The 129,692-nt window shown below is 41.4% G+C and overlaps 2 protein-coding genes and 2 pseudogenes across 6 annotated transcripts; 1 reads left to right on the forward strand and 3 right to left on the reverse strand.

The window, feature by feature from the left end:
* Positions 1–20,681: 20,681 nt before the first annotated feature.
* LOC311185801 (small ribosomal subunit protein uS5-like) lies at positions 20,682–22,516 on the reverse strand (annotated as a pseudogene). The gene is made up of 2 exons: positions 22,415–22,516; positions 20,682–21,400 (listed from the first exon to the last, which is right to left on the reverse strand). The product of its transcript is annotated as a small ribosomal subunit protein uS5-like (transcript).
* Positions 22,517–36,351: 13,835 nt separating this feature from the next.
* Positions 36,352–119,997, reverse strand: WDR59 (WD repeat domain 59; the record flags this gene model as incomplete). Of its 3 annotated transcripts, XM_084257788.1 has the most annotated exons (27): positions 36,352–36,587; positions 42,511–42,653; positions 42,816–42,942; positions 44,533–44,605; positions 44,700–44,850; positions 45,989–46,101; positions 50,190–50,271; positions 51,264–51,397; positions 57,082–57,138; positions 60,829–60,982; positions 65,176–65,245; positions 66,331–66,487; positions 66,639–66,734; positions 67,566–67,730; positions 70,189–70,313; positions 70,442–70,574; positions 71,586–71,665; positions 73,685–73,841; positions 75,911–75,988; positions 84,793–84,909; positions 87,636–87,724; positions 91,886–91,923; positions 94,769–94,849; positions 95,707–95,792; positions 100,053–100,188; positions 104,812–104,861; positions 119,944–119,997. In XM_084257788.1, 27 exons carry the CDS (start codon positions 119,995–119,997, stop codon positions 36,352–36,354), a joined length of 2,982 nt encoding a protein of 993 aa, XP_084113914.1. The 3 variants fall into 3 exon arrangements, with proteins under 3 accessions (XP_084113914.1, XP_084113915.1, XP_084113913.1); XM_084257789.1 differs by lacking the exon at positions 57,082–57,138; XM_084257787.1 differs by lacking the exon at positions 57,082–57,138 and having other exon boundaries at positions 36,352–36,653.
* On the reverse strand, positions 68,608–69,015 carry LOC311186697 (U6 snRNA-associated Sm-like protein LSm3; annotated as a pseudogene). The gene has a single exon. The product of its transcript is annotated as a U6 snRNA-associated Sm-like protein LSm3 (transcript).
* LOC311186698 (reactive oxygen species modulator 1-like) lies at positions 81,842–82,096 on the forward strand (the record flags this gene model as incomplete). Its single annotated transcript, XM_084257849.1, has 1 exon — positions 81,842–82,096. One exon carries the CDS (start codon positions 81,842–81,844, stop codon positions 82,094–82,096), a length of 255 nt encoding a protein of 84 aa, XP_084113975.1.
* Positions 119,998–129,692: the final 9,695 nt, after the last annotated feature.

Raw genomic sequence — 129,692 nt, forward strand, 5'->3', positions numbered from 1 at the left:
AAGACTTGTACCAAGACATATCATATTTAAATTTTTGAAAAACAGAGAGCATCTCAAAATCAGCAAGAGAGAAGTGACCTATATCATATTCAAGAGAGCATTCAGGGCCTCCCCGGTGGCGCAGCGGTTGAGCGCTGGGTTGCGAAGCTGCCCGCGGCCTCCGCGACGCAGGTTCGATCCCCGGCTGCTCCCCGGCCACCAGAGGAGGGTCCCACATGGCGCGCAGACCTCTCCTGCCGCCCGCTGCTCCCCTCAGCAGTGTACTTCCGTCCTTCTGCCTGCTCTGCTCCCCGCTCTGCCTCTGGTGAATTCTCTCACCCTCCCGCGCTTCTGACTGTACCCAGTGCATGTATAAACAAACAAACAAACAAACAAACAAATAAATAAATAAATAAAACATGCCTCTATTTAAAAAAAAAAAAAAGAGAGAGCATTCATTAGAGTATCAGCATCCTCATTAGAAGCTACGGAAGCCCGAGGCAGTGGACAACACATTCAAAGTGATGAAAAAAAAAACAACCTGTCAATCAAGAATTTGATGTTTAACAAAACTATTCTGCAAAAATGAAGGAGCAATTAAGATAGTGTCAAACAAACAATAAAACTGAGAGAACTCACTACTAGCAAACCTGATCTGCAAGACATACTAAAGATAGTCCTTCTGACTGAAATGAAAAGACACTAGACAGAAACTTTAATCCACATGAAGAAATAAAGAGCACTGACAACTACACAGGCAAACATAAAAGAGATTATTAATGTATTTTTGCAGGTTTCTCTTTTCTCCTCTTCGATTTAAAAGACAACTGCATAAAGCAATAATAAATTTGTTGATGTGCACATCACCTTTAAAGATGTAATCTGTATGACAATGATAGCACAAGAAGGGGGAGAGAATGAAGCTATACAGGAGCACAGATTTTGTGTATTATTGAGATTAAGCTGTATTAATCAACACTAGGTTATTATAGTATAAGATGTTAATTATAATTCCCAAGGCAATCACTAAATGATATAGTAAAAAATACCAAAGGAATCAACATGACATGAGAAAATACCCAACACAAAGTGAATAACAAACGAGTGCTGGAGGAAGAGTAAACAGAACAAGAAATTTGGAGAAGAGAATTGCTCAGTGTGAGAAGATACAATTGGAGATGTGGGCAGGATTCTAATGTAAAGCCTTATAAGCCGTCAAAGAGATTTTAGGATCCATTCAAAAGGGAGATATATGGAGGATTCTAATTCTTCTGTCTGTCCCTTTGTTTTAACCCAGCCCCTTGCCCCACACTGAATAGTAGAAGACAGATTTGAAGATGCCTCTTCTCCTGGGAAACCTGACCAATGCAGATCTAAACAGTATGTAGAACCAAACTAAGAAAGTCTAGCATGGTTTTGATGATCAAATAATTATTCAAAGAAAGAACAACTTCTTTGCATGCATAAGAATAATGTGCAACTAACCATTTGTTATGTGTTACTATAGAAGTGAATATTTTTCTATACAAAGTTTCAACAATTTTCCTGCATTCTTGCTCACACTGCTTTTTTACTCATTTGTATTTTGTGTGAAGTCAAAAGTCTATTTGGATGCGTTTTAGAATACCATGGTGCTGGTAATGAGGCTTAATTTTATAAAATACTTCTTACTGATGACCTGGAACAAATCCTTTTACATTCTTTGCTAATGTCTTAGCATGAGTCATAAAAGGTGACGTCTTCATCAATGCTGCAGGAAACAGGAACAGGACAAGTTCCCACAAGCGTGTCAAATAAGCATGTCCAACAAGCATGTCAAACATGTTACTGCATAAGTTGAGTAAATGTTGAAGGCCTGCACTTTAGGCTTAAACAGAGTGGTTTTTATTTTTTTAACTTTTTTTTTAAATAATAAATTTTATTTTTATATTCCCCATACAATTGCAATCCCCCCATTCTGACCCCAATCCCTCCCCTCCTGCCCCCCACCCCCCAAAAAGTGTCTCTGTTTCATAGTTTTTTGTTGATTTTGATTTTCACTTTCTTATAGCTATTCATTTTCCTGGTCCTTTATTTAAGTTTTCTAGATTCCTGATATGAGTGAGACCATCCGGTATTTTTCTTTTTCTTTTTGGCTTATTTCGCTGAGCATGATCCCTTCCAGCACCATCCATGTTGCTGCAAATTGCATGTGTTTATCTTTTTTGAATGCTGAGTAATATTCCATGGTGTATATGTACCACATCTCCTTGATCCAGTCATCTATTTTTGGGCATTTGGGCTGTTTCCAAAGCTTAGCTATTGTAAATAGTGCTACTATAAACATAGGGGTGCAGGTGTTCTTTGGAATTGATTAAACAGAATGGTTTTTTTGTTTTTAATTTCACTTTTAAGAATGACACCTCATTTCCCATGCCTTGTCTTAGTGCTTCCACACCACAACAAGCATACCATCTGTAAAGTTAAAAGGAGAAGAATTTAAATGGGAAACTAATCTTTCCCAACTCACTTTCCATAATTTTTCTGTCACTCTTATCTTGCTTTGCCCTTTTAGTCCAGCCTTCTAAAAGATACTTTGACAACTTAAGAGATTTTATGTATTCATTCAACAAACATTTTCTAATGCATGAACCTCATCCTTTAGCTATGCAAAGATATTGGTGTTAATCATGATATTTAGTTGCTAGCAGCATAAATCAACTCTATACACACACAAAAGAATATCCTAGAAGAAACAGATGGGAGGCAGAACTGGACTTGGAAAGTAGATAGGTAACGGGCAGCTATAGAGGGCCAGCAAGTAGGAAGACAACCACCGGAAGACAATCACCATTTTTGAGAAGAAACCATTCAGAAAGTAACCACCACTGTCACAAAAGGCTACTACTGGACACCACATCACTGTGAACAAAGAACCAGCTCATTGTCTTTGTGTTGAGAGCTCAAGATTCTATGCTCCAGATGAGAAAGTGATTGGCCAAACCAAGTCTCATGTCCATGTCCTGGTAACTTAAGACAGGAAAAGAGCGTCTCTTATCCTTTTATCTTTCGTAAGGGAGGTAAACTATACATTGGCAAAGGAGAGCAAGGAGATCAAAAATAGGCAGCCAAAAGCAATTACACATTTAATAAGCAAGGCACTGACTCTATGCTTAAAAGGTTCCCAGTCTCGAAGGAGAGAGACATAACAAACATAAAACCCAACAAAGAATAATAAACATGATATCAGAGACATAATGAAAAAAAGCACCGGCCAAAGTTCTGAGCACAAAATGCAGTCAGATGAACTGGGTTCTGGTAGGTGTGGGCTATGTGACCTTGAAAAGCTGTTTAACCTCAAGTTGCCTTCACACTTACAAAGAGAACTTAATAATAGCAACCTCTTCAGAGGACTGTTATTAAAATATGCAAAGCAGTTAGCATAGTGTCTACTAGGCAGTAATACTCCAATGAATGTTAGCAATTATTGTTTTTATCAAGGGCCAAAGGAGATACCAGAATTGGCTGAGAAGCCCATTGGTTATACACACAAAAGCCAGAGAGTTTGGAGAATGACTATGGATTATCACGAGCTTAACAAAGTGGTGACTCCAATTGCAGCTGCATACAGATGTGGTTTCATTGCTTGAGCAAATTAACACATTATGTAGTACCTGCTATGTAGTAGTTGTTCAGGCAAATGTTATCCCTGTCCATAAGACCCACCAGTTTGCTTTCCCCGGGCAAAGTGAGCAATGCACCTTCTATGTTCTACTTCAGGGGTGTGTCAACTCTCAAGTGCTATGCCATAATTTAGTTTGGAGGGTCTTGAACACCTTTTCCTTCTACAAGATATCACACTGGCCCATTATGTGGATGACATCATGCTGATTGGTCCCAGTGAGAAAGAAGTAGCAACTCTTCTAGATTTACTTAAGACACTGAAGTGTCAGAGATGGGAAATAAATCCAACTAAAATTCAGGAGCCTCTACCACAGGGAAATTTCTAAGGGTCCAGTGGAGTGGGGCATGTGGAGATATCCCTTCTAACATGAAAGATAAATTGTTGCATCTGGTCCCTCCTATAGTCAAGACAGAGACACAGTATCAGGTGGGCCTCTTTGGATTTAGAGGTAACATAGTCCTCATTTGAACATGTTGTTCTGGTCCATTTACTAAGTGACCAAAAAGGCTGCTAGCTTTGAGTCAGACCCAGAACAAAAGAAGGTTCTGCAACAAGTACAGGCTTCTGGGCTAGCTGCTGTCTCACTTGAGCCAAATGAGCCAAAAGATCTCACAATGCTTGTAGTGGCAGTGGCAGATAGGGGTGCTATTTGAAGACTTGGGAGGGCCTACAATAGGTGGACTTTTACAAATTTGGAGCCAAACCTGCTCATCATCTGTGGACAGATAGATACTCTCCTTTTGGGAAACAGCTCTTGGCTTGTTACTGCACCTTAGTAGAGACTGAACACTTGACCACGGGCCACCAAGTTACCAGGCGATCTTAACTGCCCATCATGGAGTGGGTGTTATCACCCACCAAGCCAGGAAGTTGGGTTTGCACAGGACCTCTGCATCATCAAGCAGAAATGATACCATTTCATGCATGATGAGGCCATAGCAGACCCGGAAGGGACAAGCTAACATGATGAGGTGGCCAAAATGTCCATGGTTGTCCACACTGCTACACTGTCTTCCCTCTGCTAGTCTGTACTTTGGGCCTCACGGACAGTTTTCTATCACCAGCTGATAGGATGAAAACGGTAGTACCTGGCTTGAGGATGGTTCTGTATGATATGAAGGCACTCCCTGAAAGTGGACAGCTCAGCACTATAGCTCCTCTCTGGGACGTCCCTGAAGGACAGTAGGGAAGGGAAATCTCCCCAATGGTTAGAACTTCCAGCAGTGCATCTGGTTGTGTACGTTTACTGGAAGGAGAAATGGCCAGATGTGCTAGTACATACTAATTCATATAGTGAAGGGTCTGACTGGATGGATGGAGACTTGGAAGGAACATGTTTGAAAAATTAGTGACAAAGAAATTTTGGAAGAACATGTAATATGGCTATACTTGTCTAATTGGAAAAAAATGTGAAAATACTTGGATCCTATGTGAATGCTCACTGAAGACTGACTTAGCAGAAGAGGATTGTGCATCAAATAGGATGACCCATTTTCAGACACCAGCCAGACTCTCCACAACCATCCCGGTCATCGCCCAGTAGGCTCATCTCATGCTGGCTAGGATGGCATGGATTCAGCAATATGGACTTCTACTCAAAAAGGCTAAGCTGATTACAGGCACTACTGGGTGCTAAATCTGCCAGGAGACCAACACCGAGCCCTTGATAGGTATCATTCTATAGAGTGCCCAGCTAATTATATGGTGGCAGTTTGATTACACTGGACTACTTCCCTTGAGGAAGGGGCAGCATTTTGTCTTTACTGTAATAAACATTTACTCTGGGTACAGATTTGCCTCCCTTGTATGCAATGCTTATGCCAAAACAATAGAAAGTCTTACCCATTGTCAAGGTATTTCACACTTCATTTCTTCTGATCCAGAACTCGCTTCACAGCAAAAGGAATTCAGCAATGGGTCCATGTTCATAGAATTCACTGGTCTTATATCTCTCACCAACTTTAATGATATCACCTCATACCTGTTAGAATAGCTATTATCAAAAGATAAGAAATTACAAGTGTTGATGAGAATGTGGAGAATAAAGAATCCTGGTACACTGTTGCTGGGAATATAAATTGGTGTAGCCACTATGGGAAATGGTATGGAGGTTCATAGAAACATCATTTACAATTGCTAACACATGTAAACAACCTAAATTTCTATGGATGGATGGATGGATAAAGAAAATGTGGTGGATACATACAGTGGAATATTACTCAGTCATGAAAAAGATTATTCATCTTCTGTGTAATTCAGGACTCTTGCTCTTGTTTCCTGCCTCAATAACCATATCCTATATTTTCTGGGCCATGGGAAGAACCTTACAACATTAAAAATTTTTTTTCACTTAACACAATAAAAATGTATTACAATTCTGGAAGTCAGAAGTTCAAATGGGCCTTTGGGGTTAAAATTAATGTTTTGACAGAGCTCTGTTTATTTGACAGAGCTCACTGTACAGAAGGATTTGTTTCTTTGCCTTTTTATAACTTTTAGAGGTCATCCACATTTCTTAGTTTGTGGCCCCTTCCTTCATCTTCAAACATCTGCTTTCATCTCCACATATTTTCTGTTTCTGACTCTCCTGCCTCCTTCTTATAAGGAATTCCATGATTACATTGGACCCACCTGGTGAGTCCAGGATAATAATCTCTTCTCTCAAGATCCTTAATTTAATAACATCTGCAACTCTCTTTTACCATGCTATATAGACTGAATCTTTGTGATCCCACTCCCAAATTCTTACGTTGAAACCTAATCCCCAAGGTGCTGGTATCAGAAGATGGGGCCCTTTGGGGGTTATTAAGTTATGAGATGGAGCCCTCATAAATGGGGTTAGTAGCTTTATAAAAGAGACCCAGTGAGCTCTCTCACCCCTTCCACCAGTGAGGACACAGCAAGAAGTTGGCTATATATGAACCAGGAAACAAGTTCTCACAAGATACCAAATCTCATAGCACTCTTCCATTCTCCAGAACTGGGAGCAGCCCCAAAAAACTAATAAAACATATTGTCAGGTTCATGGAGTGAGTACTGCATTTCTTTGGGTGCCATTGTTCATACTACCATAGTGAAATTCTATACTATAAGGTATCTATAAGAATGCATTTGCAAATAAATAGAAACTAGAATTTTGTTTCTGGTCTTGCTTTTATTCTCTCAGCCTTTCTTGTCAAACTTGGCATATAATTACCAGAGCTAACCCACCATGGGAACCTCTGAGAGTTTACAAATCCATCTAGGGTTGAGCTGCATAAATATCACTGGGAGAGACTACAGGTAGTGTGTGGTTATAGCCTCTGTTCCATGAGCTAGTAAAGGCCTGGCTGGTTTGCCGCTCTGGGATATTTCCAACGACATTCCCAAGGTCACACAATCTTCCTAGTTACAAAGCATTTTTGAAAAAGGCTATCCTATAGTTAATACTGTATTGCATATCTGGAAGTTGCTAAGAGAGCAGATCTAAAAGTTCTCATCTCAAGAAAAAAATTATAACTCTCTGATGACATATGTTAACTAGATTCATTGTGATTATCTCATGATCTATTCACATATTGATGAATAGGATAACCCATATTGTACACCTTAAACTAATGTTATATGTCAATTATACCTCATTAAAAATGTCCATTAAAAACATTTCAAAACAATGAAATTAAGAAAGACAAATCTATAGTCAGAAAGTACATTAGTGGCCCTAGGGTTAGGTGGAAGTGGGGATTACCTGTAAGAAACCAAGAGGGATCCTATTAGATGAAACAGCTAAAGCTGGATTGGGGTAATGCTTGTACAACATGATAAATTTACTAAAAAAATCACTTAATTATATACTTCAAATGGGTGAATTTTCTGGTAGGTAAATTAAATCTCAAAAAAGTTGATTAAAAAAATGCAGGCTGAGCCCCATAGTTGAAAAACAAAAACAAAAAATTTTAAAGTTTTACCAAAAATAGCCAATATGATGAGTCAAAAATTAAAAAAAATAAAGTTTAGACAAAAGTTTATAGAGCCTCTTCCTACTCTCACAAACCCTAGGCTACTTTTTCCACTTGTAGATTGCCACCGACCAGCCAAGTCAAGCAGAATCTGATGGAGGACGGTAGGTGATTAAGGAAAGACATGTAAAGCTGGGACCAGGTGGGCTGTCACAGAGTGGATGCTCCCAGTCCTGGTGCAGCATTTTTATTTATGCAATCTTGAGCACGGAGGAGGGCAGGCAAGGTTGATGCATTTGTGAGTTCGTGACAGTTAGTGTCCTGCAGGTATTAGGAGGTGCCAGCGTTTGCAACAGTATCAGGAAGCTGCATGCCTATGGCTGAGCTCAATGTTCTAGCTTGAAGGTCACAGTGGGGAGACATCCTCTTGCTATGCCTCCAGATCGAGGACTGTTCCTGTCTCAGGTCAGTTAGCGGGGGTGGTGTGGCTCAGGACTATTGCCCCAATAGCACACGCCCCTGGCTCCCAACAGTAGATCTTGTGTGCTAACCTCCAGGAAGATGAAGGGCGTAGGCGCACAGCACATAAGATTCATAAAGCAGCTGTAAGTGGTTTCTTTATACTGTGTGAACACAGTTGGCAGATTTAGCTCCTCCTCGAGTACCTTCAGCAGGACTATTTTCTCAGCCTCCTTCTGCTTAAAGTTCTCCTGTAGGATCTGGAGCTGTTCTGAAGAGGCCTGCTGTGGACACTGAGCTACCAGTGAGCCGCATTTGTCATCCTGGATGTCACTGCCAATTTTGCCCATCACTATGGGGTCCCCAAAGAAGTCAAAGTGATCACCGTGTATCTGGAAGAACTCTCCCATCTTCAGTAGGATCTTCTTGGTGTTGGCATGCTCCTTCCCTGTCAGTGCTCACCCTGCACATGGCAGCAGCTACAGGAAGGTAGAAGGAGCAGAAAGTGGTCTTCTGCTTAACAATAGATTTGTACCTTTTTTCAGTGAATCTGCCAAGCCTTGGGGGGAATGTGATGACAAGGCTCTGTCTGATGGAAATTCTGCAGGAAGAGCTCCTTCAGGTTCAAGCAATAGGGCTATCCCCAGCAGGAGAGATTCAGCAGGTGGTAGACATATGCTCCCAGAAGCAGAGCCTCATTGATGCCATACAAACCTATGTTCAGTTCCTGATACCAGCAGGCCGCCTCCATTGGGTGAGGAATGAATCCATGATAGCATGTGACTCCAGGAAGAAAGTTTGGACCAGTTCACATACCAGCTCAGTCAGGGCCCACTGGAGACCCGGGTTCTATCAGCTCCTGGAATGCTACCAGCACTGCCATACTGATGGCACTTGCCTCCAGTGGCATTGCACTACAGGACCTCCTCATGCCATGGGATAGCATCTCCTGTCCTGGGTAGCCCTGCTCACCCTTAGTCAGCACTTTAACAATCTGGGGGAAGAAATGGATAATGGTCTGCTTTCCTCATCACCATTCATTCTGAGAGGAATAAAGTAATCTGTTTCTGGATGCTGGTTCCCTGATCAGATGGTTTGTGGGATCATGACAAAGTCTTAGACAATAAATCATCAGAGTTCCTGAGGAAAAGGAATCTATCACAATTAGAATGACATATAAGGGCCTCCCTGGTGGCGCAAGGGGTTAAGCATCAGCACTAGGAAGCAATCCACAGCTACTGCAGCATGAATTCGATCCTAGGCCAGAGAGGTGACCCACATGGCGCAGCAGAACTCTCATGTCTCTCCTGTTGTGCCCCTCAGCAGGGTGTTTCCATTAATCCACCTATTCTGCTCCCCACTCTGTCTCTGGTGAATCCTCTCCCCACCTCTGGCCTGTACCCCAATTCTTGTATGCATATATAAATATATCTTTTAAAAAAATGACACATAAAAACCCCTTGATAGTCACCTCTATAAAAATGTTAATGTCTCCAGTTGGAATGCCTAATGTAGATTCTTTCATTTTGCTTTTAAAGCATATAGAATTTTTAAAGCCGCTGTATAGAACTAGGCAAATATATACATTTTACAGTTAGGAGTTTCCATGATAGATTTTTATTTCAAATGTAATAGAAACTGCAAATGTTTCTATAAAACAAGAACAAATAAAGAATAGAAGTGGCTGAACGAGCTGACAGTATAATCTCCATCTTAATATTAGAAACTTGTCACCTAAAAGAGAGTAAAAAAGGTTACTTTAAACAATAACTTTACCTATATGCTCCAAGGCCTATTCCAATAAGTCAGCAGAAGTATTATATACATATAACTGAGTGAACAATGACTGTAAAGATATTGTGTGTTCAAGGTACAGAGATGTCACAATCAATTTGTTGCACCATAATATTTTTATTAACGAGCTTATTTCTTTTTCCCAGTGATCTCTCACCTGTAGATATGAAGAAATGAAATAAGAGGTAGGAAGTTAATCAGATTAGGATCTCTGAATTTTTTTTAAAGATTTATTTATTTATGCATACAAGAGCTGGGGTATAGGCCAGAGGTGCGGGGGTGAGAGGATTCACCAGAGACAGAGTGGGGAGCAGAACAGGTAGACTGACTTAAATACACTGCTGAGGGGAGCAAGGGGAGGGTCAGGAGAAGTCTGCCTCGCCATGTGGGTAGCTCCCTGGCTGGCCAGGGATGGAACTCGTGCTGCAGAGGTTGCAGATAGCTTCATAGGTTGCGTCTTAACCCCTCGCACCACCAGGGAGGCCCAGGATCTTTGAATTTGATGGAAACATGAAAAGACTGGGAGGTTTCCAGGAATGGAATTGAAATGTACATGAGTGGGACTTGCTTAAAGTGGGACTTGGTTAAGTGGAACAAATATTAAACTCCACATACTCTAATTCCGCAATGTCTGGAAAATATACCTGATGTCAGAAGCTTTAAGATGTAATCAGTACTTACTGAGAAAACTTGAAAATAATAACAACACTATGATAATTAGGTGTACTATTATACCTAGTTTAAGAACAATTTAGCAAATATTTACAAAACATTTCCCCCAGCTTTTAAGTTATGACTCTATAACTTATTTATGACCCCATAATTGTGGATATGTTTATTTTAATCTGTAGAAGGTACAACACCAAGTGTGCACCCTAATGCAATCCCTGGGCTTTGGGTGATGAAGTGTCAATGTAAGTTCATCAATTGTAACAAATGTACCACACTGGTGGGGGATGTTGATAATTGGGGAGCCTATATATTTGTGGGTGCTGGTATATGGGAACACTGTACTTTACACTCAACTTTGATGTGAATGTAAAACTAAATATAAAACCTATTTTAAAAGAACTAGGGTTGTCTTTGGTCATCACTGCCAATGTTGGTCTGCCCGCTGCTCCAAGGTAACCAATTGGTTTAATGCATGTCTGTCCCAGATGTTTGTTTTGTAATTACAAATATGTATCTATTGCTATCTATCTATCTATCTATCTATCTATCTATCTATCTATCTATCTATCTATCTTCTGTCTGTCTGTCTGTCTATCTGCTAGAGAAAATGTATAATATAGTATGTGTGATCAGTTGTCTTGAACTCCTTCCTTTAGGTCATGATTCTTAAGTGACCCTTGATTAAAGCTTAAGTGATCATTAAGATGCTAATACTTTGTTTTGTGACTCTTTCATACATCATTTGTTAAAAAAAAAATACCAAGATGCTAAGGATTTGGTTGTATAGATTAAAAACTTGGTTTGTTACTTTGAAAGCTGAAAGTCTGGAAAAAATTGCTGAAGAGTTTCTACCATTTTTGAAAGTTGGAAAAGTCTGGAGCTAAGAATAGTGGATGCCACTTTGACAACTTGTGCTGTGGAACCTCAGGTGCCCATATTAATCTGAACCAATGAACTTGGCATCACCCACAAATCCAAGGTCAGGAGTTAATGCCTAGTTTTTGTTTTTTTTTTAAAGAGACTTACCCCTTTCCAGATGCAGTCTTTTTTTAAAAGACTTTTTATTTATTTATGCATACAAGAGCTGGGGTACAGGCCAGAGGTGTGGGGGGTGAGAGGATTCACCAGTGACAGAGTGGGGGACAGAACAGGCAGATTAACCAAAGTACACTGCTGAGGGGAGCAGCAGGCGAGTCAGGAGAGGTCTGCTGTGCCATGTGGGTTGCTCTCTGGACGGCTGGGGGGATCGAACTCGTGTTGCAGAGGCTGTGGACAGCTTCATAGGTTGCGTCTTAACCCCTTGCACCACCAGGGAGGCCCAATGCCTAGTTTTTAATGGGGAATTTGCCAGCTCCAGTGACTCCACGTCATCAATCAGGTAGTGGGCTCTCAGTAGGAGTAGTGGAAATGAAATCACCTTTACTTGCAGGTAGGCCACCACCAAAACCTGTTGTACCAGCTCATAAAGCTAAAAGAGGAGCTCTACCAGTTAGAAGTAGTAGGATGACATTCCCAGTCTTGTAACCAAAGCAATGGAGTATGCATTAGGCTGGTAGCACAGTAAGAGCTGAAAATTCAGCTGCTACACTAAGACAGAGCTAGCAGACTTCGACAGGTTTCCTTCAGTTACTTATATAACCATTGGATGGCTGTCTCATACTTCATTTAGAAGCCTTAAAAGATGCTTGAGATACGTTTTAAAGACACACACACACACACACACACACAATAGGATTTTGTGTTTTCTGTGGTGTACGTGCTCACAGATAAAAACCCAGCATTGATTGCTGTAAATTATATAACTGAGCTTATGGGGAACTTCATGGTCTTCATGAGTTGAGAGGGTGAGTGAGGATAACTATACAGCTGCTTCTAACAAGACATAAACATTATATTTAACAATCTGAATTATTATGGTCTTTTAATTTAGATAGTATTCCTCTGAATTATCCTTGTTTATATACATCCTGTGATGGACTGTCATCTTTCATTATTCTAAAATCAAAGTGGTCTTTTTTAAAAAAAACCCACTAACTATTAAAATAAAGAGGTAATTTTGAGATTTGAAGCTCCTAAGGATTGATCCATTTTTTTCTATAATAAATACCGTCTTTCCCAAGAGTGATAGTTATGTCCTAGCTATTGTCCCTCTAATTTTAACTTCAGAATCAAGATGTTGACATGAACCAGGCTGCTGTTTGAAGTACATGTATATTATAAATTATCTTATTTGTGTGAGACTTTTACCTGTTATTATCTTTTCTAAGAAAACAAAGTCCCTATTATTCCCTATTGCAAAGCACAAAGGAATTACGAAAGTGTAATAATTTTTAAAATTATTTAAAATGAAAAATTTGATAGATGCAGTATTTTTAACTTGTTTGATATGACTTATACCTATTGTCTACATAGCTTTAAATTACAATAATCAGTTTAACATTGGCATGTCTGGCAAAGAAAATTAAACTTTAAGAGAATTTTAAACTAAAGAAACCCTATGAAATAGATTTCTTGTTAATGAATTTTACCAGTCATATATACAAAGAAAAAAATGTAATTATTGGTGAGACAAGAAAGGAATCCAACATCCAGAGGTTGGCCTGGCATCTTCAGCTAGGTCATGCTGTTCTTCTAGTGAACAGAAACAAGTTCACAGAACATCAGTGTCAGACAGGGCCACACTGAGGTTAAGCAAGACACACACAAAGTACTTGGGAGTCGTGTCTGAATACAATTAAAACCTGCACACCACACAAACATAGACAACCAGCTGTCCCTTCTCCTTGTCAATCTGGGTGACTGCTGCCTCTTTTAGCACTCACAGCTTCAGGCCCACTCTGGCCTGCCCTTCTTATAATTAAATTTTATTAATGTATCCAATCATAGACTTATCCTTGCTTTAGACAGCCACATAACATCAGACCAAGAACAAACCTCTACTTCTCTGAAGCCACATCAAAAGCACCAAACACAAGTGCAAATCCTATAATAAGTTCCTCTAGCACCCTCTTATTAAGATGCCCCAAATTCCCCTGCTGTGTGTTCCCCTCTGCAGTGAGCAATTAACCCAACTTCTCCGTGACAGGTGTGTTCTTGGTTGTATTCAGCTAGCCAATACTGACAGGGGTTTTTCTTTAAAACTTACAAAAAAAGGGCTCCTGCCCCCAAATAACTCAGAGGTCACACCTCATTTATGATTGTACCTCACAGTGGATTTAGATCGCCTTCCCAACATTTACTTCCCATTTCTCTTGGGAACCATCACTAATTTCATTTCACTCATCCAGGTAAGTACTGCCCACACTCTTGGTTTTCAGGGGCTCCAAGACAGTATGAGGCCAGTGTAGACCTATTCTCACTGGGCCCTGGGAGTTTCTGGGGCCACCCTACAGGGCTCTCTGAGCTGGTGCCAAGCACTTTCCCTATTAACTCCCCAGGGTTGGGGAGTAGTCCATGCCCTCCTTACATAGACCCAGCAGCCTAAAGCCTTTAGCAGCCTGTTGGTATAGGAGGGCAGATGGGTTGGAGCTGGACACAGTGTCATTGTTCCAAGGTTAAAAAGATGCAGCTTTTTGTTTGTTTGCTAAAACTGGAATACTAACATAAATATAAGTTTCTTAACATGTGTGTTTGCTTAAGACGTTACCTTACTGACTTCAGCAGCTGCTGTATTACTTAACATAATGATACCAAATATATTCACGTATAGGCTCCAAACTGCTCCAAATTTCTTGAACTGACCTTTACTAGCCTGTCTAAGGTAAGAATGCATGTTTTCTTTTACTCTTTATAATCAGGCTTTGAGACTATTTTGGAAGAAGAGTCAAGTTTTCTTGGGTGGCATTGTTATTTCAAGGATTAAATAATATACTTAATGCCAAAACTCTTTAGGGAAGGACTTCTAAGATATGATTTTAATTGTCACTGCCTACTAAGTAACCTATTAACTTTAAAGTAATGACAGGTTTATTACTTCCAAACAAATTAATATAGAAGCTGAAATGTAAAACACACCTATAAAATGCATCTAGTAATAAATCTATTCAATACAACTCTAAAAATATAAGGGTGTGTGTTTTGTTGATGCATGTAGACATTATGCTCTCAGTAGAGTCATCCCATATGTAACAAACTGAAGCAATGAAGTGGTTTGCACCCAGCCCTGGGTGTGGGGACATCCTTGCTGACCAAAGCCTCCAATACATAAAATTGTCAGTCAAGCACTGAGCAATCAGCAAAAGCTCCTTTTTTATACTTAAAATATCTTTTTAAAAAGAAGAGCCTGAGAAATCTTTTATGTTTAAATTAAGTTGTTTGCTTTGGCAAAGAAGGCTACAACTATTTTTTTAATGAAAAATTCAAAGCAACATATTAAAAAACAAAGTACAAAACACCTAAAATAAAAAGGGAAACTCTTTTCCCATCCCACATCCCTCTAGGCTTATTCTCCAGAGAACATACCTATTAATAGTGTATCCTTCTAGAGAATTTTGTATGCATTTATAAATGTATGTGTATATATCATTTTTAAAAACCAGAAATAGGACCACATTTTATACAGTGTTCTTCCACTTAATAATACATTCAGCAGCACAGGTAATGTTTTCTCAATGGTTGCACATTATTCCAATGCATGAACATACCACAATTTATCTAAAAAGTCCCCCACTTATGAACATTATTTTGCTTGTTTTTCTCTATTTTTACCCACATTGTCACAAAGTGAAAGTAAACATTGTCATACTAATATTTTTGTGTATTTGTGTAAGTGCATCTGTGGAATAAATTCCTACAAGTGAAACTGTGCCCAAGGTTTAGATAGGTATTAAGTAGTTTAAGAGCAACTGTCAAATTGTTTTTTAAGAAGGCTGCACTAATTAAGCTCTCATCTGTGCTATAAAATACTGCATGCTTGCCCTCAGCTAGCCAAGACTGTGTTTTTGACTTTTCTTTTTTGTCTTTGCCAATTTAATAGGTAGAAAATGTTATTTCCCCCTCTCTCTTTCTTTCTCTCTCTCTTTGTGTGTGTGTGTGTGTGTGCATGTGTGTGTATGAGAGAGAGAGAGAGAGAATCTTAACCTGTACAAAATGACTGCAAGGTTGCTGTCATTTCTGAAGATGGTGACCCAATAAAATGAAATCAGGTAGTAACTTACAGATTTATTTCAAAAGTTTATCCTTATTTCCAGGGATGATTAATTGGCTTTGCAGCCTAAATTGGAAGGATTAATTATATACTGAGCAACTTCTATGTCACTCTCTGATTACTCCTTGATCTTAAAATGTCAAGCTAAGAATTAAAGAAACTATCCAGATAGCATAAGGAGCAATTATAATTTTGATTCACTTATTTAGAAATGTCAGCACATATCATTGGGTATCTCCCCGGCCAGCTGGGATGGAACCCGTGCTGCAGAGGCTGTGGACAGCTTCACAGCACTGCGCTCTACAGCCTACGCCACTGGGGAGGCCCTAACCTTTATATTTTGGAAGAGCTTTAGATTAATAGGAAAATTGCAAATACAGTACCAACAGTTCCCATATATCCCATTCCTACTTTCCTTATCAATACCTCACAGTATGGCACATTGGTCACAATTAAGGAGCCAATATTGATACACTCTGATTAACTGAAGTTCTTACTTTATTCAGATTTCCTTAGTTTTTCCGTAATGTCCTTTTTCTATTCCAAGATCTCATGATACATTTAGATTTCACGTTACATTTAGTGGGCATATCGGCTTAAGCTCCTCTTGGCTGTGACAGTTTTTCAGACTTTCCTTGTTTTTGATTACTTTGCCAGTATTAAGAAAACTGGTTAATTATTTTGTAGAATGACCTTCAGTTGGGATTTGTGTGATGTTTTTCCCATGATTAGTCTGGGGTTAAGGATGTGGCAGGCAGGATGGCGATGGAGGGAATATGGACTTTTCAGCACATCATCCAAATTGTCATATCACACTGTCAATAATCACTATTGCTGTTGCCCGAATTTCTTCGCTGAGTAAAATGCACTTAAAAATGTCCTGGGTTGGGTCTCCCTGGTGGCACAAGAGGTTAAGCACAGCAGTATGAAGCTATCCGCAGCCTCTGCAGCACAAGTTCAATCCCTGGCCAGGGAGCTACCCACATGGCACAGCAGACCTCACCTGCCTCGCCCACTGCTCCCCTCAGCAGTGTATTTCAGTCAGTCTGCCTGTTCTGCTCCCCACTCTGTCTCTGGTGAGTCCTCTTACCACCCACCCTGGTCCCGCATCTGGCCTGTACCCCAGTTCTTGTATGCATAAATAAATAAATCTTTTTAAAAATGTCTTCGGGCCTCCCTGGTGGCACAGGCGGTTCAGAGCAGTGCTGTGGAGCTGTCTGCAGCCTCTGCAGTGCTGGTTCGATCCCCGCTGGCCACGGAGCAACCCACATGGTGGGGCAGACCTCTCCTATCTCACCCACTGCTCCCCTCAGCAGTGTGTTTCATCAGTCTGCCTGTTCTGTTCCCTGCTCTGTCTCTGGTGGATCCTCTCACCCTCCTGCGCATCTGGCCTGGACCCCGGTTCTTGTATAAATAAATCTTTAAAAAAAAAAATGTCCTGGGTTGGCATAAGTAAGGATATAGGACATAAGTTGAGTCCTAAGGGTTTACAAAGTAAACTGGTGGTGAAGCTGAGTATTGGTGGTGGTGGGTGGGGGTGGGGAGGTGTTGGTTCTCCCTGGGAGACACTGTCAAGGGAGAGAAAGAACTCTATGCAGAAAGTAATGAACTTTGAAGCAATATTGGAAATTACAAATACCTTGCTCAAAATGACCCCGTTGTGGTAAGTACTATCACACTTCACAGAGGAGGAAATTGAGACCTGGTGCCAAGGAGACAGGCAAGCTGAGATGCAATCCATGCAGTCTGGCCATAGGATGCAGGCTCTTACCACGTTGCAGACTGCCTCACTAATGCTACCTTTTATCTTCCAGCTCCCAGATCACCAGTGCAAGTAGACATCTTTCCTTTGGTTTATTGGCTAGTGGACTTCTTTTCAAGAACTTGATTTGGACAGGTGATAAAAAGCAGGAGCTGTGAGATTCAGGGTGAGACCCCAAAATGAGAGCTGGCGGAATCCTGGAGTGACTCGTGGACATCCCATGCTCTGGGTGGGGCCCCTGCTGTGCCAGCAGCTGGAGTCTCTCAGGGTGCATTTTGGGCACGACCCTTGGCTAGTGTTGCCAGACTTAGCAAATTAAAAATGCAAGATCCCCGCTTACATTCAAATTTCAAATTTCAGATTATCTAGAAATAAGTCTGTTCCAACTGAAATCTCAATTTGCCTGGGCATCCTTATTTTATCTGCCACCCACCTCTTGGCTCATAGGCCCAGCTCTGGTTCCCCAGTCTTACAGTTTGTGAGTTATGTCTCATTCATAAATCTCTTTCCTGCTTAAAATAGCTGTGGTGGAGTCTGTTGTGGACCCGTGAAAGCCCTTACACCCTGACTCAATCAATGTGGGAAGATGAATGGAAGATCTAGAAGGTTGTTTTCAAAAAGAATGGGAAAGAAAACAATTCTTTGTGTAAAAGAATAGCACACTGTGCTTAATATGTGAAATGCCTTTATGGAAAATTCCACTTCAAGTGTCATTAGGAAACAAGTCATAACATCTGCTTGCTTCACGTACTCTTGCTATGTGTCTGAACTGTATAGGCTTCGAAACAGATTTGGAATAGCTTTGAACCTGTACTTTATAGATGAGTAATTGGAGATTTACAAAAGTTCTGCATCTTTCCTACACTCACACAGCAAAGGTGGAGGGAGGACAAAGGTTTCCAGAGTCACAGATGCTAGTCCCACTACTCCAAATTCCAATCCCAGAAAACATTTGTTATACTACGCACAGCACATACTAAAATATGAGGACATAAGAGGGCAGGAATCGGACCTAACAAATTAGTGTGTCCCTACACGGTGTATGAAATAAGACACCAATTAAATGGGTGGATAGAAAAGCAGAATCAGGGGGGTGGGGGGCGGGAGGGGAGGGATTGGGGTCAGAATGGGGCGTTTGCAATTGTATGGGGGAATATAAAAATAAAATTTATTATTTAAATTAAAAAAAAATAAAGCTACTTAAAACATTTAAAAAAAAGGAAACAGTAGTATAATTTTGTACTACCTAAATTAAATTGTTAAGTCAAATAACTGAAAGATAGATGCATTGTGTTCTGATCACATAATAAAATCTATTGCTAAAAGAAAAAAAAAAAGAAAAGAAAAGCAGAATCAGGTTTTTGGTTTGTTTGTCTCCCCCGCCCCCCAAAAGCAGTCACTTAAGGATTAATGTACCTAGCATTAATGTATATTTGAACACATTAAATTGCTGCCAATTCAAAGTCAATGTCTAAATGACAGGACATAACGAGGCGGGTAGAGGGGGTGAGTTTCTTTCATCAAGACCCAGGTAGCTCATCTGGACTCCCAACTGATGCAACAATTCCCTCGACAGCATGCTGATCAGATGCTACCAAGAGAACTCTTTAGGAGTCTGGGGCTCACTACCTTGCTGGTCAATTTTAAGTCTCTCCTAGTATGATCCAAACCTGCCACTATTCTTGCATCCTGCTGAAGGCACCCTGATCTTTAATTCCAAATAAGGTGGGTCTGGGCTGCCTCCCCCAACACTCTCATGGATTTCCAGGGATCCACTACTGATGTAGTCAGTCTAGGCCACAGTTTGCTTGTTTGCACCTCTGCACTCACATTCATTGTCTTTTCTCACAGGTCATGTCACTCCATCCTGACCTTATTCCTCTTCTTTCATTCTCCCAAACACCAGTGACCCAAAGTCACTGTGTTTGACAGACTTTTCCTGGAGGGTTAGTGGTAGCTGAAGGTGACTGTGGTATAGAACAGGAAATAATTTCAAATTTAACACCATGTGTTACTGTGCCAAAAATTTTTTTGGTCATTCCTCACCTCAGCAAATTTCTCACTCAGCATGTCTCTGCAGCCGACTAGGCCTTCTGCCAGATGGCTCTTCCCCAGCCCTCCTCACCTTCTTCCTTCTCTCCATAGCTCCCCAGTAAACGTGAAAATTCCTCTCATCTTATTAATCAGGGAAGTTGAGTTTTAAGAATTGAACTTTAAATTTTGTATCTTCTCTCTGACCCCACCTTTCATACCCAGAGTCTCAACAAGTTATTTCCCTAAGCAGAATGTGTCTTACATTAAACCCACAATATGTGAAAGTCATTGCAATGAATTGTTTTAATTTTTTTCTTGCTACACTTATTTTGAATTGAAATCTGCTTCCTACTAGCCTATTTCTATGAACCCTACTTGTGATTTCAGGAACCGCAGAATAGATCTAATTGACTTCGAGTCACTAAAAGTCAGTTTTTCACATCTTCTCTGTACTTTCTCTTTACTAGGTCAAATTTTGCAATCATTTTTCATTTATATCTTTTCCATGCTCCTCACCACCTGTTATTTCTTCAAACACTGGTCCTCTAAATATGCCCCAGAACTAAACAGAATGACCCACAAGTAGACATGAAGAGAACCTCAATCTCTTTCCATTTTATTAACTTTTGGCCACAAGTGATATTGTTGGCCCATACTGACCAACCTTAGCTAAAGTCTGTTTCTCTTTTTTTTTTTTTTTAAGTATTTATTTATTTATTTGTTCATACAAGCACTGGGTACAGTCAGAAGCGCGGGAGGGTGAGAGAATTTGCCAGAGCCAGAGCGGGGAGCAGAGCAGGCAGAAGGACCGAAGTACACTGCTGAGGGGAGCAGCGGGCGGCAGGAGAGGTCTGCGCGCCATGTGGGACCCTCCTCCAGTGGCCGGGGAGCAGCCAGGTATCGAACCGGCGCCGTGGAGGCTGCGGGCAGCTTCTCAACCCAGCGCTCAACCGCTGCGCCACCAGGGAGGCCCTGTTTCTTTTTTCATACAGACTCTCTCATGGTGTACTCCTACAGTTAATTATTTCTAGCTAACCGCAGACTTTGTATTCATTCTTTATATAACTCAGGCTTTTAGTATGGATCCATAGTTGGGTGACTTTTAAAATCCTTTTTTTTTTTCAACCAGGCATAATTAATTCAGTTGATTTTCTGATATAAAAATGATGTGGTGGCCAACAGTAGAGTCTGGGTTCTCTGTGGGGAGGCTTGCCCAGGTGGTCAGTGAATTCCTCATAGGAGACTTGGTGAATGGTCTTTCCAGAGGTTTAGGATGAGATAGCTGTAAGTCTTGGAGACTGCATTGAAGATGGTCTTGGCAAAGTTGCCCAGGGTGCAGTGCAGCCCCTGGCAGAAGTGTAGCAGGCATCAGTATCAGCCATCAGCAGCAGCTTCCTGAGTACAGGGGCTGAGATGATGCTAGTGCCTCTGGGGGCAGGGATGAGGCGCACCAGCACAGAGCCACAGTGACCGGTCACCTTGCAAGGAACAGTGTGGGGCTTGCTGATCTTGTTGCCTCAGCAGCCTCACTGCACAGGGACAACAGCAAGCTTAGCTAGGATGATGGCCCCTTGGATGGCAGTGGCTACCTCCTTGGACCATTTAATACCCGGCCAAAATGTCTGTTGTAAAACCGCTGGTGACAAATGCCTTGAACCTGGTCCACTGGCCAGAGTGGGTCTGCTTTTGCATACCCACGGAAATAATCTTCAAAACTTCAACCATGAAGGATGGCCCCAGGAAACAAATCAATGATCACATCTTCCTTGATGAGCAAGGAGAAGAGAGATCTCCTCCAGTGACTTGATCTTCATGTCCTTGACTAAGCAGCCCAGCAGCCCAGGCCCACTGCTGAAGCCTCTGATGAAGCTGCTGAGGCTGTTTCCTCTCCGGGACCTCCAGAGCACTGCATCAATGGCCGTTTGGTGTATTCCCGGAGAAGATGCTAAAACCTTGATTAATTATCCAATTATCCAACAAATGAATTATCTTGGCTCTGTTTCATCAAACAATCTTAAATGAGGAAGTTTTCCTATGAGCCATCCATCAGGGACTGTTGCATATTCTTCCTGTTAAAGCAATGTGATGAAGTGAAATAAGTCAGACTAGCCTATATGAAACCTGGTTTTCACGCAGGTTCTGCCATTCTTTCTATGACCTGGGGCATAATGTCTCTGGGCTATCGTCTTATCAATTGTAAAATGGATTGTGTCCCTGGGAGGGTTGGTGTGAAGGTCAAGGTGAACGCACATAAAAAGACAAACACTTGACTTCAATTTAGCAGCTTAATTTTATTTTCTCCTTATTTTAGCTTCTGCCTTCCTCATTCACTTCATGGATATTGGTAGAATCTGCTGAACCATCTTATTGATCTGGCTTCTAGATTTATTCTGATAACATCCATCTTCTTTATTTATAACTATGTCATAATTAAGTTTCTTATTTAACTTAAATTTTAAATTAATGTTAAATTTCTCACAGATAATGTCAGCAATAATTTGTGAGAAATGTTCATATTCAAAAAGTCAAGGAGCATGAGTTCAGATGACTTTTCTTTACGATGCTATTTATTTGTTCAAGTATTGACTCCAGGGTGAATTACAGGTAAGCAGATCTCTCATTTCACAACTAGACAAACAGGTATAGACTAGTCTGGATTAACCTTTATCCACATACTCCTGATGAAGGGATCGGTTCTCTGAATCTGGAGCTCGGCTGCCACCTAGTGTTAATAAGCTCTCAGCTTTAAAGAAGTAAACACTCAGGAAGCCCCAACTCTAAAAATTGCACCTTGAGCTCCTGAAGCATTCTCTATTTCAGGATTTCCAAACTGTCAAAACCTCTTGTGGAGAAAACTATTAATAAGAGCACATCCTCAGTTTGTAGTGCACAAATGTTTAAACACTGCTGAATCAAACATGTTCAAATAATTTGCAGGAAAAGAAAACCAAGGTTGGTTGCTTTACGGTTCCCATGCCAGCAAACACTTCAATTCCTGGGACATTTTCCTGATAGGAAAGAAAACCGAGCTTGACCTTTTCTTTCTTTCTTCCATTTCTGATCCCCATTAGGAGAAAGAGGAGAGAAAACACAGAAACCGTCTTGGGAAGTGCTCTCCATGAACAATTCTCTCTAAATTAAGAAAGTGAGCAAAGAAAGTAAGGTCTGGCTAGGTCCCAGAGTAACTTCCAGTTTGGACAGAAAGACAGTTTGGGCCACTTTACACTGGCAAAACCTTCAATTTTCTGAAAGCCCTGTGGGAGACAGAGGTTTTCTAGATGACAATCCAGAGCCAGGACAGCAAAATTCTGAGCACAGTGAGAAAAGATATTCTTGCCTAATTGTTTTCTCATTCTTTATATTGTGTCTTGGTTTTAATATAGCAAAATAAAGGTAGTGGCTAGGGATTGTTTAGATATCTATGCCACTTTAAGAGAAAATTTTTTTATGAAAGTTGGGTACTCATATTTGCCCCTTTCTTGCCTTTTTCTGATAGTCCAATCTGGACGTTTATTCATGGTCTTCCATATACTAAAGGCATCCTCCCTTGTGGCATTGTTGGGGATTTCTGATATCTGCTTTGAAGGTAATGTCCCGTTTCTCAGGATCAGTTGTATAGTTTTCATTGCTTTTTAACAACACTGTAAATAATTATGACCACTATAAGGGAACCAAATTGAAGGGTGAAAATTGGCATGAGAAGACACGCTCATTAAGTATCAGCCATCCTTCCAGTATCGGCGAACCCTGGGCTGACGGCAATCCTGTCGAGTGTACCCCCTAAATCTGACTCTTCCTCCCTTGGGTCTTTCTCACTACTGATTAAAGGGCAATGAATGCTCTTGAGGCAGCAGCCTGGCTTCACATCTGCTTGCTTATGGAAAGCCTGCAAGTCATGTTAACTGCTGCAAGCCTCAACTCTAAAACATGTCTCAATGTTGATGAAAGCTGTGACAGTGTTCCACGTGTGAGCCCTTAGTGTCTCTGCTTGCCAGGCAGGGACGGACACTAGTGCGTGGTTCTTCTGAGGAGGGAGAAGTCAGGGTCTTGGTATTCATGTTAGGTGATGACTATGCTGATTAAAGATTGAATCTGGCTCCCTGGTGGAGGAAACCAGATTGTCACTCTGAAATATATATGCCTCTTTGACACAATTATTTTGAGCTAAAGAACATGAAGCAGGAGCAAACGCAGAAAACGTTCTCAGCCCTCCCATTTGCCTACAAGCAGGACATAAATCATCAACGGCATTTCTTCCTCCCCTTGGTTTGCAACCATCCACTTGGTTGCAATCCATCTCCATAGCTCTTCATCTCTCCAAACTCTTATCCATTAAAAAACCAACCCCACATTTCCTCCTCTTAGTCCCAGGCAACCACTTATACTTCGTCTTTAAAATTTTGACTACTTTGAGTACCTCATACAAGTACAATCAGACAGTGTTTGTTTTTTTATGACTGGCTTAGTTCACTTACATAATGTACTCAAGAGTCATCCATATTGTAGGGTGTCCCCTGGTGGCACAGTGGTTGAGCGCTGGGCTGCGAAGCTCTGCAGTGCTGGTTCGATCCCTAGCCACCGGTGAGGGTCCCACATGGCGCGCAGACCTCTCCTGCTGCCCGCTGCTCCCCTCAGCAGTATATTTCATCACTCTGCCTGTTCTGTTCCCTAATCTGGCTCTGGTGAATTCTCTCACCCTCCCGCGCTTCTGACTGTACTCAGTGCTTGTATAAATGAATAAATAAATCTTAAAAAATAAATAAAGTATGAGATAGTATGATTGTCACACATACAGAAGGCTAAGTATTTTTAAAAAATTTAAAAAAAGAGTCATCCATACTGTAGCATACTGTAGAGTGTCCTTCCTTTTTAAGGCTGAATAACATTTCATTTGATATACACTGTAGTATTTTATAATATATATAAGCAATATCTCTATCAATCATCTATTACAGTTTGCTAATCCATTCATCTACTGGTGTGCACATGGGTTGCTTCCACATTTTGCTAATTATGAATAATGCTGAGATTCTGCTCTTTGGTGGGGGTGGGGTATGATGGGAGTGGGGGGTTGATATATTCCCAGAAGTGGAATTACCAGTAATCCTATATAGGATTACATGGCAATTCTATTTTTAATTTTGTAAGGAACACCATATTGCTCTCTGCAGTGGCTACACTATTTTTTATCTACAGTGTTGTTGAGTTTATCACTTTGTGCATTTCAGTGTGTGTGTGGTGGGTATGGGTATTACAACATATCTGTGGGTCTCAGTCTACCAGTAAAGGTTTTTGCCCCTTTAAGTAAAGTGTGGAAACTTCCATTTAGGTTCCTTTACTTTCCCCACTTTCAAACATCCTTGTCTTGAGCAATAAAGGTGTCATATAATTTTTCATTTCAATACTCAAATATGATGTACCTCATGAGGCTACTCTATTGCCTGTACCCATCTTTCTGCTCTTACCACTGTTTTTTCATCCTTCCTGATTCTCCTAGATCCTTCCTATATTGTTCCTTTCCACATGAAGAACTCCCTTCACTCATTCTTTTAGGGTAAATCTGCCAATGACAAATTCTTTTAGTTTCCCCTTGATCCCTGAAGAATTATTTTGCCATATAAATAATCTTTTCTTTCAACTCTTAAAAAAATGTTAACCGGGGCCTCCCTGGTGGTGCAAGGGGTTAAGACACTACCTATGAAGCAATCTGCAGCCTCTGCAGCAGGAGCTCAACCCCCGGCCAAGGAAGTGACCCACATGGTGCAGCAGACCTCTCCTGGCTCCCCGCTGCTCCCCTCAGCAGTGTATTTCAGTCAGTCTGCCTGTTTTGTTCCCCACTCTGGCTCTGGTGAATCCTCTCATCCCCCGCATCTCTGGCCTGCACCCCAGTTCTTGTATGCATAAATAAATAAATCTTAAAAAAAAATGTTAACCGTCTCCTTTAAGGCTCCCTAGTTTCAGATAAGAAATTCATTGTCATCTGGATTGATGGTCCCCTAAGATAATGTGTAATTTCTCTCTGGTACTTTGAAGAGTTTTTGCCTTCAGTTTACAGATGTTTAATTAATGCTGTGTCTTAGTATGGATTTCTTTTGACTTATCCCATTTGAGTTAGTAAATTTGAATTTTAAAAACAAATTAATCTTAACTTGATTCAGATTAATGCTTTTTACTAAATTTGGGGAGTTTCTGGCCATTATTTATTTCCAGCCCCTCTCTCCTCAGTCCCCTTTCTGGAACCTGATGACACAAGTGGTGTCTCTTGTTATTGTCTGCAACATCCCCAAGACTTGGATTTTTTTCCCCCAGTAAACTTTTTCTCTTTTCAGATGTAAATTCCATCCTCAAATTAGTTGATTTTATTTGTTGTCATTTCCACACTCTTGACTTCAGCCACAAAGTTGTTTTTTTTTTAATTTAAATTTATTTATTTTCTTACATTGTTGTTCATTTCTAAACAGTATTTGATTTCTCCCTTCAGGTGTGGTCCCTGTAGTTCTCCCTCCACCATAGCATCCGTGATCCATCACCATAGTCCCTTGTGCTCTTTCCTTCCCTGTTCTGATTTCTCTCCCTCCCCTTTCCCTGCTGCATGCCTCAGATCTAAGTTCTCCTTGCAAGTTTTGTCTTTTTCCTAATTCTTTGTTCGGTTTCTCTATATTCCACCTGTAAGTGAAATCATCCGATATTTATCTTTTTCCTTCTGACTTATTTCACTGAGCATAATCCCTTCCAGCTCCATCCGCGTTGCCCCAAATGACATGAATTTCTTTCTGATGACTAGTATTATTCCATTTGTATATATACACCACATCTTCTTGATCCATTCGTCTGGTTTTGGGGCATTTAAGTTGTTTCCATAGCTTTGCTATTTTGGTGATGTAATAAACACAAGAGTGCAGGTTTCCTTTTGAAATTAGTGTTTCTGTGTTCTTTGGGTTGATCCTGGCAGTGGCATTGCTGGACCATATGGTAGATCCACTTCTAGTTGTTTTTTTTTTTTTAATATTGAAGTTTATTTATTTAATTTTTGCTCGTAGAAGGACTAGGGTGTAGACCAGAGGTTGGGGGTGGAGGAGGGTGCGGCACGGTGAGAGGATTCACCAGAGACAAAGCAGGGAGCAGAACAAAGTTACTGAAATACACTGCTGAGGGGACCAGCAGGTGAGACAGGAGAGGTCTGCTGCACCATGTGGGTCACCTCCCTTGACTAATTGCTCTAGCTAGCACTTCCAGCATTATATTGAAAAATCAGTGGTAAAAGTGAACATCCTTAGCAATTTTTTAAAATTGTATTTTCAGGTCCATAATTTCCATTGGTTATTTTTTATACTATTTCTTCACTGAGATTTTTCTATTTTTTAAATTAGTAATTGATTGTGGAAGTTTTATGATGGCTGCTTTAAATTCCTTGTTAAGTGCTACATGCAAAAGAATGAAGCTTGACTACTACTTCACACCATGCACAAAAACCAACTCAAAATGGATTAGAGAACTAGACATAAGACCTGAAACCATAAAATACATAGAAGAAAATACAGGCAAAACATCTCAAAGACTTCTTTACAGACACATCACCCAAGCAGTGATACTGCAGGCAAAGATAAATAGCTGGGACTACATCAAATTAAAGAGCTTCTGTACAGCAAAAGACACAATAACCAAAAAAAGAGAAACCCCACCGACTGGGAGAACATTTTTGCACACAACGCTAATGATAAAGGATCAATCACAAAAATCTACAAAGAGCTGATGAGACTCAACAAAAACAAAGAAAATAATCCAGTCAAACAATGGGCAGAAGAGCTAAAAAGAAACTTCACCGAAGAGGAAGAGGAAATGCAAATGGCCAACAGTCATATGAAAAATGTTCAACATCACTTGTAATCAGGGAAATGCAAATCAAAACTACAATGAGATACCATCTTACACCAGTACCAGTGAGACTGGCACATATTAAAAAAAAAACTAACAACAACAAATGTTGGCGAGGTTGTGGAGAAAAAGGAACACTCCTGCACTACTGGTGGGAGTGCAAACTGGTCAAACCACTATGGAGAGCTGTGTGGAGATCTCTTGACCTACTAAACATAGAGCTTCCATATGATCCAACAATTCCACTCCTAGGTATTTACCCAAATGACACAGAAACATTAATTCCAAAGGGCACCTGCATCCCTATGTTTATAGCAGCACTATTTACAATAGCTAAGCTATGGAAACAACCCAAATGCCCAAAAATAGATGACTGGATCAAGAATATGTGGTACATATACACCATGGAATATTACTCAGCAATCCAAAAAGATAAACACATGCTGTTTGCAGCAACATGGATGGAGCTAGAAGGGATCATGCTCAGCGAAATAGAAAGAAAAAGAAAAATACCGGATGGTCTCACTTATAGCAGGAATTTAGAAAACTTAAATAAGAGACCAGGAAAAAGACGTATCAATAAAAAGTAAAAATCCAAATCAACAAGCAATTATAAACCAAAGACACACTATGGTGGGGGGAGGGAGGGACAGGGAGAGGAAGGATTAGAGTCAAAATAAGGAGGGGCTGCAATTGTATGGGGAATATAACCATAATGAAAATGCATACATTGTGTAAAGATGAAAATGATGTAAGAATTACATAAAATAAAATACTAAAAAAATAACATTTAAAAAATACTATTCAATTTGCAAAAAAGTTGCAAAGGTAGTACAGGTCTTGCTTATCCCATACCATTTCCACTTTGTTAATAACTTACATGACTAAAGTTGTTAATTTTTTTATAGCTAATAAAGCAATGTTCACACACACACACACAAATAAAATCCTTGTTAAGTAATCCTGACATCTATTCATCTACATGTTGCTATTCAAGTTGTTATTGTCCTGGTTCTTGGTCTGACAAGGATTTTCAATTGCTTCCTGGGCATTTTGGCTATTGTGTTAGGAGATTCTTTGAAATTTTTCATTTTTAGCAACAATCACCCTGTTTAATCTTAATGTTTTGGTGTGGTCTACTTTTGTGGGTGGTACAACCACTGACAATTTAACTTTCAGAATCTTTGTGCTATTATTTTGGTACTCTAAATTTATCTCGTGCCTCTGAGGGTCCTGCTAGTACTGACTGAAGATGCCAAGAGTTTTCCAGGCATGAGGGGACAAGAGGTTTGCTGAGCCAGGTGATGAGATTCCTCTTGCCAGTGTCCCCAGTCTCTTGGTATCCCAGTGGGGAGGGGTTCTCAGGTCAAACGGGCAATCACAGTGCTCTCAGCTCACTAGTGTCCTTTAGTGGGGAAGAGTATTTCAGACCTGGAGGAGAGGGAGAACACTTATCCAGCATGAAATATAAACAGGAATCAACTAGCTGCTTGGTGTCAGTGAGTTCTCAACTGATCCCCCTTGCTTGTGCAGCTGGCTCACCTGGTGTTGGGGGGCTTTCCACTCTACCTGGACTGCTATCCACTGCTGGGTTGGGGCTGGAAAAGCCCGGGTGCAGATCATTTTCTTCTGGTGGGTAGGATATTGTAAAATGTTCTCCGTCAATGTCTTTCCTCTAGCCCTGGTACCTCTTTTAGATTTCTCTAGTTATCTCTTATATTAATTTCCAGAGTTAACAATTGTACTTTGTGGGGAGGAACAAAAAGAAACAAGTACCCCATCTTGTCCAGACTAGAAGTCCTGGCTCACTATAGAATCCAGTTTTGGTATTTCCTAAGGGAGTACATTGCAAATGGGAAGTTCTTTTACATTACATCCATTCTTGGAGGGATGTCAATGTATTTTCAAATGAGAATGACTAACTGCAGTGTAAGTACATAACATAACCACATTTTTCTACAAAGCTTGTATAGTATTTGTTTCTACATTTGTATTAGAAGAAAGTGTGTAAAGGATAAGCAAAAGCTGTTCACATTGGTTGCTGGGGAAACAGAAAGATTATTAATTTTGTTTCTACCTGTTGTTTCACTGACTACGGAGAACACTTGGTTTTGAAGAAGAAATTAACAAAATAATTTTCAAAAACAATTCTGAAAATGGAAACAACCCAAATGTCCTTCAACAGGTGGGTGGTTTAAGTTTATGTGGTCTATAAGGGGCAAACTACTGAAAATCTCAGCAACTTAGCTGGATCTCAAGGGAAGCACAGCGAATGAAAAATCCCATCTCAAATGATTATATACTGGATGATTTCATTTAAAGAACATTCTTTTTTTTTAAAGATTTATTTATTCATGCATACAAGAACCCAGGTACACACCAGATGCACGGGAAGGTGAGAGGATTTACCAGAGACAGAGTGGGGAACAGAACAGGCAGACTGACTGAAATACACTGATGAGGGGAGCAATGGGTGAGACAGGTGAGGTCTGCCGTGCCATGTGGGATTCTCCTGCCAGCCGGGATCAAACAGGCGCTGCAGAGGCTGCAGACCTTTACAACACTGAGCTCAACCACCTGTGCCACCAGGGGAGGCCCTAAAGAACATTCTTGAATGGACACAATCACAGAGCTGGGAAACCAATTAGGGAGATAAACAGGGAAGGAGGTGACTACAGACAGTGACACTGATTAGTATGCATAAACATCGAACACTTTCATTCACAAGAAACTGCTAAGGAGAGATCCATATTCTGTATCTTTTTTTTTTTTTTTTTTTTTAAATAGAGGCATGTTTTATTTATTTATTTGTTTGTTTGTTTGTTTATACATGCACTGGGTACAGTCAGAAGCGCGGGAGGGTGAGAGAATTCACCAGAGGCAGAGTGGGGAGCAGAGCAGGCAGAAGGACCGAAGTACACTGCTGAGGGGAGCAGTGGGCGGCAGGAGAGGTCTGCGCGCCATGTGGGACCCTCCTCTGGTGGCCGGGGAGCAGCCGGGGATCGAACCTGCGTCGCAGAGGCCGCGGGCAGCTTAGCAACCCAGCGCTCAACCGCTGCGCCACCGGGGAGACCCCATATTCTGTATCTTAACTGTGGTGGTGTAGATACAAGAACCTACATGTAACAAAACTGCAAATAACTCTCTCTCCAAGCACATGTAAAACTGATGAACAAGGCTGAAGGCTAAGACCAAAATCAATTTCCTGGTTGTGACACTGTACTACAATCATGCAGGAGAAACTGGGTGAAGAATGTATGGGATTGCACTGTAGTATTTCTTACAACTGCATGTAATTCTTTTAAGGTTTTTATCTTTATGTCAAATTAAAACCTGACCATGCCACTGTCAGGTTTGTTTTTTTTTTGGGGGGGGGGGTACAAGAACTGGGATATAGGCCAGAAGTGCTGGGGGTGAGAGGATTCGCCAGAGACAGAGTAGGGAGCAGAACAGGCAGATTTACTGAAATATACTGCTAAGGGAAACAGTGGGTGAGAGAGGTGAGGTCTGCTGTGCCTTATGTGGGTTAGGGGATCAAACTTAGGCTGCAGTGGTGATAGTGCTGAGACTTAAGCCCTAGGCCACTAGGGAGGTGCCACTGTTGCATTCAATACTCTTCAATGTCTCCTCATCATCTATGGCAGTGAGATCCTCAAATCATTGGTGTATCTAGTTGGTCTATGATAGTCAAGCCTCCCAGAGAAAAAAGATTTCATATGTGCATATTTTTTCCCAAATTTGACACATAAGGTTAACTATAATTTTAATAAATGTCTCATTTCATAATCAGCACATTCTTAATTATATCCTCAAAGATTGCCCATATGCATATGAAGACTAGACAGGACATTTCATTTTGTTTATCAAATGAGTATCTTATCAGATAAATCTGCATTTTCGTCATTACTAGTGTGTAGCAGATCTCCAATTTATAAAGATGAACCAACAGCTCAAGAACAGTTCATCGAAGAATAAAAAGTGATGAAAGTAGTAACCAATAGTTGGAACACCTCCTAGATGGTAACAGGGAACCAGACTTCAGAGAAAAAATAGAATGTGACTCCAGCTGTTAGAGCCAACTGGATCTTTAAGTATAACCTTGAGGAATGTGTAACTGAAAAGATCATGAATAGGAACTATAATGGTGAATATCCGAAATCAGATTTTATTGGTTTGGTTAGCCATTGGCACCTTTCCTCAGTACATTTATGAAATTTCATTAAACTGTGGGTATTATTATTGTACAGACTAATATATGCCCCCCCCCACTTCCCGGAAAATTAATTCAGTGTTTTTCAGAATAAGTACAAATTAGTATCAGTATAGAACAGTTTATTTTTTTTTATTTTTTTTAAAGATTTTTTTTTTTTTTTTAAATAGAGGCATGTTTTATTTATTTATTTGTTTGTTTGTTTATACATGCACTGGGTACAGTCAGAAGCGCGGGAGGGTGAGAGAATTCACCAGAGGCAGAGCGGGGAGCAGAGCAGGCAGAAGGACCGAAGTACACTGCTGAGGGGAGCAGTGGGCGGCAGGAGAGGTCTGCGCGCCATGTGGGACCCTCCTCTGGTGGCCGGGGAGCAGCCGGGGATCGAACCTGCGTCGCAGAGGCCGCGGGCAGCTTCGCAACCCAGCGCTCAACCGCTGCGCCACCGGGGAGGCCCAGTATAGAACAGTTTAAATTTATTAACAAAGATGGAGAAGAAACTGTTTAATGTTGAGGACAAGTTATCATGAGTTCTTAAGAATGAGCTGTGTTGTGAACAGCCTGTCTGACAAGAATTTGGGTCTTGGGTCTCCCTGGTGGTGCAGGAGTTAAAGACACAGTGCTATCAAGTTATTGCCAGCCACTGCAGCATGAGTTTGATGCCCTGCTGGCCACGGGGCTAACCCACCTGGCCAAGAAGACCTCCCCTATGTTGCCCGCTGCTCCCTTCAGCAGTGTATTTCAGTAGATTTGCTCCCCACTGTCTGTCTCTGGTGAATCCTTCAGCCCCCTCCCCCGCATATCTGGCCTACATCCCAGTTCTTACATGCAGAAATAAATTAATCTTTAAAAAAAAATTTGAGTCTTCCCCAAAACTGATGTTTTTTTTTGTTACAGAAAGTAGCAGATAACATATTATTGGGTGTGTTTTTGAAAACACAGCCAAATGCTTCAGGAGAACATAATATTGCTTGGGAATCTAATTATGGCTCTCCCAGCTTTTCAGAAACATGGTCTTCAGGGAAAAAAAAAAATCTCTGTAATTTATCACTCATATTTGATTAAAAATTCCAGAATTTTATAATAACTAACATATCAAGAGACTATAGACTGAGACACTGATTAGGGTTTGATAACCATCAAACACTTGCTTATTCTCAATGACTTATGATGAGTTTCAGATTTTCTTAATAGGAGAAAAAAGGAATAAATGTTAAAATAGATCAAATAAGGAACCTTACCCATAGTTTGCTACATATCAAGTCAAATATAAAGGAACTTGGGTGAAAGATACAGTGTTTGATGATGACTGATAAGATTCAGTTAAACACTTTTGTTGGTGATTTTTAAAAAAATTTAAAATTGGCTGTGTGATTTTGCACCAAATATCCATTATACAGTCAGAAGATGATGAAAGACAGAAGCATCCTGGCTGACAGGGAGAAAGAAGCCCAGACTCCTTGGCACAGTGTTCGGGACCCACTAAGCTTTGATGCCTGCCCTGCTCCCCAGCCTCAATTCTCAGCCACAGTTGATGATTTACCAATAAGGAACCATGGATAATGTCCCCAAATGCCACCCTTGCTTATGGCCCTTAGCACGGCATTTCCCTGTGCCCTCCTGCCCTTCCTGAAGAACATTTACTCACCTTAATTCAGCCAAAGCTGCTTCTTTGTACAATGTCTGTCCTCAGAGGCTCCTACCTTCCTTTGGAAGCCCACAGCACACAGTGTGATAAGCATTTATGTAAAGACTGCGCTTCATCAGCGCAGAGCCATATTCTGTACAGTTCATATCTGTATGAGTGCTTATCTCATGTTAAATGCTCGATGCATAAAATCAGGACTTCTTAGATTTAAGAAAAAAATACCAAACCAGTGGTATCTGGGAAGTCAACTTGCCAATAATACTAAAGGAATGCCAATATGATAGATTTATTTAGGATCCCGATAAGGACAGTAAGTTCAAAGAGGAATGAGGACTCCAAGGTATGTATTTTCTCCCCGGGCTCTATCCTTTGAATAAATGTATCGAGATCCGCTAGACAGCTCCAACTCTGAGGAAGGTAGGGAAAGGAAAGCCATAAAGTAGAGGGTATTATTTACAACGCTGTTTTCTGAACTATTTTTCTACAGCTAGCAAAGCTGATCATCTAAGAAATTGTTCTGTTGCATAGAGACCATGAACGGCTCCCCCCTGCCCTTCAGCCCACAGGTGACTTACACCTCAGTCTTCTGCCTTTCCTTCAAGCTCCTGACACATTCAGCCACTGAAAAGGAACCAGCTTCTCCTGAGTCCTGCCAACTACACAGAGAATCACTGGACAATGGAAGGAGCTTCCAGCATGTGAGCTCAGTACCTTCAGGCTGAATACATTTTTAATATTAAAGAAATTTTAAAGTGTTTTTTAAACATCTATCTCTGTGGCATCACCAAGGAAAGCACTAAGGACAGGGGCAGAAAATCAAGCTGGAGGTTGTCCAGAAGGCTCAACTCTTCCCCTATTCTGTCCAGCAGGCTGTCTAAACAACTTTTGTTTCTGGTGCACAAATAAGGTTGCAAGTTCTGTTTTCCTACCAAGTTCAAAGGTATTTTGGGGCCTCCCCTGGTGGCGCAGTGGTTGAGCACTGGGCTGCGAAGCTGCCCACAGCCTCTGGAGCGCCAGTTTGATCCCCGGCCCCCAGCGAGGGTCCCACATGGCACGACAGACCTCTCCTGCCACGCCCGCTGCTCCCCTCAGCAATGTATTTCGTCGGTCTGCCTGTTCTATTCCCTACTCTGGTGAATTCTCTCACCGTCCCACGCTTCTGACTGTACCTAGTGCTTGTATTAAAAAAAAGGTACTTTGGAACATGGTTTATATCGTTTGTAAAAAACAAACAAATCAGGACCCAGGTGCCAAGGTAGCCAAGACAAATGTGTCCAAACATGAATATTTTAAAAACATTTAGACTTTCATTCTGACTACTTGGAAATTGAAAAGGAAAGACGACACCACATATTTTAAGCTCTATGGTTCTTAATAACCATTATTATGGCTTCTTTTCCGTGTTAGGAGACAAGGTCTCTAAAACAATAAACCAAAGCAATAAATGCATCTAAGTTGTGATGGGGAAAGATAGGAACAGCTTTTGCATTAGCAGGAACGGAGGGAAACAGGAAAAGGCTGTTCTCTGTTAATGGTGCGATTTCACGGAGGAACACAGCAGATCCTTTATCTCAGTGTACATTAGCCAACCTATTCTGGGATCGCCGTAACAGCAGTATCAACACAAACAAGTAAATGCAGGAGAGCGAACAAATTAAGATTTCCTTGGCCCCTCAGTCTCCCAATGTACCTGCTGCACCTGGTCATTCACTGTGAGGAGGCGCTGGCATCTCATCTGAGCTCACGTCAGAACCTGGAGCTATAGCCCTACTCTCACGGCACAGGACCCAGGCTTCTTGTAAGTCAGGGACTTTTGCACCTAGCGACACAAGGGACCAAGTGTAAGCATCATCAAAACAGTGTTGTGAAAATATTTTGGCTACAAACCTCAGTAAGAAATGTGACCCATTATACACTTATGACACTGTGTGTACGCACACTTGTACATATATCACACAAAACAATATTTACCCTAATTGTGTCTGGTACTTCTGGTCATTCCTCTTGTCCTCTCTCTCTTTTTTTTTTTTAATGCTGGTTTTTATTCACTAGGCTGATTTCACAGTCCATTAGTCCTGACCTGTAGTTTAAAACACAGCATTGTACAATACTTTTACATGTTGAGATGTGTAAGTTGTATATTTTAAGTTAAACAACTGGGAATCCTTAAGTTCTGAGAAACAAATACAAATTTTCAGGAGAAGTACCAAAGAGGATTTCCCTTCCCTGGCACACAAAATGTGAAGAGTTGAAAATCATTCTGAAGACCTGGTGGACCTCTGAGTCAGAACCATGGTTAACCCACACAAACCCGGGGCAAAGATGGTGATAAGCACAGATGAAGACTAAAGGTGGTGCCCAGAACTCGGCACCATGGGGGCACTTCATATCAACACTGCCACATAATCTCATTTCTCTGTTTGCTACACAGAATGATTCAAAGACATCTGGGGTTGAGAAGAACCTAAAATATTGAATTTTATTAACTTCTATCAGGTGCCATAGTAGATCAGCATTTTCTTTGAAAATCTGGGCACAGACTTTGGTCCTATCCAAAAGAGTTGACTTACAAATCAGGTTAAAAAAAAAAAAGAGACACCAAATGTTGGTCAACATTTTCTTTTTTCAAATAATTTCTAGAATTTTATTAGTCAAGGGAGAGCAGCCTGGAAGAGAAATAACAAACAAACGAAAAAAGACATCTGACGAATCCTTAATTGTAAACCATTGTTACCTCAATAAAAATACAATAAAAAATTCTTAAGCACATAGTCTTAATTTAGGTATCATATTTTAAAAGATCACTGTCCACCAGTTCATCAGATGTGCCAACTTATGTCACAGACCCACTCCGTTGACTACATCATTCATGTCCAGTGTCCTCTGGCTCAGGAGATGGTCCTTTGCATCTGACTTCGGTTTCCATAATGGTGTAAGAAAGGATGCTATGCAGAGATTAACACGGCACTGGAGGCAAGTGTTTTTCTCCAAGAAAATTTCCACTTGGCATGTGTGGCTCCACGTGTCTTCTCTCATCCTTCTCCAGCAGTCTTTGAGGGGAACATACCCCAGTTTCACTAAGAATGGTTCTGGAGCCTCTCTCCTGGCAGGGGCCTTGTCACCCAGTATTAATGGGGTTCTCTGGATTTTCAACAATACCACACTCTGGCTGTTCAGAAAGTGCTTTCTAGTAGGCAGTGACAGCCACACCCGGTGGGACACACCTCCTGGGTCCGAAACCACTCCATCATGTGACTGGTGTGTCCACCATGCCCACAGGTCAGGCAGAAATTGGATGATCCCCGCACGGCCACATGGCAGATGGCACACTGGAAGGTGAATCCTTTGCAGATGGCACACTGTGTGCCCCGGACCTCACTGCGGCAGTGGCTGCAGTACACCCCGAACTCTGGAAGGGTCGGAGGTGGCCAGAACAAAAGACATGGTGAATGGCTCTGTAGAAGGAAACTGGGCACTGAGAGGTGAGAAAGATGTCTCATTTAAGGGGTCTGGAGGATGCTATAAACTGATGCTTTTCAACCCCTTCTTCTACAGTGTAGACAAGTGTCACAAAGAGGAACTGCTGTCCCTGCAGTTGCAGGCAGGGCAGAGGGAGAGCGGGCACCTGGCTTTCAGAGGTACTGGGGTAAAGGTCCTATGCTCATGTCTCCTTCTACCCCATCAGCTGCAGGGCCTGACACAGAGGACAGTTAACAAATCTCTGCTGAAAAAAGTTAGTTCACACTCAGACCAGAGGTGGTTGTTTATACAACCTCTGCCCGACCTACCTAACAACGACCTAACAATTAACAGTGACTGAGCACTGTAAGATGACTGGCCCTGGGCTATGGGGGCAGTGAAGACCACCTTGTTATAACTGCTCCCCAACTTTCTGGAAAAGACCCCTGGGGCTAATCCTACCACCCAAAGCTCCAGTCTTGCTTCACTCTCAGCCCTAAGTTAGGTGGTCTACGCTACCGCTTCTCTCTCGCTCCCCTCTGATGCTCTGGAGACCTCTGCTTCATGACAACTGGTAACCATAAAAGTGTACCAAGAAAGACTTTTAAATACATGGTAACTAAATAAAAGATGTTAGGGTAGTTCTAGTTAAAGTACTGAAACAAATTATACTGGTTTAATAAATTTGGTTTAAAAACAACTATGCCTACTCCTTCTAAACTGAATTTTTATATTATGAAAGACTCCTAAGTTTAAACTCCATGAAAAGTCTGATTTGTTTAAATTTCTTAAATTCCCTTTGCCGGTCTTATTATTTGAGTAGATTCAACACTTAAAATTATTGAGTAGATTCAACACTTAAAATTATTGGTAAAATTATTAAAATGTCATCTTTCTAGAAAACCCAATATATCACTAGTAATTGTGTTTCTCTACAGTGTGTCAGCTTAAGCATCATTCCTAAAAATCTTATTAGATTTAAGACCTTGAACTAATATTTCATTTTGTTAATTAGTGAATAATCTTGGGTGAGGGTGTAGACAATTCTAAATGGAAATAATTTTATAAAGATAAAATATGAAAATGATAGGTCACAAAGCATAACTTTTCTATATCTCTCTTGTATCTTATTGTTACACATAATGAAAAGAACATTAGTTAGCCATTGAGGAACAAGTATGGACACCTTTGGGCCATAGGGGCTACTCGTTCACTTCATCACTTAAGGAGATACAAAGGAGTCTTTTATGGGAGCACTGACAAACTTGGGGGCCTTGGAGAAGGAGGCATATAAACACAGGCACAGGCTTTGCAGGTGGAAACAGGTAGAGGTGAAATGGATCATTTTGGGTTCCTAATAAACAAACTAATAAGGATGGTAAAAATACCTCTGGCAAACAGAATGACCAAACTATGATTCCCGAGGCTTTACTAAACCTCCAGGCAGAAGCTATGTCCAAAAGTGTAGTGTAATATAGCTCTTTCCTGTTTATCATACTGAAGAATTGCATATTAATTAGTATCGCCTATTACACAAGTGTAAATAAAACTAGTCAAAAAATAAGACATGAAATTAATAAACTGAAGTAGAAAATGCCTGAAAAAAATTTAGGTGAGCAGATCCATGCTTCTGGGGCTGAAAAACAAAGCCATGGCTCAGTTCTGCCACCATTATGACTAGGAGCCATGCACCACAAACAGTAAAACAGTCCTCTGTATCTACAGACCTTTTTTTCCCCTAAGGAGTACTCTGATTAGCAGTAATCCTTAAAATAAGTGAAACCTTGATCCCTTTCTATAAATACCTAAGCCCCTATATGAGAACAATGTTCTCCCCACATTTGCTGTAGATATGGATGTCATAAGGAAATTGCTGGTTTTCTGCCACAAGGAGGCTCACTGTAGCCTTGGTAACCTTGATCATATTTTCCTTCCTACTTGCTGTCTGATGTATTAGGATAGTCTTTCTTCCACAGTGAAGACTTTAGAGATGAAGATACTTTTCTTAATGTTTCTCTGAGTCTCTCACAACTGTGACCCTCCCCTTTTGGAATTTTATAATATTTTTTGTAATGGCATCAGGACATATTCATTCTTGAATATCATTCAGTCTTCATGAGTTTATGCTTTAGTTCTCTGATTGGATTATAGGCTTTCCACCCCAACCCCACCTCATAGTTCTTTGCACAGCCCACAGAAACAGTATGATGCTTTCTCATAGTACATGTCAATAACTTTAACTGATTGATGGATTGATACATCAGTTATAATCACTGTGATTCACACATTTTCCTGAAAACTAATTTTAAGAGAAAAATTGTTTTAATCTCTCTCTGCTATGACTTTCATGCATTTAGATGCTCTGAAAAATACGCTGCCTAAGCAACTTTTATGTCTTCGCATTTTTTCCAGTATACAAACCAATAATCCATATTAAAAAATATTTGCTATGCAGCTGAATCTACTTATCAAAATTATTCTGGCTTGTTTTTTTTAATTGAAACCACATATACACACAACTTTACGAGTCAAATGCTTCTATACATCTTATTACCAAAACCAGCACTCACTTCCATCTCCTACCCATTCACTCCTTAGAGGAAATCCTTCCAACTCATTTAACTGCTTCTTTTGTTTTTACCTCCCTATCTCGAAACAATATGTTTTAAAAACTTTTCACCGAGAAAGCTCTTTCCCTCCTCAGCACACACGTATACCACCTGCTTCCCATACAGTTCCACCATCATTTTATTGGATTAGTCCTCAAATAGTATTGTTTTTATATTATGTATCTAGGAAAATACTGTTCAAGCTAAGCCATATCCCCTGACAACAGTTCCTTTCTTGTACATCTTGTTTCACAAATTTAGCAACTGTCTTATTCTTTTCAATTGCTTTGTTTGCTATGTGTTTGCCAATAATTCAACTCCAAACTTTCCTTCAAATATCTGAGTCTTCCATAAATTCATCAAACACTGAAATCTCCTGATAATTCTTCAATTTTCTCTTCTTGGAGACAATGGCCCTAAAGCTCCAAACTGGATTACTCCTTCTCATCCTGCAGACCTCAGCTCCTCAGAGAGCTTCCCCATATAGTGCAACATGTCTTTGAAAATTGTGCCTCTTGCCCCAACATTCTTTTTGTTTACCCATAAATATTTATCACAATTGTTAACTATTTAATTTTTCTCCTCTACTATTCTGTGTGTTCTAGGAGGGGATGGAATGTATTGATACTGTGCTTAAGAGGACCATGACATATATTCATTGAATAATTATTCTAATAAAGACTCCTACTTCCAATGTGGAGATAAAGGAATCCTCTTACACTGCTGGTGTTGGACTGTCAACTGTTCCAGTCACTATGGAAAGCTGCATGGAAGTTCCTCAGAACACTAAAAACAGATCTACCATATGATCCATCAATTCCACTCCTAGGAATCTACACAGAGGACACAAAAAACACTAATTCAAAAGGAAACCTGCAATCCTATGCTTATTGCGGCACTATTTATAATAACTAAGATATGGAAACAACCCAAATGTCCTAAATAGATGACTGGATCAAAAAGCTGTGGTATATTTACACAATGGAGTATTACTCAAAATCAAAAAAGATAAGTTCATACCATTTGTGGCAACATGGATAGAGCTGGAAGGGATTATGCTAGCTGAAATAAGTGAGAAGGAAAAGATAAATATTGGATGGTCTCTCTTATATGCAGAATATAGAAGAACTTTCAAATAAAAGGTCAAGAAAAAGACAAAACCAGCAAGCTGACCATAGATCTAAGGCATACAGCAGGAGAGGGGGAGCAAGAGGGTTGCAACAGGGAGGGAAGAACACAAGGGAATATGATGATGATTCCTAGGTGAAAAGGAAAACTACGGGGACTACACCTGAGGGGAGAAACCAATCACTGTACAAAAATGAACAATGATGTAGGAAAATTTTTAAAAAAAAGTGGTATGTATGTAAACCACAAAAAATATACAGTTGAAAACTTAAATTAAAATAAAGATTCCTACTTCCAATCGATACCTGAGTGCTGTATATGAAACTACTTCTGTTATAACAGAAACTCAATCTTGTAAAAATGCAAAGGTTTTCAGAGGGTTAAAACAGACTTAAAGATGCATCAGAAATATCTGCTTATATATGAGAACGAAAAATTTTATTCTAAAATATACCCTGTTCATGGATTGGAAGAATTAACATTGTCAAATGACCACCTTACCTAAAACAATATACAGATTCAATGGAATCCTAACCAATGGCATTCTTCAAAGAAACACAACAAACACTACTGAAATTCATGTGAAACCACAAACAACCCCGCACAGACAAAGCAAAAAATAAAAATGGCAGTATTATACTTCCAGACTTCAAACTATACTACAAAGCTACAATAATCAAAACACTATAGTAGTGAAACAAAAACCAAGACACAGACAAAATGAAAAGAATTGAGAGCCCAGAAACAAAACCCATACCTCCATGAACAGTTAATCTATAACATAGGTACCATGAAAATACACTGGAGAAAGGAAAACCTCTTCAATAAAGTGTTGGCAAAACTGGACAGTCACATGCAAAAGAATGAAACTAGAACACTGTCTCACACCTTACATAAAAAAACCCTCAGAATTGATAAAGACTTGGATGTTAAGACCTGAAATCATAAAGTACACAGAAGAAAACACAGGCAAAACATGCCACAATATAGGCTTCAGAGATGTCTTTGTGGATTTGTCTCCAATAACAAGGAAAACAAAAGAGAATATAAACAAATGGGACTGCATCAAACTAAAATGCTTATGCAGAGCAAAAGAAACTGTCCCTAAAACAAAAAGACACCCTATTGAATGGGAAAAAATATTTACTCATTACATTCAACAAGAGGCTAATAATCAAGATTTACAAAGAATTCATACAACTCAACAAAAAGAAATCAGGTAATCCAACCAAAAATGGGCAGAAAAGCTAAAAAAGCACATACAGATGGCCAACAGGCACGTGATATAATATTCATCACTTATCATCATGGAAATACAAATCAAAACCACAATGACATACAACTTCACACCTGTGAGAATGGCCCATGTCAAAAAGACCAGAAATAACAAGTGTTGATGAGAATGTGGAGAAAAAGGAATCCTCTTACACTATTGGTGGGAATGTAGATTGGTCTAGCCCCTATGGAGAAATGGTGAGGAGGCTTCTCAAAATATTAAAAATGTACCTACCACATGACACAGCAATTCCACTTCTATTTCTACCCGAAGAGTATGAAAATACTAATTTAAAGGGAAATAAGTACTGCTATATTCATTACATCACTATTTACAACTGCCAAGCCATGAAAACAACATAAATGCCCTAAAACAGATGAGTGTATCATGAAGATATGGTATAAACACACAACAGAATACTACTCAGCTATTGAAAAGATAAACTCTTGCCATTTGCAACAACATGAATGGAAGTGGAGGGGATTATATTAAGTGAACTAAGTCAGAAGGAGAAAGATAAAAATACTAGATGGTGTTACTTATATGTGGAATACAGAAAAACCAAAGGGTCAGATAAAGCCAATCTAATAACAAACCCTAGAAATCTGACTAGAACTATGGCTGCGGGTGGAAGCAGGAGAACAAAGTGGGGAGCGGGCACAATGGATTATGGTGGTGGACTTTGGGCACTTAGGTGGTGGGGTGGTATGATAATAACACCCAAAGGGGGAGATTTCTGAAATACAAGCAATGTTGTAAACCAATGTAACCAAATATTTCATTCCAAGTCCTATATACTGACAAATTAAATTGTAGGACTTTTTGCAGAGTGACAGAAAAAGGAAGAAAGTCATATTCACCAATCCCTTTGTGAGGATCAGGAGGACAGGAAACAAACTTCAGCACTTCTGCTCGTTTTTCTCTCAGACCCCAGCGATAGAGGATTTCACCATAGCATTTCTTAAAGTCATCAAATTGTTGGGTGTTGGCAGGGTCCAGAAGTCTGGATGAAATTCCAAAAGATTTCCTGTCAGTTCCCATAAGAAAAAATGACCTACATACCAGATGGCACTAAGTATATCTTTCTTGAAGCAAGAGTCCTGAATTTGGAGAATCTAAGTGTTATGAAAGTGCAGCTTTGACCTGGGGAGATAAAGGTCTTTACCTCTTATTTTTATCATGCAGGTCACGTTCTCGCTCACGAGGATCATTATAGGTCAGACTCCCAAAGCGGATTTCTTCTGGTGAGGACTCTCCCCAAGGTGAAGACAGGTGTTCTGCCTCTCTTCCCGCTGAAGAAAATGAATTGAGAAGGGAAAATGAGAACCAGAGAAGGGACACAACCATCTTAAAACTCAATGCAGTTTATGTCCAATTTATTTTCTGGAAGAAGAATACGCTAAGTTGAAGACCCCTAGAAATAGAAATAAATAGAACTCTCTGCTTGCCTTGACTTTTTGTATAGGTATGTATTAAGGTAATTTGACAATAAGTACACACATAATGAGTAGAGATTATAGCCTATTGATACAGTAGAATACTAATTAGGCAGTCATTACTTATAAAAATGTAAATAACACAAGAAAATGCTCATGACAACATTAAAAATGGAACATAAAATCACAAATATTTAACATATCTTTATCCACTAGGACAAAGATTGGAAGAAAATGTTCTGAATACTAACATATGTCATTTCTAGGTGGGAGGAGTAAATAATTATTATTGTCTTCTATTATTTTTGTTTGCTTTTCATTACCAAGCATGCATTATTTTTAAATTCAAGATTAAGCCTTTCTAGTGGTGACAACCTTCCCACAGAACATGACTCTTTTTTTTCTTTTAAGATGTATTTATTTATACAAGCACTGGGGTACAGGCCAAAGTCACAGAAGGGTGAGAGAATTCACCAGAGACAGAGCAGGGAGCAGAACAGGCAGAAAGATCGAAGTACACTGATGAGGGGAGCAGCAGGCAAGACAGGAGAAGTCAGCCTTGCCACGTGGAAATCTCCCTGGCCGGCCAGGAATCAAACTGGTGCTGCAGAAGCTGCAAGCAGCTTCACAGCGCCATGCTCAACCACTGTGTCACCAGGGAGGCCCCAGAACATGACTCTTGACAAGGATCTCTTTTTTATCCTTCTCAGCAAAAGAAGAGGAAACACGAGTCTCATTTCCTACTTCGTGGATGTGAAATGCCCAGGATGCTATAAAATCACCATTTTTGGCCAAACACAAAGTGTAGTTTTATGGATTAGCTGCTCCATTGTCTTCTGCCAGTTTACAGGAGGAAAAGCAAGGCACACAAAAGTTTGCATCTTCAGATGGGGGTAGCACAAAAAGCATTGTGAATCAAGATGAATGGGAAACCATCCCAATAAACATAATTTGGATACAAAAAAACAGAGAAAAAGAAAATTAAGATGATTTCTTAAAAGAAAATGTAAAAACTCAGAAAACACAATATACCTACTCATTAAACAAACATTTATGACCAGATGGAATCAGGTTCAGCCTTATTTTTCTACACTGAAAGTGGTATATGGGAAAAAAGAGATGATTGTGGAAGGGAAGTGTGAAGGAGAAAGGTTAAAGGTTAGGTTTTAGGGGTAAACACTAGGCATTCTTACTGTCAAGTTTTCAAGATTATGAGACAAATAGCAGCCCAGCAAGGCATTAAGATCTGCCAGAATCTGGCCTGTTCAAAAATGAAAGTCCAGCCATGCTGGCTGCAGCATCCCCATGATACTAAAGTTAAAGAGTACTGAGACACAAGGGAAAGTATGGAGAATAGTCATGAACTAAAGACTGTATGTTAACGACTCACACACTGCCTCAAGGGCACTAGAGAGCCTGCCTGGGCTAAGTCAGTTCCATACCAACCTATGTTCCAGCCACCGCTGTTGAGCCCTGGGTCTGACATGCTTGAACAGGAACCAGAGGAAGTAAAGCTAGGCTGCAGACCAGATAAGAACAGCATCAGAAGAGTGTCCTTGTGAAAGTATACCTTTAGGAAATATCAGACACGAGCCAGAAAAGCATGAGCTTACATATCTACTGTGGGACACCACAAGGTTGGATGAACGGCTGGGGAAGAGCCCGAAGGGATTTGGGATTCCCTGAGGCCTAGACTGGGCTTCAAATACACTGCAGAGCATAGCCAACGTCTGGACATCCCGCAGCCGGCAGTAATGAGCCAACCTGGAAAAAAAGATGAGCAGAAAGAAAACAAGTCAAGAGAAGAGATAGAAGAAGAGGAACCCTCACAGCTGGCATGGGCCATAAGGCCTGGGGTCACAGACTTCTCCAAAAACTAAGTAGACTAAATTACCATCTGACATCTGAATGCTACACATGATCTCAGTCTCCCCACTTCCTAGGAAAAAGGACACTGCCTTCTGGGAGATCCTACATACTTTATTCATAGAACTTAAGCTATGTGAAAGCCCTCTGGGGACCTTATACCACCACTGTACAGTGAGCAGGTAACAGACTCTGGAGGCAGAATTATGAATAAAAGCTTTTAAATAAGAAGAAGGAGTATTTTTACCTTTTAGGTACTCATATCCCCTTTCTCCTCTCAGGACTATGCTACGATGTGACACAGGGATCAGAAGGACTTTGCATCTGTGATGGATAATGTCAATACTTTCTTCCAAGCAATGTCTTTATTTTTTTTTAAATGTTTTCACACTGTCTTATTGGAGCCTTATGTGAAGCTGGTAGAATAGCATTATCACCCCTGCATTACCATGAGGTGTAAGCACATGTTCCAAGAGGTAAAATAAACCTCCACTGAAGAATCAGTTTCTCTGTCTCTCTGTCAGGACCTGGGCCTCATTGTTATGGAGATGTAAGTGGATCTGCCTGGTTGTTAAATCATTTTGCATATTATATTCTAGCTGGCATATTTCAGTGCAATAACTCAAACCCAAATTTAATGTTTTCATAAATTACTAACAGGATGAAAGCACCAAGGCCTTTGGAAAACATGAAAATCAACATACAATTCTCTAATCTGCTCTTAGGGCAAAATTCTAAAGCATCCAAACAAATCTGCCATCTCAGGAGCTCAAACTCCTATGTTCACACTAATATGACTCACAGACTAATCTCCAAAGACACTAAATCTTCAAATCCTGTTATAAATGACAAATACAGAATTTCTTCTACTTTAAGAAGTTAGTTCTGCATGGAAGTTATGACAGTATAAAGGCCTCACTTCTTCCTCTCATTCCTCAGACCTCTGTGTTTTTCTCTTAGACAATAACATTGAAACTGTTAATAGACCTAAAATTTACATCACTCCTTTTCCTCACTTTTAGCTCTCAAAACCTACAGGGATTCCAGCAGCTGTCGTCCGAATGGATGTCGAGCCCATGGCGTTTCCAAATCTGGGTCAGACTTTGGACCAAGGCACAGATCTGTAGCTACCGTAGCCAGCGACCAAACCTGGACAGAGAAATAGAGAAATAGCAGCTCAGACCGATGAGTCCAGGAACCAGAACCATGAAGGAATCCACAATCTTCCAAACTCGGCCTAGAGTCTTTCTGCAAAAGCTTTCTGAAGTGCAGAATTGCAGGCCCCACTGCAGATCTACTGAATCAGAATTTGCATCTGAACGAGAATATCAGGAGATTTATTCACATTATCATGTTTGAGAAACACTGGACTGAAACATTTTTATTAAGGAAACTTAAGAGAAATGATATCATGCAATCACTTCCATGGGTTGTCTGTTTAATCACTAACTCGTGACTTTTTCTGCTGCTTCATTAGTGAATTGACAGATTTAAGATCTGTCTTTCTTTTTTTTTTTTTTTTTATAGAGGCATGCTTTATTTATTTGTTTGCTGGTTTGTTTGTTTGTTTTTGTTTATACATGCACTGGGTACAGTCAGAAGTGCGGGAGGGCGAGAGAATTCACCAGAGCCAGAGCGGGGAGCAGAGCAGGCAGAAGGACCGAAGTACACTGCTGAGGGGAGCAGTGGGCGGCAGGAGAGGTCTGCACGCCATGTGGGACCCTCCTCCGGTGGCCGGGGAGCAGCCGGGGATCGAACCGGCGCCGCAGAGGCCGCGGGCAGCTTCGCAACCCAGCGCTCAACCGCTGCGCCACCGGGGAGGCCCAAGATCTGTCTTTCTTGGCCCGAATAATGAAAAATATTGTTACCGTCATTATGAAAGTTTCAGCACACTTTTTGAGTTAAAAAAAAAAAGGATAAGGCAAAAATAGACTTGGTTTTCTTTTTGTTCACACCAAATATGACGATTATCTCCAAATGTGAAATTTCAAGGTACTTATTAGACTCAGCAAGCAAAAAGCTAATGTCCATCAGGATCTATTAAATTTGAGATTTAGCACATGCTAAATGCGTCATAACATCAAAAAGTCCCCTGCTCCCCACCTTCCATACCTTTAAAAACGGGATGCTACATGTGGGAAATGTAGCACATGTAGACATCATTGTCTACACACTAGGTGGAAAACACACTAGATACTCTAAGAGAAACTTCAAAGAAGAGGATACAGATTTTGAATCAAGGAGTTAATAATTTAAGAAAAAAGGATAAACAAATAAAAATACTAAAGAACTGGCAGAGAAACATCAAATATATATTTAAAAAATCAACAAAATTTTACTGTGCCAATATATGTAAACAATCCTCAAGTATGGGTTAAAATGAGAAACTTGAAGTTTAAATTCATCTCTGTATCAAAGACCCACCTGAGTGGTTGAGAAAGAAGTTGATGGGGCTTTCTGAGATAGCAGAGAATATTTACTACCGTGGCTGACAACTTAGGCCTGTTAGCGTCATTTAGAATACACATTTCTCAAGTGTTTTGAACAGAAGAGTTGACACTTAGGTTTGCAAAATAGTACACATAATATCTTCAACATGGGCATAAAGAAGAACATCATCATATCTGTCCATGCCAGATATGTAGTACCATGCCCCCAAAGACAGTAACGTCAAGGACAACAGCAATAATTGTGCCATATCTTAGGTATTTGCAATCTGTCAGATACAGATATGAGAATTGTACATCTATATAAATAAGAACTCAGAAGTACTGTTCTTATTTTATGGCCAAGGAAATAGAGGTACAGAAAGATTGGGTGGGTGGCTGCCTCAATTCATTCAACAAAAAAGTGACTGAACCCAGATTAAAAACTGTTTGTCTGAACCCAAGGGAAGGTTCATTCCACTTCACTCACACAAACCTGACCTTCCAAATCAACTCTGCCAGAAAAGTACTGGAAACTTAAAAACAAAACAAAACAGAAAAACCACGTTAGAAAATAATTTTTCCTCTCAAAATGTTTTCAGAACATGAACCTTGCATCCGCATTAGGATTGCATTTACCAGTCTTCTCACCAACCCTATAAAGTAATAATTTTCATGGTTTTCATTTTACAAATATACAGAGGCTGAGAGAATCTGAAATAATCTGCTGAGGGTTACACACCACCAAAGAGCCAAGTTGGATCTGTACCCCCCTTTATAAGTTCTACACTGTTGCTACTACTTGTTGTCTTCTTAGTGTTCACAGGACCTTAGGTGGCTGGGTCATTACAGAAATAGATACAATTCATGACTTTAAACTTAACCTTATAAAGTATGGGGCAGGGCCTCCCTGGTGGTGCAAGGGGTTAAGTCCTAGCACTATCAAGCTATTTACAGCCACTGTAACATGACAGACCTCTCCTGTCTCATCCGCTGCTCCCCTCAGCAGTGTATTTCAGTAGATCTGCCTGTTCTTCTCCCCACTCTATCTCTGGTAGATTCTCTCACCCTGCACCTCTGGCCTACACCCCAATTCTTGTGTGTATAAGTTAAAATAAATAAATAAATAAAAGTCTGGGGCAGAAACTTGACAGTGTTTACTAGAAAACAATGGAAATTTTAGAGATTTTTTTAAATCAGGTAAAAATCAAGGGATGGCCTCTGCTCTGGGTCATCTGGAAGATTATGAGAAACAAAAACTAGTAAAATAATAGCTAGGTGTTTCCATTAGTCAATCTAACCCTCACACTGAAGAACAGAGGGTACAACAGAGATAGAGAGTAGGTAGTGGTAGTCTAGGGATGGGTGGAGGAAATTTAGAGATAACAGGTAAGGGAAGTGGGGTATTGTTTTGGGGTAATGGAATTGTTCTAAAATTATCTGCAGTGATGGCTGTAAAACTCCCTTTAGTGAATATATGAAAAGTCATTTAATGGTACATTTTAAAAGGGTGAATTGCATAGATCATGGACTACTATCAAGTTTAACAAATTATTCCATGGTATTGCCACCCTAGTACCCTGTACTGCCAAGTGACCTTACACTGACATTAGCTCCTTGTGTAAATACACGCCTGATATAATAGCCCCTACAGTCAAAAACTAAATCTAATTTCCTGACAGACTTCTCCAGCCCTTATGTCTGCCCTGACTTCCAAGGCCCTCCCCCTGGGCATCCCTCTCACTTTAAGACTACTCAAATGGAGGGTAATAAAACTGATTTTGAATCGACTAATCTAGCCTTAGTCTGAGAACCCCAAAGCATTCCACCCATTGACCCAGGACCTGGCCTGTGCCCCGGTCCTGCTCCCTCTCTACCTGGAGCCTGCGCTGACCACCCCATGTCGCCTGTCCTTCCGGACTAGTAAGTAATGAACTTCTCTGTATCAACTCCCCGGTGGTCTTTTGTTGGAACAGAGCTCATCATTCTACATTCTGGATCTCCACTTAGCAAATGTTAATTTAATTGTATCTCAATATAGCTGTTGTCTTTTTTTTTTAATATTTTATTTTATATAATTCTTATATCTTTTTTCATCTTTGCACAATGCATGCATTTTCGTTTTGGTTATATTCCCCATACAATTACATCTCCCCCCCTTATTTTGACTCTAGTCCTTCCTCTCCCAGCCCCTCCCTCCGCCCCCTCCTTCCAAAATGTGTCTCTGGTTTATAGTTGCTTGTTGATTTTGATTTTTACTTTGTATTGATTAGTCTTTTTTCTGGTCTCTTATTTAGGTTTTCTAAATTCCTGCTGTGAGTGAGACCATCAATACAGCTGTTGTCTTATTACAGTGATGTGTTCCTGCAAAGCTGAAGGGAAGTTAGTTTTTTGTAAGATTATATCATGTTTTAGAACTGAATATGCCTCCCCTAAAGAAATACTTTCATATTAATAGAAAAATCTTTACAAAATGAAGCATTTTTAAAAGTGAAAACAAAACAGAACTAAGAGTGCAAATGGCAAAGATACAGATACCCAAATTTAGGTGTGTAACCATCACTAAGGTACTAGAAGAGATGTGATTAAAAAAAATACCATAGTAAATGTTTTAGGACCTTCTCAATTAAGTACTAGTAGGACAAAACATCCATGGGATTCTGAGAGTTGCTCTAGCCCTTGAGTTTGGCAAGAAAATAGGAGGGGAATTACAGAAGAGGAGGCACATCGCGAATGTCACTAAGCCATAACTACAAAATAACCTGCTCAAAAAGAAAAATCCAGATCTCCAGCAAAAAGAATGGATAATACCTGGACAAGATCCTTCCTTCCAACAAGCAAGGCAGAAGTGGCATTCTTCTGACACGTTTCTTGAATATCATTCACATTCAATCTGAAGTTTAAAAGACAATGAAGAAGTTTCATTTTAGTCTGACTTCCTAATCAATGACTCCCAACTTAACAAACAGACTAAAAATTGCCTCTTTGGCTGCCATTTAAAAGGTTTTGTTCCTGTTGGCTTTAAGCTCTCTTTCAGGGTAACATGGAGAAAAGGTTTAATCAGAGCTATGTTAGACTATGGTTCAAGCCTGGGAAAGGTGAAATCACTCACCTCTAAGTCAGGAGGAGACCAGACTCAGAGACCAGTGTGCCAACCAGTTTTCCTGTGGAGTTCCCAAGGTTTGGGAATCAAATCAAAACGAATTTAAAGATGTGTAACACTATAGTTTCCAATACAAAGAGTAATATGCTGGGAGCCACAGGCAAGCCTCTGTATACCTGTCATTCATCTCCCCATGCTCACCACTGGACTGTTTCTGCTTTTCTGTTTTACTTACTAAGTATGAGAGGCAAAATTCAGACTGTTCCCAAGATTTCTGCCCCTGCTCTATGAATCATGTATCAAGCTCTCCTTTTAAATACTTGGGCAAGAGCAGTGAATACTGATGAGGTATCACTCCTATGATTAGGTTTTTTTATCAGGCAAATGAATTGGTTAACAGGGAGGCTGTCTTGGGTGGATCTGACCTAAACAAGTCAGACCTTAGGAAGCAGGTGAAGCAGGTGTAAGTCTCAAAGATGATGGAATTTTCTATGGCTGCTGCTAGCAACTGCAAGAGGCTGAACACAGACCCTGAGCAAGCATGAGGTGATACTACCCCCCATGTTAGTGAGACCTGAGGTCTTTACCTAGCTAACCCAAGCCAGACCATGGAAATGATGAGATAATAAATGAATGTTATGTTAGGTCACTAAATTAGTAGTAACCTGCTATGCAGCAATAAAAAGCTAATTTATTGGGCATCTCCTGAAAATGCTTCTGAAGAGAGGGTTTAATAATCATGATTAAGGGATGAGCAGGCATACTTGAGATTCTGAACTTACATGTAGAGTTCTCCCAATGACTTGTGAACAGGAAGCAGGCATGCAATGTCCTGGATGATGACCTTCCCAGCAGCCTTGATTGGTCGATTGCCAGAGTCAGATCCCTCGCGCTTACTTTTCCATCTCCTTGATTTCTGGGGGAGATGAGAAAATATAAGTAATGGGGACTTTGATGAATGGAAACCTGCAGTTGCAGAGCACATCAGAGTTGGGTCATTGGTAATTTGCAGAGACTTTGTAACATCATACCCACAATTACATGAATCAGCATCTGTAGGAAATAAAAGGATGACAAAGGGCATTGAGTTCTTGGTCCAAAATCCTAATAGGAAAATAAGCACCTACTGCAGGGTTATCTACATTCTGCAGGTGCTTAAAAATAGATACCTTGAAGCCAAAATTTAAAAACATAAAGGGAGAAAGAACAGCAGGTAAAAAAGTTAGTAACGACCACAAAAATGTGGGAGAAAAGCAACTTTTAAGGTTGGGTTCAGCCCTAAGTTCAAAGTTCTTGCTTGAAACTAATTAGGTTTTTTTTTCCTTCTCAAACAATCTTAATAGAAATTGTTGAAAAATTAATTCAGACACAGCAGTGTGGGCTCTGCCAATCTTCATGGTAAGCAGAGAGAAATCTAGCAACTCAAGAAAAATTACTCTGCTTTTCCTCATAGACCTGGGTGATTTCTGAAAGTGATCATTTTAGAATGTTAAAAATACTGGAGCAGAGGGAGCTGGGGAATGGCCCTGGGAGATCAGAGCCCTTACCCGATTTCCCCAGAGCCTTATCTACAAATGGGTACCGAGGAGCCCACATGTGGGAAAGGAAAGATGTCCTAGAAAAGGAGAATGAGTAGTGTGCATCCCTGTCTGGTATGTTTCAATGGACAACCAGTCATGGGAGCAATGTTCTATTTTATTTTATTGCCAGAAGTTAAAAAAAGGGGAAACCAAAGTAATTCAACTCAGGAGGGAAGTGACATATTTATTAACAAAGGAGTTAGTGAAAGGGCCTACAATTCGGAGTCATAAGACCCTGGCTTAGTGGGCTCACTGCATGAACTGGCTCAATGTGACCCTGTACTAATTACTTACTTGCTGTGAATTTAGTCTCACATTGCTCAACTTTTTGCTCACTGCTAACTGTGGCTCATGCTGAACCCTGCTGCTCCAGTCTTACAAGGGTTCATTTAAAAGGTGAGTATACACACCATGTAAACTGAAAAGTGCAATTTAAAATTTATAATTATTATGAACATATACAAACTTTCAGGAATTTAGATCATTATTTAGGTCACTCATGGATAAATTTGTTTTCCACAAGTGATTTCATACAATCACTCTTCCATAAATTAGTGATCGTCTCTATTTAGGCATTTCTATATTGATGTGCTACCCTATTTGCTCCCCAAAGTGGCCTGATGCATGTAACTTCCTAAAGAATTATTAAATGTTATGAAACCCACCCACTAAATTCAGGATAGCCAGCGGGTAACCGAAGAAGTTCGGTGAAGTAACTGAATTGTCCATCATCATTTGTAAATACATTTGCTACACTGTCAATTTGGAACCTTAAACCATTTGATCTTAGGAAGCATTTCAGTCACCATTCACTATTTAGCCACACAAAGTCATTATTCTGTAATATACGAGGAAGATTAATCTGATTATAGGTAGCTCTCTAAATCTCTACTAGCCCTGGTTATTTTCTAAAGAACAGCGTGCATGTTCACAAAAATACTAGTCTTTGGCCATGAACAGCCTCACATTGGTACAAGTAAGGGGAGACTATGTACAGAGCAAACAACCTGTCAGAATGGGCTGGAGCCAGGCAGTGAACCAATGTAGAACAGATGTGGTCACGCGTGCACAAAGTACTATGGCGTGACTGGTTTTAAATAGGGTGATGTGGTGAACATCTATTCAATAATGTCAGGAACAGCATAATGTGGTTAACTACAATAGGGAGAGTATAAATGCACAAACTTATTTCACTGTAATTTTCACCCAGGTTTCCAGGAATTTGAAAATCCTAAGAAAGGACACATCCATAGGTCCCACATAATAGGTCATCTGAGATGAGATTTAGGGTGGTAGAAAAGAAAAGTTCTACACTAAAATGATGCCACCTGGAGGAGAGTAGGATCCATCTGGGTTGGTTGGAAGGTGTCTAAAGCACAGTTCCAGAGAGTCACTTGGGCCCCTTCTTACAGAGAAAATGAGAAGCACATGAGCAATTGAGTGCTTCACTACAACTCCACTCAACTGATCAGTGGATATGGACAGAGGGCTCATGAGGGACAGGGTCTACCAGCTTTCAGACCACACTGACACCCAGCAAAATGTCCTGACTTTTTAAGCAGTCCTATAAAAGTTTGTTAACCATGTGCTGAAAGTGGTTCATTTGCAAATAGACAAGCTCATTTGAAAATGTTTTTCCCAGCAGGCTTGATTAATTTTTTAAGGTATTTTTTCTTTTTATTGGTTTATAATAATCTTAAAAACCCCATCATGCTCATAACCCACCACCGGTGAGACAGTGAGGGAGATGGAGAATGACTGCTAGAGTAGGTGGACAGTGTGGGGAATCCAGGTATTTCCGAGAGGCGGTGTGGGACAGAGACAGGGACTGTGGCTAGAAGGCCCTGGCTTGGACCATTATTGCCGACTGGGGATTAGCTGGCAGAGGGAGAGCCTGAAAGTGATCATCTTAGAATGTCAAAAATGCTTGAACAGAGGGATCTGGGGAATGGACATGGAAGATCTGAGCAACAAGCCATTTCCCCGGAGGCTTATTTATAACTGGCCATATGTGGGAAATAAGAGACGGCCTGGACACAAGTCCAAGTATACAGATGTCTCACTTAGGATTTAAATACTTAATTGATTATTCTTAACAGCACTGGTCCTGATATGGACAGTTTACTATGAGTGTGAGCCCTGTCACAGTTTGGGAGGGTAGATGGCAGGGAGGAGTTGCTTCCACTTTACAAATGAGGATGAAAGACTTGCTCAAAGCCACAGATGTAAAAGCCAAGATTTGAACACAGGCTGTCAGGCTGCTAAGCCCATACTTAACCTGTTTTTAAGTATATAATTTTATAAAGGAAAAAAAAATTAAGTGCTGACTAAGCTACCTGTAAATATGTAGATAGTTTCGTCCATGTTTAGATGAATCCACTGCTGCATGTAAGGAGACCACGATCTGATTCTGGTGAAGCCTATCCAACACACCATCCTCTATGGTAACTCACTTCAGGGTCACTTCCTCACCACACATCAGACTGCGTTCTGCTCTCTCCTGGGCGAGACGCAGACCAGTGACAGAGGCAGCTCCAGGTGCTGCCTGGCTTCACACTCCAGGCCCAGACCCAGATGCTGTAATTCAGGCCGGGCTCAAGAGCTTATACCACTTGCCATCTAATCTCCTTTCTGGAGTTTTAGGATTAGGTACATTCAGAGAGAAGAAAACTAGTCCAAAGAAACAGAACTCTTAGAGTTCTACTAGAACTCTTCTCCGTGGGCAGTCTTGGGTTATCAAGCAATGGGAGCATCGATAAGCACCTGATGAGAATGGAAAGATAAGTTGTTTTGGTCAAGTTTCTGCAATTGCCCTTCACTAAATTACAGAAGTCAGTCTGTTCCTGGGACTTCCTGGTCAACTTCTTGAAACACCAGGTTCCTGGGTGTTTCTCTGTTTCATCAGTACTGATATAAAAGCAGTTTTATAGAACTCATTAAGTTGCCTTTGAATCTATAATAGGAGATTCCCAAGACGGGTTCACCCTAGTCATAGCTGCTACCAAGAGTAAACTATAAAAAGCAATCATGGGACAGCAGCATTCATTCATTTAACCCAGCAATGAATTACTGCAGAACATTATCAAAAATCTTTGTAGAATCACAAAAAGAGTTGTTGGGTGGTGTTTGCTTTTTTTTAAAATTTGTTGGTTAGTAGTTTTTAAATATGAAGTATCTCCTCTTCAACTTACAGGGATCGGTCAGTAATCCTGTCTAGTGAGTGGTCAATTATTATCTGGGACTGAATAAAACCAGGCAGCCTAAATGAAGATACACTAAATCTCAAATCAGATGTTGGGGCCTTTAGTCCTTGCTGCTCCCTAAAAATCATGGACAATTTTTCAGAGTGTTTTTTCCAATGCTTTGGCAATGAAAAAGGGTTCATATTCCACCCACACTGCCCCAAGATATCTGTTTCCCTTAATGCCCTACAGGCATTTTCAGGAGTCTCTGATCTGTGCAACTGTCAGGAAAAAACATGCAGAGAACAATGACACACCAGGCTGGGGTGTGCCTAGTCTTCCTGGGGTAGAGAGAGGCACTCTGGCCAAAAAGCCCCCTTAACCTCCTGCATTGCTCCAGTCCCACTCTGATGGGCTTAAATACAGACACTTTTCTGTGCAGTAAAATCAGTACCTCTGGGAAGCCAAAGGCCTCTGCATTTCTCCTAGGTCTTCTCAATGCCCCAGCAATAGAAAATGCCCCTTCCCCACAGACTTCATGAGCAGGGGTAGAGGGAAAAGAGACAAAGCAAGACAGACAAATTATTACATGATGAGCACCAGGATGCTCCTCTGAACATACCAAGAAGGTGTTCATGGAATTATGGGAAAGAGGACAGGGACAAAAGGGGTGGGGTGGAGTGGGTTGGGGAGGATGGGAAGGAGGCACTGGTGCAAATAGCACTGAAAGACAACCAATAGCCAGCTTGCGACTGTATCACCAGTGTTACTGCTACAATAGGAGGCAACATCAAGGCCAATAAATGGGGTTAAATGTAAAAACAGCCCAAGAATAAGCCACCAACTGCTTCGCAGCAAACCCATAAACAATGCTTAATCAGCAGAGTGGGCAATGAGTCAAAATGAGTTCCTATTTAAATAGCAGTAGGAGCAGAGAATTCTGGAGAGTCAGTGGAAATTCAGCAGTCAGGCTGAGATGGGCTTTTTGAGGAGAGGAAGCCATGTTAGCGGCTCCCCCTGCAAGGTGTTGGCAGCAGTGGTACTTGCTAATCAGGGCTCCCGATTTCAACTGGTTTTTACATGAAAAGGCTAAAGGACTACTATTCCCTAAATATTGTTTTACACCAAGTGAAATTTACACAAAAGCCTCAAGACTGCCTGCACAGCCTGAGGTCACCTTGGCACTACTGAAACATGAAGGGGGTGGGAGAGGAAGACAGAAGAGGGGAGATGGCCAATAGGAGTGAGGAAGAAAGAAAGAAAAGGAAGAAAGAACATCCATAGCAAAGGTTTCATTGCCAACACAAAATAGTGATGGTAAGGAAAAAAATCTGTTCCAGAAAATTCGCCAAGTATTAAAAACTAGCTTATGTGTCATGCCAATGAAGCAGATGGGTGCTTCCCTCATTGAACCAAATGAAGACAATAAAAACAGGGATAAAATGGTGGAAATCTCTTATATCTTTCTCTGCTTCCCCCGCCATGCCAAAGGTAGGCTTTTGAAAGTACTATTATACCAATAGTCCAAGTGAAATCAGGTGAGTTAAAGGGTTACAATTGAGGTTCTTTCCAAGCAGCCTAGTTTTTAGCTTCATTTTCAAAGAAGTACATTCATGATACTTAAGGGTCTCAGTTTTCACCCATTTGAAACTCTATGACTGAACGAGTCAGTGCTTGGTACCTGACTCCTAAGAGTGAAAAATTTGCTGTTGCTGGTCCTGAAAACCAGCCAGCCTGACATTTCAGGTTCCTCAAAGCCAGGCAGGTGGCATTTTATTCTTGGGCCTTTGGGCAGAGACAGGATTAGTCAAGGAGAGCATTTGGACAGCGCACAGTACCGGGAAGTCGTTAATTGCTTGTATGGACCAACGTCGCCGGGCAGAGCGAGGAGACATCTGTACGTGTAAACGTTACACCCCGAAGGAGGGAAGAAAAACACCAAGAAAATTAAAAGGGAAAATATAGAATAAATGAAAGCTTCCTGCACATCTGACGGATTAAAGGCACCATAATACACTGCAAAACTGGGACTGGAATGACTGAAAAATTTTGAACCTCAGCACAGCAATATTTGGATTCATCCCTCACCTCCCTCCCAACACGTCACAGTCCAAAAACAGCTTCAACATCGTTGCTTTTTACCCTGAAACACATTTCAAGATAGAAGGAGGCTGATGTCAGCACAGCTCTGCCAAAGGAACCACCATCAAGCTTTGTGGTTCTCTAACAAGGATAGAGATCAAGTACAAGTGCAGAAAAACGTGGAGGATGCTACCTGCCTCTTCAAGAGAACACGTACACAGGAGAACATTCTCATTCATAAAGCCGGAGTTCTCTTCAGTAGCCTCACTACCAAATATTTTTTGGTGTGTGGCTGGGAGGCATTGAGGAAATCAAAAGTCTTGACCTTGGGGCTGCAGGACTACTTCCAGGGTGATAGCACAGAGAAGTGAGAGCCTGAAGGGTGCGAGAAAGAGGGAGCCAGCACTGTGGAGATCCACTCTTGAGGGAATCTGAGTGGGGAACTGGGAGCCGTGATACTATTCATGGAAATAAGAAATTATTTTATTAACTTTAATGACCTCCCCACTTATTTAGAGTTGAGAGCTATTTTAGTAACATAAACTGAAGCAAATGTTCAAATTTTTTTAAATGTTTATCAGGCAATGCCTAATGTTTATCTTCTGGGCTTTTTGATTTATCCTGGGAATAAACAATAGTTCATCAACTATTAATAGTTGGTCCAGTTTCCAAATGAATGTTAGCATTCTCTGTGCCTTTTAACTTCCTATGAAATTTGGTGATTTTTAAAAGTCTCATATTTAAAAAAAATTTAGGAGCAAACATAGGAATTCCATCTGGAGAATATTTAGATGAATATAACACTATGATCTAGGAAGGGACGGTTGAAAAAAGACACAGAAACAAGAGAAACAAACAGTAACCCTCATTGGTTCTGTACAATTTTTCTGTAATCTCAATAATAGTTTATATATAATTCCTTCATTGCAAATGCAGTAGTATTACTGAATACAGCAATACCCTATTTTTTTATTTTTAAAGATTTATTTATTCAGGCATACAAGAACCCGGGTACAGGCCAGATGCGTGGGAGGGTGAGAGGATTCACCAGAGACAGAGCAGGGAACAGAACAGGCAGACTGACTGAAATATACTGCTGAGGGGAGCAGCGAGCAGGAGAGGTCTGCCGCGCCATGTGGGTTCCTCGCTGGCCGGCAGGATCGAACCTGAGCTGCAGAGGCTGCGGACAGCTTCACAGCGCTGCGCTCAAGCGCCTGCACCACCAGGGGAGGCCCTATCCTATTCTTTTATTCTTACTCATTTAAAGTTCTCAGGGTTAGAGATGTAAAAGAGAACAAAAATATGTAGGAGAAAAACTGGGGCTGAAAATGAAGAATTAAGTACAGAAAAACTTAGTAAACTGGAATATTTCCTAGAACAAAAGTAATAAAAGTGATATTCTTTGATATGTGAAACTAGACCCATGAGAATTAGAAAATACTCTGCAAGGGATAACTGGACTGACCTCCGTGCTGAAGATAAGATAGCCTGTGTAAGATTTCACTTCTTTAATCCCTCCATTTGCTCCATGTAATAGGATGGATTTGAGCAAGCTTCAAGGAGAGATAAATCTATTTCAGATTCATCACAAAATAAGTGATTTGTTAATTTTTCCTTTTCATTAGATTGAAACAAATGAAACTTTTTTTGAGGTCAAATATCAGCAATTTCATACAATTTAACCTAATTGTTATTACATGTCATTCCTCCCCCAAAGCTCCCCAGGTCTATTTCTTGGTCTGTGTGACTGTTAATTCACTAAGTTACATGCTTATGATTTGTGGACTTTATGTATACATCAACATAAAGGTTTCATATGAAATTAAATAAGTGTCTCCTCCATTTTATTTGATCACTATTTGAAATAAGAATTTAAGGCCACTTATGATGTCACCAAGAGGATTATAATATATAAAAGCCCATTTTCTGTGCAGAAGCAGCACACATGAAACCATCCCAAACGGAAAAATCCCAACCCTTCCTCTACTCCTCAGCAGATCCTTCTAATAAAAAGTAATTATCTATGTGCTTTCTGATATAGTGCTCGTATGGAAAGAAGTCTGACCATGAAACACAGGAATCCAGGCTTGACCAATGCTTTAGCATTAGAATAGGTTGCATCTTATAACTGGAGCTATTTTAACCAGACATTGTTGCACATACTACCACAGAGTCAAAGCTAATCTGTTTTGTTCAATCCAAATCCAAGTACACACAACATGGATCAAAGGAAAATTCAGAATGCCTTTCTGACTAAAAGATCTTAACCTAGCCCTGAGACTGAAGAAAATTCCCACATTTGCCAATTTTGCTTGGCTACTATGTCAATAAAACGCCTTAGTTCTCAGTCTATCAGATCATCCACTCAGTTAGCTGCTGGCTCACAAAAAAAGAAAAACTAAAACTTTTAAATGTAAAAAACTTGGGAGGGTACTGGTGTTTGAAAGTCTGTGATAGCCAGTGGGGGCAGAATTCCAAAGAAAGAGAACTACAGAGAGTTGGCCAGAGAGGCGATGAAAAAATCACGTTCCCTATGAACATGTTCCCAGCCACTGAATGGCTGTGCCCACAACTTGTCCTGTCTCAGGCACTATTTCCTGTTATTTCAATAAGTTAGAGAAGCCCAATTATCAATATGAACAAAGGTTAGTCACTAAAATGCAACTGAAGTGAAGACACCTTTAATACTTGCTAGAAATTGTTTTATTATTTAAAATAGATTTTTTTAAAAAAGTTTTAATTGTAGTTATTCTTTTCTCAATTAGTGGGGGACAGCAACAATAAGAACTCCCAAGGACTGAGTTTGTGAGTTAACTCAGAAGTAATTCTATTTAAATACCATGTCAGCTAAAAACTTAATGTAAGCCAGACTCTCAATCTGACAACATGGAAAAAGTTCTTAGAATCATTCCTACACTCTGCCAACATTCTCTACATTGTTATCACCAAAGACTTCAAAAAGCTACTTTAAGAACAAGGAACTACTTAAGAACCCAGGAACATAAGGGCAAATTTGTATATACTAACCCATCCAAATGGGTGCTTTTAGTAAACCAGTATGATACCTTCAGGAGATCAACTTTAAAACTCCTCACAACTGTGAAGTTCTAAGTAGATCTAGATTCCAAAGCTCCACAAGCAACCTTTGATTTGCTGATAAACACCGGAATGCCAACAGAGACTTGAATCTAAATTATTTTACCTGAAAGAATGGAAGTCAGCTTAATGAATGGGGATTCATTCATTATCATTATCCTATTTAAAGGACAGGGTTATGTAGGGAGTGAAAAATATGGGTAAGAACTAACCCTCCCACACACATACATACAATTTACAGTAGTTAAAGCCAACTGAAAGGAACAAAGGCCTTTCCTGAACAAATGAATTATGAAAGGGAAAGACTAAGGGGATTACTATTTGAGCAGCTGTGTGTAACAGGCAGGGAGACAAAGAACAAAAGTACAGCAGAAGGTATAATAATCAGAGGCCGTGCCCCCACTTACCCGTTCCTTGTAGTAGAAGGAGCTGATGGAGACCTGTTCTTTCTCACTGCGAGTGGGGCTCCCGCTATATAAACGAAGATTCCCAGGGGCCTCTGTGCGTATCTTCATCGGTGCAATCAACCCAGTATGATAAGCAGACAAGGCTGAGAGAGACCTAGGGTTGAAAACACAGAATTATTCATACTGTCTCTAATCTCTCCCCATTTTTAAGTAGTCCCATTCCTACAACTTGATGAAACCAAGAGGAAAATATGGAGAAAATGTGGGGGAAAAGGAAACTAAAAAAAGAACAAAAGAGAACTTCAGAACTGAAAAATGCTTTATCTGCAAAAGCAGAAAATGCTTCTATGATTGTATACATAGAAAATTCAAAAGGCTCTACAAACAACTAGAATTAATAAATGAACTCAAATATAAGGTCAAGCTATAAAAATAAATCTGGCATGTCTACATAATATCAATAAGCATTTAGAAAAATAAACATTTTAAAAATTTCATTTACAATAGCATCAAAATGTCACACACGTAGGAACAAATGTAATTTAAAAAATGAGCACTGAGAGTATAAAATATTACCGAGAATTTAAAGATCTAAAACAGTGTTAGTGGTTTAAAAGCTTCCATGTGGTTAAGATGTGAATTTTCTTCAAGTTGACCTACAAGGTCAACATAAGCCCAGGCTTTTAAAAGAAACCAAAAGCTGGTTTCCTCTTTTTACAGAAATGCACAAGAACTAGAATAGGCAACTCAATCCTGAACAAGAAAGACAATGCTGAAGGACTTACACTAGCAGATTTGAAGACTTACTATATAAAACTTCATTAAGGGTATTTTATTGGCAAAAAGTGAAATGAATAGCTCAAAGGAAAAAAAGAGTCCAAGTAGATTCACAAACATATTGTCAACTGATTTTTTTCAACAAAGATATCAATGTAAATTAAATGAGAAAAGAAAAATCTTTTTCATAAATGGCACTGGAACAACTATTTATGTCTACTGAAAAAGATAAACTCTGATACCTACCTTGCATCATACATAAAACTTATTTTAAGACTGATGACAGACCTTAAATAAGGAATTTAAAACTGAATCTTTAGGGCCTCCCTGGTGGCACAAGGGGTTAAACACAGCACTGTGAAGCTATCTGCAGCCTCTGCAGCATGAGTTCGATCCCCAGTCAGCCAGGGAGCTACCCACATGGCGCAGACCTCTCCTGTCTCACCTGCTGCTCCCCTTGGCACTGCATTTCAGTCAGTCTGCCTGTTCTGTTCCCCACTCTTTCTCTGGTGTATCCTCTCTCCCCTGCCCCGCACCTCTGGCTTGCACCCCAGTTCTTGTATGCATAAATAAATAAATCTTTTAAAAAATTAAATTAAAAAAAAATAAAACTACAAACTTCAAAAGAAAACACAGAACACTATCTTCTTGCCCTTGGTGCAGGCAAATTTTAGACAAGACACAAAAAGAACTAATCATAAAATTTTAAAATTAGACTTCATTAAATTTTAAAAAAATTAAAAACTTCTGTTTTTTTGAAAATGATTAAGGAGGAAGAAAGACAAGCCACAGATGAGGAGAAAATCAATACATGTATCCAGCAAAGGATCTGCGGTCAGAATAGTCAAAGAACCACCAACAAGTAAATAAATAAAAACAATCCCCCCAAATGGACAAAATACTTCAAATAGGCATATCACAAAATATACTCAAATGGTCAATAAGGACACAAAAGCTGCTGAACGTCATCAGTCATCGCCATGGAAATGCAAATTAAAACCACATTGAAAATATGACATATCCACCACAATGGCCAAAGCTGAAAAGATTGAAAACAAGTTTTGCAGAAGCTAAGGAGCAACCAGAACCCTGAAACACTGCTGCTAAGAGTATACAATGGCATAATCACTGTGAACAGACTTGTAGGCAATTTCTAATAAAATTAAATATACACCAGTGACAGTGAGCTACTCCTTGGGAGTGAAATTAATATACATGTTCATAAAAAGACTTGTAGGTTTATTCTCAATAGCCCCAAATTAGAGAAAAAGCAAATGTTCATCAACAGGAGAATATATAAACAAATTGCAATATTTTCATGCAATGAAAGTACTGATACAAGCAGGACTGTGGTCAGTTTAAAAAGCATTAAGTTGAACAAAGTAAGACAAGCATAAAACAGATCATGCTGCATGATTCTATTTTAATGAAATTCAAGCACAGACAAAATTAAACTACACTGAATGGAAGTCAGAAAAATGTTAAGGGACTCTGTACTCTGTGTAAAGGGATGAGGGAATTTGGGGAATGAGGGCAATACACTGTATCTTGATCTGGGTGCTGCTCATCAAGTTCTACACTTCACCTTGGGTCCTGTAAATTATACTACAATCAAGTACTGTTAGTATGGGAAAAGTTCTAATGGGAACATTTTTCTCTTGGATTCAAAGTACAGATAATAAAGTTTAATAAAAATAAATAAAACTGGATCTGTATCTCACACCAAAAAAAAAATACAGATACAAATATTCATTGATTCCCTAGAAAGTAGGTCATTACTTTCTAGTACAATCTTTTGAATAAGGAACCCACTGTAATGTAGAGGGTCTCTAGAGCTTACGCCCTGGGTGTTGTGGGGCCAAGGTCTCATATGCCTGGATTCCTGCATACTGGCAAACTCCCAGAACAACAGTAGTGTCTGCTTTTACATTTGGTTCAACCTCTTTTCTTTCTTATCAGCTTAGCAATTCATTCATAAGTATGCTAAAGCCATTACATCCAATATATCCAAGTAAGTTTGTAAAAGGAAAGTTTCCAAGTTATCGTGGTTACCACATTGTAGAAGCAGACATCTGTGGTAAATGACATAATATTTAAGTTTAAAATACCAGTAGTGGGCCTCCCCGGTGGTGCAGCGGTTGAGCTCTGGGTTGCGAGGCTGCTGAGGGGAGTCTCTGCAGCGCCGGTTCGATCCCCGGCTGCTCCCCGGCCACCGGAGGAGGGTCCCACATGGCGCGCAGACCTCTCCTGCTGCCCGCTGCTCCCCTCAGCAGTGTGCTTTGGTTCTTCTGCCTGCTCTGCTCCCCGCTCTGCCTCGGGTGAATTCTCTCACCCTCCAGCGCTTCTGACTGTACCCAGTGCTTGTATAAATAAATAAATAAATAAGTAAAAATCTTTAAAAAATAATAATAATAATAAAATAAAATAAAATAAAATACCAGTAGTATGGTGGAGGTTATGTGAGTGGGTTGGGAAAAGGGATATATAGAAATTCTCTGTAATTTCCACTTGATTTTGCTCTGATCTTAAAATTGCTCTAAAAAATAAAGCTATTAAGAAAGAAAGAAAAAAAACTTTACAACATGATCTAGCAACTCTATTCCTAGGTATAACCAAGAAAAATTAAAATATATGTTCTCACAAAAACTTACACATGAATGTTCATAGCAGCATTATATTAGGCAAAAAGTAGAAATAATCCAAATGTTCATCAATAGAATGAATAAAATGTGGTATATACATGATGGAATATTATTTGGCAATAAAAAGAAATTAAGTACTGATACTTGCTACAATGGATATGAGCCTTGAAAATATTATCCTAAGTGAAGGAAGCCAGTCTCAAAAGACTATATTTTATTATTCCATTTATATGAAATGTTCAAAACTTTACAGGACTAACTCTATCTTCACAGAAACTACAGGAGGTAGGTGCTATCAACAACCCCATGTCATAGTTGAAGAAACTCAAGAACAGTTTAGCTAACTTGCCTAAGGTCAGAGAACAGCAAGGCCAAGATTGGGAGTCAATAATCTGGCTCTGAACCTGATGTCCACATTGTCATCTGCTATACTAGGCTGTCTCTCAAGGAAAAAAGAAAGAACACATTAAATTGCTAACAGTGGATTCTCTCTATGAAACATGGAAAGGAAAAGAAGAGCTTTCATATTTCTATGTAAAACTTACATGTTATTCAAGTCTTTTCAATATACCACATTAATTGAAAAATTAACCATGTTTTGGTAAAATTAGAAGTGGCATAGTAGTATGGTAAGACTATAAATGATTTCCCTGTTATTTTTCTAGTTTTACTTAATGTTCAAATAACACTTTAGCAATGCAAGAAGAGCACATAAAAAAAGAAGTTGCCTTGTCTGGACACCAGCTTTGAACAAGTGGTTTGATAGTAATTTTACAGTAGAAATTTCAGCAATTTAAAGAACCTTGATCTTTCTCAAATAAATCCTATAATGGAAGAACAAACTGTTCAAAAACAAGGTGCGTGGTTCCCAGGTGTCTGCCAATTGCTGGCCTATGAATATACTTTATATCTGCATCCCCAGACTTACCTTGGAGTAGGTTCTGTTGGGGACACTGCTCGATGCATGGTCATAGGCCTTGTGAAATACACTAGGTACCCTGCAAAGGAGACATCACATGTGCATATCAACATCAAAGAGTTGGATGTGGGAGGTCCTAAGGCAGCACTGATCAATGTTTTGTTTATCTCAATCTACCTGAAGGATAGACGAGACATGTGACTACCATGATTCTGAACAGGGACCAAGGTTAGAATATCCAGGATCCGGGCAAGACAAGATATATGTTGTTTAAAGTCTTCATGGCTCCTTTCTATTTCCCTGCTAGAGGACCTATTCCCTTTGACAATTGGAGCCCTGAGCAAAGACTCAAATTCATCCTCATCAGAATGAAAAAAATTAAGACCGTAATTTTGGTGAATCTTTTTAGTATACATCCACAGATGTCAATTAGGTATCAGATCACGTAATAATACTACAGAAGTCTTTTGAGTTGTCAAAAAATAAAAACCGGGGCCTCCCTGGTGGCGCAAGGGGTTAAGCGCCACACTATGAAGCAATTCACAGCCTCTGCAGCACAAGTTCGATCCCCGGCCAGCCGGCCAGGGAGCAACCCACATGGCGCAGCAGACCTCTCCAGACTCGCCCGCTGCTCCCCTCAGCATTGTGCTTTGGTCAATCTGCCTGTTCTGTTCCCCACTGTCTTTGGTGAATCCTCTCACCCCCCGCATCTCTGGCCTGTACCCCAGCTCTTGTATGCATAAATAAATAAATCTTTAGGGAAAAAAAAATAAATAAAAACTTGCAAATTTTTTTTTAAAGATTTATTTATTTATGCATACAAGAGCTGGGGTACAGGTCAGAGGTGTGTGGGTGTGTGTAAGGATTCACTAGAGACAGAGTGGGGAGCAGAACAGGCAGACTGACTGAAGTACACTGCTAAGGGGAGCAGCAGGCGAGTTAGGAGAGGCCGGCTGTGCCATGTGGGTTGCTCCCTGGCTGGCCCAGGGATCGAACTCATGTTGCAGTGGCTGCGAATTGCTTCATAGGTTGCATCTTAATCCCTTGCGCCACCACAGAGGCCCAAAACTGGCAAATTTTCTGATGCAGATTTTTATGGAGAATATTTTTATGGATAATATTATTTCTCAAAATCTAGAATTAGAGAACTAAAAAGAAACCAACCTGCTCCACAGAACCTGGCCCCTGAAGTCCTAGGAAAGGGAATATTGGCATCTTGGTAAGATCCGTAGGCAGTGGTTACTCGGGCGAACGTTGGTAAGGGTGGTGTGACAGAGTTTGGGAGTGCAAAGGGATTGCTGGAAGCACTATCTTCTTGGTTCTGAAATTAAAAAATCAGCAGACTAAAAATCACAAACCGTTTTAAACCAAGTTACAAAATAAGGATACATTATTACAAAATCAGGGAACCCGGGATCTTAGGGAGGAAGGCTAATAAAACACCCAAGCATAGGCTAGAACAAGAATCCCACCACAAAAGACTCAAGGCAGGACACAAGCTGGCGCAAGCAGGGCTCCAAACAACTCTGGTTCCGTTTCACTTTTTGCAAAGACGTGTCTTTCAGGATCTGGAAAAAAAACACAACAAAACGCCAACATTCTTTATCCTGATCTCCTTTTCTACAAAGCAGTTGCAAGCCACGATAAGGCAGGGAGACAGAAGCAAGGCTGTGTCTGAGGCTACCTATCATATCCCAGAAGATGGTCAAAGTAAGTGTGTATGATACAAACGAGGCAAGGGATGAACAGCATTCAGGTCAATTTCATTTTATTGGAACATTTCTGTCACTTCACATAAGAGGCCACTCAAACTGAAAAAGATGGATGGATCTCAGCTCATGGACTTTCTATGGGGATTCTGCCTAGCTGGCTCTGCAAGAACTGACCGATGCAGTTTGTGCACCTGGAGGAGCACAGACCAGACGCCAGGCTGCCACGACCTCCCCTCTGGGCACTGTAGGAACCCTTTGCGGGGTCTCTCTCACACTGGCCTGAGTGGCTTACCTCACTCTAGGATGATAATCTCCTTTTCTAGAATGGATTTTTAATGACCTCACTTTTTTTGTCAGATTATAAAATATCTTTAGCTTTAGCTTCAAAATACCTCTTGCCTATTGTTTCCAGATAAATGAAAATTTATTACAGGGTTCTCAACTTGGGAATAAACCATAGCTTTAATGAGACCTGTGGGCAGGTTATATGCAAGAATAAAACTGCATGACTTATATGTAAGAGTCCTGAAATAATGTGCAACTTCGAAGCATTCAAAGTTTCCATTAGATTTTCAGAGGGGGAAAGCAGGAAAGTACATGGCAGAGATTTCCAGATCTAATCTATCAGAGTTCTCATTCCACTTAACTACTCAACTCAGACACGGACACATATGAGCAGAGCCCCACCTTGAGCAGCTTGGCTTTCATTGTGGATGTGATGGTTGTGGGGTTAATAAACTGGAAGGAAGGGGCTGCGTTGTTTGGGTACTGGGCAGGGAACTTCACCAGCATCTTGACGCGATGGTTGCTACAGTGCACAGACACTGTGCAGCTCCTGTCTGCTGCATCCATCTGCAAGGGACAAATCGACAACTGCTTTGGTGACAAACAGCAAAGGCTCCCTACATGCAAACAGATTTAAATACGCTACTGAATGCTCAAGGTTCCCAGTAACTAGGTGAAGGGAGCCTCTCCAAAGAAAAATGAATTTGAAAGATCTGGACAACTCATTTCAAAGTGAATTTTTAATTCTAGTACTGATTCAGTAATTTCAAGAAATTTTGACTTTAAAAAGCTTCATCCCAAAGATGTGTGGTTGTGGAACCTGTTATATTTATTTATTTATTTATTTTTAAAATAAAAAAGGGAACAAGTTTAATTTTACAAAAAAAAAAGTGTTTGGGCCTCCCCGGTGGCGCAGCGGTTGAGCGCTGGGTTGCGAAGTTCCCTGCAGCCTCTGCAGCGCTGGTTCGATCCCCGGTTGCTCCCCGGCCACCGCAGAAGGGTCCCACATGGCGCACAGACCTCTCCTGCCGCCCACTGCTCCCCACAGCAGTGTACTTCGGTCTTCTGCCTGCTCTGCTCCCTGCTCTGGCTCTGGTGAGTTCTCTCACCCTCCCGCGCTTCTGACTGTACCCAGTGCTTGTATAAATAAATAAATAAATATTTTTTAAAAAAAAGTGTTTGAAAAAAACAACTGGAGCAAATTAACTCCTGAAAAGGTTTTCGGCCTTGTTGACCACATTTATTGGAAGGTTTGGAGAAAAATAAAAATGCCATTTAGCTTAAGAAATTGTGAGTTACCTGCAAATCAACACATTTCACGAGTGGAAGAATCCTTGATCATTTCTTAATATCAAAATTTACACAGGTGTCTCTGAGCATCTTCTACATCTAAAGAGCAATCGCACAAAGTCTCCTATTTTCCACATGGGATAAATTCTTTGTTTCAGCCAACTCTCAATGGAGGGGCAACTAGAACAACACCATCTCCCCGGACAAAAAGCATCGGGATATTCCGTTTTGTTGATTTATAGATTTCTTCATATGTTTCCTCATCAATTTCTATAGTAGTTACAGTTTCTTCCACATCTCCCAATATCATATTTAAATGCTGATCATAAGCACGTAATCTGCCTCAAAGCTCTCTGTCATTTCTCATTTTCACATAAATTCGTTCATCCAAGCTGAGCCTAATGAGATCCAGGGGTTCTTCTACAGTGTTTGTAGTTTGTTGCTGGTCCACGTTGTCGCCATGTTTCAAACCCTGCGCCCTTTCCCGCCTTGTTATATTTATTTTGAATGAGAAAATAAAGCAGGAAGAAGTTAAGTCCTGCTCAAGTGAAATTATACTCATGGGAAATTCATAAAGTCAAAGAGTAAGTTAGTGGTTGCCAGGAGCTAGGGAAAAGGGAAACGGGAAGTGACTGCTAATGGATGTAGGGTTTCTTTGGGGGATGACAAAAATGCTCTGGAATTAGACAGTGGTGATGGTTTCACAACTCTGTGAATATACTAACCACAACTAAATTATATATTTTAAACGGTGAATTTCATGGTATGTGAACTATAGCTAAATAATATTTAAAAAGCACTGCTAGAAAAGGAATCAAGATCTCTTTCTTAAACTAGGTTATTAGGGATCCTCACCATTCTCAACAGTGACAAAGAACATAAACTGAGATGATACCATAACTAATTTATCAAAGAAAACTTTATCTCTTTTGATTTATTGGTCTGCCATCTAAAGGAGGCAGGGGGAATACAGTAAGAGAAGATACACGTGTGGGGAAACTAGGCAAGTGGATTCAAATACTCTCTTCCACCAAATAGCTGCTGATCTCAGACAAAACATTTCCTCTCTTAATGTCTCTTCCAGCCACTGCAGCACAAGTTCAATCCCCGGCCAGGGAGCTACCCACATGGCACAGCAGACCTCTCCTGTCTCACCAATTGCTCCCCTCAGCAGTGTATTTCAGTAGATCTGCCTGTTCTGTTCCCCACTTACCCCAGTGAATCCTCTCACCCTCCATACCTCTGGCTTACACCCCAGTTATTGTATGCATAAATAAATAAATCTTTAAAAAAGAAAGAGGGGGCCTCCCAGGTGGCGCAGGCGGTTGACCGCAGCGCTGTGAAGCTGTCCGCAGTCTCTGCAGTACCGGTTCAATCCCCGCCAGCCTCAGAGCAACCCACATGGCGAGCAGACCTCTCCTGTCTTGCCTGCTGCTCCCCTCAGCAGTGTATATCATCAGTCTACCTGTTCTGTTCCTCACTCTGTATCTGGTGAATCCTCTCATGCTCCCGTGCATCTGGCCTGTACCCCGGTTCTTGTATAAATAAAATAAATCTTTAAAAAATTTTTAAAAATTAAAAAAGAAAGGAAAAAACCCAAGGAGATAAAACACAAGCAGAGACTAATCGTTTAGAGCAGCAAAGCTATATGTTAGCCCCATTGGTAGCTGGAATTGTCCCCACCCACAAATTGTCATCAGCAGGCCTGAGAATCAGCGAGTTCACAGCTGAGTACCTCCACATTGACATTCCGGATCTGCACGTTGATCAGGGAGAACTCCTGCTGCAGAGTCTGCGGCAGCCCCAGTTGATCAGATTTCTTCTCTTCCAGGAAATTGCTAGGGGGATCTTCCTTTATGACTAGCAGGAGGGAGGTGCAATTGTTGGAAAACATTTTTGTACATGAGTCAGAGAACAGTTCGGGGGTATCTGTCACAACTCAAAATAAGTAGAGACATCTCACCAAAAACACCAGTTTAACCAGTTACCTTCTTCCTCTCCATGGCTTGAGTTGTGCTGGTGATCTGTATCTTGAGTGTGAAGAGTCTTCTCTGGTTCTGGCAGAAGAGAAATGTTCTCAATGTACTCATCAACACCATCCAGTATGTCATTTGCACACAGCTGCAACAAAGGGAAGAAGATCTAGTTCTAGAAGTATCAGTGGAAAAGATCAAGTTTGATTAGAGTTCTGATTCAAAAATGGGAATCACGAAGGACAGAGATGTGTCAGCCGAGAGCTGATCCAATCAAAATGGGTTTTTCCCATCACCAATATACAGGATTACAGACTCTATTCTTCTACCCTGAAAAACTTTCATCCTGTTCATAGTGTATACAAGCCTAAGTAAATATTATTTAAAATTCCAAGGCTTGATGGAGTTATTCAGCTAAAACAAAAATGTCATAACTACAAAGCATTTGGAGCAAATGGTACTTTTTTGGAGAAAATAGATTAAAAAGGCAATGATATGTGACCAAAATGATGATACCTAACCAAATGCTCAAGAGTGACTTCCTACTAAACAGTGTTGCAAATTTTACCCAGCATTTTATACCTGCTGTGACAGAGCACTATGGGAGAAGCAAAACAGTGAGACAGGATTTTACTTCGAGGAATCCAGTCATCAAATGAGAAGACAGAAGCTTATGATGAAGTAGAGCAAAGAAGGACCATGCAAGCAGTTCATGCCAGGCACCACTATGGTTTATATAAGAAACAAATGTCATTGATGGGGCAAAACTTAGAATCTTTATAGGAGTTGTTGGTGGGTGTAGATGGCTCTGAACACTGCAGATGGCAAGAGTGAACTTCCTGGCCCATTTTGAAGAAGACAAGGAAATGAACCCAAAGGCCAAGTGTTCAGCGTGCTAACCATACTACCTTACACCAATAACAGGAGAAAAAGTGACATCAAAGGGGTTTTGGTTTGAAAGTGTTGAATACTGAAGTTAGCTCTTGAAGAACTCAGAGCCTCACCATGGCAGAAGCCACTCAGTTAACCAGCAAGTATGGGTTAAATGTCTATTGTGTATCCTCTGACTTCCACAAATACTAAATCTTGCCTTTTTTTTTTTTTTTAAAGTTTCCAGTGAATCCAATTAGATTCCTTCACAACAACAGTGAATACATACCCTCTGCATCTGGGAATCCACCCGCCACATCCTCAAAGTCTGATCCCGTGACCACGTGACCAATTGGTAGTCCTTGGATCCTAGAAATCACCAAATAAGAAAACTGGAAAATGTTCTAGATTCAACATCAATTTTGCTATAGACCGCAATGGAGTGAGGTTCATTCATTTGTTTGTTCATTCAAATACGTACTGAACATCTCCCATATGTGAGGCACTTTTCTAGGTGCTAGGAACCACAACATGAATCTAATAATCTGTTTCTGTAGTTCTCACATTCCAGTGGTGGAAACAGGTAAACAAAAACATATACAGTAAGAGGCCCAATAGTGAGTGTTATAAAACAAACAAAAACTGCAGAAGAGGACAGAAACTGGCGAGGAGCTATTTTTAGATAGGACTCCCTGAGAAAGTCATATTTGAGCAGAAATGTAAATGAAGTGAAATAATTGGCAAATTAGCAGGTGAAGAGTGATGCTTGGATTTAATGTCACACTAAACTTTCACCTCCACAAATGTTCTTCCTTTTATATGCTCTAGAGGAGACAAGGATGTATATATTTTTTTGCACAAAGAATTATTTTAAATCCATCATGGCATTTTACTGTTTAAAAATCTTTTGGTAAAGAGATGCATCTCTTTATACGATGAATAATCAATCTTTAATGTTCAACCGACTGAATTGTATTTTCACAGAGATATTATTAAAGAGAAATTATTCTAAAAAGGTTCAGGGTCTTTATGAAAAAACTTTGTGAAAGATCGGGCCATTTCAGGGTAATTATTATGTATCTAGAATCTTCTTTATGACCATTTTCAGAGGGTAAAGAACTTGGAAATAATTTCATCCAATTCACTCATTTTGCAAATGGAGAAACTGAGACCACAGAGAACATGATCTGTCCAAAGCAATAGGGTGACAAAGGACAATGACCCCTTCCCTACCAGCTTACAGACAACATAGAAAAATAAAAATGGGCTGCTAAAATTTTTTAATCCAAAACTACTGGTCAACTTCTCCCTGCCAGACTGTGGGGAAACAAAATCATCTATTTTTGTATGCAAAAAAGCAAGAGAGTAAGTTAGAAGCCAAAGTCACACGTGCAAATTGTTTCTAGAAGCAAGAATAGGGAATAAAGATGGGAAAATTAAGAGCTTCATCAAGAGTCCTTTCAAAAGCTATCCTGTGTGTCGGTCACAACAGCTGGGATAGGACGACTCCTCTAATCCAGGTCTGCTCAAGATCAGTCCTGGGACTCTGAACCCTGTTCCCTTCTGTAATGTGAAAACAACAAGAAATATAATCCTGTTCTATAGATGTCTAGAGAGCAGAACAGTAAGAGCTCAACTAAATCTGCACAGTGAGTTAGTGGAGAAACCGAGGCCAAGTGTTCCCATTACACTTGTGACCTGCCTTTTTGAATACTGGCTAGATGAAGCTACAATAACATCCCACCCAAATATCAGTGGCTTAAATTGGAAGGATTTCAGGTTCACGCTATAGCTCTGCCTCACAGACATTCCCAGTAGGCGCAGTTTCCTCTGAATTTTGCCAGTTGCCATGGCCAAGACAAAGGGAGCATGCAACTGTATATTGGTTCTTAATACTTCAACCCAGAAGATACTTAGTCACTTCTGTTCCTGTTTCATGATCAAAGCATGTCACTGGACAGAACCTATCTTCAGGGGAGAGAGGTAAAATACCATCGTGTGTCTGTGAAGAGAACTAAGAATGTGCGGTGGGAGGTATTACGCATGACCTTGATCTCCCTCATCAAAAGAATGGCAAGGGTTAGCTAAGACCAAGGGTTTCCAAGCAGTGACCCCAGCTTTTCAGCTCTAGAAATGATCCACCAGCAAGTCTATCTTCCTCTTTTACATCCCTTCCATGTAGGAGAGAAGCTGTACTAAACACAGAGGAGGGAACTTGGGGACAAACAGTGTCTGTGTACCCCCTACAATGAAGATGGCCCCTGACTCTTCCTAAAGCCCACCCTTATTTCTGTGTTCTCCTCACTGGCCACATGGCCATCCCTGCCTGGGGCTGTTGGGGTAGAGGGCTCAGAAGGAAATCGGATGGCTGTCTTCGCCCCTACTGACCTTCCTTCTGTTTCCTCCACTGGAACTCCAACACCACGTCATCATGCCCCACAAAGGTATGGACTGGGGTGTTCAGGTCAAAGACATTCCATAAGAGAAGGCTGTTTTCCCTCCGCAGCTGGGGAACCATCACAGTCACTAATCCGTTGCTGAAAGGCTATGGAAAGAAAGGGCAAAAGCAAGGAGAAACGGCAGAATCCTGAGTCACCAAAGTTGGAATCCCTTCCTAACTAAAATAAATGAAATGACGGGCGGCCCCAACCCATCTGGGGAAAAGTTTCCCAAATACCCATAAACTGACCATCACATTTCTACCTTTCTTTTACTTTTCCTTGGCTATGGAAGGGACAACCACTAGTAAAAAATAAAGTGAAGCCAAATACTTGAAGAACTATTTAAGTTCTAAAATAAGCAAATGGCTGACTGTTGCCCACTGGAACACTGTTTCACATCCCAGCTATTCTACATGAGTTCCCTCCAAGACTGATTGAGTGATTTCCCAGAATAAGCATGCAAGGCATCCTGGGGAAAAACCCCAGAACAGCAAACATAATCCTCGCCATGTGGAAACGCACCAGGAACACACCATCTGCATGACGCATTGCCTTCCCACTACCCCACTACTACAGCTATTCAAAGAAAAATCTTCTAGTTTCAGGACCGACTGTTACTGATCAACTCTCAAACCGCTGGGTAGCTGAGGAGTCCATAATCAAACTCTGTTACTATGGGATAAACCATAGCACCCAAGAGCACATTTATCTTCACATCCCTACCAGGCAGCACTCCTAGACTTTTGCTCATTTTTAAAGCAAACATATTAATCTAGAGAAGTATTTCAGTTCATAAGAACAAAGTCTGATTTCTTGACAAGTGGCTGCCAAATGCAAAAATCACTTAATGCCCAGATTATCCTCTCTGCTTCCCGATGCCCCGGGGTGACAGCCTAATACATCACGGTAGCTTCATTCATCCCTATGCTCTGCTCTCTTTGAAATTGACAATGAAGGAAATATATTAGCTCAAGACAGCAGCTATCAATGTGGCAATGGAAAAATTGTTGCAAGATTCATAACCGTATACCCCCTATGTCTGTAGCATTTTATGATTTAGAAAGTGTTTTCATATACCATTTTTCAAAAGGAAGGCATATTATATACATGCACGAAATGCCACTGAATGCACTTTCAAATGGTGAGTTCTATCACAATTTTTAAAAAAAGGAAGACATAGGAAAAATTTTTACTCGTAGTCATAAGAAATTGTTTTAAAACATTAAGAGGCTTGCTCCAGGCCACACAAATGTTAAGTGACTCACTGCAGCACCACTCACAACAGCCAAGGTATGGAAATAACCTTAGTGTCCATCAACATATGAGTGGGTAAAAAAGATGTGCTATAGAGAAGAGACATCAGAGAATAAATACTCAGCCATGAGAAAGAAGGAATTTCTGCCACTTAGGATGGGCCTTAAGGCATTATGCTAAGTGAAAGACATCAGATAGAAAAAAGGCAAATATCACTTATATGTGGAATCTCAAAAAGTCAAGCTCATAAACTAGACTGGTGGTTACAACATCTAAGGGTGTGAAGGAAAAGGGGAGATGTTACAACTTTCAGGTATAGGTCCTGGGGCTCTAATGCACAACACATGACTGTAGTTAACAATACTATATTATGTAAGTGTTGAAAGTTGGTAAGAGTGTAGATCTTAAATATTCTCACTATACAAAAGGAATGGTAATTATGTAAAGTAATGTAAGTATTAGTTAATGTGCTAGTGGCAACCATTTTACAATATGTAAGTGTATCATATCATTATGAAGTACACCATGAACTTATACAATGTTATGTCAATTATATCTTAATAGAGCTGGAAAAAATTTTTCAATGACATAGCCAGGCCCAAAACCCAGGTCTTCTGAATCTGTTGACTATAAGCCTTTCAACCTCTGCCTCCCTACTCTCTTCCCGTTAAAGAGTACCCCCACAGTGTGGAGCTTCTCAGTCTAGCTAGGGTTAGCAATTCTAATACACATTCTTACCCAGCACTAAGGGCAAATTTTTAAACAGATGACAGCTTTTATGTCATTATTACCACCTCTCCCCCAGCCCTTAAACCAAGACAGAAAGAGAAAATCGTCTCTAAGAGAAAATGTCCCATAGCCCTTTATTAATGAAAGACCAAGATGAAGTTTCCCAGCAAGACATAGGTCTCTTACTCACAGTGTATCTTGCCTTCCAGACAGGCACCTGGCAAGGGAGAATGTTGAGGTATTTCCGAGGCTGGCGGTAATCCCAGAACTGCAAGAAAGCAAGCGGGGTCATCGGTGAAATAAATGCCATTAAAAAAAAAAAAAGCAACCCTCAACTATTGAAATAAGCAAAGCCTTCGAACTCACTGCTTTGTGTCCTCTAAAGATACATTTCAATAGTGCGTTTTAGTCACCCCCATAGCCATGCTACAGTGACAGAGACACAAAGAAAACCTCCCGCTCACACTTACACAGGATAATTCCCAGACTTCATGAAGACTGCCACTGGGGCGGATCACTGTCGGCAGGCCTAGTAAACAACCTTTGTAGTTGAGAAGTAAGAGAGACTTGTTTTCATCCTGTATCACTTTTACAACATGTGGGATAATACTTCTAATAACAACAGTTGGAATGCACTACTTACTGCATTTCAGACAAATGCTTTGAGCTTTAAATTTTTTATCCCATTTAATCTTTACAATAACTACAGAATAGGTACTAATCTCTTTTTCAAATGTAAAGGCCAAATTATTACATGATATAACTTGCCCAGGGTCACAATAGCACAAAGATGGATACATGACACTTGGGTCCTGACCCGCTCAGGTACAGGCCCATTTGTCCACTCCAGCACGGGAGGTTTGGAAGGAGGTGGACAGTAACAAAGGTGAGCCAGGTAACAACTCTACACTAGAGATGCTGTGGTTTTTAATAGAGAAGCGACTACATTAGAGCTGGACCATCTATAACGAAAGTTGGAAAATGGCAGAATACCAAAGGCAGAAAAACCAAGACAGAAACTCTAAATTATGCAGGTATTAAGACAAAACTTCCAAAAAAAAAATAATTTCCAAAAATAGATGACAGGAGTCACTCTGGAAAACAACCCGGTAGTTTCTTAAAAAGTTAAACATACAAATACCATATGATTCAGAAGTCCCACTCCTACATATTTATCCTAGAAAACCGAGAACTTCCATTCACAGAAAACCTATAGATGATATATAAAGCAGCTCTATGCACAGTAACCAAAAGCTAAAAATTGTTGAAATGTCCTTCAATGGGTCAAAAGATAATAAATTGTAGTAGATCCATATGGTGGATTACTATTAAGTGATTAAAAAGGCATATGAAATATTGATTCTTGAAATAACTTGAATGAATCTTTAATGGCATTATGCCACGTGAAAGAAGCCTACCTCAAAAGGTTATGTACTACATGATTCCACTTAAATGACATTCTCAAAAAGACAAAATTATAGTGATGGAGAACAGATCAGCAGTTGCCAGCAGTTAGGTTTGGGGCAGCAGGAGGTAATTCTTCAGGGTGATGGAACTGTTCTGTATCATGATTGAGGTGGTGATTACATGGAACATGGCATGTGTTACATTTCAGGGGACTATACACCCTCCCCAAAAAAGTCTGAATGGTAATTTTTTTTCAAGTGAGAGAAAAAAGTTTTCCAATGCCAAGGGTAGAATGGATATGGGGCAATGAGAACCCAAATAGTTGGTACAACCACTTTAGACAAGCTGGTTGACCTTACCTACCAAGGCTAAATATATGCTGTCCCATGCCCCAGAAACCCTACTTCTCAAGAGAAAGGAGTCTATGTGTCATCTAAAAGACATGAAAGAACGTGAGTAACTTCTTCTATTCATAATAGTCACAAACTGAAAACACACCACATGCTTATTAACAGGAGAATGTGCCGAGACATGTATGATACAGAGACTACGACACAAGTAACAAACAGATGACTGACATTTATAACATACATATTAGGGTAGGTGAAAGAAGACAGACACTAGAGTACTGAAAATTCTATTGATATGAAGATAAAGAGCAAGCAAAACTAACCACTGGTGAGCATAGTCAGATTAATAGGTATGCCTAAGGAGAGGTAGTGACTGGAAAGGGCATGATAAAGAATTTTTTTTTTTTTTTTTGTGGGACCCTTGCTGGTGGCCGGGGATTGAACTGGCGCTGCAGAGGCTGCGGGCAGCCTCGCAACCCAGTGCTCAACTGCTGCGCCACCAGGGGAGGCCCGATAAAGAATTTTCTTGATGCTGAAAAATGCATGCAAGGTTTCAAAAACCCAAATGGAAAATTCTGACTGAAAATTATTAAAAAATTTGAGGATTAAACTGTACAATAACTGAAATAAACTGTTACATTTAGGAACAAAATACATATAAGACAGAAATAGTAAAATATAAGATAATTCATATGAAAATACCCAAACTAAAGCGAAAGAAAAGGATGGAAAATATAGAAACATACAAGAATATGTGCAATGAAATGAAAAAAGTCTAGCAGATTAGAATTACTGTTCCAGAGGAAAGTAAAGAGAGACTGGAACAGAAGCAATATTTGAAAAGGGTGGCCAACAAGCCACAAATTCAAGAAAGACCGTCTCCTTCCCCAATTAACAAAACTAACTTTCATAATGGCCTTTTATAATTACAATTCTTTCAGAGCCTATGGCTGACCCACATTGATACTCTCTTAGTTTCAAAACTTTCAGAGTTTTAATTGGTTAAAAAAAACCTGCCATTTGAATACACTATAGAACATCTATTTGGACAGAATGACCTCTCACCAAATTTTAAAATATTCAAAATGTTTTAAAACTGGTTTTACACCAAAGAAACAACACTTCGTGCGCCTCCCTGGTGGCGGAGGGGCTAAGTCTCAGCACTGTCATGCTATCACGGGTAAGGCCTGAGTTCGATCCCTGGCCAGGGAGATGACCCACATACAGCACAGCAGACCTCTCCTGTCTTGCCTGCTGCTCCCCTCAGCAGTGTATTTTAGTAGATCTACCTGTTCTGCTCCCCACTCCATCTCTGGTGAATCTTTTTACCTCCCACACCTCTGGCCTATACCCCAGTTCTATACATAAATAACTAAAATAAATCTTTTTAAAAAAGTTTAAAAAAAAGATATTTCACTATGATTTTGCTGGTTTGTATAATTGTGTGGCTGAGCTTAAACAGAAATAGGAATGGCAAAGATCACTTCTGATGGGCCTAGAGATTCATTACCTTCTGAAAAATCTAAGGAGGTCTAAGTGGATAATTTATTTTACTCCTCCTTCAAAAGAACAGTGGAATGTCCTAAAGAAATACATAAATGAGCCAAGTTGAAATGTAAAGGGTTATTCAATGTGCCAACAAGAAGGTGCTAACAAATCTTAAAACTGTTCCCCTAATTCACAACCAGTATGAATGAGTATTACAGAACACAGCACATAATGAATAGATAAAAAGCTAGCCCTAAACTCCCACTGAGTCCCTAAGTTTGCTTGAGAATTTGATTATCTTCTTCCTTGTGTGAGTATGGGAAGGGGCATGCTCAATTCCTTAGCAAACAAACGGTGTAACTTCGCCTACTTCTTTTTAAAAATCAGTGAATTAGATAATAAGATCTGTTGAATTTAACACAGTTCCCTATTTTGATTCACTATGGAGACTAATAATCATGCTGCTAAACTTAAGAAAACTCAAGAATTTCTAAAAAGAAAATGCATGCAAGGTTTCTGTGGTTTTAGATATGTAGCTCTAAAGAAAGCCTCACATGTCTGTTAAAGTTGTAGAAGGGGAAAACTAGCAGGGGGTTAAACTAGTAGCCTTGGATGCCAGATCACAAAATAAGAAACCTCACAACAGCATAGAGGAAAAAATAAATAAAAGAAAATCCCAGTGCTTTCAAACAAGTTTTATAAAGGTTTAAAAAAGCTTAGTAGATAAATATAGAAAAATTAGGTAATATTCCTAATAAAGATAAACCCCTGGAAAAACTAGACTAGTTTGGTAAATTTGGTTATGAGTAACTGGCTGTCTTTTCCTAACTTTATTACACTGTAAGACTTGGGTTTATATTCTCATGGAAAGCTTAATTAATTGAAACTTCCTAAATTGGATAAGCTCTTTGCGTGAAGTTATCATCATCATTTCCACAGAATGTTTAAAATTATAAAAATGCAAAAAATTACATGTTAAACTAAACTGAGTAACAATAATTGGTTCCTTTAAAAATTTGTTCTCAAGAACTTCTTAAAATACTGAAAATCGTAAGAACTTAGCTATTCCATTAGAGTATCAGGGTAAATATGTCTAGTACCTTGCTAACTATTGCTATCAACTTTGTTTCTCTGTGGTAAATCAACTTAATAATTTCAAGACACTTAAAGACCTTGGACTAATACCAAATTCAGTTGATTAACAAATGAGTTTTGAGTATCTGGAAGACTTCTACATAAGATATAAAGAGGGCCTCCCCAGTGGCACATCAGATTGAGTGCAGCGCTGTGAAGCTGTCTGCAGCCTCTGCAGCACAGGTTCGATTCCGGCCAGCCAGGGAGATTTCCACATGGCGTGGCAGACCTCTCCTGTCTCGGCCGCTGTTCCCCTCAGCAATGTGTTTCAGTTGTCTGCCTGTTCTGCTCCCCATTCTGTCTCTGGTGAGTCCTCTCACCCTCCTGCACCTCTGGCCTGTACTCCAGCTCTTGTGTAAAAATAAATCTTTTTTAAAAAAAAAAAAAAGATATAGAGTATTTTTTGAAAATTGAGTAACGAAACAATTTACATAAACCTTGTTTCTTATTTTATACTTTTAAAGACAAAGTACTGAATATATTTACAGAATTGATTTATATTTCTAATGAAATATAAAGGATTTAAATTCCTTTTTTACCATAATAGTATACATATTCTTGTCTTCTTACTTTAAGAATGTAAAGTACACCTATGTTGTATGGAGATATAGCACAATGCATTTGTTTCTAGCTCATTAAAGAGAAAAAAGGTAACTCTATCATGTAGTACAAGTGGTTGTGCAAGACTAAAAGACAATTTCAAAGACGTTTGTAAATTATAGCAGGTGTGAGCCCATGTATGGTGTTTTATAATATCTTCAAATAAAAAGTTTTCTGATAGAACAAAAAAAAACACTACATTTTGACCAAGTGGGCTGAATGTGGATAGATTTTTCTATAAGATGGAAAAGGGTTTGTGAAAATTTTTTCCCAAAAAATGTTATATAAATGATAGAAAGGGGCCTCCCCGGTGGCGCAGCGGTTGAGAGCTGGGTTGCGAAGCTGCCCGCAGCCTCTGCAGTGCTGGTTCGATCCCTGGCTGCTCCCCGGCCACCAGAGGTGGGTCCCGCATGGCGCGCAGACCTCTCCTGCCGCCCGCTGCTCCCCTCAGCAGTGTACTTCGGTCCTTCTGCCTGCTCTGCTCCCTGCTCTGGCTCTGGTGAATTCTCTCACCCTCCCGCGCTTCTGACTGTACCCAGTGCTTGTATAAATAAATAATAATTTTTAAAAAAAAGGTTCATTTAAAAAAAAAAAGAAAAAAAAAGAAATGATAGAAAGGATAAAACTAAAATTTGAGAGTTCTCTTTCTGTTTATTTTTTTTTTTAAAGAGGCATGTTTTTTATTTATTTATTTGTTTGTTTGTTTGCTTGTTTTGTTTTATACATGCACTGGGTACAGTCAGAAGCGCGGGAGGGTGAGAGAATTCACCAGAGCCAGAGCGGGGAGCAGAGCAAGCAGAAGGACCGAAGTACACTACTGAGGGGAGCAGCGGGCGTGGCAGGAGAGGTCTGTGCGCCATGTGGGACCCTCCTCCGGTGGCCGGGGAGCAACCGGGGATCGAACCGGCGCCGCAAAGGTCGCGGGCAGCTTCGCAACCCAGCGCTCAACCGCTGCGCCACTGGGGAGGCCCTCTCTTTCTGTTTAAATGGCAACTGATTTCTGCACAAAGGTCAGCTATTCTACTCCTGAAGAGTGGATGTTCCTTATCTCACCAAAATACTCTGTTGTTGGTAGTTTTCATTATGCTCTTGAATAATTTTTTTAAAAAGTGCTTTAAAAAGCACTATGATTGAGTAGCTCAATGACCGCAAGTGAGATACCTGTGGCCGTGGGTCCCTACGGACAGTCCCAGCCAAGCTGCTTCCACCACATGAAGATGGGCTTTGCAATGGGTGGCGCCATGGGCATGGCAGCTGGGGCGCTATTCAGCACCTTTTCCTGTCTAATGATCGGAATGCAGGGTCGGGAGCTGAGGGGCATCATCGGGAAAACCATGATGCTGAGTGGCGGCACCTTTGGCACATTCATGGCTGTCGGGATGGGCATCCGATGTTAAGCAGGGCAGTTGTTGCCTACTACATCTACCCCCTCCCATAGTCCCAGCCCATATTCAATAATAAAACAAATCTTTGAGTTAAAAAAAAAAAACTATGATTGATTCCTAATAATTACTTACTGCTCTATTTATTTTTATTCCATATCAAATATAGACAATAATAATTTCTTATCTTTGGGCTTTTAAGCTCTGTCTGTGTTCTTCTAAACCTTTTTTTTTTTTTTGGTCAAATCCAAAATACTGAAATTATTAAGTTGTCCTTTCCAAATTTAAACTGCTTTTGGTTTCCCAGACGGCCACAGGGTAAACTATAATTTTCTCCTTCAATTTGTAAAAGAAGGGATACTAGAAATAATTAGGTATGCTTGGCATCCTCCAGATTTTTAATTAGCTTTGTGAATTCCCTGTTATCAAACCCACTATATATGAAAAATTATCAAATCAAAGAGAAGTTCAACTTATTTAGGTTAATTACACATAAGCAAAATTAATATGAATGCATTTCAGTAATTGTTTACTTTTCAGGTTGGACAGAGTATATTATGTTCATTTACAAAGACTAACATGATAATTATTAACAAAATTAGTACTTTCGAAAAAAGATTTTGTTCCTAGATTTAAATGTGCTCATGGATTAACAATTACACGATTTATGGGATAAATTAGAGGACCCTGAAGATTTAACAAAGTCCTCCCTGTTCATAACATGCTCTTATTCTCAAGGCATCACTAATGAAGTCTAAAGAAATGATTACATGTCATCTGTGAATGGAGGGCTTCCCTGTTCAATCTTATAGAGTTGGTTATCAGAGTAAATTAAGCAGAGTCATGCCATCCTCCCAGCCATTGATGATTTCTGCTTTTCTCTCAACACTACCGAAGGGGCCCTGCTTCAAGCTATAGATGTGAAAGGAAGGTTTCTGGTGATCTATGTCAACAGTCTTGACTATTACTATCACAGAGAACGGCCTCATGGGAACAGGATTCTCAGTAAGGCTAACCTTGATACATAGGCAGGCATATCTGTCAGAACCAAGTTTGGATTTCCGGGGCTTGTAGTTTAGAAGAAGGCAAGTTTGCAAAACATACTGCTTAACCAAAGATCAAGGGAAAAAATAATTATCTAAAATGACATGAACTCAATTTGTTATGGTTAATGTTCTATTTTTAATGGCAATTTAAGAAAATTTCTTCTCTTTCTTCTTGATCTAGCTGTGATGGGCAATTCAACAGTTTTACAGTTTAACAATTTACAAACTGAAATTAAACCTTCATTCAACAGTTTCTTATTTCAGTTGGCCTTTCTGAATTCATAAAATAAAAATAGTAAAAACTACTACTATAAATGATAAGCTAAAAACTATCAGGTAAACTTAAGAAAATGACTCTGGAGGGAGAGAATGACATATTGATCCTTATCGGCAAATTACTAAAAATAATTCTGAATATGATACAAAGTGCCTCTATGATTTGTGTTATTCATAGACAATCAATTAAAAATTCTCTTCCTTCCTACCAGGACAGAATGGAAGAAATCAAACACCATGCCAGAAATCTCATTTACCATGTAAACTAAATAAGAACAAGTAGCATTTCACATGTGGAACTTGGCCTGTTACCTGCCTTATTATTTATGGAATCCCAGTCCCAAAGGTAGTAAAGATGTCTCTGAACATTGACAAACTTACGGACCTCAAAAGAGAAGGTGGTACATTGGATGCTTTCTGGTTCTGAACTTGGGAGGCAAGCTGAATGGGGGCATGGGGACAAACCAGCCAACTCCTTTTGGCACAAATAAATATTTCACAATCCTAGGGGATTTACAAACCTCAAGGCAGAAGTTAACTTGTAAACCTAAGTGTATGATTCCAGTTTTGCTAACCATGTAAAAAGATGTTGTATGTGCCTATGTAAATAAAACAAAACATTAAAACTAATGATATTGAATCACAAAATTGCTAAACAAACTTCTGTGGTCAAATCTCTGTCCTTAAGGGCAGAGACGTGACCCCAAGGAGGAACTATGGAGCAAGACTGACTCTTTGTCCTGTAGCCTTTGAACAGGGTACACATCATATCCCACAGCCAGAGAGGAAAAACAAACAAGGAACACTGCATTCTGAGATAAACCACCAAAAACAGGGTCACTGAAACACAGAAACCCTTCGGCAATTCCTGCAAGTGAGACACTCTTTAAGAAAACAACTCTCCCCGACTCCTGCCACGGTGATGATTGAAGAGGTCATAACTTCTGCAGAAACGATCATTATGTGAGAAAACTGCTGTTTTTCTACCGCAGACAGACTAGTTGTGAATTTGGCAACTTTAATTTTATGAAAGGAGAAAAGGCTTTTTTTCTTTATTTATATAGTTGTTGTCTTGCGAGAAGTGAGGACTGAAACTGACTTCCTGGCAATTTCTTTGCAAGAAAACTTCTTTTCCTTTCTAAATGCTTTTGTTTCTGACTTCCTCTTACAGAGGGGAAAAAAGAAAACCCTGAGCCAATTCTAGGAGATATGCCCTAGACATATTTGCTAGATCATTCCTGCTGGTATACAAAACCAGGTGCACTGGCCGGGGCCCTAAGAAGCATTCTGCACTCAACGTGCTGTGCTTTCCTTCTGAAAAAGTGCTCGCATGCATCCCTGATGCTCCCTAACACAGCCCCCCCAATTGCCTGTGTGGGTGCCACTCACCTTGACAGAGTTGTCTTGACTGGAGGTAGCAAGAATGTGCTCACTGTCTGGGTGCCAGTCCAAGCCATGGATTTTGGACAGGTGAGCTGCTAAATATTCCACTGCTGTGCTGGGTTTCTGCAATGGGATCAGCACAGAGTGTTGTCAATTAGTGCCTGAACAGTCCGCTGGGTGCGGAGTGGGGATACAAAATTATTACCAGACACCCTCTCCCCCCAAAACTCCACTTTGTTTTGTTAAAGCAAACAAAACAACAATAACAAAACACCATCCATCTCTCTACATGTGCTCTATATAAAGGGCTGGGAGCCTAATTTCTTTCCACTCCAGCCCCAGACACAGTTTGAGTGAAGGGCACAAGATTTTTTAAGTTATCAAATTAGAAGGTATTTATAAATAATACTCAATTCAGTGAGGCTGCTTTTGCCACTGAGGTATATATTTGAAAAATTAAAACCTTTCTGAGCAGAAACATTGGCAATATTTATCAAGAGACAAAATCTTCCTTTCTTAGGAGAAGATTCTAGATTCATGAAAAGATTTAGCTACAAAAGATGTTCATTCTGTTGTTATTTGGAACATTAGAAAACCTGAAACAAAACAACCAATAAGTGAAGAATAATTAAACTTCAGAATCAGGAGCCTCCCTGGTGGTGAAGGGGTTAGTCTCAGTGCTATGAAGCTATGGCCAGCACTGAGGCATTAGTTTGATCCCCAGCCAAGGAGCTAACCCACATGGTGCAGTAGACCTCTCCTGACTCCCCTGCTGCTCCCCTTAGCAGTGTATTTCAGTAGGTTCATCTGTTCTGCTTCCCACTCTGTCTCTGGTGAATCCTCTCACCCTCCACACTTCTGGCCTACACTCCAGTTCTTGTATATATAAATTTAAAAAAATAAATCTTGGGCCTCCCTGGTGGCGCAGCAGTTGAGCGTTGGGTTGCGAAGCTGCTTGCAGCCTCTGCAGCACTGGTTCGATTCCCGGGTGCTCCCCGGCCACCGGAGGAGGGTCCCACATGGCGCACAGACCTCTCCTGCTGCCCGCTCCCCTCAGCAGTGTGCTTCGGTCCTTCTGCCTGCTCTGCTCCCCGCTCTGGCTCTGGTGAATTCTCTCACCCTCCCGCGCTTCTGACTGTACCCAGTGCTTGTATAAATAAATAAATAAATCTTTAAAAAAAAAAATAAATAAATCTTTTAAAAAAAATTTCAGAATCATTTATAGTATGGCTAAATCTGACATAATATGCTATGGCCACCGAAAGTTATACCTAAAAAAGACCTGTAACCTAAAGAAAATGCATCTGTTACAATGTTAAATTAAAAAGGAAAAAAAAAGCACACATAGCTATATACATAAGATTAAAATAGTTTTTAAAAAAAGGCGTAAGAAAACACCAAAATGTCAGTACTTGTCTCTGTGTAATACTATGATTTTTATACTCTCTTTTTTTATTTTCTACAATGAGGCTAAGAGTGCAACCTCCAGAACCAGCTTCCTGAGCTCAAATCCCAGCAACAAGCTGTTGAGTCTTTTTACTCATCTGCAGAATGGGGACAATAATAGCAACTAGTGTAAAGGTTAGTATAAAGAGAAATGAATATACAGAGATTTTGGAACAATGCCCATGCATAGTAAATGTTAGCATCATCAGGCATCCATGAATTCAGGTGAAAAGCCAAGGTTACCAATGATAACACTCTTTGAAGCCTCTAATGCTTGCTGCCATCAGTTCTGCTTTGCTTTGACACTAGAAAGAGCCAAATATGACCAGAGAAGTGAAAATATGACCAATATCATAACTCATCTGAGCACAAGTTCTCAGTTTTTTAAAAAGATTTATTTATTTATGCATACAAGAACTGGGATACAGGCCAGAGGTGTGCGGGGTAAGAGGATTCACCAGAGACAGAGTGGGGAGCAGAACAGCAGATCCACTGAAATATACTGTTGAGGGGAGCAGCCGGTGAGTCAGTAGAGGTCTGCTCGCCATGTGGCTTACCTCCTTGGCCAGGGATCGAACTCATGCTGCAGTGGCTGCAGATACCTTCTTAGTGCTGAGTTTTAACCCCTTGCACCACGAGGGAGGCCCCCAGAAGTTCTCGTTATTAACAGAGCAGACACACACCCCAGATTTCAAAGAAGTTGACTGTTCTGCCATCACTACCCAGTCCCAGGCAGCTAGATGCAGGGGAGGCCTTTTTCCTGCATCTCAGCAAACTTCTGACAGATTTTCCTCTGCCACAGTCTAGGAGCCTGCACCTCTCTCAGGTCTATTAGTTACATGGGCTACTGCAATGAGAATATATGATCTGTAGGCATGTCAGAGGCCAGTGAGATAGCTAGACTCTCTAAGGAAGGCCTTGTGTGTACTGAGGCACCCCACCTCAGTGATTCATACCAGAAGTAATCAGGATGCTGCATGTCCTAGAACAAGTTTTTACTTTGAACCTGCGGCAGGGGTTAAGAAGCCCGCTGACTATTCTAGAATAGTGTCTGGTCTCCTAGATTTGATCTCAACATTACACTATTATATCTTTACTTTGAACAAAGGAAACTGAGGCTTGAAGAACTTTAGTGGCTTACCTGCTAACATAATTAGGAGGCAGCAAAATGGGACTCTAATTTAGGTCAGGCCAAGTTTATTTCTTTCACCACGGATCATAATGCCTCATTGCCCTCCCTCCCCTCAACATCAATTCGATGGGGAATCAAATGTCATCTGGCACTGTGAACTTAGCATGGCAATTGACCAGGCTGTACAGGGTATCCTGGACTCTTGACATTCTCTTCATACTCTCTGGCGGCAAGGACTACAGACCAACCAGTAGGAAAGGAGATTACTCACCCGCTTGTCCCATATCCGCACATCCCCGTCATGACTGGTGGCCAGACAATTAGCATTTTTTTTATTCCATTTAACTTGGGAGGCACCCGCTGCAAAGAAAAATCAGGGGAAGAAAGCTGCTGCCCTGAGTGCTTTCGGAACCAGAGCACATCCAGGGGAGCTGGATAATGAGTTCTGGCCGCATAAGCACAGAACATTTCAAGTGTCTATGACTATACCAACTCCACCATTAATGAGAAAATGAAGCCAAAAAGTAAATGAATTAACACTCAGGAACAGTATTAAAGTCACCTAATTGAGGGAATAATCTCGCTTAGGGAAAAAAGTCTACAGGTTACCTGTATGTAGACTCAGCAGGGAAATGTACTTTCTTACAGAGGGGAAGGAGTTCAGCATGGCGCTGCGGGTTGGTAATTGACTCATCATACCACCAAGCTCTTCATCATCTCCAAAAACCAAGCTGTGCTGCCAGTCAGGAGAGTCTCACTCAATGCCTGCTCCCTCCCATGTTTTTTGGAGACATGCTCTCGAAAAAATAGACTAGCTAAAGCTCACCAGCAGAATAGCCCCAATAGTGCTCCAATTCTGCCCTCAGGAAGTAATGTGTGCACACCCCTCATCCCCCATCAGCAGTCACAGATGGCCACTGGCCCTACAAAGAGTCGGGAAAGGGATCACCAGTGGTACTGTGTGAATTCAGTCTTCTTCCCGCAATGCCAACACAAGATCACAGTGATGGTGAAAGAGCCACTTAAGAGAGGAGGAATCAGTTAAGATGCCAGAGGGGCTTAGAAGTGGAAAACTGGGACACAACAGTACTTAAGAGCCAATCTTAAAAATAATCAAGTCACTGGGCCTCCCCGGTGGCGCAGCGGTTGAGCGCTGGGTTACGAAGCTGTGCTCAGCCTCTGCAGCGCCGGTTCGATTCCCGGCTGCTCCCCGGCCACCGGAGGAGGGTCCCACATGGCGCGCAGACCTCTCCTGCCACCCGCTGCTCCCCTCAGCAGTGTACTTCAGTCCTCTTGTCTGCTCTGCTCCCCGCTCTGGCTCTGGTGAATTCTCTCACCCTCCCGCGCTTCTGACTGTACCCAGTGCATGTATAAACAAAACAAACAAACAAATAAAATAAACAAATAAAGCATGCCTCTAAAAAATAAAATAAAATAAAAAAAATCAAGTTACTTAAACTACACCAGAACCAAACCGTAGTTCTCCTTCCTACCTCTTCTGATCCTCGCTCACACTACACAAGCTGCTTTTGCTTTAACACCTCTCCCTTTGGGTGTGTTTATCATGGGGATACTGCAGTAGATGCAGAGCTCTGGAGAGCAACTTGATCCAAGAAGATTGAAGAATGTGATGTTAAAGCAAGGAGTTAGAATCAATTAGGAAACAGAGTTAAGACCCAGAACTTATCTTTGCTTGGTTTGGGTTAGCACCTCTTGAAATCTAGGACATCTTAAGTCATCTAAGAATGAAAGGTGGAGACCCCTGAAGATGGAGGAAAGGTAGTGAATAGGAGACCCAGCGTCTTTGCAAGAAAGGGTATCAGCTACAGAAGAAAGTGCCAAGAGCCTGCTCCTTTTCCTCCTGACAGAGGCAGGAGCTTTAACAGTTTCAAGAAATGACACTTCTCCCTGTGGGAGGTCCCACAGAACATGAAGCTTCCCAAAGGATCCTGGGAATCCCCTAATTTGACCAGCTTTACTAAGATCATGTCACCAGGATCAAACAGGGGTCCCACCGTAAGAGTTCTCAGGGGGCATGTTCTGACCAACTCCTACTCCCAAAGGTACAAACAATGTGCTCTCAAGAGATGGGGACATGGGCTCTGGGACGCAGCAGTATCCAAGGCTGCAACCCCAGGGAAAGTTAGCGTAAGCAGCTCTTAAAGGTCCACAAGCCTGTGCTTTGCCTAGCTACTCCCAGTGCAGTTTTGCCACCACTGAAAACCTCACTGAAATGCCAAAAGGAAAGAAGTCTCCTACCACTACTTCTTAGAAGATCTCAGAAAAGAAAGCAATTAGAATAAATGAAAAGAAGAACTATCTTTCTTCTTAGGGTTCCTCTATGACCACTCTGACTTAGAAACTGGCTCATGGAAACAACAAAATCAGGGGAACGTGACTGAGGAAGATATAGGCTGTTTGTATTTTTATTCTGTTGGATGTCCTCGGCAATCATGTCTGGGGGCGGAGGGTGTCTCCGTCTCAGATCATAAGCATCTAAAAATGTGTGAGTGAGTGTGTGTGTGGGGGAACCAGATGGATAAATTGTTAAGCACTTAGCGGAGACACAGGACTTGACTCCTGTGTCCATGGAACCAACATTTACAAAGCATCTCCTCCCTCAGGTCAGTCACAAATGCTGGCCTTGGTCTATAGCACTGAGCAAGACAGATATGGTCCCTAATCACACATAACAGAGAACCCAGATGCTTAATGCTGTCCTGATGCCAAAGGCCTTTCAAATGAATACGCAGGTACATGAGAGAAAAGAATCATGTGGTTATTGTGGAACAAACACCAATGTGAATTCAAATGTTTTAAGAAAATACAAAGGAGCAGGATTTAAGAGACAGAGAATAGGATACGTTTTTCTCGAGTATGCCAAATTACAATTATGATGATTGGGTTCATTGTTGTGGGTAAGCTATGATACCAGCTCTATGCCCCAGTTCTGCTCTCAGGAAGTAGAGGGAATACTCTAGAACACTCCCAGGGCAGAATTCCAAAACCAGTCAATTCCAACTAAACAACGACAACAGGTAGATGAGAAAGTAATTCCAAAGACTAAGTATGTCCATAATAAAGACACCATTGGGATGCAATCAGCATAATCTCCAGATGTTGGGGAAATCACAAGACAAACAACCTGGTTTCTTCAATGAATGAACTGCAGGAAAAGTAAAAACAAACAAATGGAAAGAGGAGAGAGAGAGAAGAAACAGCCAACTGAAAATGATGAGAAATATATAAACCACTTGCAGGTATGGACTTTACTTGGATGCTGATTCAAATAATCAGTGGGGGGAACATGAGACTATTGGGGAGGTCTGAATAATGCTGATGATAATAAAAAGTCACTAATTTTTTAAGCACGTTAATAGTATCATGGTTGCTTTTTTAAAGCAGCCATCCCTCATTAAAAAAATACTTATTGAAATATTTATTGATGAAATGATATGACACCAGGGGTTTGCTTCAAAATAATCGCAAAGGGGATAGGGTGCGGGGGTGGGACAATAGGTGGAGGTAAAGATGAAGCAAGACCAGTTAGATGTCCACTGTGGAGGAGAGCTAATGAACACAAGGCAGTTCATTTTTTCTCTCTACTTTTATACATGTTTAAAATTTTCTAGAGGGCCTCCCCTGGAGGCACAGGCGGTTGAGCGCCATGCTGTGAAGCTGTCTACAGCCTCTGCAGCACCTTTCGATCCCAGCCTGCTGGCGAGAATCCCACATGGTGCAGCAGACCTCTCCTGTCGCACCTGCTGCTTCCCTCAGCAGTGTATTTCCTCAGTCTGCCTGTTCTGTTCCCCGTTCTGTCTCTGGTGAATCCTCTCACCCTCCTGCACATCTGGCCTGTACCCCGGTTCTTGTATAAATAAATAAATCTTTTTAAAAAAATAAATAAAGGGCCTCCCCGGTGGCGCAGCGGTTGAGCGCTGGGTTGCGAAGCTGCCCGCAGCCTCTGCGGCGCCGGTTCGATCCCCGGCTGCTCCCCGGCCACTGGAGGAGGGTCCCACATGGCGCGCAGACCTCTCCTGCCGCCCGCTGCTCCCCTCAGCAGTGTACTTCGGTCCTTCTGCCTGCTCTGCTCCCCGCTCTTGCTCTGGTGAATTCTCTCACCCTCCCGCGCTTCTGACTGTACCCAGTGCATGTATAAACAAACAAACAAACAAACAAACAAACCAGCAAACAAATAAATAAAAGCATGCCTCTATAAAAAAAAATAATAATAATAAAAAAAATAGTAAAAAGATTGTTTTAAAAAAAATAAAATAAAAAATAAATAAATAAATAAGATTTTCTAGAGTAAAAAGTTCAAAAGCAAATCAATATGGTTTCGGTCCTTGATTTCCAAAATAAGTTCCTGACCACACTCAACAGTCCTGTCTCTGACTTCTGAGAACAGCCTGAATCAAGCCCCATGAGGGACTTAACATTCCACCCAGTCATGGCAAGGGCGTGGGGCATCAGTGTGCGAGAAGGAATGGAAAGAATGTAAGCAGGGGAGTATGCACTTACCTACAGCAGACAGTGCAACGGTAGGTTTCCTTGTGTCTCTGAAATATAAACATCAGAAATCAAATGCCAATTCACATGCCAGGTGCACCTGGTACTTCCCCCTCTGTACACCCCTTCACTTCCCTTCCAGGTAGGTGGAGTTCCATGGGAATGTGAGGACTTTGAAAAGAAGTATAGAGAAAAACCTATCTACCTCCAGGCAAATGAAGTTCCTTGGCCCTTCAATTGGGCGTGAATTTCAAATCATACCATTGTATCCACAAAATACAAACAACAAGATTCAGCACGGCCTGAGGGACTCTGAAGTAGGGGAGTGACCACCACAAGAATGCCTTCTGGTGTTATTTCTCCTGGTGGCAAGGAGGGTTCAGTCACAGAAGTGTAACTCTGCAAGAACTTTCCCATCAGCTTTCAAATGTTAGGTAAAAGGACCCTCTGAATTCAAGAGCTAAGAAGTGGAAGCAACGAAAGTGTCCACAACAGATGTTCAAATAAACAAAATAATACAGTCACATAGGATAGAATGTGATCAGGCTACAGGAAGGAAGTCCTGTCGTGTGCTACAACATGCCTGAACCACAAGGACTTGAGGCTGAGTCAAGTATGCCAGTCACAAAAAGACAAATAAGTAGGTGTCACACAAGATATCTGAAGTCATCACACTCATAGAAATTAAAAAGTAGAATGGAGATTCCAGGGGCTGGGGAAGGAGAATGGTGAGTTGAGTCATGGGTACCAAGTTCTGTGGTAAGACAATGGGAATGTACTTAACGTTACTGACTGCACAGATAAAAACTAATGGTGGGAGCCTCCCTGGTGGCGCAAGGGGTTAAGTCACAGCACTATGAAGCTATCCGCAGCCACAGCAGCAGAGTTTGATCGCTGGCCAGTGAGGTGACCCATATGGCGCAGCAGACCTTTCCTATCTCACCCACTGCTCCCCTCAGCAGTGTATTTTTCAGTCAGTCTGCGTGTTCTGTTCCTCACTCTCTCTCTGATGAATCCTCTCACCCTCCCACACCTCAGGCCTACAACCCAGTTCTTGTATGCATAAATAAATAAATCTTTTTTATTTATATGGATATTTAATTTTATATATTTTTTACATCATTTTTCATTTTTGTACAATGTATGCATTTTCATCTTGGCTATAGTCCCCGTAAAATTCCCACCACTCTTGTTTTGATCCTACTCCCTTCTCCCCCATCCCTGTAGTGTGGCTCTGGTTTACAGTTGCCTATTGATTTTGATTTTTACTTTATAAATAAATAAATCTTTAAAAAAATTAATGATGGGCCTCCCCGGTGGTGCAGTGGTTGAGCGCTGGGTTGCGAAGCTGCCCGCAGCCTCTGCAGCGCTGGTTCGATCCCCGGCTGCTCCCCAGCCACCGGAGGAGGGTCCCACATGGCGCGCAGACCTCTCCTGCCACCCGCTGCTCCCCTTAGCAGTGTACTTCTGTCCTTCTGCCTGCTTTGCTCCCAGCTCTGGCTCTGGTGAGTTCTCTCACCCTCCAGCGCTTCTGACTGTACCCAGTGCTTGTATAAATAAATAAATAAATCTTAAAAAAAGAAATTAATGATGGTTAAATTTTGTTTTCTGTTTGGCAATCACAAATTAAAATAAACGACTCCTGGATGTAACAGAGACTCTTGGAGAAAGAAGCACAAATGGTAATAATAGACCCAGGGGGCATCTACTGCTAGGAGGGACAGACTTGGCAAATCTGCAGCTCCAGCTGTTATCTAGAAATCCTGAGAAGCAACCACCAATGTCTTTTAACTCTTAAATCATGAAACAATAGTTTCATGTAAATAATGGGTACTCTAACCTTGGTCCATAGTTCCCTGGGGTTTTGTTCGCTTGGTTAAGATCTTCTCTCTCCCATTTTCCCTGGCTTTGGGCTCTCCAACACTGCCTTTGGACTGACCTCCTCTGAGGTGCCCTCTGTGTGGCAGAAATGAGCACCCTTACTCCCTGAGTCCTTTTTACCGTGTGGCTCTGCCTGTCCTTTGTGCATTGTCCACCTTCCAGTGTGAAACATCACAGGGTCACTAAGTCACTGCCTCTGGGGAGTAGCAGAGCCAGGTGAGGAGAGGGTGGACCATGCAGGGGACTCCACATGACAGGGTCACCTCTAACCCAGCCCCAGTGCGTCACCTCTAACTATTAGCTCTAATGACACAGGGATAGAGTAAAAGATATTTGTCAGGAACATGTGGTGCAGGCCTCTACTTTTTACTCCCAGAAGAGCAATCCCAGGAGGCAGTCAACAGGCCCTTTTACAGAAAGGGAAGTAAAGACTCACAGAGAGCAGGAGCTGAGCAGCTGTGTCTGGTGGCCTCCCTGTGGTACCAAGTGTGTGTCTGCACCATCAACTACCCCATAGTCACTCGCCACCTCAGGAAACTCCAGTCTGACTTTCACATGCCTGCAGCTGTGTTTCTTTGCCAGAGGGACTTCCCTAACTGATTAAGGTCATTTTGTCAACCTTTTGAGAGGACTAAAGTGATAGGGAATTAAGGCCCCTGGGGGCAGCCTTCAACCACTGACTGACTGGACAGCACCCTAGCCTTGTGGGAGTGGGTACCTCCAAGGAGGGAGTTTAACCCTGGTGCCCCAGTATTCCTGGTAAGATCAAATCAAACTCCACCTGTTCGCAGTAGTACCTAGGTGGCTAAATATGCTGTCTATCTGTGGCCTTCCTGAAGCTCTCCCTTTTCCATTCTCCTTCCAGAGTTTCTTTCATCTCCTAAACCATGCATCTGCAGATATCCCTGGTTCACGTTTGCATCTGGGGGAAACCAAACTAAGACATTTAATCTCTAAAAATGAAGGTCCCAGAATTCCCATAATAAAATCCTAAAGCCTCTTAATTGTTCTTACTTGATATCCCAAATGTAGATGTAGGTGTCCACAGAGCTGGTGACCAGAAGATCTGGCTCAAACACTGCCCAGTCCAAGTCACTGGAATAGAAGAAATAAACAGAACAACAATGAGGGAAAAAAGTGAGAATCCAGTTTCAAAGCACTAGCAGGTTTAGTCTCTATTGGCTCCAGAAAGTCACCATAATGGGCCTCTCAAAACATGTTAGGCTGGAAATCTCCCAAGCTCTTTGAGAGTGAATAAAACTAACTGAACCCTAAAGGCAACTTTCAGGTCCTCCTGAGTTTTCAACTTAAAACTCTCACTAAACAGAAAAAACACATAAAGCAATCTGTGACTTATCATTTTCTAAATCAGACTCAAGTACAGGTACCTGGAGCAAATCCAACATCACTTAAAGCAGTGCATCACTTCCCAGGGCTGCCTCACCACTCCTGCACTCAATGCTGATACTTCCCAGAACAAATTTTATCCCCAGAAACAAAGACCCAGTGAAAGTGTGTATCAAGGAACATTCCAGAAGCCAACTGGAGGCCATGAGTGGGCAGGAGCTATGCATCTGGATAATGGTCTGGAACACAGGAGTTGCTAAGAAAGAGTATAGGGCTGCACCCTGTTGTCCCTCTCCCGTGTACCCCTGTGAGCTGAGGGGTTCTACTGGCCTATCTGTCTCCCTCCTGCAGCACAAATCAACACTAGTCTTTCCTCTGGCCCTGACTGTATCTATCCACGTGTCTTCAGCTACACAGATGCTGGCTGTTCTTCACTGGGAAAGCTGTCACCTCACTGGCCACTAATGACCTCACAGCACAGTCACTTGGAGCCAAGGTAACACCAAGGATCAAACCAAGGGGTGGGGAATGGTATCTTCATTTTATGCTCTGGGGGGCATAAAGGTATGTCAGGCCTGGGAGCTGAGAAGCAACACTGTGCCTACCTGATAACACGAGTATGGCCTTGTAAGGTTGTGCCAACTTCCCCACTGCCGTCTTTCCACTTATACAGGTCTACCCGCTGGTTACTCTGGAAAAAAAAAAAAAAAACCAAGGGAAAGGAAGCAACAGGCAGGACATCAGACCATCTGCTCCTTCCCCAATTTGTTTAAGGTCAAATAGGGGAAGTCAACTTTTGCCTGGCAAAATCCTATATGTTAAGCTTCCTTAAAAAGCCATCAATGAGGCCTCCCCAGTGGCACAGCGGGTTGAGCACAGCACCTTGAGGCTGTCTGCAGCCTCTGCAGCGCGGGTTGGATTCCCAGCCGGCCAGGGAGATTCCCACATGGTGGGGCAGACCTTTTGGTCTCGCCCGCTGATCCCCTCAGCAGTGCTTTTGGTCCATCTGCCTATTTTGCTCCCCGCTCTGTCTCTGGTGAATCCTCTCTCCCTCCCGTGCCTCTGGCCTGTACCCCACCTATTGTATAAATTAAAGAAAAAAAATCTTAAAAAAAAAAGAAAACAATCAAGGATCAAAAAAATGAGGAAAAATCCTTTAAAAAAAAAAAAAAAAGCCAGAGAATAACTATAAGAAAGAAAAAATGAAAATCAACAAACAACTATGAACCAGAGACACACTATGGGGGGGTGGGGGGGGGGAAAGGAGGGACTGGGGTCAAAATAAGGGGATTGCAATTGTATGGGAAATATAAAAATAAATTTTTTTTTAAAATTCAGAAAAGAAAAAAAAAAGCCATCAATGGTAACTAAAATTAACATTTGAGCCAACCTCAGCTCAGGTTGTAGGACTCAAAATTTCAAAATGGGAGCCATCTTGAGCAGGTACAGTTGAGCCAATGCTACCACCTTACTACAGTTAAGGGTTTCAATGACGACCCCAACCACTACAGGAACCTCCTTCCCTCTGAAAGGCATACTCCCATTTCTCAGGCTCCTGTTACCACAGATGTCTGCAGCTCACCCTCACCACGATCAGATGCCTAGAGTCCACCTACACATAGATGAACTTTAAAAATACAGAAGCACGAGAAAGAAAACAAAGCCACCAACATAAAGATGTATTAGAAAGCAAAATTACACAGACTCCTTGAAATCAGTCTATACCGAATTTCTTTAAGAGTTAAGCAAAAAGGTACAGGGAAAATGGGTCAGAAGAAACCGCAACTATAAGAGGAAAGGGGAAGAAGAAAAACACTTCATCAGGAAAGACTCCCCAAGAAGGGTTATCATGAGTTTATAAAACATAAGGAAACTGAATAAGGACTTCTGATGGATATGTAATAATTTCTGATCTGATGTATATACACCAAACTGGTTTTCATTTTAGTTCAGAGACAGAGAGATGTATAAAGTTCTGAGATTTTTATCCAGAAATGCTGTTTTTCAATTCTAAATAGGCAGGGTTCCTGTGAAAAGATTAGGATTCAAAATAGCTTACAATGGGAAAAGGAGTGAAAGAAAAGTTCCCTCATCTTACAATAACATTCCTTGTTGTCATAGAGGGTCTGCTAGTGCCAGTCTATGTGATTGGCACTTTAAAAAACCTGACTTCAATCCCTCCAGCACTGCACACTGGGGGTTATCACCCACATTATAGATGAGGCAGCAGAGGCTCAGAAAATTGGGGGGTTTATTGTGACAAATCACAAATCAGTGTTAAAACTAGGTCTTGAACTCAGATTTACCTAACTCCAAAGCTTTTTCTCCTGAAAAGATTGCTTTCCAACCAAAAGCAATAAAAGGGGAAAATAAATCAATAAATTGAAAATCTTAGCTTTTATGTATCAAAGGACATTATCAAGAGAGTGAAAAGACAATCCACAGAATTGGAGGAAAAAAATTTCAAATCATATATTTGACAATGATCTAGTATCAACAATATGTAAGTAACTCTTACAATAATAAAAAGACAAACAACCCAATTCATAACTGGGCAAAGGACTTAAAAAGGCATTTCTCAAAAAAAAGGGTACATATAAACAGCCTAGAGGTACATGAAAAGAAGCTAGATATTATTAGTCATTAGGGAAATACAAATCAAAACCATAGTGAGTGAGATACTGTTCCATATGCTCTAGGATAGCCACAATAAAGAAATTTTAAAAAATCAAACAAGATATAAAAAAATTGGAACCCTCATGCATTGCTGGTAGAATTATAAAAACAGTTTAGTCACTATAGAAAACAGCTGGTAGTTCACTTAAACACAGATTTACTATACACATGCCCATAATTTCACTCCTAGGAATCACATATACCCAAAAGAACCAAAAACTAGTACTCAGCAGCCAATGCAAATATCCATCAGTGGACTGGAAAAATGTGGTATATCCATACATTAGAATATTATTTGGTCATTAAAGAGTGAAATAGTGCCCCATGTTACAAGATGGATAAAGAATTCCGACACTAGGGCCTCCCCTGGTGGCCAAGCGGTTGAGCGCTGGGCTACGAGGCTGCCCGCAGCCTCTGCAGCCCCGGTTCATTCCCCGGCTGCAGGCGAGAGTCCCACAAAAAAAAAAAAGAATTCTGACACTAAAGATCACATACTCTATGATTCTGGGATAGGTAAATATCCAGGATAGGTAAATCCATGTAGATAGAATACACTCTTGGTTGCCAGCAGCTGTGAGGAAGAAAAAATGAGGAGAAACTGCTTAATAGTAAGGAGTTTTACTTCAAAGTGCTAGGAATGTTTGGGAAGCAGAAAGAGGAGGTAGACGCACAACAGTGGAGATGCAATAAATGACAGTGAATTGCTCACTTCAAAATAATTAAATTTTTTTGTTTTAAGACAGTCTTCCTTGCCACTATAACAAATGCAGTGTTAATTCACTTGGGTCAAGTACTGAGAGTCCATTTAGACCCGTAGCTCCCAATTAGGGGGATTATGCTTCCAAGGGGAAATCATCTAGAAACATTTTTGATTGTCACAATGCAGAGGAGGAGGATGCTGGCAGGATCTAGTAAGCAGGGGTCAAAGATGCTGTTAAATCTCCATAATGCACAAGACAGTCCCACCACAAAGAATTACCTGGCCTAATATGTCAATAGTGCCAAGGCTGAGAAACCCTGGGGGATGAGGGTAAGAGAGGAACTGAAGGGCCTAGAGGCATGAGACAAGTTTCTTCCTAAAACACAGGGAAGAGGTGGAAAAGGGGAAGCCACACACCAACTCTTCCCCTTGTCTTTAAGAACAGTCCCCAAACCAGTTCAAGCCAGATGTCCCTGGTTAAAGTCAGATTCTATTTTAGGAACTACTGGAAAGAGAATTTTTAGTTCCTTCCAAAGCTGACAACCTGTTCTTTCTTTTCACAGAAGCTTTCCTTTCAAGACTATCATTCCTGATAAGTATAACCCCAGGTAGCACTGCAAGCCAGTCCCTCCTTTGGATGATAAGGAGTTCCATCAAATACTATCCTTCCAGGACAGTGCAAAAAGAGTCAACAGTTTGGATCTCTAATTGTTCTAGAACAGAAAGCTGATATAGAACATGGCTAAAGATCACCAGAGATGATCTAGCCCAGATCTGTTTTCAGTTTTGAATCCCTGGGAAAATCTAATAAAACATATGTATCTTATCTTTGGAAAAATTAACATATAGGCAGGCATATAAAATTTCAGGAGGTCATCATTCTAATGAAGCCCAATCAAGGAAGAATCACTTGCTTTGAGAAGGGTGTGTGAGATCTTTTGCTCCCTCTGAAAGCAATGAAGGTCAGTCCCAAACCAGCTTACACCATCTCTGAGTCACTGGCTAGTAACATCGCTGCTCATAAAAATGGGTTCTGGGCCTCCCCCGGTGGCACAGCGGTTGAGCTCTGGGCTGCGGAAGCTGCCCACAGCCTCTGCAACGCCAGTTCGATCGCTGGCACCGGCAAGGTCCCACTTGGCGCGCCGACCTCTCCTGCCACACCCGCTGCTCCCCTCAGCAGTGTGTTTCCTCAGTCTGCCTGTTCTGTCCCCGCTCTGTCTCTGGTGAATCCTCTCACCCTCCCATGCTTCTGACTATACCCAGTGCTTGTATAAATAAAACAAATAAATCTTTAAAAAAAAAAAAAAAAGGTTCTCATGAACCACAGAAATGAAGGCATCTACCCATCTCCCTTGCAAAATCTAGATTCAATCCTTTAAAATATATATGTAATACAAATACATATAAATATATTTTAATCTATAATTTGCTTCTCTCTTCCTTTTAGAACAATCCACACATCTTTTCTGCCTAAGGAATGTGGGTTATATTCTTTTCTCTACATAGGACATATATCTACCAGCCCCAGATCCCACATTTAAAAAGCTTTCCCCCATGCTCCTTAAATCAGCTCACCGAAGCTGCAAAATAGTGTGCGAAGCTGTCATGAGGATTCCACTGCACAGCTCCAATGTCCCATTTGCTCTGGCGAGAGATCTTTCGGTGACCTTCGAAAGGGGCATCTAGATTAACGATGTATAGGAATCTGCGGCTAGGAGAACAACATCAATATTATAACACTATAACAGCATTAGCATTAAGGCAGAAAAGCACATTGGGAATTGCATAGGGTTTGCAAGTAGTGCTGAAAAAAAATCCCCAGATAGACGTGACATACATCTACTCTGAAAGGCACGTAAGTGACTAGAGTAACTCAAGGTGGCTGCTAGGCAACCCCTGTGAGTGTCCACCTCCAGAGACAGTCTTCTCTGCCACATTCAGGAAAGTCTGAACTTTTCCTACCAGATTCTGCCCCAGTCCTCTCCCTCTCCCAGCCTTGTACAATTACCCCTTGAGGATTGGTCTTCCTTGCCTGCACATCACTCCCACTATGTGGTCTGCACGTCACTGCAGCATTTATCTCTTGCAGCAGAACTACTAACATTAAGGCTCTCATCATCAATGCACTGAGAGTGTGGAGTGTGGGCTATGTCTTGAACTCTTATGTCCCACATCCCTAGGCACAGTGCTTTGCATCCATAAATGTGATTTAAACATATATTTTAAAACCTAGCTAAATATCCTGTAGAAAAATCTCAAATTCCCTAGCAAGGCAACCATGCAGGGAAGGGAATAAAATTGAATATCAGGAGGGGAAATAGCGACTAAAAAAAGTCACAATTAAAATAACACATTAAGTGCCAATATTATACAAGGTACCAATCAATATAAAGGATGTGAGGATGGGGTGGCCTTTGTTCACCTATTTTCTAATGTGTGAATCAGCATCTTTGTAGCTACCAGCTGTTGATTCTTTATTAGCAAGTGCTCCAAGTCCCTGGATGTCAATGAGTAAGAGGGGCTCAGTGATGAAGGAAAAGATTACTAATCCTTGCTCATAAGAGAAAGGAAATGGAAAATGTAAAACTCTAGCAGAAACCTTAGGAGGGACAGGTAAGAGGGAAGGAAAACATAAACAAGCGAGAGAGTCACAAAACTTCCTTCTAAGAAAGCTAGTGCAGAATAAAGATCTAGAACCTCTGCTCTCCTCTGAAGGAAATATCTGTTCCCATGTCAAGGAGATTGACATCTTCCCATTAAAGGAAAAAAAATCTAAGAGCTATACATACAAGGTGTATATAAACGGGATTTCAGAGACATTACAGGCAGCAGGAAGTGGACACTTCAAGATAAGCATGTCTAAGTGAACAGCTTCATCACCCACCAAAATAAGAGTAAAGATAAAAACATAAAAGATACAAAAACATAGGGCCTCCCCGGTGGCGCAGCGGTTGAGCGCTGGGTTGCGAAGCTGCCCGCAGCCTCTGCAGCGCTGGTTCGATCCCCGGCTGCTCCCCGGCCACCAGAGGAGGGTCCCACATGGCGCGCAGACCTCTCCTGCCGCCCGCTGCTCCCCTCAGCAGTGTACTTCGGTCCTTCTGCCTGCTCTGCTCCCCGCTCTGGCTCTGGTGAATTCTCTCACCCTCCCGCGCTTCTGACTGTACCCAGTGCATGTATAAACAAAACAAACGAACAAACAAACAAATAAATAAATAAAACATGCCTCTATAAAAAAAAAAAAAAAAGAAAAAAAATTAATAAAAAAAAAAAGATACAAAAACATAAAAGGCAGAATTTGTCCTCCACGAAGACAAGGAAGATAAAAGAAGAAATGAAAAGCAGGGCCTCCCCTGGTGGCGCAGTGGTTGAGCGCTGGGCTGCGAAGCTGCACGCAGGCTCAGCAGCACCGGTTCGATCCCTGGCTGCCGGGCGAGGGTCCCACATGGCGCGCAGACCTCTCCTGCCGCCAGCTGCTCCCCTCAGCAGTGTACTTCGTCACTCTGCCTGTTCTGCTCTCTACTCTGGCTCCGGTGAATTCTCTCACCCTCCTGCGCTTCTGACTGTACCCAGTGCTTGTATGAATAAATAAATAAATCTTTAAAAAATAAAAAAAAATTCTTTAAAAAAAAAAAAAGAAATGAAAAGCAGAAGGACAAATGGTAATTGGCTGAGAGTAGACCAAGTCCATGCCCAAGGGTCTACGGAGGGGAAGTGAATGAGAAGTAAGCTGATTCACACTGCAGATTCCAGGGTGGCTTGGGGCTGGAGGCGCCATCCTACAAGCAAGAGGAGAAAAAACTACTGCGGAGAAGCCTGGGTATAGGACTAGAGGCACAGTTAAGTGTGAAGAAGTGTGTGCCCAGAATAGGCCAGGGAGGGGACCACGAGAACCTCAGGCCACTCTACATACTGAGCACCCATAACACCTGCATTTTTATTCTTCAGACAGTGAGCAGTGATGGGGGATTCTTCTCAGGAAGAAATGACCAGCCCAAGAGAGAGCAAAAGCTAGCAAATTCCGACAAAACCCCGGAATTACTAACAATGGGGAGGGATCCTTCAATGAGAGGACCTGGTTCTCACCTGATCCCACATGACAATGCCCACCAGCACCCATGTAAACAGAGACTCCAGCTATTCTTTACTATGGAGAGAGAGCCCACAAGCATCAGTCACCAGAGGAAACCTGCGAGAATTTTATGGATAAATATAGCCATATGATGCCAAGTGTATGTTATTTGTGTAACTAAAACAAGTAGTAATGGGAGAGACAGAGGACCCTCTAAGTGTCTAGCACAATGAATAAAAAAAGACACACACCAAAGCAATCACAGTAAAAACTTCACACATGCTAGAGACAAAGATAACACTAGAGACAAAGATAGGCTTTTTCAAGTTTCCAAAGAGAAAAATAGGTCACGGACAAAGTCCAAAATCAGAATGGCATAGACTTCTCAATAACAACTCTGAGAAAAAGAACCCCAAATATCGATTCAATCCAACAACTGTTACATAACTATACAAGAAGGCGGGGGAAGACCATGGATATATGCACAGGACCCACAAAGCAAAGGGAGAGTGCTAAGTCCTCAACATCTATTGTAAGAAGTTAATCTACAAAGTCTATGATGGATAAATCAAGATTAAAAAAGTATACATACACTATTTAGAAAAATGGAGGCAATTCAAAAGAAACAGTCAAAAGAGTCTCAAATAGTTGCTTCTGGTGAATGGAAACAGGGAAAAGGTGAGGTAGGATTCTACTGTCTGACAGTATAAACTATGATGCAACTGGATATCCTCAACTTTCCATAGGTATCTCCTTAATTTTCAAAAACTGCTTGGAAACTGAGTAGGAAATTAATATTGTAATATACCAAAGACCATTGAACTATATGCTTACAGTATGTGAATTAGAGCTGTTTAAAGAAAAAGAGTTATTATTATTAGCACAAGGGAGAAAGGAGACACACCAGTTTTCCTTATCTAAGCATCCAGTGTGACACAAAAAATGGTATCAATAATTGTCTCTAGAGAGAGAAGTCAGAGAAAGGAGGAAACTTACTTTCTATTGTATATCCTTCTGAATTATTGAATAATCCTTCTGCCATGTGTTTTGTTTTTAAGATAAAACATTATTTAAAGACAAAACAATGAAGCTACTAAAAAAAACAACCCTTTTTTTTTTGCATAGAAGAACTGGGGTGTAGACCAGTGGTACAGGGGGTGAGAGGATTCACCAGAGACAAAGTGGGGAGCAGAACAGGCAGATTTACTAAAATATACTGCTAAGGGGAGCAGTGGGCAAGACAGGAGAGGTCTGCTGCCCATATGTGAATTAGCTCCCTGGCCTGGGATCAAACTCAGGCCACAGGGCTGATAGCACTGAAACTTAACCCCTAGTCCACCAGGGAGGCCCAAGAAAAGAAAAAGCTTATGAGTGGGCTCATAAACAACTAAGTTAAAGAAAATACAACAGGAGTTGAGAAATAAGGACAGGATATGCATGCATATGAAATGGAAGGGGGGACACTGACCACTGGATTTTACTCTATTGGTATAAAATTAGAGTTATTACCAAATGCAGCAGCAGTGATCCTTAAATTATAAAAACTTAATATTTTTGAGCCAGAAGATACCATAGAAACTACTATAGGTAGTTCAGTTTCTTTATGAGTAAATCAAATTCCTTCATGAGAAAACCAAAATGCCCAGGGCTCATATCCCCTCAGGCCCAGTAACTCTCTGTTAGATGATACCAGACTGCATCTGTCTGAAGATTCTGTAGTAACTAGAAAGTTGCTTTTTCAAGACTAACTTAACAGTCACTAAAATTTCGAAAGAATTGTATTGCTTACTTGCCAGGGTAGAGATAAAAATAAACGGTAAGTAACCCCTACAAGTAACCCTGAGGTCACTAGACTCTCAGAACTAAAACCTATGATCATAATCCTTACATATAAGAGCATTCCAGGGGGACTCCCTGGTGGCGCAAGGGGTTAAGACACAACCTATGAAGCTGTCTGCAGCCTCTGCAGCACGAGTTTGATCCCCGGTCAGCCAAGGAGCAACCCACGTGGTGCAGCAGACCTCTCCTGACTCGCCTGCTGCTCCCCTCAGCAGTGTACTTCGGTCAATTTGCCTGTTCTGTTCCCCACTCTATCTCTGGTGAATCCTCTCACCCCTCACACCACTGGCCTATACCCCAGCTCGTGTATGCATAAATTAATAAAATCTTTAAAAAAAAAAAAAAAGAGCATTCCAATTTCCCAGAAGGCTCTCAATTGCAACTTATTCCCAAAAATCATGGCAGACAAACTGCAGAGTCACTTACCCAGAAAGCACTGCATGCTGCCCGAGACAGTCCACAGACATGGCAGTCGCCTATGAGGGAGAACACAGATTCAGTTCTACCAGCAAAACCAGCTCAGGTGGGAGAAGAGCGGCAGCCAGTCATGGCCCAGTTGGCAAGTATCATTGATTCTCTGTAGTGGATACCTGTACCCCTTCTCATTCCCATCCAAATCTCACATGACAGAAGAGTTGTTATTGCCTTCCCCCAACACCAGGGCTGCAGACAATCAAGCTGGCATCTTCTAAACAGTGGAGACAGAAGTCCTCAAATCCTTAGGGAATCTGACTAGCTTGGAAAACTCAAAGCTACTAAGAGTTCCTTCCAAACAAAACCTAATCTGGGACACCTCTCTCCCTCTCTCTCTCTCTCTCTCTCTCTCTCTCTCTCTCTCTCACACACACTCTCTCTCTCTCTCTCTCTCTCTCTCTCTCTCTCTCTCTCTCTCACTCTCTCTATGCCTTTCCAAAGGGAAGGGGACTCCCCTTTCAAACCACATGCAATTGGTAATATTCAAACACCACCCTTGCTGAATCCAAGGTTAAATTCATATTCAGTTCACATGTAATGGAAATTCCTGACTTTCCATTTCCCAGGAAACCAAACTCCAAGGGAGCACCGCCTTTTCAGGAGCCAGTGTCCAACTCCCTAAGGAGCACAGCCAATCAAATGAATTTGCCTTCAGGCTGAAGCATGAGGCCAATTTTGAACCTGAGATTTACAGTCCTAAATTCCCTGTCTTGGACAAGTTCATCTCCTGCTGAAGTCTCAGGGCATTATCTGAAACAGTTGGAGCCACTACTTGGTTATTATATGATCTAGGTTCTTTCCAAGAGACTAGCAAGACAAAATTCATTTTGTACATTCTGCTACACTCACAAATCACAAATGGTAAACAGAAATTCTCTTCCTCCCTCTCACTTGTCTTAATAATGGCTTCTTACACTTGTACATGCTCAAGAAACATGTCGTAGGCAATATTGAGGACAAGAAGCCAGCGTGCACTCACTGAAGGCTGAAAAGTGATTATTATGCCTCCTTCATTCCACTGGAGTCGTGAGCAGAGAAAAGCCCAGCTGGAAAGGCAGTGAAACGAGATGCTATTTCCAGAACTCCTCTGTGCAATTTATAGATTAATGGTCTGAAAAAGGGTAGAATGGAACCTCCAGCCAGGTATAGCACAAACTAGAGGGTGTATGGCAGGCAGAATCCTAATATGGCCCCCATGACTCTGGTCCCAAGTGTACACATACCTTGTCCACATTATCCAAACACTGTCTAGGTACCGCTGTCAAGGGATTTGGTTGCTATAATTAAGGTCCCACGTAAGTCGACCTTAAGAGAGAGAGACCTGAAACAACCTGAATGTCCATCAGCAGATGACAGCTAAACCAAATATGCCGAATACACACAATGGCACACCAGCTATGGCATGGATGGACTTTCAAAATATTATGCTAAGTGAAACACACTGCACACAAAAGGAAAAATATTGCATGATTCCAATTACATGCGGTACATGGACACAGAAAGCAGACAAAAGGTTGCCAGCGCCTGGGGAAGGATGGATGGTATGGGGGGGGAGTTACTGTTTAATGAGGAGAGAGACTCTATTTGGGATGATGAAAGATTTCGGGGGCTGGGGATAGGTCTCACCACATCAGCCCTCCAGATGAAAATGGCGTCGACCAACACCTTGATTTCAGCTTCTGAGACACTAAACAAAGGAACCAGTCAGGCAGTGCCTGGACTTCTGACCTACAGAACTGTGAGCTAATAAATGGGTGTTGTTTCCAGCAGCTAAGCTTGTGGTACAATGATGGAATACTAATAAAGAGTGGTCTGGTGGTAATACAACAGAAGCCACGCTCTTTGACTCAGTAATTCCCTCTCTAGAACCAATCCAAAATACACACAGCTGCTTATTTTATGATCGCTGCAAGAAAATTATACATTTCTATATAATGGAATATTCTGAAAGCATAAAAAAATAACACAGAAAAATGAAGGAGTCAAAACTACAAATAGAGTAACATAACTCGCTATATGTCCTTATCAGAGGAAGTTATTTTTAACAAAAAATACCCCACCACCAAAAAAACCCCAACACCTGACTGATGTTTCCTCACCTCTATTCCAGAAAAAAAGAGGCCAAGATTACTCTTGTGGGAGCACATTAAGGAGGGTCATGCGTGGCTGTCCTTAAGAGGGAATGGAGAGGGAGGAGGGTTTTAAGCAGAGGAAGTGAAACTAACCAAGCGAGAGTAAAAGTTGGAGCTTGTGGGGGACAGCAGCTCCCCACCAAAGCTGATATCACCACCTTCAGGACACCAAACAGGGAAAGGCTGAGAGATACTAAATACAGACATCAGATGGTTACGCGTCATGGGACTCTTACACACAATTCCACTGCCAGAGATAAAGGGAGCCCCTGTGATGACAGAATTTCTCACTAGCCTGTGGCAAGGGGTTTGCTGGGGATTAAAGACAGTTTAGAGAAGTAAAGGAAAGTGGCGTTTTGTACCTTACCATAAACCAAAATTTCAATCTGCTACCTATGCCCAAGAATAACACTGAAGTCTATCAAAATGTTTAAATGATAGTTATTCCTATGAGTTTTAATCTTATTCCTCTAAATGAGTCTATATTTTTGTACTTTATATATCTGTTTTATTTTATAATAAAAAATACAATTTTTTCCAAAGGCATGCTGAGTCTCTTCTCACTTCATTCCTCCATGCTGGCCTGTGTTAACCTCCCAGAAGTTCCCCACTTTCTCTTCCTTTTCCATTCTAACACAAAACTTCTGAAAACCAACTTCTAATCACATCAACATACTACTCATCTATTAAATCATTTACAGCAATTCACTGCTTCGCTGCTTCTTTGTTCTGAATAGAAGAATTAAGAATAATAGAAGAATTAAGAATTAAGAAGAATTAAGAATTAAGACTACTCAGTCTGGCCTCTCACTATCCTCCATGCCCAAGCCACACCCATTTGCAGCATCACCTTCTGGAAGGCTAGCAACTTTCCCAACTCTGGAGAGATGGGTGAGCTCTTCCCTGCTCCTGAAAAGTCCTTCTCTCTATCTTACTGTTGAACTTCATCTTCTAAGTCATAATACATACCTCCCTAAGAAATTCGCCCAGAGGCCTCCAGGGGGACCTGACCTTCTTCAAGCTCCCCTCTGGCCCTGTCACAGGACTGGCTTCACTGGCTTGGTGATAGTTATTGCTGCATATCTCCCACCAGCTGGTGAACCCCTGAAATGCAGGTTCTATTTCATTCCTCCAATAGCCCCCAATGAGATGCTTTGTACACAGGTGCTCTGGAAGCATCTACTGCTTTGGAGACAGGCCAGACTAGGTCAAAGTCAGGGTCCTTCCAGCTCAATATTTGCTGCCAGAGCTCCTTGAGCTCTCAAAGAATCTTTTCAGTAGTTTGTCTCGTTAATGCTCTTTTATCATTTCTCAGCCATGAATGTATCCATACTTCCAAAATTGCTTCACTTCTTTGAGACCTCCTAAGATAATAAGCTCACTCCAGCTCATTCACTAGGAGTCTCTTCTACTAGGATGAGAAATCTGACAAACAAAATGGAGGTACCTAACCACATGCTAATGTGAAAATCCAACCATAATTGCTTTCAATCTTTGTTTTTACATACTGAAAAGTCCTCTCCCATTCAAAGGAAAACCAACCTGCAATTCAGAACTCTCTGTCGAAAGTGACATCTGTAAACTGAAGAAAACAAAGTTCTTTTTTTTTTTTAAAGATTTATTTTTTATTTATTTATACAAGCACTGGGTACAGTCAGAAGTGCGGGAGGGTGAGAGAATTCACCCGAGCCAGAGCGGGGAGCAGAGCAGGCAGAAGGACCGAAGTACACTGCTGAGGGGAGCAGCGGGCGGCAGGCTCCGGTGGCCCGGGAGCAGCTGGGGATCGAACTGGCGCTGTAGAGGCTGCGGGCAGCTTCGCAACCCAGCGCTCAACCGCTGCGCCACCGGGGAGGCCCTGAAGAGAACAAAGTTCTTAATGGTCCTGTTTCTTCAACTGCAGGAAGGATGCTAACCTTTGAGACAGACTTTAAGGCCACAAAACACTGCTATTTGATTTTTACTGGCCTGGGAAAAAATGCAGTTAATAATTTGGAAAAGAAAGGCTGAATGATGGTTAATAAAAATACCAGCGCACGGAGACTAAGTAATCCTCTATACACAAAGTGCTGTTTACCTTATTTCAAAAAGCATTCTTTGTGAAGGCAGCAGTGTTCTTAAACATTTGGTTTCATCAATTCAAAGAGACCACATTTTATCCAAAAAGAATGATTCTACATGGTGTTTCCATAGACATAAAATGGAGTTCATCTGGTATAGCAGAGAGGACTTTGTGGTCAGAACTAGATTCAAAACCCTCTTGTAACTCCTCTTAGATAAACAACAATAAAAAGTGATTCAGGGCCTCCCCGGTGGCACAGCGGTTGAGCACTGGGTTGCGAAGCTGCCCACAGCCTCTGCAGTGCATGTTCGATCCCCGGCTGCTCCCCGGCCACCGGAGGAGGGTCCCGCATGGCGCGCAGACTTCTCCTGCCGCCCGCTGCTCCCCTCAGCAGTGTACTTCGGTCCTTCTGCCTGCTCTGCTCCCCGCTCTGGCTCTGGTGAATTCTCTCACCTTCCCGTGCTTCTGACTGTACCCAGTGCTTGTATGTATAAATAAATAAACAAACAAACAAATAAATCTTTAAAAAATAAATAAATTCAAAAAAAAAAAAAAAGTGATTCAGCAGTGCTGTGATCCAGCAGTGCGGTCCTGACCTCTGACCTTTTTGAAGTTTTTATTAGTTATTTTACTTGATCTCATGGCAGCCTCAGAACTAAAGAAGACTCTCTCCTTAAACCTTTGGCTTTTGTAACATTATTTCGTCTGGAACTCCTCTGAACTTTCAACTTGGGTCACCTCTTCCTAGTCTGCCTGATCAAATCAACTCATTTCTTCCTCTCTCGGCCTTGGCGCTCAACCTCATTCAGTCCTCACCTGGTTGGGTCCACCAGCTCATCACCTGCCTGGCTCCCACCCCACCCAGGGCTATCAGTGGTCTCCAGCCTGAGTATGAGGCTTGCTTGCTCAGTACTCTTTCAGTGACTTCCCACAGCCTGCAGGATAAAGTGTGACATCCTTAGCATGATATTAAAGATCAGTTAAGATCTCTTTTCTACTCACTTCTATAGCCCATCCTAAGGGATGGGACTCTCTCAACTCCCAATTCCATTCTAATACTCCAGTCAGGATGAATTCTTTTTTTTTTTTTTTTAAAGATCTATCTTATTTATTTATGCATACAAGAACTGGGGTAAATGCCAGAGGTGGGAGTGAGACGATTCACCAGAGACAAAGTGGAGAGCAGAACAGGCAGATGCACTGAAGTACACTGCTGAGGGAGCAACGGGCGAGACAGGAGAGGTCTGCTGAGCCACGTGGGTCACCTACCTGGCCAGGGATCGAACTCGTGCTGCAGTGGCTGTGAATAGATAGCTTCATAGAGCTGAGACTTAACCCCTTGTGCCACCAGGGAGGCCCCAAGATGAATTCTTTATAATGGGTGATTTCTAAGCCTCCAAACTCAGGCACACACTCCCTGCCCTCTGGACCTTCATACCAGCTATTTACTCCACCTGAAGACACCTCTCTCCATTCTTCCCCTGTCCTTCAGAATTCAGGCTCCTCTAAGAAAGTACCTCTCAACCATCCTCTCTGGCACACAGCCAGTGAGAGTCAACTGTGCTTCCCCCAAGGTTTATCTTCATAAAGCACTTATGATACTTCACAATAATTGTCAATTTACTAATGTCTCCTACATTAGATTGCAATTCCTTGAGAGTAAAAATCAAATTCACTAGCCCAAAGCCTGCTACATGGTATATGCTCAATAAATGCTAGCTATTATAGATGATAAAGTTCTTAAAAGCTTTTGCTCTACAAAAACCTGTACATGAAAGTTCATGACAATAAACAAAATAAATGAAAACAACTGAAATAAGTATCCAACAACTGGTGACTGGATAAATAAAAGTGGTATATCCATACAATGGAATATTTTTCCACCACAAAAAAGGAATGAAATTCTGATACATGCTACAGCTGGATGGACCTTGTAAACAACTAAGTGAAAGAAGTCAGTCCAAGTTCACATATTGTATGATTCCATGTCTATGAAATGTTCAGAATAAGCATCTACAGAGACAGTAGATTGAAGGATGTTGCGTTGGGCTGGAGGGATCAGGAAATTGGGGTTGATGACTAAAGGGTACAGGGCTCTTTCCTGAGCCCATGAATGTGTTCTAAAATTGATTACAGGGCCTCCCCGGTGGCGCAGCGGTTGAGCGCTGGGTTGCGAAGCTGCCCGCAGCCTCTGCGGCGCCGGTTCGATCCCCGGCTGCTCCCCGGCCACCAGAGGAGGGTCCCACATGGCGCGCAGACCTCTCCTGCCGCCCGCTGCTCCCCTCAGCAGTGTGCTTCGGTCCTTCTGCCTGCTCTGCTCCCCGCTCTGGCTCTGGTGAATTCTCTCACCCTCCCGCGCTTCTGACTGTACCCAGTGCATGTATAAACAAAACAAACGAACAAACAAATAAATAAATAAATAAAACATGCCTCTATTAAAAAAAAAATTGATTACAGTGACGGATGCACACTCTAAATGTACTATTTGAATTGCGCACACTTTAAAAAATGAATCACATGATAAATGAACTATAGTTCAATAAAATTGTTACCAAAAAAAGCATATTTTCATCTTTTAAAAATAACAAGTGTAATACTGTATATTAGTCAAATGACACTGAATTTGGAGATGGAGTGCATGACAAATCCATTTTAGATTTATAGTTAAGTTTTGGTACAAACACAATGGTTCTGTTAGAAACTTGATCTTTCTGGGAAGATTTCAGAATTTAACTTCATAGGACTATCTTTCTACCCTGATTCAAAGCCTTTCTAAACAGACTTCTTAGAACAAAACAGGCTATCTTAGAACAAAACCTAGGGTTTGGTTGGGATTAGAAAAAGAATTAGTGCTTCCTCTTTTAACCCCAACTCAATTAAAAAGAGCTGTTTCTAAAAAAAATGAAGCACTTTGCCTGCTCATCCTTGCAAATGATGCAAAGTGGAAACATCCAATCAATGCAAATCAAAGCACAGACAGTTCCCCAACATCAGTTTGTCACAGGCCTAAACAAAAGACCATAATGAGGGTATTATCAGATTTCAAAGAATAAAACCTCAAACTGAAACCCACTGATTTAGAGGATCAGACCATTTCAAATGACAAGATCCAATCTCTTTAAGCCAGACACTGATACTTTTGCCAAGGTTGCTTTTGAACCCACTCTTGTCTAGATAACAAGAGGTTACCTGTCCAGGGTTCTGTTCACACACTCAGCACAATGGGTGTTTCACAGGAAGACTCACTCTTTAAAATGAGAACATCCTCACTTCCCCACAAACTGAAATGGCACAAATTGGGTATCATGAGGAAAATCACCTCATCTTTCTGACTCTTGGGTTCCTCCTCTGTAAAGTAAGAGAATAGATGAGATATCTTCCAAAGGGCCTCTCAGCAACATGAGTCCATGCTGTCGTCAAGTTTGCAGCCTCCTTAGACAAATTATTCAATATACTTGAATAATTATATTCAAAATAATTAACATGTATCAAGCGTATGTTGATCACTGTGCTAAGAGCTCTATGTTGATTATCTCATTCATTTAACCTGCACAGCAACTCTATAAGGTAGTGTGCAGAAAAGAATTAACATAGCAAGCATGCGGCTGCTAACTTGAGAAAGGTTGGCCAGCAAGAGTGACTCTTGGCTAGGTGCTGGGAATAGGGATGGGACAGGGGAATTCTCACTGTACCTGACCTGTACGTACAAACTGCTGCCCTTTAGGAAATCTGGAGTTCTGGTACTTACTGGCCTATATGACCAGCCCCAAATAAAAACCTTGGAAACTGAGTCTTAGTGAGTGTCAATGGTAGACAACACTTCAAAACAATTCAGTTGTTATGAGTTGATGCTGGAGGAATTAAGCATGTCTGGTGTGACAACACAGTAAGAAAACTCTCGGAAGCTTGTGTCTAGTCTCCTTCAGACTCCACCTCATGCACCTTTCCCCTCTGACTCTGCTTTGCAATCTCTTGCTGTAATAAATCATAACCGCAAACACAAAAACAAAAGAATGATTCATAAAGGCCACAATAGGGAGAAATGAAAAAGGGTGCTTAAAAATGGAGAAAATCTTAGTGGAATCTCTAAGACTACAGGGAAAATGAGCTGCATAAACACTGTGTGCTAGCAGAGGAAGCAGTTTCCTAAATAACTCTAAAACCACTGAACAAGCTTTCTGGAATCGAAGGAAATGGATGGGAAGAGCAGAAGTCAGGTTTCTCACTTTGGACAAAGGGTAGAGGTACAACTATCAACTCAGGTTGAGCTTTATACTAACACAGAGAGTAACACAGAAATAGTGACACATATGTTATAGTACATACATACAGATTTCCTTGTTCTGTCAGTTGAGAGGGCCTAGAGGTAATGAGACCCCTAAGCAATGAGCACATCTAACACCAGATTTAGGTTTCTAATGTCATTCTCTAATAAAAGGAACCACAGCTCTTTGGAGAAATGTTTACTTTTAGGACTGGAGCAAGAAACAAACCAGGTAAGAGCTGAGTATCTTGCAGGCCATAAAGGAAGAAAGTACTCTATATTTTAAAAGTTAAAAAAATAAAACACAGTGGTGGGCATGTCAAAGGAACACAAGAAAGTGTTCCTAAAAAAGTATCCTGAAAGTGTCCCCAATGGTGAAAGCTGAAACAATTTAAGCAACAAAGTTAAATAGTATTAGGGCCTCCCTGGTGGCACAGGCAGTTGAGCGCAGCGCGCTGTAAAGCTGTCTGCAGCCTCTGCAGTGCAGGTTCCATACCGGCCGGCCGGGGAGGGTCCCACATGGCGCAGCAGACCTCTCCTGTCTCGTCTGCTGCTCCCCTCAGCAGTGTGTTTCATCAGTCTGCCTGTTCTGTTCCCCGCTCTGTCTCTGGTGAATCCTCTCACCCTCCTGTGCATCTGGCCTATACCTCGGCTCTTGTATAAATAAAACAAATCTTTTAAAAAAAATTGCATTAGACTGTAATCCAAAGTATAAATATCTGTGTGTTCATACCGATATAAAAAAAAATAAGTAGATAAATAAATGGGGGAGAATAACCCTTACTATGGGCAGTATTTAGAGACTTTCTTCCAAACTGTATATTATAGAAGAGCAAAAAGAATAAGTCTACAGTAGAAAAACCTGACAAATACTATCCCAGCCAGGTGATCAAGGTCAACATCAACAGAAATATGTCATGTTCATAGTATGTACCTCTAATGTGACACAATAAGAATGGCGCTTTGTTCTGGAACCTTCCTCCCCAAAAATTTGCAATACCAGCTAATCATGAGAAGGCATCAGACAAAACCCAACTGACCAGTACTCCTCAACAGTTAAAGTCCTCAAAGACAGAATTTGAGAGACTGACACAGTCAAGAGGCACCCAAGGAGACATGATAACTAAATGTTATATGCTATCTGGATGGAAATTTAAAAGAGAAAAGGACAATACATAAAAACTAAGGAAATCTGAGTAAAATAATATAATTTGGTTAATAATGTCAATATTGATTCATTAGTGGTAGGGAATGTGTAAGATGTCATTAATAGGGGAAGCAGAATACGGGGTAAAGGGAACTCTAATATCTAACCAATTCTTTCTATAAATCTAACAGTAAAAAAATGGCAATTTATTTTGAAGTCCTAAATATGTTTTTTTAACAATTCCTGCTAATACTAAGTTTTTAAATTTATTCATTCAACTAACATCTGTTGCCTATCATTTAAGCACTAATCTAGATATTAACCAGCAGTTAACAAAATGCAGTTTCCACCCTCAGGGAGCTTATACTGCAGTATTGGCAGAAAGATGGCAATTATGGGGAGGGGAAGAGCTATGAATGGATGGCAGCCTGGAACATAAGGGAATATGGTGACGGGATGCTCTGGTGGTGGGAAAAATACAGAGACCACATCTGAGGGGAGAAATTACATATCGCCCAAAAATTAAGTAAAATCTAAAAAAAAGGGCCTCCCCGGTGGCGCAGCAGTTGAGCTCTGGGTTGCGAAGCTCCCTGCGGCCTCTGCGGCACAGGTTCAATCCCCAGCTGCTCCCCGGCCACTGGAGGAGGGTCCCACATGGCGTGCAGACCTCTCCTGCCGCCCGCTGCTCCCCTCAGCAGTGTACTTCGGTCCTTCTGCCTGCTCTGCTCCCCGCTCTGGCTCTGGTGAATTCTCTCACCCTCCCGTGCTTCTGACTGTACCCAGTGCATGTATAAACAAAACAAACAAACAAATAAATAAACAAATAAATAAAAAAAAAGAAAATTAACAAATAATGAGTGAGGGGGAAAAAGTTGTACCAGGTGAGAGCTGGAAGCAGGACTAGTCCAAACTAAGGAATTTATATTTTATTCTAGGAAGTCACTGAAAGAATGTCATCAAGGGCCTCCCTGGTGGCTCAGAGGCTGAGCGCTGGGCTGAGAAGCTGCCCGCAGCCTCTGCAGCACCAGTTCAATCCCCAGCCGCCAGGCACGAGGGTCCCACATGGCGCGCAGACCTCTCCTGCCACCCACTGCTGCCCTCAGCAGTGTATTTCGTAGGTCTGCCTGTTCTGTTCCCCGCTCTGGCTCTGGTGAACTCTCTCACCTTCCCACACTTCTGACTGTACCCAGTGCTTATATAAATAAATAAATAAATCTTTAAAAAACAAAAAAAAAAAGAATGTCATCAAGAGGAATATAAAAAAATTATGTTTCAAAAATTCACCGTGATATGGATAGCAGTTTTACTGATTAAGCATTAAAAAATGGAAACAACCTAAGTGACTACAAACGGGCAAATGGATGCACAAATTATAATCTAACCACACACTGGACTACTACAGAGCCATAAAAAGGAACAGACAAAATGTGGGATCAACGTGAATAAACCTCAAAAGCACTAGGTTAAGTGAAAGAAGCTTGACTCAAAGGGTTACACAACCACATGGCAGCTGCCAGGGGTTGGAGAAAAGGAAGGAGAGCAGGAGGAAATCTTTCAGAATGATGGAAACATTCTGTATCTTAATTGTGCTAGTGGTTACAAGACTACATATATTTGTTAAAACTCAAACAATTGTACGCTTAAAAGGGTGAATCTTTTTTTAAAAAAGGGTGGATCTTAGTATACATTAATTGTATGTCAATAAACCTGGATTTTTTTTTTTTTTAAATCACTGAGTCTATGTGAAGGATGGATTGAAAGGAGATAAGAAGTTGGGATGCAGGGAAAGTGTCCTAGACTATATCCAGCTACTCTGGACATTCTGAGCTTGAGGTTATCTCACAGATGCAGAAGTGGATACATTCAGAAGATAGCAGTTATGAGTCTGCATCTCATATCTTCATTCTAGTCATATACTGTAGTATTTCTACACTTACTATTGAATTAGAAACTTGTTAACTGCACATTCCACCACCTACCCTCTCTTTGAGTGTGGAAACTCTCACTTTCACTGCTCTTTCCAATATCACAGTCACTAACCACAAGTAGCTATATAAATGGTAATTAAGGGCCTTCCTGGTAGCACAGCGGTTAAGCGCTGGGTTGCTAAGCTGCCCGCAGCCTCTGCAGCACTGGTTCGATCCCTGGCCACCGGGTGAGGGTCCCACATGGCGCACAGACCCCTCCTGCCACTCACTGCTCCCCTCAGCAGTGTGCTTCGTCAGTCTGCCTGTTCTGCTCTCCGCTCTGTCTCTGGTGAATTCTCTCACCCTCCTGCGCTTCTGACTGTACCCAGTGCTTGTACAAATAAATAAATAAATCTTTAAAAATAAATAAATGGCAATTAATTAAAATTCAATAAAATTAAAATCTAATATCTTGGTCACACTAGCCCCATTTGATATGTTCCAAAGCCACATTTCCATCAGCACAGAAAACTCTACTGGATGGTGTTCTAGATGTTTATTTCAAAATTTCCCTGGAGTGTTAACACTTATTGATTCCAGAGACCACTTTGGAGTAATTGCCAAGCAGCACAGGTTCTTCACTATTAATCAGCAACGGTGATATCTCAAGGCATTGTTTTATAAAGTAAATTATGCTTCTGTAAACTGTGAAAAAAAGAGTTCCACCTTTCAAACTGGGGTTTTTCTCTGAAAAACCTAAAAGCTTTTTAAAAATAATTTTTAAGGGCCTCCCCAGTGGTGCAGGGGTTAAAATTTCAGCACTATCAAGCATAGCCAGCCATTGTGGTGGCATGAGTTCGAACCCCAGCCAGGAAGCTAACCCACATGGCACAGCAGACCTCTCCTGTCTCGCCCGCTGCTCCCCTCAGCAGTGTATTTCAGTAGATCTGCCTCTTCTGCTCCCCACTCTGTCTCTGGTGAATCCTCTCACCCCCTGTCTCTTTTAAAAAAATAATTTCTAGGGCCTCCCCAGTGGCGGAGGGGGTTGAGTGCAGCGCTGTGAAGCTGTCTTCAGCCTCTGCAGTGCCGGTTCGATTCCCAGCCGGCCAGGGAGCAACCCACATGGTGTGGCAGACCTCTCCTGCCTCGCCCACTGCTCCCCTCAGCAGTGTCTTCGGTCCATCTGCCTGTTCTATTCCCCGCTTTGTCTCTGGTGAATTCTCACCCTCCTGAGCCTCTGACTATACCCCAGTTCTTGTATAAATAAATAAATCTTTAAAAAAAAATTTTTAGAAAAAGGAAGAATGTTTTTGAAAAGGTCACTATTCTGGCCTTCCTTTTCAGAAAGGTAATATGGAAGGTTTCAACTTTTCTTCCCACATTCATGAAATAGTTAATAAAATGGGCTCCTATCCCTCCCAATCACCACCAGGCTCAAACACAAAATGATGTTAATTCACACTAAGGCATACTCTTCCAACTGAATAGAAAAATCAGAAGGAAAAACAGAAACTCCCGCAAGGCAGTCAAATTACCCAATTTACTTTGTTCTCCCACTATGACAACTGCTGCTTAGTTTTAATTATTTGATACTTCACAGCATCCTAATAAAAGGGTCAGCACCCTCTCAGCAGGACTCTTCAATTACCTCTCTAAGCGAGAAGTAGGGGAGAGACTACCTGGGTTTCTGTGAGAATTAAAGGGTTTGCAGATTAGAGGAGTCCAAATTAGCAGGCTCAGAGGTAGGATGATGATTCTGTTCTCAGTTCCCTGTGAAAGCAATTAATAAGAAGGGTAACAGGATTATGGTTCTTTCTCCTAGGAGTCTGGCACTTCCCTTGGGAGAGCAAGTCTCCCCAAGACACTGCTGCCAGTGCAAAGTGCTTCAGGATCCTTCCATGTGAATGCTGCTACTCAAATTCTCCATGGGACCATGTGTCAGAAGGCCCCACAGAGCAAACTGGTTACTGATGTCTCCTCCATTCATTCATCTTTATGGCAAAAAAGGGCATAGGGTTTTAGGAAAAAAGAAACTACATAACCCCCTTAGTATAATTCAGATTTCCCTTCAGCATAAATTACCAAAGTATTGACACAGTGCCTGGCAAGAGTTCAATAAATCCTCGATGAATAAGTGAATGCAATACTGGCACACAGAAGGTACTCAGTGAATACTTGTTGGGAAAATGAAGAGAACTGGGCCTCCCTGGTGGCGCAGCAGTTAAGCGCTGGGCTGCGAAGCTGCCCACAGCCTCTGCAACACTGGTTCGAAACCCGGCCACCGGCGAGGGTCCCACATGGCACACAGACCTCTCCTGCCGCGCCCGCTGCTCCCCTCAGCAGTGTACTTTGTCAGTCTGCCTGTTCTGTTCCCCCTCTCTGTCTCTGGTGAATTCTCTCACCCTCCCGCGCTTCTGACTATACCCAGTGCTTGTATGAATAAATTAAAAAAAAAGAAAAGAAAAGAAAACCAACAAGATACTGGTGTTAGGGAAGGGAGGAATGACATTGATGGTGGCCAGGCTCGAAGAGTATGAAGCACAGTAGTATTATGAGCCCAACAAGGGCCGGGGTCAGATGCCTGTGTTCAAATCCCCAAGTGGCCACAGAATGAGAGGCCATAACTAAGTTACTGGGATTAGCTGCGCTGTGTGGAACACTGGGATACCATCTACTTATCTTGCACGGTTCTTACACTAATTAGAAAAAGAAAATGTAACTAAATCACTTAGCACAAGCCCTGACATCTGGAAGATGTGAAATAGGAAAGGAGTAAAAAATGTCCAGTGAGCACTAAAGTTCCTTGAGCCTTGCCTTGCCCCTGTCACTGTGTCATGCATTCAAGATGCATGCCCTCATACCAGGCCAGCTCTCCGGGGCAGGCAGCAACTATTCGCACCTTGGACGGGTGAGAAAACACGCGCTGAGGGTGCTGACAGATTGAGAGCTGAGTGGGGATGGGAATCGAACCCCAGATTCGAACCTGGGCACTACGTGCAGCGCATACTTCCTTCCAGTCACTAGAAGGTGTTTTCCACTCTTCTAGCATAAACGACCACCCCAAAGCTTCGGCGCTGAAACAGGCACCTCGCAGGCAGTCCCTTTTATGGGCACCCCCTTCCCACCCCCCCAAACCCCTCACCCCCGCTCCTCGCCCCCAGTTCCGTGAGGCAGGGTTAATGAAGCTCAGTGAAGTTGTGCAACTCAGTGTAATTCTGCAACTTGCCCGAAGTCATCAAGCGTGACCCCCAATTCCGATGTTGGGGAGCAAACACCCCTCGCTCACTCGCCTCCTCGTGGGGAGCCTCTCCTCAGCACTCACTAGTACGCAACCTCTGCGCTTGGTGCCCAAGGCAGACCCCGCACTCCGTACCTCGACAGGGAGGCCTAAAATCGCTTCCGTGCCCGCTCCAATGTCCCCAACGGCCCCCAAAGCCCCCCTCACCCGCTCTGTCTGCCTCCTCGGGGTGACCACTCAGCCCCTCTCCCCCGGCCGAGCTACAGAACACGGCGGCGTGGGGGAGGGGCACCAGGAGGGCGCATGCCCAGAAGGCTCCGTGTGGTCCCCTGCTCACCTGGGAGTCACGGAACTCCACCACCACATTCTCGCTGCTCCATCGCGCCGCCATCTCCCCGTTCCCCGCAGCTGCGGCAGCAAAACCGCGCCTACACCCGCGTCCCCAGGCTCGGCGAGCCCCAAGAAGCCCGCGAGTCAAACCCACCACGCCCCACTCCCTTTTGCCTGACTGCAAGCTATTGGCTGCTACACCTACTGGCACCGCCCCTTCTCCAGGATCCTCCAATCATAGCTCCGCGCCGGCCCCAAAACAGGCACGCCCCCTCTACTTCCGTCACTGAGTTCAAGTCACCCACGCTCCTCGCGGCCGTAGACACACGCCCTCGGCCGCAAGTCCTGCCGGGAGTTGTAGTCCACAGTGGAGCAGGGCCGGGTAACACGGAAAAGGCTTGCAGTTTGGCTGAGGGGTAGGTCATCTTGCCCTACCTGTCTCCTCATTGGTGACCCTGGCAAGGTGTGTACAAACCCAGCTTTTGTGCAAATCAAAGGTTACTTCTTCCCCTGAAGCCTGCTATAAAGTCATTGACAAGTCTGAATCCATTACTTATTATTTCACTGTGTCTGCAAGTGTGTCTAGGGGCCCTGGGAGAGGGGTTCTCCACAACTTTTCAGAAGCTGCCCTTTAGGAAAAACAATTTTCATAATCATTCTAAGAAGTGATTTGGTCTTTTCACTTTCTTCTCTCACCAGTATACAGTGGAGTTTTCCGGAACTTCATTGACATTGAATTTAAAACCAAATGTGAGACTCCAGCAGTTTTCTATTAAATGAACTATTAAAAGGATTTGCCTGTCTTTTCACTGAAATTTTTTTGTTCTGGAAAACATATTTTTCTTTTTTTTTTAAGATTTATTTATTTATGCATACAAGAGCTGGGGTAGAGGCAAGAGGTGTGGGGGGTGAGAGGATTCACCAGAAATAGAGTGGGGAACAGGACAGGCGGACGTACCAAAATGCAATGCTGAGGGGAGCAGGAGGTGAGACAGGAGAGGTCTGCTGCACCATGTGGGTTGCTCCCTGGCAGGCTGGGGATCAAACTTGTGCTGCAGAGACCGCAGATAGCTTCCCAGTGCTGTGCTTGTCCCCTTGCACCGCCAGGGAGGCCCTGGAAAACATATTTTTCATTGACAAAATGAATTATTAATGTTAATATGCATTGATGTTTAAATGAAATAGCAAATATTGTAATTTTTAAATTCTAATTGGTTACTATCAATAGATAGAGCCTCCTCAAAGTTTTTGAGGTTTTTAATAATTATAAAGATCATAAAGGGGTTCTGAGTTCAAAACGTTTGAGAATGGTTGTGCCAGCATGGTAAGCATTAATTAAGTTCTCTTCTTCAGTCCCACTCTCTCAAATTCTGCCTTAACTGGTTTACTTTCCGTTTCTTTACAGAAAGGGGGCATGACTTGTCTTATTTGGCTGCTGTCAGGAGTCAAACACTGGACCTGGAATGTATTCAGCACTGAAGTGTAAATTATTATTGCTGTTAATGTTATTTCTGTGTGCAAAATATTTGCAAGAATAGACATAGAGGGCTTCCTTTGCCTTCAGCAGTGTTCAGTGTTATGGGGAAGACAAATATGTCAAAGGTTGGGATGACCAGTTCATCCCAGGAACCCCTTTAGTATCCAAACACACTGGGGCAGTTGGTCACAAACAACAGGTATACACTTGGCAGAATTAACTGTGTGTTATGAAAGATTTATAAGCAACGTGCCAGGAGAGGACAACCTAAATGGGGTACCTTACATGGCATCCTGAAGAAGGTGCAATTTGAAACTCTCTGTATAATTTTAGAATTTTAATGGAGTACACTAACAAACAAACAAACAAAAAAAAAACCTTCAGTATTAAGAGTGTAAACAAGACCCTGAGGTGTGATAAGAAGGATTCCAAAAACAAAAACCAGTCCCCCAAACCGCGCTCATGGTGCTTCTGTGCTTCTTTCTTCCCTTCAAAATACACGTCACAGAGCCTCTTTGGTGGTGCAGGGGTTAAAGTCTTAGCGCTATCAAGCTACATGGACAGCGACTGCAATATGAGTTGACCCCTGGCCAGGGAGATGGTCCACATGGTGCAGCAGACCTCTCCTGTCTCACCCGCTGCTCCCCTCAGCAGTGTATTTCAGTAGATCTTCCTGTTCTGCTCCCCACTCTGTCTCTGGTGAATCCTCTCACCAGCCCCACACCTCTGGCCTTGACCTCAGTTCTTGTATGCATAAATAAATAAAATAAATCTTTAAAAACAACACAAACAAACAAAAAATACATCACAATTTGCAATTCAATGTTTGTTTAATATTGTCAGGTTTCAACAGAGGGACCAGGTCAAGAGGACAGGGACTGCCACCCTGAATGGTATGACTGCATATACAAGGCACTCCGTGAATATTTATCCAAAGAATGAACGCGAAAAGCATATAAAATCATGACCCCGGAGTGTAGTCCAGGTGAAAATGTAACTGGGTGGTCGCAGAGAAAGGGGAGGTCCCCTGTTTCCTGTCCCACCCAAGGAAGGGTGGAGCTGAGCAGGGAGGAGAGTAAACTGGAGAGGAGACTGGGGGAAGCAAGAAGGAAGGAAGGAAGGAAGCAAGAAAGAGACCTGGAGGAGACACATGGAGCAGAGACATATGAAGAAGCTATGCTTGCTTCTCAGCCTTGGACTTGTACCAGGAACTTGGGGAACATGGAAGGAGACACTTGAAACAGATGTGGGTGAGAGACACGTGGGGAGGTTAATAATGGCAGCCTTTATCTTCATTTTGATTTTGCTCCTTTTGTCCCAGACTTGCCTGGCCCCTTCTATCCCTTTCTGATGGGTCCTACCAGAAGGTGCCTTAGACTTGTGGCAGGCTTTTGGATCTCAGCTGTTCTGCCTTGGGCCAACCCTGTTTGACTGGGCATTTACCCAAGAGGGCATGGGTGACTTTGGGTGTTTTATGTGGAAACTTTTGTCTATAATTTCCCTTCTCTTCTCTTTATTGCACACTAATTATATTAAAGTTCCTTTCCATTAAAGGTCTTAACCCACTAGAGTGTGTTTTATCTTGACATGGCAGATGACAGAACTTAGAGCAGGTAGGTTTGGAGGTCCCAGGGTGCCCCTTCACCCTGCCCTGTAACAAAAAGAATGCCTTCTTGTGAAATCAAAAGTAGTTTCAAAAATTGTCCAAGATCTTTACTTTCAATTCTTTACACCCAAAAGGGAATACAGACTCCCTAATCATTTTCATTAAAACCCCTTTGCTTTCTCTCCCATACACCTATCAGTCTCGCACTGTGCAGTCCTTAAAAAATCCCCTGACCTTGGGCCTCCCCGGTGGCACAGCGGTTGAGCGCTGGGTTGCAAAGCTGCCCGCAGCCTCTGCAGCGCAGGTTCAATCCCCGGCTGCTCCCCGGCCGCTCCCCAGAGGAGGGTCCCACGTGGCGCGCAGACCTCTCCTGCCGCTCGCTACTCCCCTCAGCAGTGTACTTCGGTCCCGCGCTTCTGACTATACTCAATGCTTGTATAAAATATATACATAAATCTTAAAAAAAAAAAAATCCCCTGACCTTGACTGCCACCCTCCTGTAGTGACCTTTCTTCCAGCCTCCCAGTTGTTGGTTGCAAAAAGCCTCTGCTCCTGAGAGAAAGACTTCAGCTCAGAGGGATCAGAAGGAGAAAGACTTCAAGCCAGGCCCAAGAGCAGGGAGGAGGGACAACAAAGAATGTTTTGTGAGCATGCTTGTGACCTCACTTAGGAATAAATGAAATCTGTGAATACCTATTTACCTATAGTAGGTGCTCAAAGTCTACCTATCTGCTAAATGAGTGACTAGCCAATGGTTAGGTACCGCTATAGTTTAGGGTACATGGCAAGCTATAGTGGAAAGCACAGTTGGAAAAGTTAGGTGGGCCCTGCTTAGGAGTTTGGGTTTTATTTTGCAGATAGATATAGATAAAGAGATAAAGACATAGATATGTCAAAGGTCTCTGTCTAGTTAATGTAGCTTGGTAATCTGTTTCCCACTCAAAGTACCAATACTATTAAGGTAGTATTGCCCTTACCTTAGCATTTTTACAACCCTTGTCAACTCCCACCTCTTTAATTCGTATTTGTCTAGTTCCCAAAATTTGCTTGTCATGATTTGTAGCACAGAAAGTACTTTGGTTTTCAAGTTCTTGGTGCTCTCTGTTCTCCCTGTTTTCTTTCTTAACTGTGAAAATGGCCCACTAGAATGTTTGAGAAAAAGAACAGAACACCTTTCAAACTGCCTCCTCAGGCCCTTCCCACCCACACTGTCATCATGCAAGAGTGGGGGACTCTGAAGCTAAATCTAGAACACTCTGTGTCTGCATCTACATCTCAGAGATCAACATCTCTGCCTGAATCACAGACTGAGGACCTTCAGATCTTTTGTCAAATAGACCTCAACTTGCTGACAAAGCCACAGGACCTTGATCACCAAATAACTCTTTTCACAATGTCACTTGTTAACCAAGACTCAGGAAGGCAGGGGATGGGGCAGATCCAGAAATCCAGGGCTTTGGCTGGCTCTTATCAGCGACTAGCCTTGCAAGTTTGAACAAGAGCCTTTATCTGGTCCTCCATTTCCTCTTCTTCAGAAAGTCGGCTAGCTGACCCTTTCAGTTCCTTTACATCTGGAAATCTTGGAATCCTACCATGATTTCCACTAGTAATTTCCTTCTCTATGTCAATCAGTAAATATTTGTGACGGCAAGCCCAGGCTCTGGGTTATGTGTGTTTGGTTGTTCATTTACCCTGGTTTCTCTATTTAACTGTTCTCCTTCGAGATAAAGCAATACAAATGTGAAGAGCTCCAAGTGGTCTGGAAGGGAGAGTCCTACTTGGAGATACTTTCTCCCCAGAGAAGGTGCTGGGGACTCCCTTTAAAGCCATGGGTGGCCCTCCCTACACTCTGGCCCCTGGGGGAAGTTTCTGAAGTCTTCCCATTAGACCCTAACAAGCCATTTCTCACACTACCTGACCTCCTTCAAGGCCCAGACTTACATTCTTCCTGAAAGGTTTAGGCCTGGGGCTTTGCAGCTTTACTGGAGCATTTTTAAAAGCTTTAGGCAACACCATTATATCAGTTCTTTCTCCTGACTATTGTGGAAGGTGGGTCAGTGGTTTATTAACCTTGTTTCACAGTTGAAGAAGAGCGAGGAAGCAGCTCACCCAGAGTCACTAAGAGCATGAAGACAAAAAATAAATAAGATAGAGTTTCCAAATGTAACTAATGCCATTTCTGCATCTGAGATCCTTGAAGTGAGAATGTCCAAATGACCAGACCTCTCTCCAGACCCAATAGCTTTAGACCAAGGACCCACAAAAGAAACTTGAAACAAAACACATAGGACTTTTGATGGAACAAAATGAGCTATTCTTCAGCCTTGGGTCTTTCTACCTCCTGTTGCTCTGCTGTGAGTCACTCTGAGATGCTCTGAGATGTACAGCGTAGAATTAAGCTATTGAATGAGGAACTCTCCCTGCTGTCTATTTTCACATTTTCATTTCAGAGGGAAATTGTGATTTGCCTAAGCACACAAGGAGATAACAAGGGCATCATCTAGAAAGGTTGCTGTGCAGGGTCCCAGAGGGCACCTAAGCTTAGTGTCATCACGTTCGAGAGAGTAGAGGCATCTCCTTTGCAGTGCAGGCTCTCTGCTGTCAGGGGTGCCAGATGTGAGAGACTGGCTTATAAACCTTATATCCAGTAGACTGGAATATAAACCTGAAAGCCTAATTATTAATTTACAAAAAGAAACACAGCTGTTAAACAGATCTAATTTTCTCACCCCACTGGAAAGCACACAGAAAACATAAATTGCTGTCTAAAGATTTCTTTTTTTTTTAAGATTTATTTATTTATTTATACAAGCACTGGGTACAGTCAGAAGCGCAGGAGGGTGAGAGAATTCACCAGAGCCAGAGCGGGGAGCAGAGCAGGCAGAAGGACCGAAGTACACTGCTGAGGGGAGCAGCGGGCAGCAGGAGAGGTCTGCACGCCATGTGGGACCCTCCTCTGGTGGCCGGGGAGCAGCCGGGGATCGAACCGGCGCCGCAGAGGCCGCGGGCAGCTTCGCAACCCAGCGCTCAACCGCTGCGCCACCGGGGAGGCCCCTAAAGATTTCTTGAAGAGAATGTTTAGAAAGTTCTGAAGTTTAGAAGTCCAGCTCCTGTTAGCTGTGTGACTTAGCATGAACGTGGTATATACTGTATATATGCCTTGCCATCTATCCATTTATCTCATCCATCCATCTCATTACAACACTGAAAGACAAGCAATATCATGAAATGAAGTCTCATACCTCTCATCACCCCTCTCCAGTTCTTCCTGCCCCCACCCCAACCAGGAAACTTTATTATATTGTTTAATGACTCCATCTTTATGAATTTACAAGCAAAGAAAAATATAGATCTTTATTTGGGAAGGGGCAAGTGTTTTAATTTCTTTAAATCTTGCTCATTTAATTGTGCTCATCAATCATTGGTCCTTAGTATTAAGAATGAGTTTGATATGTTTTCCCACAGCTCCGTTTCCTCAGGATATTGACCATGACCTTCTTGTTTGCTCCTGAAGGCCTGTTTCCTTTTGGCTCCTACCTCCTCCCAATGTAGCTCTACTACAATTTTCTGTTCTTTGAAGATGTGGTTTTCACTAGAGCTTCAAACATACTATTTCCTTTGCTTGGACATTCTTCGTGTCCTGAAACACTTCTTCCCCTACCTATTCCTATTGCCTGGCTTATCTTCAACTCATCTTTTAGGCTCAGAATCATTGTTTGTACCTATTTCCACCTGTCTTTCCATCCACTATGCTCTTCCTCTCTCATACATTTAATCATTCATTTCACAAAACCTACTTGGTGCCCACTACATACTAGGCACTGTTCTAGGGTTATCTAGCACAGTTACTGTCACTGTTACTGTCTGCTATAAAAATTCAGATATATATATAAGCATATGTATAAATACATATATAAAGCATATGTATATAGCATTGTACTGTAATTCACACACCATAGAAGTTGTCCTTTTAAGTGTACAATTCAATGGTTTTTAGTATATTCACAATATTGTGTAACCACCACCATTATCTAATTGCAGAGCATTTTTTATCAAAGAAACCCATTAGCAGTCACTCTCCATTCTCTTCTCCACTCCAGGCCCTGGAATTCATTAATCTTTCCTGTCTCAGTGTATTTACCTATTCTGGACTTTTCATAGAAATGGACTCATATAATATATGGTCTTTTGTAGTTGACTTCTTTTACTTAGTATTATATTTTCAATTTCATCCATGTTTTCCTACGTATCAACTCTCCATTTCTTTCATGACTGAAAAACAGTCCATGGTATGGATATACCACATTTGGTTCAGCCATACACCTGTTAAAGGACATTTGGGTCATTTCCATTTTTTAGCTATTTTAAACAATACTGCTATGACCGTTCCTGTACCAGTTTCTCTGTGGACATATATCTTTATTGCTTTTGGCTATAACTCTAGTAATGGAATTGCTGGGTCATATGTAACTATGTTTACTTTTTTTGAGGAACTGCAGAGTGTTTTCTATGAGGACCAAGCTCTAGCCAAACTGACATAACTGACCACACTGTGTTCTCAAGCAGCTGTACCATTTTACATTCCCACCAACAAGGTGGAAGAGCTCTGATTTCTATGCTTCTCATTAACACTTGTTACTGTCCTCTGTGATGATGGCCACACTGGTGAGTCTGTAGTGGTTCTACTGCATTTCTATGAGAACACGGACTCCACCTAACTTATATAACCACAGTTTCCCAGAACCTTGTACAGTGCTTGGTACTCTTATTAGATAGTCCCACTTTGTTCAATACACTAAAAAACAGTTAACAAGTCAAAAGCTAAATAGATGGGTACAGTCCTTGTTGATTGTGTGTTTGTTTACCCAAGAAGGATCTAGAAACCTGTTTCCTGCACCATACTGAATGACCCCTCTTCTGTTATCATAGTGTTTCTTTGGGGAGGAAGTTGGGCTAAATTTAAATGTCTTGTTTTTCATCATATTTGTTTGAATATGTTCACCTCAAACAAAAAAAAATGCCAGCTATTCAACTAATAATATGAGTTAATTCATAAACAACAGAAGGCACATGTGCAATTTTCCTGATCAAAGGCCAGCACCCCTGGATATAGTCTTTTTTTTTTTTAAAAGATTTATTTATTTATTTATTTATTTATTTATTTATTTATTTATACAAGCACTGGGTACAGTCAGAAGCACGGGAGGGTGAGAGAATTCACCAGAGACAGAGCGGGGAACAGAACAGGCAGACCGATGAAGTACACTCTGAGGGGAGCAGCGGGTGGCAGGAGAGGTCAGCACGCCATGTGGGACCCTCCTCCGGTGGCCGGGGAGCAGCCGGGGATTGATCCGCGCTGCAGAGGCTGCAGGCAGCTTCACAACCCAGTGCTCAACCTCTGCACCACTGGGGAGGCCCCCTGTATATAGTCTTGAAGGGGCTGCTGGGTGAAGAGACCTCTTTCTTCTGCTGGGATGGGGAAGCAACTCAAATCCCAGGCGGAGATGCAAGGCATGTTGGGTCCAATAGTTTAATGGTCATATGCATAGGAACTCTCATTTAGTCTCCAGCCCTCATTTATTTTTTTTAAAGATTTATTTATTTATACATACAAGAACTGGGGTACAGGCCAGAATTGTGAGGGGTAAGAGAATTCACCAAGGACAGAGTGGGGAGCAGAACAGGAAGATCGACTGAAATACACTGCTGAGGGGAGCAGCGGGTGAGGCAGGAGAGGTCTGAGCCATCTGGGTAGCTCCCTAGCCGAGGATTGAACTCATGCTCCAGTGCCTGCGATGAGCTTCACAGGTCGTGTCTTAACCCATTGCGCCACCAGGGAGGTCCCCAACCTCATTTAAGCAGGGTTTCTGCATATTAATTTTCACAGTTCTTTGGTATGCACAAGTCCCTTTGCACTTAGAGATAATTGCTTGTGTATTGGCACATTTCATTTTTTCCTACCTTCATTTCGCATACAGAACTCTAAACTTCCTTTTTGACTCACCCCACAACAGTGCATGCTTGCAAATAGCTTGCCTTATGTTCCTTTCCAATCTGGTCACACTGTGACTGTCAGTGCCAATGACAAGCCAGCCCTTCTTTTTTGGATTTTCAGATTTCTCTACACTCTCCTTTGGCTCCTTGGGGGATATTGAGGGCAAGGAATTCAGAATAGGAATAGGGTGATGCTCATAGCCAGGCTTAGACCTTGAAAACTAGTTGACTGAAAATGTGAGAGACATATTGCAAAATGTACACTGGGTCAACAAATGTTTGTTGAGCATACAGTGTCTCAGACCCTGTGGTACAGGTTAGAATAAATGGTAAACAAAACAGGGGTCCCATCTTGCACTAGGGAGGTTCCAAAATCCCTTCCAGTGACACTATTCCACTAGATGCAGGACTTTTTGTCTTACATCTAGTGATTTTCAGTATCAAATTTTAGCTAAAGAACCTACCCATTTGCTTAAGACCCAAACAGGAAGATCCGGACATGTCAGCACGACTGCCAGCTGAATTCAGAGTGGCGGTGCCCCAGTCACTGTTTACCCCGCAGATGCTAAAACCCCCCAAAGGTTAAGCTTCCAGATGATGGGGGACCTCCGAAAGAGCGGACAGCAGGCCCACCAGGGGGTGCTGTGGGGGCAAATTTGCGCCGGGAAGGGAGCTTGAC

Source organism: Talpa europaea (genome assembly GCF_964194135.1).
Source record: "Talpa europaea genome assembly, chromosome: 16".
NCBI classification, from domain to species: domain Eukaryota; kingdom Metazoa; phylum Chordata; class Mammalia; order Eulipotyphla; family Talpidae; genus Talpa; species Talpa europaea.